This window comes from Microcaecilia unicolor, chromosome 10, assembly GCF_901765095.1.
Source record: "Microcaecilia unicolor chromosome 10, aMicUni1.1, whole genome shotgun sequence".
NCBI lineage: Eukaryota > Metazoa > Chordata > Amphibia > Gymnophiona > Siphonopidae > Microcaecilia > Microcaecilia unicolor.
The window spans coordinates 219236606-219355340 of record NC_044040.1 but is presented as its reverse complement, the minus strand read 5'-3'; the positions used below and the strand labels follow the sequence as shown (position 1 = coordinate 219355340).

The 118735-nt window shown below is 44.0% G+C and overlaps 2 protein-coding genes across 4 annotated transcripts in view; both read right to left on the bottom strand.

Annotated features, from left to right (window-relative positions):
* The window catches only part of LOC115478391 (matrix metalloproteinase-23-like), a 20331-nt gene extending 587 nt beyond the window's left edge, over window positions 1-19744 (bottom strand). Inside the window, exons 1-6 of the mRNA XM_030215690.1 lie at window positions 19593-19744; window positions 10406-10567; window positions 8037-8173; window positions 3940-4107; window positions 2908-3072; window positions 2050-2160 (exon numbers count right to left, since the gene is read on the bottom strand). Coding sequence (XP_030071550.1) covers window positions 2050-2160; window positions 2908-3072; window positions 3940-4107; window positions 8037-8173; window positions 10406-10567; window positions 19593-19744 — 895 coding nt within the window. The remainder of the gene's footprint in view (window positions 1-2049; window positions 2161-2907; window positions 3073-3939; window positions 4108-8036; window positions 8174-10405; window positions 10568-19592) is intronic.
* A 7832-nt stretch (window positions 19745-27576) lies between these two features.
* On the bottom strand, window positions 27577-100782 carry AP2M1 (adaptor related protein complex 2 subunit mu 1). 3 transcript variants are annotated; one of them, XM_030216824.1, is made up of 12 exons: window positions 100691-100782; window positions 78218-78335; window positions 70601-70866; window positions 57782-57864; window positions 51731-51736; window positions 51069-51204; window positions 48888-49029; window positions 43321-43440; window positions 41651-41786; window positions 38463-38560; window positions 37944-38055; window positions 27577-28568 (listed from the first exon to the last, which is right to left on the bottom strand). In XM_030216824.1, exons 2-12 carry the CDS (start codon window positions 78289-78291, stop codon window positions 28434-28436), a joined length of 1308 nt encoding a protein of 435 aa, XP_030072684.1. In that variant the 5' UTR covers window positions 78292-78335; window positions 100691-100782; the 3' UTR covers window positions 27577-28433. The 3 variants fall into 3 exon arrangements, with proteins under 3 accessions (XP_030072684.1, XP_030072686.1, XP_030072685.1); XM_030216826.1 differs by having other exon boundaries at window positions 100697-100717; XM_030216825.1 differs by lacking the exon at window positions 100691-100782 and adding an exon at window positions 100665-100683.
* Between the last annotated feature and the right edge of the window lie 17953 nt (window positions 100783-118735).

Here is a 118735-nt window from a genome sequence, read left to right as displayed (position 1 = left end):
GGCTGGCAGAAAAGTTGATAATGTCAGGGCTCAGATTGCCCTCACCCCCTTTCCAACACCTGGGTCTGTCGGAGCTGCTGCTGTTGCTGCCGCTGTCATCACCTGCTCCTCTTCCTCCTCAGATCCTTGTGGTTGAAGTCAATCTCCCTTCCCTCTGCATCTGCTCATACTAGTTTAAATCGAAAAAAACATGCCCCAATTGATGATGTCACCTTGCCACGAAGACAACAGCCCAGTGGTACAGCAAAGGAAGGACAATTTTTCAGGTTTTTCAGTTATAAATGGAAACAGATACAATAGGCAGAGGTAATATAGCAGTGCCAAATTTTGTTAGGTGACAGAGCTTTCCTGCCATTGCAGTGCCTTATTCTGGGCCATCACACGGCCGCACCTTACATCCCCGTAGCTGCCAGCAGTGCTTCTCTGTTAAGTAACCTTCCAGCATTGACAGGCTCTATAATTCCTCATCCCTTGCACAGGTTGACAGGAAGTCCATGCCAGAGGACAGGGAGGGGCATTGCAGGGCCTGTCAGTGAGCAAGTGCTAGAAGACCCCCACACTGGAAGGTTACTTAAAGAAGAGACGTTATGGGTAAGGAGGCAGCATAAAAAGAGGGATCTGGGCAAGGGGGGAGGGGCGCATCCCATACCTTTGCCTATTAGTTCCCACAATTTAAATCCAGCCTTGAACAGAAAACCCAGTTTCCCCATAGGGGGCTTTTGATTATAACCATCTTGAGTAAAGTGTTGTGGTAGCCGTGTTAGTTCACTTTTAAAGGTAATAAATAGAAATAAAGCATAGAAAATACAATAAGATGATACCCTTTTTAGTGGACTAACTTAATACATTTTTCGATTAGCTTTCGAAGGTTGCCCTTCTTCGTCAGATCAGAAATAAGCAAATGTTGACAAATACCAGAATATACAAGTGAAACACAAAACCATTGCAAGGACAGTCTCACAGGAAGAGGGTGGGGTGGGTTAGGTGACAACAGGGATCTGGACTTTCTATCCCACTCTAAACCATAAAATTCTACTGCTTTGTCACTCTTATCAGCCATCTCTCTCTCTCTCTCTATCTGTCTCTCACCCAACCCACCCCACCCTCTTCCTGTGAGACTGTCATTGCAATGCTTTTGTGTTTCATTTATATATTCTGATATTTGTCAACGTTTGCTTATTTATGATCCAAAGAAGAAGGGTTATCTTCGAAAGCTAATCAAAAAATGTATTGTTAGTCCAATAAAAAAAAGCTGTAGTCTTATTTTATTTTCTTTGTTTTGATTTATTTCTCTTTATTACCTGGTTATAACCAATAATTGCAGTGAAGGAGTAGCCTAGTTTTTAGAGCACCAGGCTTGACATCCAAGTGTGACTGGCTTAAATCCCACCAATGCTCCTTGTGATCTTGGGCAAGTCATTTAAACCCAGGGGCGGCCCGACCTTTAGGCCACCTGAGGCCTATGTTTCGTGAACTGCATTTCCCCCTTCCTCCACCCTGTTCCCTGAGTTTACCTTCTGTCTTCATGATCCAAAAGATATCAGCAGCAGGCATGATTCCCATCTGCTGCCCTGCTGCTGGCACCCGCCTCTTGTCTTTACTGTGGCCGCCTCTCTGATGTAACTTCCTGTTTCCTTTGAGTAGCTGCAATAGAGAAAAGGCCGGTGCCACCGCCAGCTTTTGGAACATGAAGAAAGAAGGTAAACTCAGGGAATGGGATGGAGGAAGGAAGGGGGAGATGCCAGAACTTGGCCTGTTGGGGGGCAGCATCTCAGCCCTGCCTCAGGTGGCATCTTGCCTTAGGTCGCCCCCCCCCCCCCCCCTGCTTAAACCATTACCTCAGATTTAAAAAATTTAGATTGCGAGCACTCCAGGGATAGGGAAATTCAAATAATTAATAATGAAACTAAAGAATACAGGTCCAGAGGGTGGACTAGGCCTACAAGCATGCAAGCAGAGAAGGAAACGGAGAAACAAAGAAAGAGGCATCTGCCATACGGCGAGTCTCAGCAGATAAAGAAGGGGGGCAAGGAAAGCAAAGGGTCTCACCAAAGCAAGCATTGCAAGCTCTTGGACACTGCCTCTTCATATAGACCGGCTGCCTCTCACAGAGTCCAAGACGGGCCCAGAAAGTGCAGTGTTGCTTCTTGTCCAAACAACCTAACAGACAAGAAGTGTTGTAAATAAATATAGTTAAGTCAGTGTCCAGGTTAAAGTCATGTAATAAGGAAAGTAACTGTCCTGCATCTGGACGAAATGTGCTTTATTTATAAAATGTAAGTTTCTCACTCCATCCTAGCACACAGGACCTAAGGGGACACCCTCATATCCTGACAAGCAGCATGTTAAAGCAATTCAGACTGTAAGACCCAGCTCAAGACCTCACCCCTCTTCTTCACCTCCATGATCCAGACTGTGCCCCTCTCCCTGTCCCCCGTTATCCAGACTGTGCCCCTCTCCCTGTCCCCTGTGATTCAGACTGTGCCCCTTTCCCTGTCCCCCATGGTCCACACTGTGCACACCCAGCTCAAACCCAGGGCTTCTATGGTAGCTGCCTCCAGCACCAAGTAGAGGGGGTGTCACGTCACCCTTTTGAGTAACTTTCTGAGTTTATTAGAATGCAAGTCCGAAAGTGTTTGAGCCGTTTTGTTAAAATCTGTGCCCCTTTCTATAACAATAACCCACATTGTGCAGAACCAGCTCATAACCCACAACTCCACTCCCCCCATTAATGAGACTACAAAGTCCCAACTCACAGTCTAAATCCAGTCACCCACCCATTATCCAAACTGTGCAGTCCCAGCCAAAAGGCCAAGTCAGACACATCCCCAAAGGCCACACGGTGACCTTCAATCTGTACCCATGCTGACTCCGTCAACACTTCCCATGTTGCCTGCAACCCATTACCATATAGCTGCTGAATGGCCCGGATATCGTCCTGAGCCACTTGCCGCGTCCCGGTGTACGTGGCATTTGGATGCATCAATGCGCTTTCATCATGGGAGTGCCAGAGTCCAAGGGCATGTCCAATCTCATGTGCTGCCACCTGGACCAGGTCATTGAGCCAGACTCCTGCCAGAGAGAAGAGGGAAGAGGAGAGTGACATCTGACCAAAAAAAAAAAACAACAGAGAATAGGGGAAAAAGGAAGAGACAACTGCATATGGGATACAATTTCTATAGACTTACGTGATAGAAAACTGTCATAATAACACTTACTGCTACTCCTCTTGGAATTTAAGCTTTTATTTCACCGATCAATTGAAGCCATAGGGAACAAATTAGGGAGGAAGTATGATTCCTCAGTAATAGACAGTCAAGACTCCCTATGCTCACATAGGACAAAGTATTGGCAATAAACACAGGCCACAACTTTTAAGAATACACATAACAAAAAGTATTACGAAATTCCCCAAGCTGCATTACATTTTAAGATCCAATCGCCCAGTCTTTCTCTATTGGGCAGCAGAGTCATTGGTGGCCATTGACACAAGCCCAAATTTAGTTGAGTGGAGCTGGCAGTGTTTGAGGATTTTTCTCCTTAGTAAAGCACAGCTTCTGACTTCAGAAGTCAGGGTCTCCCTCCCACATCCCCAGGGAGATGGAATAGCTGAGACAGTCAGAGACAAGGTAGGAAACAGTCCACTGACAGCCCGGTGATCACAGGTAAATGCAGGTGCTAGAAGCCTCTAGTACCAGACTAATACCTGCATTTACCTTTGCACACGTGATCATTGGGCAAACAGCACCCGTGCCAGGCAATAGCACAGAGATCATTTAAATTAGAGACTCTGCAGTGAGCATCACAGAAATATGCCAATAGCAGAGACTCCAAAATCAGCATTGCAGCGATGTACAGCAGGGAATGGGAAGAGCAGAGACATACAAGGACTGAGCACCCTGGGGTTGTGCCCACTGATCTGGTCTCCAGCACCATTACCTCGTGGCCAGCTGAAGCGAGAATGGCCTAGGATCCAGAACTCCTGATTGTCGAAGTGAATGTCTCCTTGTGGTGGCAAAAAAGCATGCGCCAATTCACCGTTCATCCCGTCGAAGCAGGGATGGCTGGGAGATGTCCAGCAGTCTGTGTGGTTGAAAGTATAGAAGCCTGGAACAGAGAAAGTGGCAGATGCTGGGAAAATGCACTGACTGGTACACACTGCGACTTGCTGCAGTGAACACACTGCACACTACAGGGTAATTGTACGGAGCACTTCCTGTGTGACCTACACATGTTACACAAGGACAACGAGTCTAAGAAAAGAGTGCAGGTGAATACAGGTATATGAGATTCAAGTAGGGTCCTGGGATCAAGTGCAAAGTTGCAATGTCTGAAGACCTGCACATATGTTGAGTAGAAATGTGTGCACAAGGCCAAACTAAGAACTCGACCAAGAAAATGTTCCACAGTATGTGGAAGCTCAAATGCATAAAACCTTACTTTCCCAGGGATTCATTCCACAACATGATCCAAACCATGGTGCTAACCCATGTAGACTACTGCAACAGTATTTACGTAGGCTGCAAAGATCAAATCATAAGAAAACTACAGACAGCACAAAACATGGCTGCCAGACTCATCTTCGGAAAAACATGCTTCAAAAGCGCAAATCCCCTCCTAAGAAGCTTACATTGACTTCCTATTAACGTTCGCATAACTTTCAAAATATGCACAATAGTCCACAGAATCATCTACAGACTCACACCAGATTACGGAACTTATCGATCTACCAATAAGAAATGTGACGAGAACAGCGAGAACCTACCTAACCTTTCAGTTCCCCAATTGCAAAGGTATAAAATACAAATCTTCACATGCTGCCAGCCTCTCGTTTATAGGCAGACAACTTTGGAACTCACTAACCAAAGACCTGAAACTCACAGAAAACTACCTACAATTCAGAAAAAAAAACTGAAAACACATCTTTTCAACAAGTCTTTCCCTCCTGGATCTGGTTAATCCCACACTACCTTACATCACAAAAAGTTCAGAAATGGAAAACAATAATATTAACCTCTCTCACAATTTGCTAATATATCAACCTAAACATTTATTGTACTTCTGTATTATGTACTAGACTTCTACAAATCTACATTTTGTAACCGCTTTTTTAGCAATATGTAAACCACATTGAACCTGCCATATGGTGGGAAAATGTGGGATACAAATGCAATAAATAAATAAATATTGACTTTATAAAATATTAACCATAAATAATGTGATAACATAGGCGCCGACTCCGTGGGTGCTCGAGCACCCCCAATATTTGAACCCACCGGAAGTTCCCAGCCAGCCCGATCTGCCCGCCCTCGGCCTCAACAGTCCTCCGTCCACTCCTCGCCTTCCTGCCGCCCAGAATTTAAAACTCATCTTTCTTACCTTGGGTTCAGGCGGCAGCAGTGAAAGGCGAGCAGGCTCGGCGCTTCAGCCTTCCCTTCTCTCTCAGCTCTGGTCACACCCTCATTTCCTGTTTCCACAAGGGCGGGACAAGAGCTGAGAGAGAAGGGAAGGCTGAAGCGCCGAGCCTGCTCGCCTTTTACTGCTGCCACTGGGATCTGAGGTAAGAAAGATGAGTTTTAAAATTCAGGGCCGCAGGAAGGCGAGGAGTGGATGGAGGACTGTTGTGGGAGAAGAGGTCGGGCTGAGATTGGGACTGGCACTCAGAGGAGGGAGAGGGGGGCCTGGAACTCGGAGGAGAGGGAGGGGGAGGGGTCCTGGAACTTGGAGGAAAGGGAGGGGCCTGGAACTCGGAGGAGATGGGGGGGAGGAGATGGGGGAGGGGGAGGAAATGCACCACCTGTAAAAAAAAAAAAATTCAGCACCTCCAATCATTTTGAAAAGTTGGCTCCTATGTGCGAGTAAAAGCCAATTGCAGCACACCAATATAACTTTTCTCAACAATTGTACATAAGTACATAAGGTGATAGATAGATAAACAACAAAGCAGTGGAATCAAAATGCATTTATTGGAACAATACCCGACGTGGCCACGTTTCGCCCTCAGGCTGCGTCAGGGGTATAAACTATCAAAAGTGTATGTAAATATATCATACACACTAGTAGTTCCAAAAATCTAGTTCCATTTATCTGCTACTTCCAACTGAACTGATATGCATTAGCATTTTTGTAAGCAGTTGTGTGCCTTTTTGTTTTTTTTGTTTCATAAGTACATAAGTAATGCCACACTGGGAAAAGACCAAAGGTCCATGGAGCCCAGCATCCTGTCCACGACAGCGGCCAATCCAGGCCAAGGGCACCTGGCGAGCTTCCCAAACGTACAAACATTCTATACATGTTATTCCCGGAATTGTAGATTTTTCCCAAGTCCATTTAGTAGTGGTTTATGGACTTGTCCTTTTGGAAACCGTCCAACCCCTTTTTAAACTGTAATAGCGGAACATCAGAGAGTAGGTATAATATGAAAACCTGGACCCCAGATCTTCATAGAAACATTTTTCAATATTGCATCCAATCCGGAACTGGAAGAATAATTAGGTAAATAAGGACATGGTTGGTGACAGCCTGTGAGAGCTGACTAGTAAATCGGACCTTAAATATGGATTTCAGTTTGCAGATCATCCCGTAGGAATCAGCAGAGTGAAACAGTGCTAACCCCAGTTTTATTGCATTAGGTCCCTTCTTCTCCTTTTCTTTTTCCCTTCCTGTTTTATGTATTGTCACTTTTATCCTTCTTAGTTTTATACTTTAACTCCTGGATTCTATATAGCATGAATTTTGCTGAGCAAATACAGTTGTATTCTGGATTTCTGCGCACAACTTAATTAGTTAACAAGCCAATCAGCGCCAATAATTGCCATTTAACAATTATAGACACTAATTGTCATGAATTAGAATTGACATGCAGAACTAAGCGCATTCTATAACTCGATGCGCGTAAATTCCAAGTCACATAGTTGAGGAGGGGGCGTGGCCATGGGTGTGGAATGGGAGGTTTGTGGGCATTTTTTAAATCTATGTGTGAGGTTATAGAATGCACCCGGTCTGCACCTAATTTTGACTTGGTGTAACTGCCCGTGAATAAATGTAGTTGCACGGACAGGCACTCGGCCCAGAGCTAGAAGGAGCTGCAGTGGGAATTGAACCCAGTTTACCTGGTTCTCAGCCCACTGCACGAACCATTAGGCTCCTCCTCCACTCCATTGATATTATCATCGGTAATACATTTAAATTTTCTGTTCAGTATGTGGTGGCAGCCAAGAAAGCCACTAGAATGCTGGCAACCAAAATGATAAAGGGGTGGAATTATTTCCATAATAGAGAGGTTAGGGCTCTACCATTTGATGACTGAGGAGAGATATGATAGAGGTATATAAAACTGTGAATGGAGTGGAACAGGTAAACATGAATCAGGTTTCTTTTTACTGCTATATAATGGCACATTTAAAACAAACAACAGAAAATACTTTTTCACGTCACATAATTAATCTCTGGAACTCATTTTCAGAAGATGTGGTAAAAGGAGTTAGTGTAGCTGGGTTTAAAAGAGGTTTGGACAAGTTCCTGGAAGAAATGTCCATAGACCATGTTAAATTGGACTTGGGGAAATCCATAGCTTAGCTCTGGGTCTATCTTCTTCCTTTTGGGATCTTGCCAGGTACATGTGACCTGGATTGGCCACCTTTGGAAACAGGATACTGGGCTTGATGGATATTTATTTAATTTCTGCCACTTGATATACTTACTTCAAATGATCCTTTAGGTGACATTAGGGCTCATTTTCAAAGCACTTAGACTTACAAAGTTCCATAGGTGTCTATGGAACTTTGTAAGTCTATGTGCTTTGAAAATACACCTCAATGTGGTGTACAGACACAAATCCTTGTACAGATACTTTCTGTCCCAAATGGACTCACGATCTAAGTCTTGGGCCCTGAGACAATTCTGATGCTCTGCAAGGCTGAAATGAGGAGGGACCAGGCCTCCTAGACAATGAAGTATAAGGGGATGAGAGAAGCAGTCTCACAAGAATAAGTCCGACTCGAGGAAGGCTCAGGATGAACAAGAGTCTCACTTACCTATTTTAATATCCGATTCTTCCTGTGGTCCTACAGGCTGAAAAGACAGAGGAGATACGTCGCACCACATTCTGAAGGCAAGGGCTAAGGCTTTCTCAGTGTCTCCTTTATTCAGGGTGCTGGGATACTGAATAATTCTGGTGAAAGAGAAATATAATCTAAAACAAAACAAAACTGGACTTGGTAGAATCACTGAGATATGAACAAAGACAAACAGATCAACATACAAATAGATAAGGAGGTCACACTCAGTGACAGGTGCTGAAGGGAATGGATAAGGAGCAATGGTATATGGTGGTTGGGAGGCTGGGATAGTGCTGGGCAGACTTATATGGTCTGTGCCCTGAAGAGCATAGGTACAAATCAAAGTAGGGTATACACAAAAAGTAGCACACATGAGTTGTCTTGTTGGGCAGACTGGATGGACCGTGCAGGTCTTTTTCTGCCGTCACCTACTATGTTACTATGTGTGGGGGTGGGAAGGGGGGAAGAATTCACATCTCCTGCAGTCCCAGCTTCTGCCACTAGAAGGTGCTGAGTGTGAGAGCTCTCACAGATTCTGCATTCTCATCCTCTCCCAGCAGGAGGCAACACAGGGAGTGCTCAGTAGTATAAAATGCAGAAGTTCAAACGTTGACTCCTGACTAAAATGGAATCTAAACTTTAACTGAGACCTTTTGGTCTGACTCCAGCCTGGGTTAAAGTTGGCCAAAAATAAGTGTATCCCTCTTCAGTGTGGACTTTCAAAGATTCAGGGAGCAGGCTCCAACTGTCAGGTCACAGCCTTTCAGAGCTGCTTTTTCCTATTCCACTGCTATCTAGTTGTCAGATTGGGTGAAAAGTTCGGCTATGGCCTTTTTGTGCTGATTGAATTTTGGGGGTTATTTTTATTTCTCAGGCTTTTCATGAGGTGTGAGGCTTATGATTACTGAGCAGCAGCACACTCAGTACCAGGGCTGAGTCTTTTCACTCTTTTTCAGCCCTGGTGTGGATTCTTTGGTGAGGGGGAGAGCTGACCTCCAAGATCCCAGTGCAGGTTGTCTGAATTTTATGTTTTATTAAATAAGTTACGGACTAAGTCCTGAGTAATATTCCAGTATTAGTTCACTGTCACAAATGCTACATTAACATCTTGACACTGGGCATGAGTTCACCACGTTACATCCACTTTGTGAATTTTATTTGGCATAAGTTCCAATGTCCTCTGTGGTGCCTGGGCCCCTCCCTGGACTCTGTGGATAGGAAATTCCTCCTGTTCCAGGGCAGAGCCTGTCAGCCACGAGTGGGAACAGTGCGGCCCCACAATCTTTTTCATTGTTTTTTGCTGCCAGTACTGAAACAGCAGCAGCAGCAGTGGTGGCCATGGCAGAGGGGTATTGGGTGGGAGTGGGGAGAGCCTGGTGCATCATTGGCAGTAGGGGGGTGTCCAGTGAGGAGGGGAAGAGGGGTTGGGTGTTGGAGGGCCTGAAAAAAAGATGCTGGATTGAGAATGGAGGAGGAGGGAGGAACAGATGCCAGATAGAAGGAAGGAGAAATGGGACAGATGCCGGATGGAGGGGGGGAGGGGGACAGATGTTGAATGGAAAATAGGAGAGAAGTGGCAAACGCTAGATGTAGGGAGAAGAGGAGGGTCAGATGCTGGATGAGAGAGGAAGAGAGGGGACAGAAGTCAGATGGAAAGAGGGAGAGCAGGGACAGACACTGGATGAGGGGGAGAGAGGGGATAGATGCCGGATGGATGCAGATGTTGGAAGGAACTGGGGAGAGAAAGGGGCCTGAGTGAATGGAAGTGAGGAGAGAGAGGGGCCAGATGCTGGATGGAGGAGGTAGAAAAAGAGGAGAGACTCTGGATGGAAGTGAGGAGAGAGAAGGGTCAGAAGCTGGAGAGAGAGGGGGCAGATGCTAGATGAAAAGGGGGAGAGACTTACAGAAGCTGAAGCCTGCGCGGCCACATTGGTGATCTGCAAGGGCCGACTTCTAGTGGAATAGCAACATTCCATGTAGAATCTCAAATAGTAGCAACAGTGGAGGAGTGGCCTAGTGGTTAGGGTGGTGGACTTTGGTCCTGGGAAACTGAGTTCGATTCCCACTTCAGGCACAGGCAGCTCCTTGTGACTCTGGGCAATTCACTTAACCCTCCATTGCCCCATGTAAGCCGCATTGAGCCTGCCATGAGTGGGAAAGCACGGGGTACAAATGTAACAAACAAAAAAACATTCTCTCACTCAGGGACTAGATCCAGAAGCCCAGACGATAGAGAGGGGAGTGCAGGAGGGAAAGGAGAGCAGGGGTTATAGGAATGTGAAGGGAGCAGTAGGTCACCAAAGATGTCCTGATACTTCAGCAGCACAAGGAAGCAAGGTCCTCACTTGTAGGTCAAGTTCAGGTGGTCCCATTTGTACCCCAGCGGGTTGATGGTGTAACGCTTAATTCTTCCTGGCCCCGGCCTGGAAATCTCTGCAGCCGGTGTCAGAAATTGACAGGATCTCTGTGGAACAGGGCCTCTTTGTTCCTGCAGCAAAAGAAATGTCCTGTGCATGAAACCACTTCAGTTATTTCATCAATGTCTCAAACACTTTATTTCTGGCCATGAAGCACCCGGCCAGTTTAGTACTAAAAACCCTCACACATAGGTCTGTCAATGCACCAATGTGATGAGCCCTGCACAGTGCATAGTGTCATGCACCCTGCCAAAAGCATTCATTCTCAATGCAGGAAATTAATGACATGCAAATGACTATGGTGAAACAGGGCACCTTCCACAGTAACATACTGGTGTTTTCTGCACTGAGCAGATGTTTCTTTTCTCTGTCTCTCCTCTCCTCCACGATGAACTAATTCATTGTCATTATCGTTTGCATTGTTATCAAAGACTGAACTGAGACTGGCTCAGGCACTGACAAGAGAAGGTGAGAAAGAAAAAAAAAAGACTTCCCCCAAGGCTATCTGGTCCAGGGTATCCCTAGCCCAGGCACCCCAAATTTGACAGACCACCAGGCATTCCAGGAGGTAACACAAAACCCTGGAGAAAACACACTCAACAGATGTGTAGCAAACCTGTCTTACCAAGATGACCCTGGAACTCCACTCAATGCTTTATAAGCCACGGTCATATCTGCCTTCAGCTGTCTTTACTCCATTAAAGAGCCCTCACTGCTATAAGAGGTGTTCCATCCTCTTTATCATTTTGGTCAAGAAACAGGAATGCATTTCCTCCTGCACTGTGCAAAATGTAAAGTTATCAGAGATACACATTTCCCAAAACTAATAGAGAAAATGAGTGAATAAGCAGGAAAAACTGTATGATCCTGGGGGAAAGAGGAGAAAAATCTGTTGTATCCTGCCAACAGGCTGACCAGGGACAATATGGAGCAGTTTTACACCGTAATTCTTTCCTTAACCACTTTCTGGATTACCTTTTTAGCACTTGCATGAATTGTGTCCTAAATCAGGAGAGTAGAAAGAGCCAAATCAGTCAAAGTGAGAAAAGATATAAGTAAAAAGGAGGAAAGAAATAAATGTATGAAATGAAAGGGAAAAGGTGGGGAGTGAGAGTAAAAATAGATGACTAACCACTTCAAGTCTCCAGGTGGAGAAACTCTCTGCGCCCTGGAATCTGCATGGCCAAAAAAGCAGCAGAAGCAGCATTGCCCTGACCCAGGGGCACAAATTCCTGCACCTCCTCCACTCCCCTGCCTCTTCGGTCCAGGGACATCTCAGCAGTGAGAGCAGCTGTCTGTCCATCTGTGCTCCTGCAGGAAAGTGTCCTGTTCTTCCTGGACACGGTTGCAGCTGTGACCCAACCCGTCTGTCTCAGATCTGAATGGGAGGAACTCGGCTTTATTCTGATCTAGATTGGATCCATCTGTACAAGATGCAGAAAATGAGAGTGGTAGAGAAGACAGAAACGTACTTCTGCACTGTGCAAACTCTGAAGATGTCAGGATGTACATGTCCCACAACTGAGAGAGAAAAATCAAAGACATCATCTCACAAGAGAATGAGTAGAGCAACTGTATAATCTTCAGGGGAAAAGGAGAGACAGTAGCAAAAGATATTGTACCCTGCCCCCAGGAACAGTACAAACCAGCAACAGGACCGGGCATTGGTGGAAATCTTTCCTATTGCCATGTTGACCGCATCTCCCACCATGAAAAGACACCTCCAGACCAGGCACAAGTTGTCCCCATGCAGTCACTGCAGCATCCCCTGCTGCTCCTGCTCAATGCTGAAACCACCAGCTGCCATTTTCCAAACTTGTGGACCAGTTCTGTCTTTTGAGATCAGCACAACTAGTCCCAGGGGCCAGTGTAATAAAGTGGACCAGGCTTTGCATTCAGCTTACCTTGGCTTTTGCACGAGTTTCTCTGTTAAAACAAGTTTTGTGTGCAAAGTTTCAGGTAGACCACAGCTAATTTCAATCCCATGCTAACCAAGGTATGTGGAGGAGTGAACAGAAGTTGTTTGATTAATGCCAGACTTGAGGAGTAAGAGGTTAGCACCTGCCTGTTTCTTCTCTTTATTGCCAGCATACTTGCTTCACTGAAGAAAATAAAACTAAAAGAGCCATGAGGAGCTGAGGGGGGGGGGGGGGTGTTTGCTGGAATAAAGAGCAAAGTGCTGGACTGCTGACAAATGCAACACAACTGAGCCACAAGTGTCCGAATGCTATTCTATGCATAAAGATTGGTATTGGAAACATTACGAAGAAACTTCTATAACTCGGTGCCTCAAGAGACAATGAAGTGACTTGAGGAGAGCGCTAATATGAGCACAGCAACACTGGCAGAATATAAGTCATACAGCCAGGGGTGTGCTGGTAAATTTTTAGCCACAGGCTCTTTCTCTGGACGTAGCCAGCTCTGCAGTTGGAAGAGCCAGGAGTAGCCGGGGGGGGGGGGGGGGGGGGAGCAACACTTGCCTCTCTCTCCTATCTCCCTTCGTGCGGGCACGCTAGGCATACCTTTGCTGGCAGCCAATAAATGGACTGCCACCACTCCCATCGTCTTGCTCTGAGCAGCATGCTGGAACTTCTCTCACATGCTCAAGAAGTCCCAGCCTGCTGCCCAGAGCTGGAAACAAGGAGCAGCAGTAGTCTATTTACTTGGCTGGCAGGGCTCAGCATCCCCACCAGCAAAGTAAAAGTAATTCAGCAGGGGGCCCAAGCCCACATTTTGGGATCCAGTTGTTAAAGTAGCAATGGAGGGCCCTACTTTAACAACTGGCTCCCAAAATTCTAAAAAATTTAACAACCGGCTCTTGCGAGCCTGTGAGAGCCTGCTCCAGCACACCACTGCATACAGCAGAGTTTTGAACAGATTGAAGGGGAGAGATGGCGTAGTGGATGACCTGTGAGAAGAAAGTTGCAGTAGTCTAATGGTTTAACGTTTTTATTGAAGACAGATCAAAGTCAATAACATCACATTAGGTTACACCCATCTTCAAAATTTTTTTAACCGTCCCTCCCCTTTCCCCCCAATTCAAGGGACTTCAAACTATAACTTATTTCAGAAAAGGCACTCCAAAAACCCCTCTCCCATACATACAGAGTAACCATAATGTGTAATCCACCTTCCAGTATGAATACAAACTTCCCCCTCTGGCCCCAATGAAGTTGCAGTAGTCTAATTGAGGTGATAAGTATGTGGATAAGGGTTTGGTAGTGTGCACAGAAAGGAAGGGACAAATCTTGGTGATATTATAGAGAAAGAAACGACAGCTTTTAGCAGTCTGTTGGATATGTGCAGAGAAAGAGAAGTAAAAGGTGACCCCAAAAGAATGAGCTGATGAGACAGGAAGGATGAGAGTCTTATCCATGGAGATTGAGACTGGGGGAAGGGGAAGAGGAGAGGAAGGTTTTGGGGGAAAAGATAAGAAGTTCAGTCTTGGCCATGTTTAGTTTCAGATAGCGGTGAGACATCCAGGTGGCAATATCAGACAGGTAGGCTGATATTTTGGCCTGGATTCCTGCTGAAAATTCTGGTGTGGAGACGTAGAACTGGGGGTCAGCATAAAGGTGATATTGAAAACCATGGGATGAGATCAAAGCACCAAGGGAAGTACATAAGTAATGCCATACTGGGAAAAGACCAAAGGCCTATTGAGCCCAGCATCCTGTCCCCAACAGTGGCCAATCCAGGTCAAGGGCACCTGACAAGCTTCCCAAACGTACATTCTATAAATGTTATTCCCGAAGAAGTATAGATGGAGAAAAGAAGAGATCCCAAGACAGAGCCTTGAAGTACAGTAACTGACAGTGGGATAGATGTGGAGGAGGATCCACCAGAGTATATAGTAAAAGTGTGATGGGAGAGATAAGAAGAAAACCAAGAGAAAACAGAGCCATGAAATCCAAGTGAGGACAGCGTATCAAGGAGCAGGTGGTGATCAACAGTGTCAAAAGCAGCAGATAGATTGAGAAAGATGAGGATTGAATAGAAACCTTTGGATCTGGCCAGAAACAGGTCATTGGATACTTTAGCAAGGGCTGTTTCAGTTGAATATAGAGGGCAAAAGCCAGGTCAAAGTGGATCAAGAATAGCTTGAGATAAAAGAAAGTCAAGACAATGGCAGATGGATGAGTTGGGCTTGTTATCCTATCTGGCAGGCTTTGATAAATCTGACCTAACCTACTAGTATACTGTTTGTTGGGAGATTGGGCGGGGGGGGGGGGGGGGGGGGGGGAGGAGGAGGGGAAGAGTAAAACCTGTAAACTATAGTAAACTGTAAAGATTAATCTGCTGCAATATTGTTAATGGGTCTGCTATATGGTTGCTTAATATTCTAATTAACTCAACTTCTATATAGGCTAAAGGACTTAAAGATCTCAAATATACCAAACCAATTTGCCTAAGTCCACTTAACAACTGATGTCCATTTACGAATCAGGGCTAGAGGAGGAAAAGACTTCAGTTATACTGTTGCTCAACTTTATAGCAAAGTTATTTGGCATCACATAGTAACATAGTAGATGACGGCAGAAAAAGACCTGTATGGTCCATCCAGTCTGCCCAACAAGATAAATTCATATGTGTATCCTTACCTTGATTTGTATCTGTCATTTTCAGGGCACAGACCGTATAAGTCTGCCAGCAGTATTTCCCGCCTCCCAACCACCAGTCCCGCCTCCCATCACCGGCTCTGGCACAGACCGTATAAGTCTGCCCTCCACTATCCTCGCCTCCCAACCACCAACCCCTCTTCCCCCCACCTGCTCACGAGTCTAAAAACCTCCAGTCTTTTCCTCCTCTAACCCTGATTCGTAAATGGACATCAGTTGTTGATAAGTGGACATAGGCAAATTGGTTTGCTTACTGTTCTATAAATAAAGGGTTTAAAAAGCCCCCAGAGGGGTAATAGAGTGAGGGCAGAGTTATCAGGAGTAAAGCTTTTGATATTGTAGCCCACAAATGCTTTTTATCTTTTTTTTTTTTTTTACGTCTAATGAATTCTTACAATGCATCTTTGTAGCAGACTATGATCTCCCAGATTCCTTCCATATTTCTCTCTATTACAACAGGCAGTAACAGCCTTTGGAAGCCTCTTGAAGTTGTTGTCTAGCCAGGTTTCCTGTAATATGACAGGTCATGGTTTATCACACTACCCATGACGGAATCTCTGTCTTTGTTTCCAAAGGCTTAAGAGGTGCGACCCTGGACATCTACAACTGGGAAATAGTTGAACAGGTGCTGGTATACAATGTGGTTATACAGGGGCAAAGCATAATTCACTAATTTCAAGTTACTGAAATACAAACATCTCATATTCATGTGTTGATAATAACCAGATGCATTAATGTTAAGGAATAAATGTGTTACATACCACTTCCAGATGCACTGCCATAATCTCTCTCCCCAACCCCCTTCCTCACTTAGAATAAGCCTGCACATCTGATGTAAGTTTAACATAACACATCCCAAATGGTTCACATCATCCGTTAAACAAAGGGAAAAATGGATCAAAATAACTAATAGTTACAAAACCATAGAGCATAATTAGTAATCCCTAATACATACTCTTCCCCCTACTGTACCACAAAACTACTACTTATTTCTACTACTAGATGTACACAGCACTGTACACTGAACACATATGAGACAGTCCCTGCTCAACAGAGCTTACACTCTAATCAAAATAAACAGGACAAATAAGGGATTAGGGGATTACTTATGGTGAGAATGATAAAACATCACTTTAATGGATACTAGAGGACTAGTTAACACGTTAACAAAAAGGTATATAACCAATATAAGAGTATAAACTATATATTATCAGAAAAGGTACTTTTGTTTTAAGATATTCATCAGGAGGAGAACCGGTGGACAGAATTATTCACAAAAGATTGAACTTGCCCGTTTTTCAGCAACATCCATTGTCTATTGAGTTCTCAAGTGGACGCAATCTACTACTTATCACTTCTATAGAGCTACAAGACGTACACTTGAACATGAAGAGATTGTAAACTCTGTCAAGCAGGGACTATCTAATTAGGACAAACAGGACAAATAAGAGATAAGGGAATTACTAAGGTGGGGATGATGAAATAAGGGTACTGAACAAGTGAGTAAGGGTTAGGAGTTAAAAGCAGCATAAAAAGGTGGGCTTTTAGCCTAGATTTGAAGACGGCCAGAGATGGAACTTGACATACCGGCTCAGGAAGTCTATTCCAGGCATGAAGCTTGGAATTTGTTGCAAAGGCACTTTAATATGTAGACAACATGGTCTGAATTACAATCTAAAAGAATTAGTGAGTCCAGCAAATTTATCTACACCTAAAACATTCTTAGTGATGGACATAAGAAATGTAGTAATCGAAAAACGTGTAACATTACTCATGAGTGTATTGAGTTCATTAATCCTTTGGACAATAGGACCTTCAAATTAACATTTCAAACAAATTGCCATTCAGATCATGTCTACATATTAAAGTGCCTTTGCAACAAATTCCAAGCTTTTGATAATGTGACTGACCGTACACTCATTCTGCATCTGGACTAGCTTGCTACATACACTGTTCCTTATCTCTTGCTTAACTATACTATAAACTTGCCTTGAGTTTAGCTAACCATCAAATTATGCCAACTGACTCTGTACCACCCATCTTGTTCCCATCATATATGTGCTCTTGATCTCTCAGCTATATGGTAAGCTTTATTGTAGAAAATCTTTAGCATCATATCTGTGTTAGTTGAATGCTCTAGTGCTTATTAGGTTATCATTAGTATTATGCTAACATTTTATTTATTTGTTGCATTAGTATCCCACATTTTCCCACCTTTTTGCAGGCTCATTGTGGCTTACATATTGCCGTTAACAGCGTTAGCCGATTCCGGTCTGAACAAATACATGGTACGAATGAATACAAGGTGATGTTGTGATAGATAAGGTACATGTAAGGTAGGTGTAGTTGGGGGAACTTAGAAAAGGGGAGGGGGGGGGAGGAAGAGTCCGGTAATGTCCATTTTTGGTTATTTTACTATTGTTATGCTGTTATGTAGGAAAGAGTATAAGAAAATTAAACATGCGTATGAATGAGCATAGATATTTTATTACATTGAATAAGACTGGCCCTCATCTAGTTTCCCACTCTAAGCAGATGTACCATAATTTTGATTCATTCACGTGTTGGGTGATTGCTCAAATTAAAAGTACACAACGAGATGGCAATGTTGATAGGAAATTGCTTCAAAGAGAACAGTAGATTTTTAAACTCAAAACTTAAGAACCTTTTGGTTTAAATTCTTCAATAGAATGGGCAGCATTCTTGTGAATTTGCATTTTTTTGTGAGTAACCACCAATTTGATGACAAATTCCTTTGATTTGGCAGTAGAAGTTGGCATCATTGTTTATACTCATACCATTTTCCAACAGATTGTCACGGTGTAAGAGCTGTGAGTACACTGCAAGTCTCTGTATGTGACATTTGTTGGTAACTCTTAGCTTTTGTGAGCTATTTTTCTTTTTCTCTCTTTTATAGGAAAGAACGCAGTCAGATGAAGTTATTCAGTGTTGCTGCTATTCAATACCACTTAATACAGTTCTGTCTCCAGAAGAAGCTTGGGTAGAACGGGTCCCCATTGAGACTTGACTAAAAAGATAATGTATTTATGGCTATTGGAGACATAGGGGTAATTTTACTAAGTTGCGTTAGCATGTTTAACATACATTCCTATGGGTGCATTAGCATTTAATGTGCATCAAACATGAATGTGTGCTAAAAATGCTAATGTGCCTATAGCACATCTTAGTAAACATATTCCATAGTTTGTTATAAGAGTGTGAATCAGTTAATGTCTTCTTTTTTGCACATTTTGATTTTTTTGGCAGTTGGGGTTTTTTTTTGCCACTTATTATAATGTATCTGCCAGTTACTAACATTTGAGGTACATTGAGTACTACTACTACTATTTAGCATTTCTATAGCGCTACAAGACGTACGCAGCGCTGTACAAACATAGAAGAAAGACAGTCCCTTCTCAAAGAGCTTACAATCTAATAGACAAAAAATAAAGTAAGCAAATCAAATCAATTAATGTGTACAGGAAGGAGGAGAGGAGGGTAGATGGAGGCGAGTGGTTACAAGTGGTTACGAGTCAAAAGCAATGTCAAAGAGGTGGGCTTTCAGTCTAGATTTAAAGGTGGCCAAGGATGGGGCAAGACGTAGGGGCTCAGGAAGTTTATTCCAGGCGTAGGGTGCAGCAAGACAAGGTGCAAAGTCTGGAGTTGGCAGTAGTGGAGAAGGGAACAGATAAGAAGGATTTATCCATGAAGCGGAGTGCACGGGAAGGGGTGTAGGGAAGGACGAGTGTGGAGAGATACTGGGGAGCAGCAGAGTGAGTACATTTATAGGTTAATAGAAAAAGTTTGAACAGGACGCAAAAACGGATAGGGAGCCAGTGAAGCGACTTGAGGAGAGGGGTAGTATGAGTAAAGCGACCCTGGCGGAAGACGAGACGGGCAGCAGAGTTTTGAACCAATTGGAGAGGGGAGAGGTGACTAAGTGGGAGGCCAGCAAGAAGCAGATTGCAGTAGTCTAAACGAGAGGTGACAAGGGTGTGGATGAGGGTTTTGGTAGAGTGCTCGGAAAGAAAGGGGCGGATTTTACAGATGTTGTAAAGAAAGAAACGACGTGTTCTGAGGCGTTTTCCTCCAAATAATTTTTTACTTCTAATTTTTTGAGTACCTATTCTGACAATATGTAGTTTACACTTTTGTGTTGGGAATGATCAGACATGGATACTAAACAAGTGAATAACAATATCCTCCTCCCTCGCAAAGATGGGGTTGTACTGGGTTCAAAAGTAGAAGTAGAAACCTTATTAAAAAAATACTAGAGTAAAAAAAGTACAGCACTTAACTAGCTTTTTTTAAATTACAAAGAGAAAAGTATTCTTAATAACCACAGCGGGCCACAGAGGGGTGGAGCCAAGATGACAGCAGGTTCCTGATGCTGTGAGAAGATCTGTCTGATGATACTCATACCTTTTTGCCTTGTGAAGTTTCCTTGATTATGCCACATACCAAGAGGAAGGGGGTTGTTAAGGCCAATTCCTCACCAGACCCTGCAGTGCTGGCAGAAGATGGACTGTTGCATGGTCAGGTCCTCAAAGGTATTTCCTGGGAGTGATGGCTTTGCTTTGGAGATAAGTGGAGGAGAACCTGCTTTGTTATGAAACATCCTTGACGCCCCAGGCTGCAAACACTCCATCGTGTCCTGCAGTCATGTCAGCATTCGTTGCTGGTGCAAGTGCTGCTGTTGGAGCAGCATCTGATGCAACTAGTGAGGGCAACGCGCTGAGCGGAGGACTGATGAGAAAGGAATCTGTTGGAGCTGCCATTGAGGCTCCCACGGCAGTGACTTTGCAATTGATCTGGAAGGCAATATAAGATACTCTTGGGAAAACATTCATAGAGTTAACTGCTTTGGTAACGAAAGGTCCTTTACTAAAGATTAGTTCAAGTTATCTGCAGGAGGGTCCATAGGAATAAAATAGGCCCTGCTGCAGATAACAAACTAATCTTTTACTAAAGATCCTCCAAGTTTGATCTTATGAATATGCCTACGGCAACACACAAAAACTGACGTTTCAAATCAAATTGAGATTTGAATAGAGGTTACGGGCCTTTAGGAGTTTAAAAATGTTGCCAGGTGGACAAATTGGCAGTTTGTTGTCAGATTGAACAACTGAAGAACTACAATAGAAGACTGAAAATCTTTGTATTTTCAATTTTCCTAAATCGTTAGCTATTCCTCCGCTGGATCTTTTTAAGAAGTATCTTACTGATATTTTGAAGATTTCTCCAGAAGGTTTGCCCCTATAAATAGAATTTACTATTTGCCAGTTACTAAAAAAAAAAAACCCAGGGTGAGGTGCTGGTAGATTGAGAATCTGCTCTACCATTGGATCTGATTAATATTTCAGCTGTTATTGAAGAATCTATTACTGAACCAGAAAGCGGTGCATTTTTGGTGTCTATGATTTTTGAGAAAGATATAAATTCAATAGTGAAGCAATATTTTAGGCACTCAGGATTTGTTTTATGGGCAGAAACGTTTGATTTGCTCAGATGTAGCAACAGTTATACAGGAAAGAAGAAAAGCTTTTCTTGCAATGAGACAAGACATGAAAAATGTGGGAGCTACTTTCCTATTTACATTTCCATGTAAATGTAGAGTCAGACACGATCAAAGTAAGTTCTCTTTGCACCAGAGCAAGTGTGGACCTTCCTAGATTTAAAGATCATTTAGGGGGTCTTTTACCACGGTGTGTTAATGTTTTTAGCTGGCGTTAAACGCTGAGACGCCCCTAGAAATAATAATGGGCATCTCAGTGTTTAATGCCAGCTGATATTTAGTGGAAAGTAAAACGCTAGTGCACCTTAGTAAAAGCCCCCTTTAATTTATTTGTATTTAAGACATGGGGATTGTCTTGTTAAACCTTTACATAAGAACATAAGAGTAGCCATACTGGGTCAGACCAATGGTTTATCTAGCCCAGTATCCTGTTTTCCAAATAGTGGCCAAGGCAGATCACAAGTACATGGCAGAAACCCAATTAGCGGCAACATTCCATGCCACCAATCCTGGGGCAAGCAGTTGCTTCCCCCATGTCCATCTCAATAACAGACTATGGACTTTTACTCCAGGAATTTGTTCAAACCTCTCTTAAACCCAAATATGCTAACTGCTGTTACTACATCCTCTGGTAAACAGTTCCACAGCTTAACTATTCATTAAGTGAAAAAATATTTCCTAATATTTGTTTTAAAAGTATTTCCACGTAACTTTGAGTGTCCCCTGGTCTTTGTACTGTTGGAATGAGTAACAAATTGATTTACTTCTACTACAAAACTCAGGATTTTGTAGACCTCCATCATATCTTCCCTCATCCGTCTGTTTTCCAAGCTGAAGAACCCTAACCTTTTTCTTCATATGAGAGGAGTTTCATCCCCTTTACCATTTTGGTCGCTCTTCTCTGGACCTTTTCTAAGTCCGCTATATTTTTTTTGGAGATACAGCGACCACAGCTGAACACAATACTCAAGGTATGGTTGAACCATAGAGCGATACAAAGGCATTATAGTATTTTTGGTCATATTCACCATCCCTTTCCTAATAATTCCTAGCATTGTTTGGTTTTTCATGGCCACTGCCACACACTGAGCAGAAGATTTCAGCATATTATTTACGACGACACCCAGATCTTTTTCTTGAGTGCTGACTCCCAAGGTGGACCCTAGCATCAGGTAACTATGATTCAGATTATTCTTCCCAATGTGCATCACTCTGCATTTGTCCACATTAAATTTTATCTGCCATTTGGATGCCCAGTCTTCCAATTTCCCTAAGTCTTCCCTGCAATATTTCACAGTCCACATGTGTTTTAACAACCTTGAATATGTTTGTATCATCTGCACATTTAATCACCTCACTCGTTCCAATTTCCATATCATTTATAAATATGTTAAATAGCACCAGTCACAATACAGATCCCTACAGCACTTCATTGTTCACCCTCTTCCGTTATTTATTTTCTTTGGAAGAACTCTACCCCCTGTTTAGTAAGCCACGCTAGCAGCTGCCATGCACTAATGCTGACACAGCCCATTCAGTTTGAATGGGCTGTCGTTATTGCCGCTTGGCTTAGTAAACAGGGGGGGGGGGGTGTTAGGCTCTCTCTCCTACACTATGTTCTGGTCTAAGGAAGGTTGATTTTGAATAGTCTCTTTGTAAAATTATTTTTAAATTATTTTCTGTATTTCTTGATCAAGAGAAATTTTGTAAAAGTACTACAAATGTCAATAAATAAAAAGTAAAAATAAAAATTGGACCACAGAATCTAGTATGTTTACAAGTAATTGTGATTATGGACCTATCAATTTGTAATCTGTCCAGATCTATGTGGGTACAATGGAACAAACTTAAATTTAAATATCTTTTTAACAAGCTTGTTACATTTGTGAGAGGGTGGAGGAGGGATGGATTTTCTCTCCTCTCACGCCATCCTCGATCCACTTCAATCCGGTTTTCGCCCTCTGCACTCGACTGAAACGGCACTCTCTAAAGTTTGCAATGACCTGCTCCTGGCCAAATCCAGAGGTCACTACTCCATCCTCATCCTCCTCGATCTTTCCGCCGCGTTTGACACTGTCAATCATGATTTACTTCTTGCGACGCTGTCCTCTTTTGGGTTCCAAGGCCCTGTCCTCTCCTGGTTCTCCTCTTATCTCTCCCACCGCACCTTCAGGGTACACTCCCATGGATCTTCCTCCACTCCCATCCCACTATCTGTTGGAGTTCCCCAGGGATCTGTCCTTGGACCCCTTCTCTTCTCAATCTACACCTCTTCTCTGGGCTCGCTGATCTCGTCTCATGGTTTTCAGTATCATCTTTATGCTGATGACACCCAGCTATACCTCTCCACACCTGACATCACTGCGGAGACTCAGGCCAAGGTATCGGCCTGTTTATCCGACATTGCGGCATGGATGTCCAACTGCCACCTGAAGCTGAACATGTCCAAGACCGAGCTCCTTGTCTTTCCTCCTAAACCCACTTCTCCTCTTCCTCTACTCTCTATCTCTGTTGATAACACCCTCATCCTCCCCGTCCCATCTGCCCACAACCTCGGAGTCACCTTCGACTCCTCCCTCTCCTTCTCTGCGCATATCCAACAGACTGCCAAGACCTGTCGCTTCTTCCTCCTCAATATCAGCAAAATTCGCCCTTTCCTCTCTGAGCATACCACCAGAACTCTCGTCCATGCTCTCATTACCTCGCGCCTCGATTACTGCAAGTTACTCCTCACCGGCCTCCCACTCGGCCATCTATCCCCCCTTCAATCCGTTCAGAACGCTGCTGCACGTCTTATATTCCGCCAAAACCGATATACTCATATCACCCCTCTCCTTAAATCACTTCATTGGCTTCTGATCAGATATCGCATACAATTCAAGCTCCTCCTCCTTACCTACAAATGCACTCAGTCTGCGGCTCCTCACTACCTCTCCACCCTCATCTCCCCCTATGTTCCCGCCCGCAACCTCCGCTCACAGGACAAAGCCCTTCTCTCAGTACCCTTCTCCACTACTGCCAACTCCAGGCTCCGCTCATTCTGCCTTGCCTCACCCTATGCCTGGAATAATCTTCCTTTACCCATACTCCATGCCCCCTCCCTACCCATCTTCAAATCTCTGCTTAAAACTCACCTCTTCAATGCTGCCTTCGGCGCCTAACCGCTCGAGAAATAAAAAATACCCCAATCTATCCACCCTATCAGATTAACTGTTCACTCGTCCTCTAGATTGTTCACTTGTCTTTAGTTTGTTCTCTTGTCTTTTAGATTGTAAGCTCTTTGAGCAGAGACTGTCCCTTCTGTTTGAATTGTGCAGCGCTGCGTAACCCTAGTAGCGCTTTAGAAATGGTTGTTGTAGTTTTAATTTTACATTTTCAAATGATTGCCACTATAACATTTTTAATAGCTATATGCCTAGCATTTTAAAATGCAGACTAATTTTACATTTGTAAATGTTTTGTTTTGAAATCATCACAATGATAGGCTTCTGCACCAGAAACTTCAGCAAGAAAGGGTGGGACTGGGAAACCCTATCCAAGAGAATAAGGTGACAAAGTACCAGAATCCACTGCTCCCCACCGCCTCTGCAACCCTAAAGAGGTCACACAACCTAGGGAACGGTACCTGCAAATATCAGGTCATCTCTCTCTTGGCTCAGTGGTAGGCAGATTGCTCAGCTTGCTGTAGCAAAAAAATAATACACCCAACGTGGTATTGCTGCAGAGTAAAGGATTCAGACTGAGAGCTACCATCACAGGCTGCACGTGGAAGTACCTGGAAAATTCTCCTAGCTGCACATGGAGGTCCCCACAGGTACACCCCAGTGGTCAGGTGAGCCTACATCAGCTCCGACAGAAGGCAGCTACAAAATTGGTCAGTGGTCTATAAAGCATATAGGGACAGATTAATAGACCTCAATATGTATATTCTGGAAGAAAGGCAGGAGAGAGGGGATAGGATAGAGGGACACTGCAGAATGAGAGGACATATGATAAAGTTAAGAGGATATAGGCTCAGGCGTAATCTAAGGAAATACTTTTTTTAACAAAAGGATGGACGACATGTGGAATAGTTTCCTGGTGGAGGTGGTGGTGGTGACTAGGACTATGTCTGAATTTAAGAAAGCATGGGACTTGCCTGTGGAATCTCTTAGGGAAAGGAGGGCTAACGATGGGCCATTTGGCCCCCACCTACTGTCATGTTTCTAATCCCTGGTCTGCACCTTACAAAAACTAAGAGGTCATAAGGTAAGACTTATTTTTCTTAAACTCATGCCAATTCATTCCCACTGAACTATATCTATATGCTAGGGTATTTGTATTTATTTTTGAAGTTATTTCCAGAACAGACATACATCAGGCTCACTGGGCTATAGTTTTCTTGATCGCTCTTGGAGCCCAACTGGCATTACATCGATCACCACAGGTTACAGATTAGTAATAGACCAGATATTTACAGTAATGGTTGAGGTCTTCTAGAACTTAGGGTGAATACCATCTGGTCCTGGTGATTGTAATAAAGCAAATTGGCAGTAGTAATGATTTGCTTTAGTTGTTCCGAATCAAAGGTGGTTTCCAGCAAGGGTACAACCAAGATCCCTTTTATGAATAATGAAAGAATAGTTGTTTTTTTTTGTCCTCCATGAACATTTTACATTCTTGGTCATCTAGGTTTTTTAGAATTATATAAAAAAAAAAAAGAAAAAAAAAAAAAAAAGCTACTTATAGCTTTGCAGAGGTAAACTAATATTTTCAAATTCTTAGAATGCCTTAGTTTTACATTATTATTATTAGCATTTGTATAGCGCTACCAGACGCATGCAGCGCTGCACACAGTCCCTGCTCAAAAGAGTTTACAATCTATTTTTTGCTTGTTACATTTGTACCCCACGCTTTTCCCACTCATGGCAGGCTCAATGCGGCTTACATGGGGCAATGGAGGGTTAAGTGACTTGCCCAGAGTCACAAGGTGCTGCCTGTGCCTGAAGTGGGAATTGAACTCAGTCCCTCAGTTCCCCAGGACCAAAGTCCACCACCCTAACCACTAGGCCACTCCTCCACTGTTGCTACTATTTGAGATTCTACATGGAATGTTGCTATTCCACTAGCGAAGTCGGCCCTTGCAGATCACCAATGTGGCCGCGCAGGCTTCTGCTTCTGGGAGTCTGACGTCCTGCACGTACGTGCAGGACGTCAGACTCACAGAAACAGAAGCCTGCGCAGCCTTCTACATGGAATGTTGCTAGTGGAATAGCAACATTCCATGTAGAATCTTCAATAGTATCTATTTTATTTTTGTTACATTTGTACCCTGCGCTTTCCCACTCATGGCAGGCTCAATGCGGCTTACATGGGGCAATGGAGGGTTAAGTGACTTGCCCAGAGTCACAAGGAGCTGCCTGTGCCTGAAGTGGGAATCAAACTCAGTTCCTCAGGACCAAAGTCCACCACCCTAACCACTAGGCCACTCCTCCACTGTTGCTACTATTTGAGATTCTACATGGAATGTTGCTATTCCACTAGCAACATTCCATGTAGAAGTCGGCCCTTGCAGATCACCAGTGTGGCCGCGCAGGCTTCTGCTTCTGTGAGTCTGACGTCCTGCGTCAGACTCACAGAAACAGAAGCCTGCGCAGCCTTCTACATGGAATGTTGCTAGTGGAATAGCAACATTCCATGTAGAATCTCAAATAGTAGCAACATTCCATGTAGAATCTCCAATAGTATCTATTTTATTTTTGTTACATTTGTACCCTGCGCTTTCCCACTCATGACAGGCTCAATGCGGCTTACATGGGGCAATGGAGGGTTAAGTGACTTGCCCAGAGTCACAAGGAGCTGCCTGAGCCTGAAGTGGGAATCAAACTCAGTTCCTCAGTTCCCCAGGACCAAAGTCCACCACCCTAACCACTAGGCCACTCCTCCTTAGTGCTTATACTTATCCATGGGCTTCCTCATTTGGATCTCTTTCCATGTTTTTTTAAATATGTCCTTTTATGTTAGTGCCTTTCACCTTAAAACTGACCAAGCAACTGGAAGTCTAATGCAAGGAATGTGTGTCATTAGGCTTTCCAAAATAGTATTAAAAAAAAAAAAAAAAAACATGTCCACTACTCATGCAAACTTTGTTCGTTTTAAATTCCTTATTTTATAATCAACTTTTTAAAATATGGCAGTGCTGTAGTTTTACACTGTACCTGTTCTTGAGTGATTATGTCAAACTTTATTACTATTACAAAAGGGATTAATTTTACTCCTTGGATGAGAAGTTGCTTTCCATAGAGAATTAGATGCAACATAGTCCCTCCTCTTGTTCAAAGATGTGAAGTAGTCATTTAAAGAAACTAGACCTCCCTAAGAGAGTCCTATGTGACATTTACCCAAATGTCTGTTCACTGCTAGCTCTAAAAAAAAACACACAAACAAATGAACTCTAGAATACCAAGTGCACACATACAACCTCTATTAATCTTACGTGTAGTGATAACTCTAGTCCATTCATGCATCTATAACAACATTAAAAAGTGGTTATTGTGAATGCATCCCCTGAAAATATTTAATGGGTATCTTGAAAACCTGACTAGCTTTTGGTACTTGGAAGTCTGGCATTTCCTTCTTCTGGTCTAGTAGTTTTCTCTTGGCTTCCAACTCAAATCAGCCCACTTTCAGATCTGTTATACCATCAGTTTTCACACGCAACTATTTCGGGCCCCTTTCTCCTTACCAATCCCTCAGTAATATCCTCTCAAACTGCAATGATGGACCTGAGGGATTTCTGTGCATTGTAGTGAAATATTATTCCCTTTCATAGGATTGTTCTCTTTCTCTGGTTATTGAGGTTCACAGGAATGAAGCTACTTGTTTTCCCAATAGCTTGGTATGAATGAAACACTATAGAGCAAGTTCACAACCATACCTGGTATACGTATACTATGGTAGCATTTACGTCTGTCCAACACATGCCAGAGTTTTCGTTTATGTTTTTATTTGGACTTAGAACTGGATGATCACAGCATATACAAAACAGAGCATACTATCAGCAAAGGACCGTGGGTGGCAGCAGCATTCTTACCGAACTAGTCCCCTATCTCACTGTCTGGGGAAGTCATTCTCACCCACTACTACTGCCTTCATGTTGGGAAGACAGATATCCTGCACCCAAAGTTTCAGAATCTCCACTCCTTCCCTTCCAAAGAAATGAGGAGCATTACTGTGATGAAACAAATTTAAGTGCTCGGACAGGTTCTGTGAATGACTGCTACAACCCACAATAAAAGTCACTAGCAGTGAAGCTTTAACTGGGTCTTCTTACAGATTTGGTCACAAAATACAAACTGCAGGACTTCAGGTTGGAAAATAATTCAAAAGTCCACTGGTAATAAGGAGGCGGTTACAAGAGGGCATTTGTCGCTGTATCCAACCACAAACGTTGCTTAGCTATGGACATAAGAGCCAGGTTCTACAAAATCAGATGAGCCCAATTACTACATTCTACTGATACATATGCACAAGATAAGGTAAGTAAAACAGCCATGAAGATTTTGCTTCATCAGATGCATCTGAGATGTGTAGCCCAGTAGGAGAGACTGAACTACACTATATACTGTTGGGTACTTCTTCTCCTGCCCGACGGCACACAGCAGCAGCTGTTTCCAGGATCTTCTCACACCATATGGCAATCATTCAGCTGCAAGGAACTAGAAACTCTCCAGAGGCAAGAAAAGTCAGTTTGAGACAGGCTTATGTTTCCACTCTGACCAGTGTGCAAAAGGCCTTCCAAATACCCCTTTTGCTTGCTCTGAAAGGCCCATTTGCTTTATGGCTAGCACCTGGTCTCATAGATTCCACTTCGGCCAATGTAACGCACCCATTTAATCACATCATGGTCACTGTAGTTCAGCTTTGGCTCAAAGACTTTCAGGTATCGCACCTTCAGCCCAGACGGTGCAAATGGAACCTGTAAAAGCAGAACAAGTGATTTTAACATTAAAAAGCATTGTGGGACAGAGAAAGTAAGGACGGATTCACACACATTAAAACAAATGTTCATAAACCTGCAAACTCTTCCCACTTGCATCATTTTCCTGGCACAAGTATTTAAAATACCCACCTACATGCAGATCAGATGAAGCTGAGCAGAGTTGAGTAGCAGTCTAACTAGTAAAACTCACTGGCCAATGCTAAAGCTACCTATGAATTTCAGATGTTATGTCTGCATTTTCTAAATAAACAGTCATGGTTCACTCAAAGCAAGTAGCGTTCTGAAAGCTATTACTACTAATCATTTTGATAGCCCTACTAGACGTATAAAGTGCTGTACACCTGAACATGTAAGAGACAGTCCTTTCTTGACAGAGCTTACAATCTAATCAGAATAATGGGAATTGCTAAGGTAGGAATGATAACACACACATAGGTACAAGAGTTAAAAGCATTTTTATCTGCCGTCACTTACTATGTTATAATGTATTATTCTAAACGCAATAGTAACTATTTTAAATAGCATATTTATTTCCGCATTTGTACCCCTCATTTTCCAACCTAATGGTTAAGTTCAACGTGGCTCACAATGTCTACAAATATCAAGTTGTGAGGGTCATCGTGAGCCTGGTCTGTGATTATGTAATGTGGTGTGGTGGCCTGGAGCTCCTTGGCTACGTGATTTCACTGGAAAGGAGGAGAAGAGCTTTCAATTGTTTTCGGAATGTTAGGTAGTTCATTCCTTTTAAGCCTTTCAGTAGAGAGTTCCAGGTTTTGGTGCAGACGTACATGAAATGCGTTGCAAGTTTAGATTTTATCTTAGGCCTTGGCTTTAACAAGGAGCCAATGAAGTTCCAGCAAAAGTGGGGGTAACTCTGTCAAAACGATGGGCAACAAAACCCAATCGTGCCGCCGTATTCTTTAAGAGGAAGTTGTTGAAAAAAGGTATCCAACACCCAATGTACAAGACATTACAATAGTCCAGGGCAGAAAGTATTATAGCTTTAAACTAGTAGGATCAGTTGTTCCTGAAGAAAAAAAAAATGTGTGACTCAGTTAAGTATTATAAGTTTGTAAAAGGCCCCTCTGATCAATTTACTTAGCTGAGCTTTCAGAAACTGTCAAGTTGGAGTCCAGTAAACTTCCCAAAACAACACAAAAACAGTCCAAGCTTAGTTCTATAAGGGAACAGTACCGTTTCGGGTCTGAAGAACTTCTGTGCACTCAAGACACCCATGCATAGTGCAGTATTCCCACGTGGGCTCTGTCGGATGACGCTAGCCACAAGCAAGACTAACCTAGCTCGACTGTCCTCAGGAAATACTAATTCATGGTGTCTTGTCTAGACTGCAGAACAAATTAGTGTGTACAGCACTGCGTACACCCAGTTAACTATAAAAATCAGAAGCAACTTCCCTGACTTATTGTTCCAACTGCACCTCATGAAAAAAGGGCAAAGGAGAAATTAGACCTTACCTGCTAATTTGCTTTCCTTTAATCCCTCCGGACCGGCCCAGGATTGGACTGATGGGTTGTGCACGTCTACCAGCAGGAGGAGACTGAGAAAAAAACTTTGACTAGATAGCCAATAAGAGCCCTGGTCATGTGACCCTATTTAAATAACAAAGCAGAAAGAAGAAGAACAGTCTGTGCCCCAAGGAATTCAAGCAACCAGGGAGCACTGTTGAAGACGTGCTCAAAGGCTCACCGACAACTCTCACCAGAGCAGCGGTATGGCCTTGTCATAATGGCTCACCAAGTACCCTAACCAGGGCATCGGTATGGCCAAACTATAATGGCTCACCACATACCCTTACCAGAGCAGCGGTATGGCCTAAACTATAATGGCTCACCACATACCCTTACCAGAGCAGCGGTATGGCCTTGTCATAATGGCTCACCGAAAACTCTAACCAGAGAATCGGTATGGCCTTGTCATAATGGCTCACCAAGTACCCTAACCAGGGCATCGGTATGGCCAAACTATAATGGCTCACCACATACCCTTACCAGAGCAGCGGTATGGCCTAAACTATAATGGCTCACCACATACCCTTACCAGAGCAGCGGTATGGCCTTGTCATAATGGCTCACCGAAAACTCTAACCAGAGAATCGGTATGGCCTTGTCATAATGGCTCACCAAGTACCCTAACCAGGGCATCGGTATGGCCAAACTATAATGGCTCACCACATACCCTTACCAGAGCAGCGGTATGGCCTAAACTATAATGGCTCACCACATACCCTTACCAGAGCAGCGGTATGGCCTTGTCATAATGGCTCACCGAAAACTCTAACCAGAGAATCGGTATGGCCTTGTCATAATGGCTCACCAAGTACCCTAACCAGGGCATCGGTATGGCCAAACTATAATGGCTCACCACATACCCTTACCAGAGCAGCGGTATGGCCTAACTATAATGGCTCACCACATACCCTTACCAGAGCAGCGGTATGGCCTAAACTATAATGGCTCACCACATACCCTTACCAGAGCAGCGGTATGGCCTAAACTATAATGGCTCACCACATACCCTTACCAGAGCAGCGGTATGGCCTTGTCATAATGGCTCACCGAAAACTCTAACCAGAGAATCGGTATGGCCTTGTCATAATGGCTCACCAAGTACCCTAACCAGGGCATCGGTATGGCCAAACTATAATGGCTCACCACATACCCTTACCAGAGCAGCGGTATGGCCTAAACTATAATGGCTCACCACATACCCTTACCAGAGCAGCGGTATGGCCTAAACTATAATGGCTCACCACATACCCTTACCAGAGCAGCGGTATGGCCTTGTCATAATGGCTCACCAAGTACCCTAACCAGGGCATCGGTATGGCCAAACTATAATGGCTCACCACATACCCTTACCAGAGCAGCGGTATGGCCTAAACTATAATGGCTCACCACATACCCTTACCAGAGCAGCGGTATGGCCTAAACTATAATGGCTCACCACATACCCTTACCAGAGCAGCGGTATGGCCTAAACTATAATGGCTCACCACATACCCTTACCAGAGCAGCGGTATGGCCTTGTCATAATGGCTCACCGAAAACTCTAACCAGAGAATCGGTATGGCCTTATCATAATGGCTCACCAAGTACCCTAACCAGGGCATCGGTATGGCCAAATTATAATGGCTCACCACATACCCTTACCAGAGCAGCGGTATGGCCAAACTATAATGGCTCACCACATACCCTTACCAGAGCAGCGGTATGGCCTAAACTATAATGGCTCACCACATACCCTTACCAGAGCAGCGGTATGGCCAAACTATAATGGCTCACCACATACCCTTACCAGAGCAGCGGTATGGCCTAAACTATAATGGCTCACCACATACCCTTACCAGAGCAGCGGTATGGCCAAACTATAATGGCTCACCACATACCCTTACCAGAGCAGCGGTATGGCCTAAACTATAATGGCTCACCACATACCCTTACCAGAGCAGCGGTATGGCCTAAACTATAATGGCTCACCACATACCCTTACCAGAGCAGCGGTATGGCCTAAACTATAATGGCTCACCACATACCCTTACCAGAGCAGCAGTATGGCCTTAATAGAAACTGTTTTTTTTTTTTTTTTTTTTTAACCCATTTATTTATGGTTTAACTTGCAAACAAAACAGCTCAACAAACAAAGAACTGAACACATCTCTGCAAACCATGGAACATAGAGAACTAGACAGAAATATATCACACGGGAGGGGCCTGGGCCGGTCCGGAGGGATTAAAGGAAAGCAAATTAGCAGGTAAGGTCTAATTTCTCCTTCCTTAGCATCCCTCCGGACCGGCCCAGGATTGGACTGATGGGACGTAACAAAGCAGTAGTCCTACGGGAGGGACCCCAGCAAACCTGCTGAGATTACCCGCGACGCAAAGACCGCCTCTTGCCGACATTGAACATCAAGCCTGTAATGCTTAGAAAAGGAATGGAGAGAAGACCACGTAGCTGCCTTACAAATCTCCGCTGGCGGAACCAAGGAACACTCGGCCCAGGACGCTGCCTGCCCTCTAGTTGAATGAGCTTTAACCGAGTCCGGGACTGCCTTACCTGCTAAAAGGTAGGCTGACGCTATCATCTCTTTGATCCACCTAGATAACGTGGGCTTAGAAGCCGACAAACCCTTAAGGTGACCGGCCAACAGAAGGAAAAGACGGTCCGTGCGACGAAAATCCTTAGTAACTGCGAGATACCGTTTAAGCACCCTCTTAACATCCAGAGTATGCAACCGTCTCTGTTCCTGCGTCCCTGAGGCCGATCCTAGAACCGGCAGAAACACTGACTGGGATAGATGAAATCGAGACAGCACCTTAGGCAAAAAGGAAGGCACCGGACGAAGAACCACTCGTTCCTTTGAAAATTGCAGAAATGGAGATCTACATGAGAAAGCTTGCAACTCCGAGACTCTCCTAGCCGAGGCAATAGCCACCAAAAACACTGTCTTAAGAGTCAAATCCTTCAACGAACATGCACGCAATGGCTCAAAAGGAGGTTTTGTCAAAGACGAAAGGACCAGATTAAGATCCCAAGATGGGAACACTGACCTAACCGGAGGACGAAGAAGACTGACTCCCTTCAAAAAACGTACTACATCGGGCAGCCTAGCGAAAGACCTACCCCTAATCCTACCTCTGAAACAGGAAAGAGCTGCCGCTTGCACCTTAAGAGAAGAGACAGCCCTTTATCAAACCCTCGCTGTAGAAAATCTAACATCTGAGCCACTGACGCGCCAAAAGGACGAATGTCAGCCTCTACACACCAAGCCTCAAAAATTCTCCAAGTGCGAATATAGTTCAGAGAGGTGGAACGCCGACGAGAACGAAGCATGGTGGAAATCACTGGTTGTGAAAAACCCCACTTAGCTAAACGGGCTCGTTCAAGAGCCAAGCCGTAAGACAAAATCGAGCCGGATCTGGATGTGGGACTGGCCCTTGTACCAACAGAGCCTTGTGCACCGGGAGTCGAAAAGGAGGCGCCACCGACAGACGTTGCAGATCCGCGTACCAAGGACGCCGAGGCCAGTCCGGTGCCACCAGAATTACCGGTCCTCTGTGTTCCTCGATCCTCTGCAGGAGACGACCTATTAGCGGCCAAGGAGGAAACGCATAAAGAAGGTCGGGGGGCCACTGCTGCAAGAGAGCGTCTACCCCTGCCGCTCTTGCATCCCTTCGTCGACTGAAGAACCGAGGGACCTTTGAGTTGAGACTGGTGGCAAAAAGATCGAGAACTGGAGTGCCCCAGCGCTCCACTATAACCTGAAATGCCTGAGCGCTGAGAGCCCATTCTCCCGGATCGAGAGTGTGGCGACTGAGGAAGTCGGCTTGAACGTTCTCTACTCCTGCTACGTGGGATGCGGAAATGGCCGTTAGATGAACTTCCGCCCAGGAAAGGAGACTCTCCGCCTCCCGACACAATAGTCGGCATCTCGTTCCTCCCTGGCGGTTGATATAGGCCACTGCCGAGGCATTGTCCGAAAGGACCCGCACCGCTTTGCCTACCAGAAGAGAACTGAAGTGTTGCAGAGCCAACCGAATCGCCCTGGTCTCCAAAAAGTTGATTGATTGAATGGCTTCCAGTTGAGACCAGAGACCCTGAGTCCACTTGCCTAGACAATGCGCTCCCCAGCCTCGGAGACTGGCATCTGTTGTTAACGGTATCCACCGAGGAGACTCCAAAGGCATTCCTACCGTCAAATTCTTCATCCGCAGCCACCAAAACAGGGAGCTGCGTTCTCGGTTGCGGAGAGGTAGTCGCATCAGTAGTGAATCCCTCTGAGAAGACCACCGGGAGAGAAGGGACCACTGAAGAGGCCTCATATGAAGCCTGGCCCAGGGTACTGCCTCTATAGTGGCTGCCATGGAACAGAGCACCTGAAGATAATCCCGAGCACATGGACGGTGGTGCTGAAGTAACTCCCTTATCTGGACCTGAAGCTTTACAATCCTGGCCTGCGGCAGAAAGACTCGGCCCCGCGCTGTGTCGAACACAACTCCCAAATACTCCAGAGACTGAGAAGGAACTAACCGACTCTTGGCTACATTTACCACCCAACCTAGAGACTGCAAAAACTGCATCACTTGACCTGTGACTCGACAACTTTCCTGATAAGACTTCGCTCTGATTAACCAGTCGTCTAGGTATGGATGAACAAGAATCCCTTCTTTTCTGAGGGCCGCTGCAACCACGACCATGACTTTGGTAAATGTGCGTGGAGCCGTCGCAAGACCGAAGGGCAATGCTCGAAACTGGTAATGCCGTCCTAGAATTGCAAAGCGCAAGAACTTGTGGTGAGCTGGACGAATAGGAATATGTAAATAGGCCTCTGTGAGATCTAACGCTGTCAAATACTCGTCCTGGCGCACTGCCACTATGACTGACCGCAGCGTCTCCATACGAAAGCTTGTGACTCTGAGAGCGCGATTGACAGCTTTGAGATCTAAGATAGGTCGGAAGGCATCTTCCCTCTTTGGAACTACAAAATAAATGGAATACCGGCCTTGCCTGTACTCGGAAGGAGGGACTGGAGAGATAGCCTGAAGATCTAAGAGCCTCTGTAGAGTGTCCCAAACCACCCTCGCCTTGAGAGGAGAGCGGCAGGGAGACTCCAGAAAGGCGTCTGAAATAGGTCTTGCGAACTCTAAGGCATAACCGTCTCGAACAACCTCCAAGACCCACTGATCTGAAGTAATGTGGGCCCACCTCTGATAGAACTGAGAAAGACGAGCTCCGACAGGGGCCAGAGGAGAGGCCCCCGCACCTTCATTGGGACGGACGACTCTGGGATCGAAAGCCTGGATTGGAGAAACCTGCTCCTCTGCGAGAACCCCGAAAGGACTGAATCCTGTTGCCAAACCTAGACCTCTGAGGCTGAAAACCTCGACCAGCCTGAAACTTCCGGAAACCTCTCACAGAACTCCTACCAAACAAAGAACCCCGAGTGGACAGACGAGGTCTATCTTGCGGTAGGCGAGGAACCTTAGCATCTCCCAAGGAATTAACCAACTTATCCAATTCTTCTCCAAACAAGAAAGAACCTTTAAAAGGAAACTTGCTCAACTTTGACTTGGAGGCCGCATCCGCCGACCAACCTTTCAACCACAGAGATCTGCGAGCAGCGACCCCCAAAGCCAAAGACTTAGAAGATGCTCTCAGCAAATCATAGAGGGCATCAGCCAGAAAAGCCGCCCCTGTCTCAATTCTAGCCACGTCAACATCGATGGAATGAAGATCATCCGAAGTCCTGTCCAGGACTCTCTCTGCCCACCTAAAGCAAGCTCTAGCCACCAAGGAACCACAAATGGCAGCCTGAACTGCCAAGGAAGAAACATCAAAACTATTCCTGAGCAGAGAATCTAGTCTTCTGTCCTGAACATCCCGAAGAGCCGTGCCTCCATCCACGGGAATCGTATTCCGCTTAGTAACCGCCGACACCACTGCATCCACGACCGGCACCTTAAGCATAGCTTTATCCGTTTCTGGAATCTGATAGAGCCGAGACATAGATCTAGTCGGACGGCAAGCTGCATCTGGAACCTCCCATTGCGCTTTAATAACATCCCAAATGTCCTGATGCATGGGAAAAGTTTTGGGCGCGGATCTAGACCCCTTAATCAAGAAGTCTACCTTACGGGTTTGTGAAACCGGCGTAACATCTTCAAAATTCAAAGTAGAGGAGACCATAGAAATGAGCTCCTGCAAGTCATCTTTGTGAAAAATCCTAGCCATGGCAGGATCATCCCCCTGGGCAAAAGCTGCCGCTTCCGGATCTGAGAGCGAAAAATCAGGATCAGTACAGGCATTGTCTTCAAAATCTTCCTCCTCTTCCAGATAGGGCATCTCCTGATCGCGATCGGACCAAAAATCCCCATGGAACACATGTTCCCTAACTTTTTTAGGAGGTGGAGGTGTAGGTGTGACAGCATCTGCTGTCCCAGCTCCTGCATCGCCTCTGTGCATCAAAAACGCCTGGTACATCTGGAGCACAAACTCAGGAGGAAAACCCCCTGCCTGAGTGGCCCCAGATTGCACCAGAGCTCCCGAATTCAACGTATCAGCATCTGAAAGACCTAGGGCCGCAGGCTGCTGAATACGCGAAGGAGAAGACGGAGTAGGAATCAAAATGGCCGCCGTTCGCGCCAAATTCGCCGGGGCGGCCTCCGGAGGCACGCCTGACTCCTCAGGAGCTGCAGACGAGGACCGCGACGGCGAGGGACCCGATACTAACAGAGAGGCCGACGTCGTAGGCAAAACAGACGAGGACGCTGCTCCTGGCGCGGTACAATATTTACATGCGCCCGTAGAAGAAACCCCCCGACGCTGGCAAACAGCGCATCGTTTAAGTTTCTCAGACATGGCAGGAACGCGCGTGCACGCGCGTACGCGGTTCGCGCCTAAATCCAGTTATTCTTTAAATCTTAAAAAAAACACTCCGCTCTTCAGTGCTAGTAATAATAACCTAGCGAAATGAAAGATAAGCACAATACCAAAACAAAACTTGTGCTCTTTGGTTCGTTCTTTTTTTTTTTTTTTTTTTTTAAAGAGACACACAATACAGACACCCCAAAACGTAAACAGAGCTGCCTGCTCGTTAAAACAATGGGGAAAACAGAGCTTATATACTTTAATCTGGCTGCCTCTCCCAAAGGTAAGACCTCTTTGCTAACCAAAAGAGGAACCCTTCCCTTAGAGATTAGTAGAATAGAAGGGAGATGGGGAGGAAGAGGGGGAGTGACCCGGGGCACCCGAGTATACCCCCCTGAGGCTTAGCTAATCAGCTGACCAAACCTAACCAGCCTCAAAGAATTCCTGTGGCACAGAGAAAGATATAATAATAAAAAACTAGAAATTTAGAGAGAGACTAATGGGCTCACTTCCTACCTGCTGGGAGACTGAGAAAATACTGGGACTAGGGTCACATGACCAGGGCTCTTATTGGCTATCTAGTCAAAGTTTTTTTCTCAGTCTCCTCCTGCTGGTAGACGTGCACAACCCATCAGTCCAATCCTGGGCCGGTCCGGAGGGATGCTAAGGAAAGTTCAATTGTACTAAGCCATAATCTTGTCATAATTAGTAAGCTCACCTTGGACAGCAATGCTCTGGATATAAACCTTCAAGGAACTTCAATGGAATGACGACCCCTCTAATGGCAACCACTTCAGGAAAAGCACAAATGTCACTCAACTACCTGTAGTAAGGTGATTGTGAAGGCCTAAGCTATAGATTGCCACTTGCTAGATATATGAAACCAGTACAGCTGCCTGTCGAGCACTGCCAGCATTTTGTCAGTATTCAGAGACTAGTCTTAGTGCCCCAGGCTCTCAGCCTTACCTCAAAGTTCATGGAAATAGGTGGCCGAGCCCACTTCTTTTTATCATTAGTGGGGAGAAGTTCAATCTCCGCACTGATCTGTGACTCCTTCATCCCAGCCATTCGTTTTATCCTATGGAGAAATAGAAAGTTACAAAGCAGACTTGGCTCTAAAGGAGGCAGAACCGACATTGTCCCCCTGATACCTAGACCATGACAACAAGCTATATGAAAGCAAAGCATGGACAGAAGAAAAGATGGGAAGCAGCCTATTAGCAAAACAAAATTACAAGTCCACTCTCCAAAAATAGCTTAATACATTTTGCAAATATATTAGCTACCTGATAGGCTATAGATTTTTCCCATTTCAGAACATTCCATGCACCCTGTTGCTTAAACAAGGACCCCAAAATGTCATTTCAGAAAAGACAAAAGAACCAAGGTTGAATTTCTAAGCAGATGGGCATGCACTGGAAGCCAAGGTGCAGATACATAGTACAAGTATGTGTATAAAAATATTAACCCTCATCCCACACTCACTTCCAGACTATTGCGTTTTCACTGGCTTTGTACTTGGCTTTCCCCTTCATACAGATGACTTGTACACCACTGGTGTTAAGTGGGGTTGGAATACGCACCTAACACAACAAACAAAAACAGTATGACAATGCATTGAGTTTAGTTATTAAATGTTTGCTCAAAGTTGTATCTAGAACTATAAAATTCTGGTATATAGAAAAGGTACTTGAGCTGCTAGTGCTCCAAGAGAGAAAAAAAGTGAGATGTAGATCCAGCAAGTGTACAGGGATTCTTCAGGAGAATCAAGTTCCAGCATGACAAAATTTTACTGTGGCTCCTGTGTTCTCTACTAGCTGGATAGGACTATTATAGGTGCAATGTTCAAGAAACCAGACTCTTAAGCACCTTTGAAATTAATCAATATTCAACAGCAACCGACAAGAATATAAAACAAACCTACTATTCCTAATTATTTCTATAGCGCTACTAGATGTGACTGGGGCACCTGAGGATTAAGTGTCTTGCCCAAGGTCACAAAGAGCTGGTCACCAGGACTGAAGCCCACTGCACTAACCATTAGGCTACTCCTCGTCTGAACAATGACATCTGCAAAACAAATGAAGCTATTAGTCAATTTAAAACAAATTGAATGAAGAAATAAGATCATTGCCATACTGGGACAGTCTGAAGGTCCATCAAGCCCAATATCCTGTTTAACAGTAGCCAATCCAGGTCACAAGTACCTGGCAAGATTCCAGAACAGTAAAACAGATTTTATGCTGCTTATCCTTTTCAAAAACCTCCATACATTTTTTAGATGTGGAGATTCAATTAATACATCGCACGTTTACGTCATAAGTATTCACGAAACCCAGAATGTTGCCCAGTTCCTTACAAATCTAAAGCTTTTCTCCTTGCACCTTCGCCTCATCCACCCTGACTACGGAGCTCTGCCCGTCTCTTGGGCCCTGCGCGTGGAACGGGGAGCACTTCGAAAAATGCTACCATAGAGGTTCTGGATTTGAGCTTTCTACTTAGCCTAAATTTGGCTTCCAGAACCTCCCTCCCACATTTTCCTGTCATTGGTACCCACATTTACCAAGACAGCTGGCTCCTCCCCACCACTAACTAAAATCCTATTTAGGTGACGCATGAGGTGCACCACCTTCGCACCAGGCAGGCAAGTGACCAGGCGAGCCTCACATCCACCAGCCACCCAGCTTTGTTTTGTTTGTTTTTTTATACCCCGCGCTTTCCCACTCATGGCAGGCTCAACGCGGCTTAGGTACTTATTTGTACCTGGGGCAATGGAGGGTTAAGTGACTTGCCCAGAGTCACAAGGAGCTGCCTGTGCCTGAAGTGGGAATCGAACTCAGTTGCTCAGGACCAGAGTCCACCACCCTAACCCAGAGTCCACCACCCTAACCACTAGGCCACATCTACATGCCTAATGATTGAATCAACAACTAAAACAGCCGTCCTAACCCTTTCCTCCTGGGCAGTAGCTCCTGGAGACACATTCTCAGTGTGAAAGGATATTACATCCCCTGGTGAGCTGGTCCTGACTACAAGATTACTTCCAGCTTCACCTTTTAGAAGACCTCCCGCTTCCGACGCAGCACAAGGGCTGCCAGACTGGAGGTGGGACTTCTCAACAACATCCCTGTAGGCCTCCTCTATGTACCTTTCTCTCCCTCAGCTCCTACAAGTCTGCTAGTCTAGCCTCAACTCTCACCAACTGGAAGATAATCATACATGTGACACTCAACGCAAAAGACTGGATAGCACTCCTCTCGCTGCTGGACTATGTCTGCATCTTAGTATTATAGAGTTGTTTAATTAAAACTTCTTAAGGTACTAGAGATATCAGATCAATATAAAGAGCCTTAAGATTATACTGTGTAATGTTTGCTTCTCAGAAACTAATTATATGTAATTAAAACTAATGAAAACTCTTGTTGTCCTAATTTGAATAATTGACTATAAAATGAAGAGTTGAGTACTTTACCATGAAAAAAAAAAAATCGGCCAATTCCTGAGCAGATGGAAAGAAACTGAGCTCCAGGTTAAGCATTAACAGAAATTGTTAAAGATTTCACTAATGAAAAAAAGTCTATTACTAGTAATAGGACCCCCACTTCTATCTTACTGTGGAAGTACTTTTTTTATACTGCTTAAATACTATTTTCAAGCCAATTTATCATCTACGTTCCTAGTTTTGTGCTGCCTCATCTCTACGACAAAGCCTAGAAACTTTAGCACTCAAAATGGTTTTGCCTCTTCCTCTGATGTTCTCTCGACCTGCCAATTGTTTTGAGTAGGCAAACATACAACCTTAGCTTACACAAGGCCAGTAATATACCAAGGGTGGGGCAGTCCGCCCCGGGTGCAGGCAGCAAGGGGGTGCACAGAGCAAGTGCACAGCTGTTGGCTCCCCTCTAAATGTTATTTCCTTTTCCAGAGCACGGGACTGGCAGGGAGGAAAGGTCTGGTGATGCACAGTGGCAAACAGACTAGGAACACCATTGCATAAGGCTGAATGGCTGGTTGTAGTGTTCTTCCACTCAGAACCTTAAATGCTTCCTTTGACCAGGAAATATCTGTATGTGGGTACAGGCATCCTTTAAGTCCAGAGTCTTCGCCTTGAATCATGGGGTGCAGGGTGCACAAGGAAACCATCCTGAACTTCTGCTTATTCAGGGCCCTTAGGTCAAGGATGGGAGAGAATCCCCTCTTTTTGGTGACAAGTATTTAGAATAAAATCCCTTTTCCCCCCCTTGTGGAGCAGTTCAAAGTCATTGGCCTGTAAAAGGGAAGACTGCCTGGTGATGACAGCATAATTTTGATGCTCAGAAAATTTGGAGGGGGATCTTTCCAACTGCAGTGTGTAACCTGTCCAGATTACTTGAGCACCGACCGGTCTGAGGTTACCAGGGGACAGATGTTTTGGTTGGGGGGAGGAGCAGGAGAAGAGAAAAAAAAAAAAAGCCTCCTTCCTATTGTACTGTCTAGGACAGACAAAAATTATGGCTATGCTCTTCTGAAGCCAGTCAAAAACTTGCCCCTCTCTCTGGGGAACTATCTGGGACTTTTGGGCCTTATAGGAGGAACAAGAGCACTATTTGGCAGGGAATCTACAGTAATCTTGGTTTCTCAGACTAGATAAACCACAGAACGGTCTGACGTTTGCGACATGCTATGTATCTGACCTCAATTTTCTGAGCCAGTAGCGAGGGTTTGAAGTTGGATTTTATCACTACTTTCACTTCTAACTTGGTGCGTCCCACCTCCCGCACCAGTGGGATCACACGGAATGGCAGGATGATGTCCTTAGTGGTCCGGTACCTAGAAAAGAGCAAAAGGGAGACTTCAAACAGCCACAAAAGAGGAGATGTCCAAGCCCCTAACTCAAAAGCATCCTTGTTACAGTACATAAAATTGACATAAGAACCGCAAAGCCCATCTATTTTGCCTTGTGTCAACCCTGGTGCTATCTGATCTATCTGGCTTTCTAACCACTTATCAGGAAAAGCTATGGATTTAACAAGATAGCAAATGTCCACACCCACTTCAGCTGTATGCCGATGGTAATCCTGAGACTCAAAGTCAAAAGGGTTACAGATGGAAACATTAGTTCTTACCTGCTAATTTTCTTTCCTAAAGGATCAGTCCAGACTTCTTGTTATACCCATCTACCAGCATGTGGGAGATAGAGATTATGGCAATGTTCTGCCTTAAAAGCTACTGAGCAGCTATTTTGATAGCCAAACAGTGGTTATGGGAACACATCAATCCCTGCCTCCTTAAAAGTAGGTAAAAATCTCAATAGGGAAAAAATAGACGTTAAACATGAAACTATTCTTACTGCAGTGCCTATGAACCCAAAACCGAGCAACAGCCAGCAGATATTGAGAAGGGTGGGGTCTGGACTGATTCTTTGAGACCTCTTAAGTAAGCTTGATGCAATAGCAAAACCAATTCAGGTGAAAATGGAGCTGCTGTAATTCCCCGTTCCATCCCTAGGCTCAGTGAGATGTCAGCTGCAGAAGTGTGGTGTGTAGGAAACGAAGGAGTCACAACAGAGACATGCTGAGGCAGTTAAAATGGCCACGCCCGATCGAGCCCACCAAACTCCTCTCACTGTTCATCCTGGATGTTACTTGAGCCTGGCAGGAAATCCACAGTGGGGAGATCTCTAAATATCTAACACCCAGGCACATAGTGCACTGCCCAGATGCTGTTTCTGTGGCTTTCACACCACAAACAGTGCTTTGCTGGCTCAGCTGCCTTAAAAGACTCACTTGAACCTCCTGTTAGAGATGTGACTGTCATGGCGAAGACCAATTGTCCCCTAGAGAAACTAGTGCCAGGAAAGCTAAATGAGTTAAGGAGGCAGGACGGTGCTGCACCCACAACTGCTTTGGCAGTACAGCCAGACATCCCTCAGCTCAACTGCTGTAAGAAAGAGTAGTTCAGGAGCTCTCAGTTTCAGTCACAATTCTGTGTTAAGAGGACAGTAGAACTCTGCTTTAACCTCTGGTAGATGGACATAACCCACAAGTCTGGACTGATCTTTGGGATGTAATAGTAGTAATTAACTAAGCTTTTACTCCCCCTCTTCAACACTACCTTAAGAAATAGAAAGTCAGATTTGTCATTTATCAATTGTGGTATAGCAAGCCATTAAAAGGGAAACAAAAGAGTTATAGAACATTGCCACAAGATCCAGAAGTGCCCTATAAAAATCCTTTATGTATAAAGAACACGTCATGCTATGAATTTTCCACAGCAGTGCATGACTGATATAGTAAGAGTCAGAAGGGGTAGGCTGCACTTTAATTTGTCTTGAGAGAATCAAATGAACAGCAGACTATCATACCTCATCAGTTCAAATTCTCCATCTGGTGGAATGAAGCTGATGCTTCTCTCTGAATCAAATTTGCTGAGCCTCACGCACTGGTGGAATGTACAATCATCAATGGCTATCGACTGCTTTCCACTACAGCAAAGGAAGATAAAACAAAGGGTAAACACTTCCCAGCACTGGTGAGGCTATTATCGTTTCTTAAATGTTATATTCGAACACAAGTCAAGAGTTTACATACAATTGTACAGGTACTTGCACTGTCCCTAATGGGCTCAGTGACTTGTCCAGGGACACTCAGAGCTGCAGAGGGAGCTGAACCCAGTTCCCCAGATCTCAATGCACTGCCAACAGTTAGGCAGCAGTGAGAACAGAACCCGGTTCCCCAGCCATTAGGCCACTCCTACACAAGTGAACAACATTTGTACCTGTAGCCATTTAAATCTCAACAAGGACTGAGCAAACAGGACAAACACTGGGCACCAGGGAAATTAAAATTTGGCACAAGCTGGCTCTGAACAGGGCAACCCCCTGAAGCCGTGGTGGCAAACGAAGTCACAGCAAGAGCAGCTTCAGGTGTGAAACCCACAGCAAGCTTTTCCTTGCACTGCGACTGGTGGCCTCATCACTTTCGCATGATCCTCTCTAGCATACAGGAAGACAGCAGCACATCACTGTAGCTGTCTGAAATAGGACCTTTGCAGGACCTGCTGGCCTTGGCAGTTTAAACTTCAGGTGGAGCCAGCAGAGGTGGCAGCTGTAGACAAAAAGCAGCACTCTCCCCTTGTGGTCTGGAGGGAATTGCTATTCAATAACAGGAGAGGTGTGATACAAAAGTCAGTTACTATTAAGGGACATGACTTTGCACCCAATGGAGGGGGTGGGGGAAGCAAAGCTAATTCACTTGTAACAGATGCTCTCCAAGGAAGACCATGTATTCTCACAGCTGGGCGACGTCGACTGACGGAGTCAGGTGTGGACGCTAATCAGCGATGATACTTAGAACTTTCTAGCAGCATCCCACTGTGCACGCGCTGGTGCCTTCCAGTCTGACATGCAAGTGCGGGTCCCTCATTTTATAAAACTAGAGAATACAACTCCAAGGGGAAGTAGGAGGGTATGTGAGAATACTTGGCCTGCTGTCCTCCGAGAACACCTGCCATAGGTAACTTTGCTTTCTCCAAGGACAAGCAGGTTGTTGATGTCTATCTGTGAAAATACCTTAGCCGCCAGGCTCACCAAAAACAATGCTAGGTCAATAGGAACTCAAAACACTGAAGCCTAAAAATCAACCAGAAACTATAAACATACTGTGTGTGAAGCTGCAGCCTGGAACAGAAGAGAGCTAGGCCTGGGGGGAGATGGAGTTGGATTCTAGACACCAAATAAATTCTGCAGGACAGCTTGCGCAAGCTGGCTCTCACGTTGAGTATTCTGCTCAAGGAAGTAATGAGATATAAATGTATGACCATGTCACAGCTTTGAAAGTCTCCTCTATGGATAGGATTACCTTATGTCCAGGTTTACCCAGACATGTTCTCTTTCTGGGGGCACCGCGGGGTGTCCAGGCGGGTTTTGCCAGCCTGCCTGTTTGTCTGGGTTTGTGGGCAGGCTTGCAAGCGGACCAGCCTTAGTGTTCCCTCCCCTCCTGTACCTTATTGGCCCTGGTGGTGTAGTGGCCTCTTCAGGGAAGGAAAGAACCCCTTCTTTCCTGCCTGGCGCTGCTGCAGACCACTTGCTGAATGCGCTGCTTCAAGATGGCCGCCGAGACTTCACGTGGCAGCCTCGTGACACCTCCGCAGAGGTCTTGTGAGGCTGCCACGAAGCCTCAGCAGCCATTTTGAAGCGAGCAGTCAGCGGCAGTGCTGGGCAGAAAAGAGGCAGCTCTTTCCTGCCTCAAAGAGACCACTAGACCACCAGAGCATGATAAGGTATGGGAGGGGAAGGGATGTGAATGGAATGATGTGGCGGGAGGGAGCTGTAAAAAAAGGGTGGAAGGAGGCTGGAAAAAAGAGAAATACTCAGGATGTATTTATAGGTGTAATTTCTCAATCTTCTGAGGATATATTAGTGGTGTAATCTTATCTTTATTTGTATATCTACTGGTAATAAATCAGTATATTATTACCAGTAGATATACTTGGGGTAGGCCACAAGTATATTTTTGTAAAATTGCTTAGCATTTTTCCATACCATTATTAACAGCATACATATAATTTGCATGCTGTAAAGTTTAGCATTTGTTGGTAATTCAGATTGTGTTCCAGCAAGTGCCAGAATTCTGTGTATTTGCCTCTCAGTTAGCAGGCGGTGGTGGTGAAAAATCAGCCTGAAAAACAAGCTATTCCAAGCCCAGCAGACCCTCTGAGGCTTATAAGGAGGGATTGTGTTACCCGATAAATTTTCTTTAGTTAGTGACACTGTTCTGAACCAGTGAGCATTACCCCTTCCTAACAGCAGGTAGAGATGGAGAAAAATTAATTCAGAGTGTGACACCACCAGTATAAGCAGAGGTGCTCCCTGGAAGAATTCAGTATGCATCTGCCCAAGCAGAAGGTCCCTTTGTAATGCACCCCATGCCCCACCACCACTGCAGCTGCAATGATAATAATAAACGAGCAAAACACCATGGAGCGGCACTCGTTACCATGCAAATAACAGGATGTAGCCATATCATGTGAACTTGTATGGCTGCCAATCACAAAATTAATTTTTTCTTTTTTGAAGCACTGAAAAGAAAGTACAGAGCACATCTAGAACCCCGGGCAGAGGTCTTCCAAGGACGGGACTTCAGAACAGTGAGACCGACTTAAAAGAGTTTCTCCTCTCTTAGCATTAGCTCCACTGTTTTCAACTAATGGGATGTACCGAAGATCTATTGGGCAGGGGAAGACAGCCCCCCCCCCCCCCCAAAAAAAAAAATGACAACTCTACCAAAAGTCCAAGTGAGTTCTGGCCTGTATGACCAGTATGTAGTGCTTAGCAAAGGAATGGAGCGACAATCAAGTTGCCGCCCTGCGAATCTCCTCAGGGGATACTGCTTAGGCCTCCACCCAGGAAGCAGCCAGGGCCCTAGTAGAGTGGGCTTAGAGCCCCCCTGAGGTACAGAACAATTCTTGCTGATGTAAGCGGACTCAACAGCTGCCTTAATCCACCCTACAATGGAGGCCTTCAAGGCCACCTTCCCTTCCGAAGGCCATGGAAAGGTACAAAGAAATGGTCCAAGAGATGAAACTCGTTCCGTCTCCCTGAGGTACCCAAACAGCGTCCTCTGGACATCCTACTTGTGAAGGCCTGTAATTCTCTGGCGATGATGTCTACACCACAAAGGAGGGAAACTAACCTCCTGATACACATGGAACGGAGACACCACTTTCAGAAAGAAGGATGGTACTGTGTACAAGGACAAGGAAGCCTCTGAGGAGAGAAGGGGATCCTGACTTGACAGGGCTTGCAATTCCGAAACCCAACAGAGGTGATGGCCATCAAAAATACCATCTTGAAGGTAAGATTCTTGATGGAAGACAAGCACAGAGGACTCAAAATGGAGCCTCAGACAGCACTCGGAGAACCAGATTAAGGTCCCAAGAAAGAAAGGAAGGATGAAAAGGGGGAGGGGGGGGGGGAAGGGAGGTGGCGCCAAGCTACCTCGCTATGCAAAGCCATAGAAGCTCTTTACTTTTCCCTGAAAGCTGAACAGCAGCACCACCTGGACAATCAGAGAGCTCAAGGCCAACCCCTTTTCCAGGCCCAGCCGCAGAAAACCTGGGGGGGTGGGGGGGGAGAAGTTTGAGAATCAGAGTCCTCCAGATTGTATCCTGGTGTAGGGACAGTCTCTAAACACCAGATCCTGACATAAGCCAGGGGCACAGAGGATTTCCTGGAGCAAAGCAAGGCTGAAGTCACTGCGGGGAAAAACCTGCACTTCTTTAATGGTTGCCTCTCAATGACCATACCATAAACCAAAAGGGATCCAGGTCTTCCATCTCTATCAGCCCTTGCTGGAACAGACCCTGACCCTTGAGTAATAAAGTGGGTCCTCCACCAGCAGACACCAGAGATCCATATAACAAGATCTGGAAGGCCAATCTTACACCACCAGCAAGACCAGTTGAGGATCGATCATGCGCAATCCTGAGCAACAAGTAGCCAACGAGAGACCATGGAAGGAAGGAAGACTCCACTACTAGCCAAGGCTGTACCATGGCATTTATTCCTCAAGAGGCTGGGTCCCTCTGCCTTCGCATTGGCTCTGGACGCCATCAAGTCAAACTAAGGAGGCTCCAGCATCTATAAGGAGCTGGAAGGCCTAAAGCAGTGTTTCGTGGAGTACCCCTTGCCAGTCAGGTTTTCAGGATGCAAATCTTTCATGCATATTCATTGTGGACATCCTGAAAACCTGACTGGTAAGGGGTACTCCAGGACTGGACTTGGGAAACACTGGCCTAAAGCCCCAGCTCCCATTCCCCAGGAAGGAGAATGTGACAGAGTCTGCCTAAGCATCGCTATTGCCTGTAATAGGGACTGCTGAGAGCACCTGCATCTCTGCTGGCTCTGAAGGTTCTGTGTGTGTTGTCAGCATGCTCTACCACATGGTAGATCCACGAAGGCCTACCTCAGCCCAGGGCTACTACTGTCCCTGGCTCTAAATGCGCCTAAAGGTGGCACTCATCTCCCTATCAATTTAATTGTTATGGGTGTACCAAGATGGCAGCAGCTATATTGGGGAGAATTAAAGCCTCCTTTGGAGGAGACCAGTTTCAGCCCTGTGACATGCCATCTCTATTATCAAACCTGCTTGCTGGTACCATCCCCGATACAGGCTGTGCCATTTTTTGTAATTGTGGTACCAGGGAATCTCATGTGCCCTGTGAAAATTCCTCATTAGGGATAAAAGATGTTGGGGGAAGAAGTATTGGGGTTAGGTTTCTCTCCCCACTCCCAGAAAAAGTACAAAGAATTTTGTTTTGGTTTATTTCACTTGTTTTCTCCGACTTGGACTCCTTATGAAACTCAGAAGTTTGGACCATCATTAAAAAATAAAATGATGCATTATACAAATCAGAAGCATCAAATATCAACTTACAACCCCCAGCTAACACACACAACTGATTAAACTTGTTTAAAGAGATAGCAAATTAATTTGATGGCAGAGAATGTCACAGTTGAATACCTTGAAAAGCAAATGTTCACTGCCTAGAAAGATGCAGCTGTACACCAAATGGAACAATAAGCAGTGAAAGCTTGGGAGAAATATAAAAAACGTTTTAAAGACCTTTGCTGATCAGATCAACGGAAATGGACCGACTACAAATGAATATTAAGCAACATGCCACAGTAAGTCTTTAAATAAGGCAATCCTCTGTTTATGTAAAGATCATTACTACAGCTTGAAGGAACCACTGGCTGACCTATTTTTCTCTTTGCGTTTTATTTTCTGCTGATAGTGGGGAGGTGTAGTGGAGGTTTTTTTTTTTTTTAATTGTGCATTCACACATTGTAGCCGATAGCTGCACCAGGTTTTGTTCTGGTCTCAGTAGTGCATCGAGTGTACTATTTTTCTTTAAATAACCAATACTCACGTTTTTCCAGTCTCATCAGCAGTGCCTTTGCCTTGCTTCTCTATCACAATCTTGTCATTCATTCCAAACTTGCACTCTGGCATTCCACTTAAGTAACTCTTCATTACCACCCTGCCTGACACATGGGCACTGAGAACTTGTCCTGGAAGGAAAAAGAGAGGCATGCTTCTAGCTCAGTGTGTTCAATATGTACAGAAACATTTCAGGGAAGTAAAAGACAGATCAATGCAGAAAGCCAGGCAGTGCAGCCATGTGCAGATTACTGTGTGCACAGCTTCACCATACCCATGCAGTAAGCATGCAAATTACTGCCTCATTAAACATGGCAGTAATCCCCAGCTTGTTGCCAAAATGTCTCCTGGCTGTCAGTACTTCAGCGGTGGCTGCCTCATGCACCAACAGGAAAGGGAACTTTATTTATTTTTCTTTTTTTCCTTGGTGGGGGGGCGGGGGGGTAGGAAGAGGAGGGAGTCACCAGAAAGCTACATGTTCGAAGACTCTTTGGTTGTGGTTATTTCTTTTGTGGATAATAGTTTTTTTTTTTTTTTTATCAGATTGAAAAGTTTACTGGTATTAAGGAAATTAACACTGATTATTTTGTTATAGTATTGAGCTTTTGCAATTTTGAAATGTATGAGATGCATTTCTGTCACCTCTATTATAAGCAAACCTCTCCTGCACAGTAGGGATATCCTGAAACGTCAACAGGCTGTGGATCCCCCAGGACAAGTTTGAGAAGCACTAGTAAATAGTGGCACCCCTGACCCCTCCCCTAGGCCCACTTACTCCTGGCTCAGGTGTTATTTTCCAAGATGGTGCCACCTGACCCTGCAAAGTGCATCTGGGGATGTTCTAAGCAGTGTCAGTCTGCCAAATATGGGACTTTCCTTTAGGGGAGTGTAGGTACAGACTACCAAAGAAGGTTTTTCATGATGGCAGCGCCTGAAGCACAGAGTGGGCATCACTTCCCTTAAGGTATGCCTGGTGTCAGATGCCACTAAACATCAGGGACCAATGTAGAAACCTGTTGAGTGGAGGGAGAGGGTATCACTACAAAACACCAACCCTTCTACATTGCCCTGGACCTAGCAAATAGTTTCCCCAGTTGCCACCAGTTCCTTCCATGCATTACAACAGAATGAAAAAAAATTGTTTTAAACGATTTTATCGATAAGAACCTCGTCCAGTAGTTGCTATACAATGAAGTGTCAAAGCTTAGACAACAGAAAAATGGAAACTTCCTTCAAGTTTTCAGATTTTATACACCCACCCCCCCACCCTCTACATATTGTACAGAAATAGTTAGTCAAAATACAGATCATTTTGTTTTAACCCTTCTCAACACCAGTGCCCCTATAAACACTACACAACGTACAAAATCCCTCTACCACAAAACATCTATTAGTTATAACCCCCTACTTCCAAACCCATCCAAAGACATTTTTGGAAAAAAAAAAAAGGAAAGAGAGCTTGTGTTCTTATAGCCCCCCTGAGAAAACCCACATTTCCATTCCCTCCTCAGAGCCCCATAAACCATGTCCTAACCTCAAACTCGTACCCCTCTCCCTCCTTCCCATCATCCCTTAATATTCAAGAACCCAAGTCTGTCCATCCTTTATCATATTAGTATTAAACCTATAAATGCCTAGGTAGTCCCCCCCCCCCCCCCCCCCCAAAAAAAAAAAAAAAAAAACAACCAAAAACTCAAATTTGGCTCTGAGCCCTAGGGAATAGTGTTTGTAAATAGTCTTCCCAAATATCCAAAAATGTTTAGGATGTTTATGTAGGCCACTCACCCCTTGAAGTTCCATCAAACACAAATTGTGAAGTCTACTCAGCTCCCAAAAGGAAGGCAGAGTAGGCTATTTTTGAACACCACACTGTAAACCAACCAGCAATCTGATTTTCTCATCACTCCCAAATTTCTACCATCCAATTTGGAATGTATGACCATGTCTTTTGAGCGGGTTAATACCTAAGCTCAACCCCTCTCTGCACTGCTCAGCAAATATCACAGGCATACAACCCACAAATGTATGCTTAGGCTCACAGTAGCTTTCTGCATAGGCCTTTTAGTTTGGAATGAATGTATTCCACTGTAGGATAATTACCATTTACCCTAGATTTCTTCTAGTTCTTAAAAATGGCTTCAAATGGTGGCAACTCCGTCTTTCTGCTTACCCTGTGGTGACATTAGGAGGTTGACACTTTCCAGCACATCCAGGAAGAGCTCATTCCTGCGATACTTGATCCCCTCGCGTCTCCAGCCTATCTGTCCTGTCACTTGACTGGTGATCTGGGACTGTTCCTCTTTAGTCTAAAGCAAAACAAAATCTTAACACTACTGTAGTCCATTCCTTGAAGGAACAGGATTCATTACCACATTAAGATTAATTAGCCAATCACACGGTAGCCTCTGTATAACTCGGTCATGCTTGACAGTAAACAAAGCTCCCCCCCCCCCCCCAATTAACAGGATATCAGAAGATTCCACACCAGCTGCTCAACATCCACCAAGACAATGACAAACACCGCATCCAAAACACAAGCTACACTGCATTTAACACCCTTTCAGAAAAATTAAAAACTGAGAACGCTTGCATCATGCAATAGGCCAAACGCCCAGAAAGTTGCTCAATAGGCTGGGAAAGAATGAAAGCAGGAGAAACATTCTCATCCCAACATCAAGTGAAACATCAGCACAGAAGTTCACCCAGAACCAGTGGAAAAAGCAACTCTCAAACTCCCAGTTATGTAGGCAGACATGTGCCTAAGACAGCAATCCTGGACTCTTGAAGCCCGTTTCACCACCCATCCACTGCAACATGTTACCGATGGCCTACCTGGTGCTACAGTCAGGTCCAGTCACATGGAGAGGGAAAAGGAAGCGATGCAGGAGGTGTGGTTTATGCAGGGTTAACACAACAAGGTCGGCATGGGGGAGAAAAGAAAAGAGAAATTAGGACAAGATCACCCAAGAAAGAGTTACTCAAATGGATTAAACATTCAAAATTGACTACTGAATACTGAAACCTTTAACAAAAAACAAACAAAAAAAGACATTGGTGGCACCTTATACACTTAGCAATTAAAGCTTGCACTTTCCAGGACAAGAATCCATATATTTAAACTAATAACAATCATAGGATTTTAGTTTTCACCTCTACTTTAGGTCATTCACAGCCAACACACACTAAACAAGAGAAATTATTTTTCCTATTATCACTTTTAAAGTGGACTAACATCAAATGCATTGCTTCATATATTAGTGTGTTGACATTGTAATGTAGCATACTATGCCATTGTCTACTGCTTATGTTTGCCTTATTCTTGCTGTACACCACCTTGAGTGAATTCCTTCAAAAAAGTGGTAAACAACAATAATAATAAATACTGAACATAAGATCTACAGAACAGCCACACTGGGTCAAACCCATTATCCTGCTTCCAGGAGTGGCCAACCATATATATAATCCAACAATTAAAGCAAATTGTGAAGGCAGTCCCCTCCGAATACTTCTGTCTGAACAACCATATACAATAATGGAGAAGAAAGGTAAAGAATCAACTGGCAATAAATCTGACCATACAATAAATTTATAGGTACGAGAGGTGACGCCTCAAGAAGCCCCCGGCTTTGTTCGGATGATGTAACGGACTGTCTACAAGCTGATTGGTCAGGTTGTATCCTGGCGTCTGACGTAACTCAGTATTTAAGCTAGAGAGGCCATTTTTTCTTTTGCTGGCCCGCTGAAGCTGAGTATTCTTTGAGCTAAGGTCTTTAAAAAATTTTTAGGATGAGATTAGTGCCATGCTATTTAGTTTGCTGTTCTCATTATTATTTTTCCCTTTACAGACTGACGCAGACCATTTGACCCTGAGGCAGGTGACGAAACGCTGGCCACCGTTGGTCATGGTCATATTCAGCGTCCTGAGAGCCCAGATGGAATGAAAGCTAAGTGATTTGTATAGTGAAATTTCTAAGTAAAGGAAAAGCAATAAGAGAAAAATTTGTAGAGGTGGTTGCCGATGATGAAGCAGCCCAGCCCCTGTGAGCTTTTAAATTATTTAGCTGGGGGCTTCTTGAGGCGTCACCTCTCGTACCTATAAATTTATTGTATGGTCAGATTTATTGCCAGTTGATTCTTTACCTTTCTTCTCCATTATTGTATATGGTTGTTCAACCATATATATAACCATATGGTAAGTCAAGGACAACTTCAATTCCAAAGAGAATCTCAGAGAAATGGCCACTCAACTGACTTATTATATGGTTGACTAGCAACTTCTTCCATTTTTCTGCATACAGAATTGGATGAGCAGTAACCAACAGCATACACCAAATTTTCAGACTCCTGAAACAGGCACCTAAACGCTGAAACACAGCCCGCTTTGTCGAGTCTTTTTGTTCTATTTTCAATAAATCTCTCGTACAAGAATTTGTCTCTCTCCCTTGTATTTTTTTGGATAAGCCTACCTACCCTACTCTTTGGTTTGTGCACACTGCGTTAGGGACCAAGTGTTCCTCCACATCCAGTGGTTGATCTCTCCAAGACACTTAACCCTTCATTGCCTCAGGTACAAAAAAAAAAAAACCCCAAGATTGTGAGCCCTCTAGGGACAGAGTGAGTACCTGATTATAATGTAAAATTGTTCTCCACTTTGAACTTGATGATTAAGCGGATTATAAATGCCTAAATTATATATTAAGTATTAGCCATCAGGAACCGAACCACATGGATATGGTACTACATCCCTCATGTACGGCAAATCTTCTAGAATAAAAACTAAAGACTTAGTGCTCACTGTATAGAAGGTAAATCCATCTGCTATTGCACTAAAAGGTGAATCCTAACAAAGGATTCAAACCAGCCTCAGAAAGACGAGGGTGGGGCATTAAAAGGAATCTAGGGCTTTTTCCATGAGGCAGTAAACACCTTCCATTTGAAACCATGCTTAGCTGAGTCTCTCCTGGAAATCTTGATGTTTTAAACGCCACCACGGAGGCTCAGGGCAGCAGTTATCCTTTCAACATCCAGCATGAGGTAGAAAAATCCAAAAGCTGGGATGCCACAGTGTTTCCTCAGCCTGCAAGATCAGCATCAGGGGAATACTCCACCGTGATGGCTCTTATGAAAAGTTCCAGGAAAGGGAACCACACTTTCCATGGCCAATAGGGGATTATGGGTATCATGATTGTTTCTCCTGCAGAGCGCCTAAACCTGGAGTGTGAAACCCATCTAAATGGGCTTCCCATTCCAATTTGGATGTATCTGTGATGTGGACATTTTATACTGGAGCAATCTGGAACATGATTCCTTTTACCAGCTATCTATGCAATAGAACAGAGAGAGGGGTATGGTGATTCAGACTACATCTGTGGCTTGTAAAGGTCCACTGGGCTTCCCAGATTCTTAAGCAATGCACTGTTGAAGCCACATAGCCCAACAATCACAACATACCCCAAGTTAATGTCCAACTACAGAATTCCCTGCACAATTCATACAAGTTGGGCAAAAGCCTTGTCCTGCAAGAAAGGATAACCAAGTTATGTCTAGCAGACCTACTATGAACTCCGGCTGAGGTGATGGGCTCAAATGCGAGTTTAGGTCATTTATAATGAACCTCAGTGACTCCAGCACCTGGGGGATTATGCTTGTACATCTCTGGGCTCCTTCCTGCCAGGTGCTTTTGACCAATCATTCAGAAATGGAAAAATGTGAACACCTGGTTTGTGCACAAGCATAGCTACTACTAGAGAGTTTATTTATTTTATTAACAAAGGCTCAATATACTGCCCTATCTCATGGAAGTGGCTTCAAAACGGTGTACAAAATAACGAAGCAGAGATACCAAGTCAAAAAGTGGACAGCAAATATTGAAAGCAGTTTTCTTTCCTTTTTAGAAATCTGAAATACTTCTGGAAAGTGTCATGTCAGCTTATGTAGCCTTAAGTGCAGATAACCAGTCTGTGATGAAGGGATGGATGCTTACAGTCAGTTGCTGTGGAATGGATCTTAGATTTTATGAAGAATTGTGCGTCTACCCTGTTTGGTGTTCCTAATGTTTTGTTTTATATTGTAATGGATCAAGGTAACTAGGGAAACTTGTTCAAGGTCCTTAAGTCGATAATGGGAAGGAATCCCTTGCTTTGTGTCACCAAGAGTTCCGAGTAAATTCGCTGCCCCATTTCACCTAGTGGAAGGTTCAACAGCACTGGCCTCTAAGAGGGAAGAGCTCTTTGGCAAGTTTTTCTCGACGTTGAGAGTTTGACCAAAAGACTCGCTGAGCAATATGGAGCTCTCTCAAGATGAGGTCTATGTCCCTGAGAAATAGGTCTTGATATTAAAGGGGCCAACAATCTGCAAAAACCTTAGCTTTCCTCCTATTAGAAAGTTGTCTAGCAAAGGCTATTGGAATATGTTCTGCTGGAGATGGTTGATTAACCTCGGTTACCTGTTATGCAGCAGGATTCACGTGTTCTATGTGTGCCTGTTTTTCTGCTTTGGCTATGTACTGGTTGTTTGCCACAAGTTTCTTTCATGCATCTGTTAATGATGTATATTTCATTGTTCACAACTGAAAATAAATATTTAGAAACACACCCATATCCTAGGGTTTGTTTTATTTATTTATTTAGATTTTGCTCAGACCTTTTTCAGTAGTAGCTCAAGGTGAGTTACATTCAGCTACACTGGATTGAGGACCAGGTTGTTGTTGGTTTTGAGGCTCTCTGCTGTCTGAAAACTAGATTTTACCTTCTTATTCACAGGCCTTACATTCTTTGAATTTAGGAACCATCCTAAAAGGAGCCAGCTGAGACTTCATAATGCCTCCCTTGTTACCTGAGTTAAGGCTGTTTGCCACTATCTTTGGGGGGGGAGGGAGAAGAGATTAAACCAAACAACGCAACCTTGTACAGTGCCAGTGGAAACCAATGGCCTATCTCCAGTCCCCACCCTGTCAACAGAATGCTCATGACCCATGATAGGCAGTCACCTGCAGTGAAGCCAAAAACCATACATTGAGCAAAGGCCTACCACTGCCTAGGTCCCCACCCCCACAACAGTCCTAATTCTCAGTCAGTCACCCCTTCCTCTGAAGGACCCCCCTTCCCCCCAGCCAGGTAGCAGGTTTTACTTATGACTGCTGTCTATTGCCATCACTGATTTCACTGCATTCCTATTGGATTGGTGATAAGGATTGTGGATGATATATATTTTTTTTTCTATAGGGAAGATGTAAAGAAACACTTAGTCCCCTGAGGAAGCCTCGATAGAGTGAAACGGAGAGCCCTGTTGGGCAATTTATAAAGCTAAGTCATCCATTCTATAATAGGATATAATAGAATGTTTGGCAATTTAAAATGTTAAAACCAGTGGAGGTTTTTCTGACCGATGATACGAACAGAGTCTTTGAAATGCCAGCACAAAGAAATTATACTTGCTGCTGTGCAGAGACCTTTTCCTCCATTACAATATATTGCATGCAGTGTGAAAAATAGGTCAACAAGAATATAAAAAAAGGATAAAAAATATAATTTGATTTCGCTTTGAAACTTGTTTTACATCACTGAAGAAAGCCAGCTTACATCCATTACCTCTCTCGGGTTCATAGCATGGTGAACTGGAAGGTCTTGAGACCTACAACAGATGCAAATTAAATGCAGCTTCTCTCTCTGGTAGTGGCAGCATGAGATCCTGGATGCCTGGGTTCAATTTTTAACCGTCATGGCACCCAGGATTTGTTGAGCCCTAAACACTAGATTATCACTTTCAAGTTTCCAAAAAAGAGGAAACTTTCTGTGCCATGCAGTTCTATACAAGTTAGCCGTGTGGTACAGGAAGTTAAGTTCCTCCTCCCAGGGACAGCAGGGTTAAGAGCAGATAACGAGGGTGGGGGGCACAACTGACTGGCTTGCAGGGAAACCCCCACTAATAGGGCAGACAGACTGCTGGCTGTGTACCTGTGCAAGTGGCATTAATGGATGTCTCAAGGGCCTGATTTAGGGGTCCTTTTACAATGTTGCAGTAAGCATCAATGCATGCTTACCTCTGCTGAAAAGCACTTAGGCTTCCCACAGTAATTGAGCAACATGCACACACACAAGCCATGTGCTAAAAAATATATATTTTTTTTAATCGAGGGAATATGTCTGTGGGGCAGAGTGAGCATTTCTGTGTTAATCAGTTATCGCGTCTGCATGACTAGCGTATGAGCCCCAACTGCCTACAAAATAGGAGGCAATAAGGGCTCACATGCTAATCTTTAATGACCACGAACTAATACAAACATCATTGTGTGGTCATTAACTTGGAAATTGGGGGGTGGGGGAGAACCACCATTTATTGGCTGCACAAAAAACAGCCATAGCATGCAGGAAAGACCCATGTTAAGGGTGTGCCAAGGCTACTTTTTAGCACAGCTTAGTTAAAGACCCCTTAGTAAGTTCTCCCATTCTTTGTGAATCATGCCCTAAAAGGAGCCATAATAGCCACCCTCAGCAACTGATACTCACGTCAGTGGGAACAACAGGGGTTGGGAAAGGGCTCAGCTACTGGCTCAGACTAAGAAAAATCTGTTAATTGTTTATGGACTTTTCCTCCATAACTTATCCAAACTTTTAAACCCAACTATGTTAACTGATTTTACCACCATCTGCCAGCAACTACTATGCACCTTAGATCCCAAACTATCAGCATATCAGAGGCATTCATTCAATTTCTCTCTTAGCAGGATTAATGCAGAGCTCCAAAGATTCAATATTAAAAAGTGTTCAAACTACCTTTTGCATTCTCTTGCAAAGTCTGTTTCCAGCTGGGGAGCACAATCTGAGCAAGGTAGTAGTTAAAATCTAAGCAAAGTTAAACCACACATCCTTGATGCATTTTTACCTGGCTCTTGATTCCCTGTTGAGTAATGAAGGTTTTTAGGGCTCCAGTTTCAGAGTTTTGAGGATAACCAAAGTCCAGGATTTCTACAAAATGAAAAAAAAAAGAAAAAGAAGAGAACATCCGAGGCAACAATGCTGAACACTAATGAAAGTACAAGTAAAAAGAATGAAAGTTGCCAAGCCCATCCTTTGTCAAATCCCCATACTCATTGCAATCTCAAATCCAGCGAGGTCTGATTTACCATTGCTTTCCACTTCAGCATATTCAGTCCCAAGCCTTTTTGAATGCAGATATATTTCTCTGCATCATTGTGGCTGACAACAGATACCTCTGATATCCTCCAACAGCTGCCAGCACAGAACTGCCCTCTAATACTAGGAACATAGTAAGTGTCGGCACAGTGCAGGGGTATTTTCCTCTTGTCTCACCTTTGCTGGTCAGAGGCCTGGTAAGCCTGAACCATCTTTTGCTGATCTAATATGGATTCTACAGCCAGTGGACTGAATACATCAGAAACCCTCTTTCTACAATGGAATACTACTGCTTGGCACAGCTGTGATGACTTTGTCCAAGGACACGTTGCTTACTGCAAAGTAGCCTCATCTCCTGGGAAAGTGCAAAGGAGCGTGCCTCTCAGGAGCATCTGTGAACCATGGAGGGGAGTTTGCTAAATACAAGGCCTCTCATTGTCATGACCATGAATTCTGCTGGACAGAAATACACCGTTTGTGATTGGTCCATATATGTCACTTGGATAGAGGGATGTCACTGCTGGACAGAGGAGAAGAAAACGAAAGGGGAGAAGAGAAGATTTGCCTAGTGTATAGATCTCTCTCAGAGGTGCAAGAGAGACTGATCTGCCAAACACCTGTGAAATGAAGTCTGTGCTGAGAACTGCACACAACAGTTCAAAAACAGCTCTTTGGCTTTCCATGACCTGAGTAACCAGCCTGAGAGCAGGGACTTTGGAACTATTCCTGATGTATTAGAACTCGCAGGTAATCTGCTGGAGCCTAGAAGAGAAGCCAATTCATCGCCCCCTTGGACTATGAATCTATAGGGCCTCAAAGGGTGAGCTTGCAGGAATTTTCTTCTTACTATAGCAGGGTATAATTAGTCTGGATTTTCCCTGAGAAAGGCTGGTTTGTTCCAGGACCTGTAGTTAGCCAAACTTGCTGCTAAGTGTTGATAGTTTTGGTATTATTCCTTTCATTGGGAGTCAGCTTGACAGGAACGTAAGGGCCACATAAGAGGTACTGTCATATCCTTAGTAAACAGGTGCGTAATAATGCTATTTAGTAATTTTCTGTCCACCTAAGTACTTATACAACAGTCCATCTATTCTGCCCAACAAGGTGGCCAGAACTGAATCTGGCACTCTGCATAGGTTCCACTTCAACAGTGATATCTTTATGTCTTCTTGCCAGTTTTGGAGCATAAACCATAGAAGTCTGCTGGCACTGGTCCTACTTCCTAACTACTGTAGCTGCCGAAGCCCACTTATTTGTTGCATTTGTACCCCACGTTTTCCCACCTATTTGCAAGCTCAATGTGCCTTACATAGTACTGCGAGGTGTTACCACCTCCAGTGATTAAACAAATACAGAGTAATGTTAAAGAGAATGAGATATATGCATTACAGTCACATTAGAGGAACGAGAGGACGAGTTATATAATGTTCGTTGCAAGTTTTGGTTTCATTGTGTTGCTGAATTCAGGCACTTAAGTTGGGTCAGTAGGGTATGCCTTTTCGAACAGATCGGTCTTTAGTGATTTCTGGAAGTTGAGATGGTCGTGCGTTGTCTTTATGGCTTTTGGCAATGTATTCCATAGTTGCTTATATAGGAGAAGCTGGATCCGTAAATCGATTTGTACTTGAGTCCTTTGCAGCTAGGGTGGTAAGATTTAGGTATGTTCATGATGTTCTGATTGTGTTTCTGGTTGGCAGGTCTAAGAGGTCAATCATATAACCTGGGGCTTCGCCATAAATCTTGTGGACTAGGGTGCAGAGAGTTAGGGAAAAAGATCTTGAGAATCCCTACCTTCATTGCTGCTTAGTGTTGTCTACTGCTCTGCTAAATAAACCATGCACTCTATGGAAGTCTAATGGTCCATATTGTTTGTCCATTAAATAAAGGAGTGAGTTTAGGACCAGTAATCACATGTTTACCCTCTAGACCAGATGTGGGAAACCATGGCCCTCAAGGGTCACAACTCAATCAGGTCTTCAAGATTGCCACAACAAATACACATAAGATATACAAGTAGCGCTTCAACTGTATAAAATATTATGCATATTGAGGAACGCTTGAAAATCTAAATGGGTTGTGGCCCTTGAGAACTGTGGCTGTCCACCCCTGCTCTAGACTTGGTACATTTTGTGCCATCAGTAAAACAGATTTTATGCCACTTATCCTAGAAATAAGCAATGGATGTTCCCCAAGTCCATCTTAATGGCTTATGGACTTTTCTTTTAGAAGTTATCCAAACCTTTTTTACACCCTGCTAAGCTAACTGCTTTTACTACATCCTCTGGCAACAAATTCCAGAGTTTAATTACATGTTGAGTGAAGAAATATTTTCTCTGACTTGTTTTAAATTTACTACTTAGTAGCTTTCTTGCATGTCCCCTAGTACTAGTATTTTAGGAAAAAAGAGTAAACGAGCAATTCACAGCCACCCATTCCATTCCACACATTTCTCTGCCATCTTTTCTCCAAGCAGAAGAGCCCTAGCCGCTTCAGCCTTTCCTCATAGGGAAGTCATCCCATCCCCTTTATGATTTTCATCGCCCTTTTCTGTACCTTTTCTAATTCCACTATATCTTTTTTGAGAGGTGGTGGGTGACCAATGGCATTCTGGGTTTGCAAACATAGGGCAGGGAAGGACCAAGGGATTGAAGAAGAAAGGGGGTGTTGTGAAGCTTCTGTGCTATGCACCCCCTCTCCCCCCAAAAAATCCTCCTAGCAGCTTTTTCAGACAGCAAGGAGAAATTCCCTCTAGGAAGTGTAAACAACGACAAAACCACCACCTACATGGGAACATAAGGGTTGAACCCATGGCTTGAATTTCAACCTACATTTCCAGGTGGTAGAGAGTGTAATTGCATATTATGTAGTAGGCTACCAGCAAGTTGATCTAGACTTTCTGGGCCACATTGGAGCTCATCTAGTAAAGGCTATGTCTGTGGCTCATCTCTGCTCAAAAAAAACAAACAAAAAAAAACAGAAGCCATCACACGACCTGTCGTCCATACCTTTGTACATCACTGCTTGGATGCTTCCAGTAAGTCATTTCAGCCAAGCTGTCTTACATGATCTATTGCTAAAAAACTTTCAACTATCCACAGTTGTGTCCCAGGCTGCCAAAAATCAACAAAAACAGATCCCAGGCAACCCTCAGTTAGCCAGTCACCAGAGATATAACTGCATCATCCTGGCTGTCAAAGAAAGCAGAATTACAATTGGGTTCTTCTGAAGATGGATGCTGTGCTTGACACATGCCTGTATGTTTCTAGAACTTTCTATTCTTTAGAGGGCAGTTCCACGCTGGTGCCGTAAGAAGACAGACATCAGAAGTATCTGCATCATCCTGCTGTTTACGGAGAATCTCCATTACAGTTGAGTAACTCTATCCCCATTTCACCAGCTCCATTGGGAGGATGTTTGATATAATTACCACTCATATCAAAATACGGCAGTACATCTATTCACTATTTAATCAAGTTTTTATCTGAGCATCCACTGGCTTCTAGAATAATATTTAAAGTTTTATTGCTTCCTCCAAGATCTTACCTGTATATAGTATGTAAACCACTTTGAATTTAAGTGCAGAAAGGCCAAGTCCCATCCCCATTTCAGAACACCCTATATAATGGAAAGGCCTTGAGGGACTTCAAGGGCCTCTAGAATGGGGTCCCCCATCTGAAGTTCCCAAAGCCTCCAGAACTTCAAGTGAGGAGAGCTCAGCTTCTGCTAGTCCCTCCAGGGACCAATCCTGTAACAGCCTTGAGTCACAGCACTGACAGTGTGACCTCTTGGCACTCAGTACCATGGCTCCTGTGAAAACTGGCCCTCAATGTGTGGCCCAAGTCAGCAAGAGGAGTGGCCTAGTGGTTAGGGTGGTGGACTCTGGTCCTGGGGAACTAGGGAACTGAGTTCGATTCCAACTTCAGGCACAGGCAGCTCCTTGTGACTCTGGGCAAGTCACTTAACCCTCCATTGCCCCATGTAAGCCGCATTGAGCCTGCCATGAGTGGGAAAGCGCAGAGTACAAATGTAACAAAAATAAAATAGATACTATTGGAGATTCTACATGGAATGTTGCTACTATTGGAGATTCTACATGGAATGTTGCTACTATTGGAGATTCTAGATGGAATGTTGCTACTATTGGAGATTCAACATGGAATGTTGCTATTCCACTAGCAACATTCCATGTAGAAGGCTGCGCAGGCTTCTGTTTCTGTGAGTCTGACGTCCTGCACATACATGCAGGACGTCAGACCTGCACGGCCACATTGGTGATCTGCAAGGGCCGACTTCTACATGGAATGTTGCAAGGGCCGACTTCTACATGGAATGTTGCTAGTGGAATAGCAACATTCCATGTAGAATCTCAAATAGTAGCAACAGTGGAGGAGTGGCCTAGTGGTTAGGGTGGTGGACTCTGGTCCTGGGGAACTGAGTTCAATTCCCACTTCAGGCACAGGCAACTCCTTGTGACTCTAGGCAAGTCACTTAACCCTCCATTGCCCCATGTAAGCCACATTGAGCCTGCCATGAGTGGGAAAGCGCGGGGTACAAATGTAAAAAAGAAAGGCTGGGCAGACTGCTCATCCTGGGTGAGAGTGGGGCTCTCTCATCATGCAAGACAAAAAAGAAGCCCATGGCAGTGCTGCGCTGCCAGCCCCCGTAGCTGCAACAGCACCGATTGATCACCTGGCATGAACATCCCCTCAGGCTGAGGCAAAGATCTCCTCCCAGAGTGCCAGCTTCTCACCTGCCCAAACCTCTCTGGACCTGTTGGTTACCTCCCAGCAGCTCAAATTTCCTCTTCCATCTATGACTTCCTTAAGAATTTTTTCTGAAATGCTTTATTTTCTTACACATTAGTGACTTACTTTCCTCAAGTCCTTAAAAAAAAACCCAATTTAGCTGCAAGGGAACTCAATAGCTGGAGAGGGAATGGGTAACCCACCAACCCCATCCCCCACTGGCCAGGCCCTGTGGGGACCCCTGCCAGACATCTTACCACGCTAAAGTCCATGAGCTACAGCTTGGGGCAACAGAGAACAAAATTGGCTCTGCACTTCACTGAGGATGGACTCTGGCCTCCAGCCCTAAGACTCAACCACAGGGATGCAGGCTGCAGATCGCATCTTTGGGAAGTCAGGTCTAACCTACAGGGCCTGCGGCACCAGACCTACAGTATCTGAGGTAAAGAAAAATACTGGAGAATTCCAAGCAGCACCAACATACTGCTGTTATCACTAGAATTCATTCTATATCTTTACCTCCATTGCTAGTAGGGGTGGGGGGTGGGGGTGGGACTCAACCCATTGTCTGGACTGGTCTAGCTGGATGAAAAGCAAACAGATTTTTTTTTCACTGATCAAAGATTAAACAGCTACTGAACCATTTCAAGCTTTTGCGTCTGAGTTTTTCCTGCCAATAATCCTCCTCCTAATCCGAGTGTCTACTATCATGAGAAGGAAGAACAAAACAGAACCCTTCTTCCAGCCCTTTTGCTGGGTCTTTTAGAAAACAATTTCTATATTTAGAAATTTGAGCCTTGTTACTTTGTGTACCCATCAGAATATGATTTCTTACATGATGTACAGGTTTAATATTGTACATCCTAGCAACAGTAACAGTTCATATGTGACGCATACGTCTGAAACAGACATGCAGACCCTTATAATGAAGGAATGCATTAACTGTACTAGCCAAGAAACAGGTAGACTGATCTGTAGATAGAGTTAACCAGCAGGCTAATCCTTCTCACAGTTCCTCAAAACCTAGTCCTGTACTCTAGTGCCTGTGTCTTCAATCCTGGTCTGGGGACCACCAATAGGTCAGGTTTTCAGGATATTCCTAACGTACACACGAGAGATTTACATGCAATGGAGACAGAAGCATGCAAGAGTCCTTCACGTGTTCCATTACAGATCATGAAAACCCGACATGTTGAGCCCTTGAGGACTGGGAATGAAGTCCAAAGCTACAGTGGAAAAATCACCCCATCATCTTTCCGGTCTTCATCAGAAATGAGTTTGACAAGCCCCATAGAATAGATTCTTTTGCCTTTAGTGCAATATGGCAAGGAGAATGCAAAGTGAGGGACGGGGATAACCACTAAGAACAGGATTAACACATGAAGTGAACAAAAGATGTCCAACAGAAGAAGAATCTATCTGTGCAGCACTTTCTTTAGGTTTGGATTCTCTCATGAAGATGTAATAAAAATCAAAACCTAAAAAAATTACAGCAGAGTAGTTAAAGTGGAGAGTCACAAGAACTTTTTGCACAGAAGTTACACCTATTTTCAGATGGCTGTCTAGAAGAGGCAAGCGTGACAGCTGATAAGCATCTCTGTTCCTCCCTGCACTTACCTGTGCATCTGCCCAAGTTGGCTGAAACTATTCAGAAAGATTATGAAATTAAGAAAATGCTTATAAAAAGGCTAAATGGGACCTCATTATTTCTGCATTTAAGTACTGGCCAAGCAAAAGTTTTTCCAGCCTGAATAAACCCTCGGCATCCCAGCAGTTTTTGCTCTACACCTTAATGGAAGCTCAACTTTTCCGCCATACTTACACTTACAGATGGGACTTCAAGAGGTAACCTAAGAAAGTTTTTCCTAAATTGTTCCAACCTTCAACGTCTCTTATGAAAATAAATGACTGGCAGAGGAACAGGTGGGAAAATGTGTTTACATTTGTAGCATATTTTCATGCTGGTTGCAACAACAGTCAAACACGTTCCATTAATAAAATGAACGTGGCCTCCCCGTTTTTGCTTCATTTGAATAGTAAACAATTCATGGAATAATCACGCGTTATTTTCTTCTGCTCATTCTGTTTCAAATACAGTTTTTGATGTCTTATTATTGCTACGATGGGTTGAAAAAGTCACCTAGCTGTTTGGAGGCAGTTAAATACGGAATACAAAAGAGGCTTTGGACATTTTAAATGGATTACTCTAAAACTTTAATAATTCTATGGCTCCATTTATTCTGATACTTGCATATAGGGCATAATTATCTATGTATTAGCACACTGTGAAACTGGCTCTTATATCTCATGTAAGACTGAAATCGGCACCCTATTTAATCAATTACTCATAACTACTTATGCTGTCATAAATCATCTAGATTAGAGCAATTGCTTTCATGTCTGGACAGCTACTGAGCTACATGCCTACACTTTGCACAGAAAGCTGCAGCATGTTGCCAGGCCTCCGACTGATCACATCTCCCCAGCTTAAAACCCTTTCATTGGCTTAACATGTCTTAATGGAGCCAATTAAAAAAGAAAAACAAACAAACATTCTTTGTAACTTATGAAAGCACCAGCTCATTTAAGAGAGCAACTGCATCATCACGAGATTTGAGATCCTCCAGTTTTCTTTTTACCTGGGATTCAGTCAAGTTCTGCTATTAAAACGTTTATGGAAACTTGAAAGCATGTATTTTTCTGTTATACTCTGATGCTTATGGAAGCAAATTCCTTTGGAATTTAGGTCCTACTCCATCCCTTCAGGAAGGAAACAATTGTATCTTTAGCATCTCCCTGTTACACAGCTTTGACAGACTTCCTTTGGGGTTTTATTTCTGTTATGATTAATAGCATATACTGCATTTCTCTGTATAAAAGATTTTTTTTCTTTTTACTTCAAGTTGCCTAAGTTCTGGCTAGCAATACAAAAATCCAGACTGATCCTTGCAGGGTAAATGCATTACACAGTTTCATGGAGCATTTACCCTCTTAACTTAAAGTTCACAAACGGTCACAGACCAATATGGTGGAACTTACACTAAAGGGGGGGAGGGGGCAGGGGGAATTCATCAAGTGGCATTATGGCCTTAAGCGCGTTAAATATGCCAATTCCCAGTCACCACAGTGCCTAGAAATTTCATCCTGGTGCCCAGGATTTCATAGCTCAGATGTCCCCACCCCCACCTCGTTCCTCAGCACTGCCTCCAACTCCTTCTCTCCCCTGTACGGGGAGTAGGCTCTGCATACACTTGAGCTGCGCACTGCAGGGGGTTCAGGAAGTCTGGTGGGACTTAAAACCGTGAGACTTCCCAATTTTCTGCACTGTGTGGCTCAAGTATATAGAGCCTGCTTGGCATGTACAGTGAGAGAAGCAGTCTGAGGAAGCAAGGGGCATAAGAGAGACTGGAAGAAGGCTGGAGAAGGGTATTTGAGAGATGCAGAGACTGGTTGAAAGATGACCCCCCCAAGGTCATCTTTCCATCTTGGACAGGTAATACAAGGAAGGTTAATAAGGGGGGGGGGGGGAGCTAAGAAAGACACAGACTGGGTTAAGATGTTGGGAAGTATGAGAGAGAAACTGATGGAGATCCAGACTATGGTGATAGGTGAAACGGAGGCAATTGCCTTTGTTTTGCCTAGAGTGTGACAGCTGGCAGCATGCTTTGGGAAGGGAGAAGGTTGCCCACAAACACAAAATAGGCCCCCCCCCCCCATCTTTAGTAAGTCAATTTCTAAAGGAGCTACTACTAATCTGGGAAAGGATTTCAACATGCCCCCCCCCCCTTAAATTTCACTGGGGACAATTCTGGAAGGGTAGGAAAGGTCTTAGATGCTGGTTTCTAGATTTAATAAAAGTTTGTTGAGGCCTGATCTAAGGAATTAGCACATATTAAAAGCCCACAATGCTGCTATTTCTGTGGATAACACTCTCATCCTTCATGTCTCATCAGCTTGTAACCTTGGGGTCATCTTCGACTCCTCCCTCTCCTTCTCTGCACATATTCAGCAGACTGCTAAAACCTGTCCTCTCTCTCTCTATAATATCAGCAAAATTCGCCCTTTCCTTTCTGAGCACACTATCAGAACCCTCATCCACACTCTTATCACCTCTCGCTTAGACTATTGCAACTTGCTTCTCACAGGTCTCCCACTCGGCCATCTCTCTCCTCTTCAATCTGTTCAAAATTCTGCTGCACGACTAATATTCCGCCAGGGTCGTTATGCTCATATTAGCCCTCTCCTCAAGTCACTTCACTGGCTTCCTATCCGTTTCCGCATACAGTTCAAACTCCTCTTATTGACCTATAAGTACATTCACTCTGCAGCTCCTCAGTACCTCTCCACTCTCATCTCTCCCTATATTCCTCCCAGGGAACTCCATTCACTGGTAAATCTCTCTTATTTGCACCCTTCTCCTCCACCGCTAACTCCAGACTCTGTTCCTTTTATCTTGCTGCACCATATGCCTGGAATAGACTTCCTGAGCCAGTACATCAAGCTCCATCTCTGGCCATCTTCAAATCTAAACTAAAAGCCCACATTTTTGATGCTGCTTTTTAACTCCTAACCCTTATTTTATCATCCTCACTTTAATATTCCCTTATCTCTTATTTGTCCTGTTTGTCCTAATTGGATTGTAAGCTCTGTCGAGCAGGGACTGTCACTTCATGTTCAGGTGTACAGCGCTGCGTACGTCTAGTAGCGCTTTAGAAATGAGTGGTAGTTGATGAGTTCCCCCCTAAACGTCAGCAAGTCAGATAAAGAAACTAGGGAATTCTTTTAAAATGTCCCTCTCCACCAAGTCCAGCCGTCACAGTTGTTTGATAGAAGGCCTCAACTCCTTCTAAAGTTAAGTGTGTACCCTCAGTCTAGCCACTAGAACCTAAAATGGTAAACTTGTTCTACGTTTTGTTATTTGATTAGATTTATAGCTTGTTGGTACCTCGAGTGGAGTGGTTCACTTTATAGTACTAGTAGCGTAGAAGGTAGAAGACCAATTGACCCTCTGGTCCACCCAAATCATTTGTTCATACCACCCACAAAATGCACGCTTTTAAGTCTCCCCTTATTAACCTTCCTTGTATTACCTGTCTAAGATGGAAAAATTATGTTCTTACCTGATAATTTTCTTTCGTTTAATCACACCAGACCAGTCCAGACTAATGGGTTGTGTCCATCTACCAGTGGAAGGAGACAGAGAAAATAGTTCCAAGTAAACTGCCCCTTAGTGGGTATCGTGCAGCCTGGAATGTTCAGTATTTTCCTGTCTCCTAGCGGATGGTGGACAGATCGTGCAGCTGCTCTGGATTGCTGGCTGGTAGCTCCTGTCCCAGATTCTTCTGGTGACAGTGGAGCCAGGGGTGTGCTGGTAGCAGTGTTGGGGCTAGTTTTAGATGATACTCAGTGGTCCTGAGTTCCTCATCTGCCAGCTAGGGTGATATCCAGTGACCCTGGTTCCCTCCCTTCCTCTCCTGGCTGTCTTTCTAGCAGGCTGATGGTTGATTGTAGCATGGAGTAACTTCTCTCCTCTGTGGGGTTCTTCTCTTCTGTGGTGGCAGGTATATCTGAATTTCTGCCTCTGAGGTAAGCCTTTATTTATTCCTGTCAATAGTAAAGACGGTAGTTTACAAAAAAAAAAAAAAGGGAAACTGTTTTCCCCTCCTTTTCTGCCTCTGAGGTAAACCTTTATTTATTCATGTCACTAGTGAAGACGGTAGTTTACAAAAAAAAAACAACTTTGTTTTTTCTTCTCTCTCTCTTGCCTGTTACCCGATTTATTTTCCCACCTTTGGCAATGTATTCTAGTTTCTTTGAATTTCACTGGCCGGCGTCTGATTCTGATCTTGGACCCTTCCGAGCTGGTACCAGTTGCTTTGGGGGCTATTTTTTCATTCCTGTCAGCCTTACGCGGCTGTTGGTCAATTCTTTTTCAGACTGTCCGGTCTCTGCTGCTTCAGGCATCTTGCTTGAGACGCCCCTGCTATTTGATTCTTGTTTTGGCAGTAGTTTTTCCTCCCTTCCTTAGGGAGGTTCTGGTTCTCTCGTCCCCATGGATCCCTCCTGTCTGCAGGGTACTTCCTTCTGGCGGGTGTCCGAGTTGCTCTTGGTGTGCAACTGCTAGCTCAAATCCCTCTTCTGAGTACCCTCGGGAGCACCATTCTTGCTAGTCTTTTGCTTGGACTCAATTCAGTGTCTCTTTATGGGCATGTGCCATTTTAGGACTAGTTTGCCACAGCTCTTCCTTGCTTCCCTTGCTTTCGGGCAGGAGTTTTAGCCTAGCACAAGCAGATTTTGCCTTTTCTAGTTTCGGGCGTCTCTCTCCTGGCACATTTGGCGCTCCTTCCTTTTTCTGTAAGGGGCGCAGTTCTTTCCTGCTGAGCAGATCTATTACTGTGCATCTGGATTATCGCCTCTGCGCTTTTCTCTTCTTTTCTGCAGGGAAGTGGTTCTGTTCTAGGTCCGGAGTTTGACTCTCCATTAACTGGTTTTTCCTCAGTTTGGTGTTAGTGGCCAGCTTCCTCTTTGTTTCTGGCCTGGCGAGAGTTGTTTCTTCCTCACTGCCTTACGGCTGCATTTTGCTCCCTATGGTCTGAAGATTCCAGATCTGTGATGTTTACCTCCCTCTTGGAGGCAGTTCTTTCTGTACATTGACTGCTGCTCCGTATCAGTTGCCTAGGAGGGCGGTCATTGTGGCTCAGAGACCACTTGGGGGCTGAGAGTGTCTCTTGGGGCACGGGGCTTTATCTTCTTGTAGTTTTAGTCTCTCTGGGCCAGGGGAGTACAGCGCCAGGTCTGCATTTCCACAAGTTGTGCTCTTTTCCTGTTGGCCTCCTGGCAGCTCCTTCTTCTCTGGCTGTTCCCCGGGGCTCCATCTATTCATTTTGCTTGTTGAGCGCGGCTCCATTATTCCATGCTGTTCCATGTTGGGCACGGCTACATCACTGCATGTTGGGTACAGTTCCTGGTTGGCTTTAGCTCCATTGCTGCATGTTGGGCACAGCTCTATCATGGCATGTTGAGTGAAGTTCCTTCGCTGCTTATTCGGCAACCTTTCATCTCTGCATGTTGAACGCAGCTCCATCGTCACATGTTGAGTGTAGTTCTTTCTCTGCAGGTCTCAGTGTGGGGCGCAGTCCTGTCTCTGCCTGTGGAACGCACAGAACAATACCCTTAAGGGGCGGTTTAGTTGGAACTATTTTTTATCTCCTTCCGCTGGTAGATGGACACAACCCATTAGTCTGGACTGGTCTGGTATGATTAAAGGAAAGAAAATTATCAGATGACAAGGAACTGCCATTTGGATGGACAGTCCTCCAGTCGCATAAGGTCCTCCTGCAATTTATAAATATGTTAAAGAGCACCGGTATCAGCCCAACACACCTAAATGTTCAGGTATGGTACTTAAACCCTAGGTCATGCTTCTTTCCTTCCACTTTTTGCACACATCTCATACCCTCTTCCCAAAAGCACACCCACTTAAAGAACAGGTTCAGCAATACAAAAATCAGGTCTCCATTCAAGCAGGGACCCAGAAGAGTCTTATAAATTAAAGCTTACTCGAAATAATCCAAAGTGCATGAACAGTATCTTTTTAGCACTTTACCTCTATTGCTGGTAGGGAGAACATCCCACTCATCTGTTTGGAACTGAAACCCGCTAGTCATTACCCAATCCACTGTATCATCATCATACCATCCGGCCTCTGTTACCTCTTTCCAGAGAACAGTTCCCATGTTTGCATGCTCTAAGGGCCTCCCCCATTCTTACCGCCTCTTATTATTACCCCTGTGAAATCAGAAAGAGATGGAGCTTGTCCTCACCATCCAGGAGCTCATAGATGAGAACAAAGTTGTTTTTGATGTTCTCTTCACTGATCTTCCCGAAGTATGCAGTCATAACATCACACATCTTGTACAGGAACTCGAAGACCATAGCAGCATTCACATTCTGTTTGGTGACAGCAGCTAGCCAGATGTTGGAGCGCTTGACATGGAAGAAACTGGTGCGTGCTATGTTGGTGACTGGAGAACGAACCTGTTGCCGGGCATGGATGACATTGACACGGAAAGCATCCACTGCATTCCGCCTATAAAGGGTTTTACAGAAAGCAGAAGGGAGCAACTGTAAATAGTAAGATGCCACTATAAAAACAAAGCTTTTGAAGTCAAACTGCATATCAACCATCATCCTCAACTGCTCAAAAAAGTAGGCGACTAAGAGCTAGAAGATTATGCAGTCAAAACTTGTGTGTGTATAGATTAAAGATTTCAGGGAGTTGTAGTACTGTCAAAGTAATAAGCCAATTCAGGAAAGGAATTCTTGAGCCCCTAGAACAAAGATGGGCAACCAGAGTCCTCAAGAGCCAAAATCCAGTTGGTTTTCCAGATTTCCATAATGAATGTACAGGATACCGATTTGCATGTACTGCTTCTACTGTATGCAATTAAGATTTCATGCATATTGTGGAAATCTGGAAAACCCAACTAAATTGTGCCTCTTGAGGACTGTGGCTGCCCACCCCTGCTCTAAAACACAGGTCTTTTCTAAAAGATGGATCATAGCTGCACTCTGAGATCAAGAGCAGTTGGTTTTTGGTTTTTTTTAAACCAACTGCAGCTGATAATGTTATATCCTTCTGAAAAAAGGAGACATTTAAGGCGAAAGAGATCTTGCCATTTATCCTACATGTTTAAATGGCAAGATCTGTAGCACCTCAAAGCCTGAGCTGGGAATAACAAAGACCACGAACCACCACAACTGTACTGGATTTAGAGAAACTATAGTATGCCTCCTAGATTAAGGTAAGGAACTATGTGTCAGAAGTATTTTTACAGAACCAGCACAAAAAAAAAAAAAAAAAAAAAAAACAGGCGATCAAATACTGACATATATTTTACCAATTACACTGTAAACATCACATTTTGCAATTATGAATATGCTGTTATATTATATAAATGAAATCATCAGGCTCTTAGAATCTTAGCTTTCCAAAGCATAGGTCATAGCTTAGCAAGGTTAAGTTGTAGTGAGGTATAGTCGTCATTGTGACCACTGAACTACATTACATTTACCACCACCCTAGGAAGAAACTTGTCCAACATCCTCAGCCCAGAACAAAGGGCATCAGTTACTACCTCAAAGCAAGGAAATGCTAACCCTGGTGTTCCTTTTAGTTGCATCTAGGAAGACTTAACTGCTGATATGCACACTAAGCAGAAAGGAAAGTGGTCTTCAGAACTAATCTCCCAAAGGCTGACAGGGGAAGTACACATCCTGTCATGCTTCTTAACATATAGATCTTTTTGTTTTGCATCTTGAAGACTTTCAGATGTCTAATTCCTCCCTCCCCAATTTAGCTGACTTCTGAAATTAGCACATTTCTACTTTTGCCCTGATTAAACCATTGTTTATCATATTAACCCACTACTGCCCAATGTTCCCATATGTGGGAACAATGGGCACTAATGGGTTAAAGCACTTATGGTACAGCAAAGTAACAAAGTTCAATTTCTAAAGCTAGATCAAGGTCTATGTGGGTAACGTTAGCTGGTTTTAAAAGTCTTCTTCTATTCCTACAGCTAAGTAGGATCCTCAGAATACAGTAGTGTATAAACTACTAAAGACTGTCAAATTGGGCATTCAGCTCTAAATGCAAGGTACAGCCTTATGTATGAAGAACTACAAGATATGAATTGCACATTTAAGCAGTTTGCACAGTAGTGCAAAATAATCGTATATGCCATGCATCTTACCTATTGCTATCACAGCCAATGAAGAGATGATGTGATGGACAGAAATGGTGCCAGCAAGGAGGAGATTGTCAGCAACAAGAGAAAGGGTTAGAAAAAAAAAAAAACCCACACAAAAAAATGAAACCACCATTCCCAAATGAAATATGCAAAAGAGCCAAAATGAGCAACAGAAAAATCAGGAGGAGACACAATAGCAGTGCAGCTTACGAAGATCCCTCACCCCAAAAGTCATATTAAAGAACTGCAAACTCCCTAGACAGGGTCCTCATGTTTTCCAAGATAATTATTCATAAGTTTAAGAGAGTGAAAAGTATAAGCCTCAGATGGGTGCCAGCCTATAGCTTTTCACTTTTAAGAGTAGTGAAACCACAGTCTCTCTACCCTTTAGACACAGGTGAATCTCATTAAAAGCAAACCAAATTATTCCAGAACAGGGGAAGACCACAGATAACAAAATGTTCCACATCAACTACATAGCAGTTTATTCCTTTCTTTCTGGAATGGGAGTGGGTGCAATAATATAAAAACATGTCTACAGAGCAGTTAGGTAAGAGGGAGCCAAAAAAAACCCAAACACACATCACAATGTAATACACTAGTTACTTTCAATGATTCCAAAGGCTACATGAAATATTCCAGTTGAAACAAACAAAAAAACTTTATAAATATAAAGAATATATAGTTAACCTATAGGTTAGACCTTATTAGGCTAAATGAATTTCTGATTAGGTTTCGAGGGCTGTATGTCATTTCCAAAAGGAAAGAGCACAAACAGGAAATTAAGGACTATCAGGACTTTGCCATCTTCCCAGGTGGGTCCTGGACTGGTTTGAAACAGGACTCAAAGAAAATAAATAAAAAAGCAAGGATAAGTTTCTCCTTCCTTATCCTGTTAGACCAGACTGGGCAGGAGGAAGACCAGGCCTCCTGCAATACAGCTCCATCACAGAAGAGGGCAGCGAGGACCAAGTGGCTGACTGCTCAAGCTTCAGCTCAAAAGGTTACCTGAGCTCTACTTGAGTTATGCTTTGAGACCTGCTGGAACCTCAGCATTCTCCTCAGGATCTTCTGAATGGCTGTGCCATCTAGATGATTTTACTGACCACCTGGTTAGCAAATATTTCTGGAAAGAATTCCTGACTCCAAGGAACAATAATAATTTTGAAGCTGCTTTATCTTTGTGCAGCCTATGAAACATGAAAAAAAAAAAAAAAAAAGGGCGTCTCCCCTCCAAATAACTTCAGCTTATGGAGGGTCCACAAATTTAAAGTTGTTAACCTTTGGTTTATTTAAAAGGTTTTTACCCCACCTTTAATAGGCTAACACAGTTTACAAAGTCAGAAAAGACTTTACAAAACAGGCCAAATTCAGCAAACATCAAGGACACAGTATTGAAAGATGCATTGTAGTGAAACAGCTTCTCAGATCGAGACCAGACAAACTAGGTACCAAAAGCGAAACCAAAAATCTAGCTTTCAAAAGAAAATAAAATTGGTTTAGATAAGCAAAGAAATTCAATTTAAAGAAAAATAATGTACAAACAGCAGAGGCTGCACACCCCCCCCCCCCCCCCCGAGTCAACTTGGATAACACAGCATTGTCTTAATGGGATTTGACAAAATTCAGGTGAGAACAAGGATTTCTTAGCTACCTTCACATGAAATGCAAAAACTCAATGACATTCCCTACAAAACTAATGTAGAGGAGTAGCCTAGTGGTTAGTGCAGCGGACTTTGATCCTGGGGAACTGGGTGCGATTCCCACTACAGCTCCTTGTGACTCTGGGAAAGTCACTTAACCCTCCATTGCCCCAGGTACAAAATAAGTACCTGTATATATGTAAACTGCTTTGAATGTAGTTGCAAAATACCACAGAAAGGCGGTATATCAAGTCCCATTTCCCTAGATGGAGATCCAAGTTTATGTCAAGGATTTTTTTGCCCTTTGTATCTGCTGTTTCAACAGAGACCCTATGATGTCACTGATGCTTCCATGACAAAAAAAAAAAGCTTGAATGGGAGCTATGCTATCTAAAAAAAAAAAAAAAGGACCTCAACAGTCCCAGAAGATGCCATGATCTCCTAAAGAAAGAAAAGATTCTTAAGGGGGGGGGGGGGGGGGGAGGGAAGCGGCAGTGAACAGGAGGAAATAACCACACTGTAGAGACATCTAGTCTGGTTAATTAGCAGAAACCCCAGAATCAAATAATGGTTAGACCAGACCTGGAAACAGGAAAACAAGAGAAGGAATTCAAACAAGGGTCATACCTGAATCCAACAAGTAGCCTGCAATATGAAGAGGAGCAGAGAAAACTGAAGCAATCTAATTCAGATGAGAAAGGGATATATAAACATTAAAATCACCTAAAAGTCTGCTAAAATCTGTCTGGAATTCTTTTTATCATCAGCTGGTAAAGCAGGTGAACAGTAAACACATACGTAAAGGCAAAATGACCAACTCTGACAAGAATCTCTGGACAAAGTGGTTGGCAGTTCTGAAAAAGTTCTGCAGAACCCCCCCCCCCAAAAAAAAACAAACAAACAAACAAAAAAAAACACACTACCTCCTTGAAAAGCAAGAAAAATTAGAGTAACTGAGAGGGAGACCTGGTGTCTTCCAAGGCTCAAGGACTGTGCTTTATTGAAACTTGGCTTAGAGTTGGGGAGGAATCCTACACACACAGTAACAGTAAATAACCAACATGATCCGTCCTGTCTGCCAACAAAGGCAAAGCTGCAGCTGCCACTCTGTGCGGGTTATAGTCATTCATCCTTAAAACAGTGCCAACATATAAACATTGCATTTAACTACCTATATGTTGTTGGCATGATATAACAAATGGAAGAGGAAGGTGTCATCTGTTCCAAAAACTAGGCTCATGGAGTTAAAAATGAGCAACTGAAGAGTGGGGAAAAAAAAAGATAAAAATTGCCTTAGGCACATTGTAACTAACAAGAGCAAGCCTCGAGGACCATGCCCCCAAGCAGCTGCGTGCTTCTTTGGCGCTAACGCCACTAGCAGAAAGACTTCTGGAGATGTTCTTAAGAGTCGTGTGACCTGATGAACCAGAACTTGGGGGCTGAAGTTGCTAACACCATGTATATCTATAGCCACCACTGAACTTACCGAATGTGGAAATCACATGCAAATAAGATGAATAGGAAGTCTATGTGCAGCTCTGTAGAGAAAGCGCCTAGCACTTGTGCAGAACAGTCTTGCGGTAAGCATTTGTTCTGCGTATGCCCAAGGGGGGGGAGAAGCAGAATGGCAACTACGTCATAGGTATTCATGGAAGATTATTGTAAACGCTACTGTTACGTGTAACACACACATGTACCACCACCCTCAGCCCTACCAGAAGATTTTGAACATTACAGGTAGGTGGTGCTCCTTTCTGTGCATCACAAGGAATGCTCATTTTAATATAACCAAGCTCGTTTACATATATTAGACTAGCATTTTCGGTTGCTGCTTCCATGAAAGATAAAAGGCGGCGAGACTCTTTGCGTATTAGGTACACAATGTGTGCACTAAACTGGTTAAAGCGAGTCTAAATCAAACATTGCAAGCATGGCAGAACATGCTGGTATGTGACTTCAAGACAGCTCAATGGCCAATCAACTGAGATTTTTCTTTTGGGGGGGGGGGGGAGAAGGAGAAATTACTTTCAGAAGAATGGATGGTCAGCTGAAAGAGAGACAGGCAAGAACATCTGCAAGAAAGAGAAACTAAATGGCACCAAGACTGTTTCAATGACCAATCCTTCAGTGAAAATGGATTCAAAAGGCAGCTTGGAAAAAGTCTTTACAAAGAAAACGGAGCTCCCAAGGGGGCACCACCCCTAACAGAAGACGTCCAGCTGCGCAGCCAGAGATCTCAACTTTGCCTCTGAAACTGTGTGAACACTTGAACCTTTAGAGGAACAAGGCTAGGCCCTGATCAAGACCACCAAGATCAACAGGAGATCCACACACCATGAGATCTTCTGTTTACACCAAACTTTAAACCATCTTGAAAGTTAAAACCTTAAGGGAACAAGACAACGGTTCAAAAGGAGGTCTAGTAAGGGATGACAGCAACAAACTTAGGTCCCAGGCTGGAAAATTATACCGGCTCAGCGGGCGAAGCAGACAGACCCCTTTCAAAAAACATTACATCTTGTTGAGAAGCCAGAGATTTACCCTGCACTCTACCCTGAAAGCAGGATAATGCTGCCACCTGCACCATAAGGGAAGTGAGAGCCAAACCTTTATCAAAACCTTGCTGCAAAAAATCCAAAAGCTCTGCCAAGGAAGCAAGAAGAGGGGCGATATTTCACTCAGAACACCACTCTTCAAAAATCCACCAACTCTTGACATAACTCAAAGATGTCGAATGTCAGCGTGAAAAGCATAATGGAGTAACCCCTCTTCAGCAAACACGCCCGTTCAAGAGCCAGGCTGTAAGACAAAATTGAGCCAGGTCTGGACGAAGGATTGGACCTTGGCCGAGAAGGCCAACCTGATCCGGACGTTGAAGCGGAGGGGCTGACCAAAGACAAGAGATCCACATACCACAGTCTGTGAGGCCAATCCAGAACTACCAGGATCACTGGGCCCCCGTGTGACTCGGTCTTTTGAATGAGACGACCCAGGAGAGGTCACGGAGGAAAGAAATAGAGGAGACTCGGAGGCCACTGATGAAGCAGAACATTGATTCCTTCTGCCTTGGTGTCCTTTCTGTGACTGAAGAAGTGAGGCACTTTGGCGTTGAGACTTGTAGCAAACAGATCTACGAGAGGAGAATCCCACTGTTCCACAATCAACTGAAAAGCTTGCAGGCTGAGTGACCATTCTCCCAGATCGCGACTAACGGCTGAGAAAATCCACTTGGACATTCAGCACTCCCACCACATGCGAGGCTGAGATGGTGGCAAGATGACAGACTAAGGGCTCCCCTCCTTCCACCTGCTGGAGACTAAGAATACTGAATCTAGGGTCACATGGCAAGGGCTCTTATTGGCTGTAGAGTCAGAAGTTCTTAGTCTCCACCTGCTGGAAGGAGTGCACAACACATCAGTCCAATCCTGGGCCGGTCCAGAGGGATGCTAAGGAAATATTATTTGGCCAAATATAAATAATGAGCATTGAGCTTTAACAAATAAAAAAAAGAAGCAACATGAAATCGGAGATCAACTGTTAATTTCAGTAAGATTTAGCACAGTACAGCCCTGCATTATTTGTATTGAAATTTAAATCGCTATTCAGCTGAATACAAATAATGGTATTCAAGGCACTTGAATTTAATATATTGAGTACAGCCCTACTTGCTATGGAAGAATGCTAGACTTTTTCAAGAAGATAACAGGTGGGATGTTTGGGTGGTGGTTATCAACTATTTTGATACATGTACAGTTCTCAAGGACTAGTACTAGATGTACCATTACAAGCTAAACTGCAAAGCTTATCAAGCATTTAACTAGAATTGGATTGCAACAGTCACTGAGGCAGCAAGTTAAGCAGCTTCTTCCTTAGTATGTCAGTTACAGCCAATTAGTACATGGGATGTTTTGCAGGCTGCTTTAAGTAGCTTACATGCTCGCAAGGGAAATGCTAGGATCTGCCAGCATAGCAGGTGCAGATTAATAAGCCATGTGGTGCCAGACCCATCTGCAGCAGTGCAATCAGACTCCATAGTGCTACTCACCCAATGTCATCTCTGTACACCCGAGAGATCAAAACCTCCCCTTTGTGGTTATAAATGAATAAACCTCCAATCATGGTTGAGAGTTCAAGCTTCCCTTCCCATGGTAGTTAAGTCATACCTGGAATGAGAAAAGCATTTCATTTTTACCTTGTAGTTTGATTATGTTCTAGTAGCAAAACTTCAGTATTGACCAATTTACTTCAATCTATTCATACTTGGTGAATATCAAACCAGAAACAGAGTTTAAATACCTGTCACCAGCAAAAACATCCTGCATGTACCTTCTCTATTCTTCCCAATAAAAATACCATCTTGGCAGCCCAGGCAAGATGCATTCCACATATATTTACCAAGGTGGAAAGAAGAGAAAACAGCCAGCATAGTTAAAAGGTGAAGTGAAAGAGGCTATCACAGCAAAAAGAATGAAAACCCAAAGAAAATAAGAAGTAACAGAAGCATTGGCAAGTCAGATGCAAAAGCACTGATGAAGGATAAAAGAGAATATGAAAAAAAAAAAAAAACCAGAGGATAACTTTTTCAGGTACATCAGAAGCAGAAAGCCTGCAATGGAATCTGTGGGACAGTTAAATCACGAAGGAGCAAAAATACAAGCACTCAAGGAGGAGCCCATAGCAGAGAAACTGAATGAATTCTTTGCTTTGGTCTTTATGGAAGATAGAGCTACCCGTACAGGAAATGGTTTAAGGGTGATGATACGGAACAAAAAAAAAAAGAAATTTTGGTGAACCTTGAAGACGTATTGAGCCAAACTGAACAAGCAGTAAATCACCTGGACCAAATGGCATACATTCTAGATTACTGAAAGAACTCAAGCATAAAATTGCTGACCTGCTCTTAGCAATACGTAACCAGTCATTAAAATCCTCCATAATACCTAAAGATTGGAGGATAGTCAACATAATGCTGATTTTTAAAAAGGAGTGATCCAGAAAATTACAGATTGGTAAAAGTCTGACATCTGTGTTGGGTAAAAAAATTGTGGAAACTATTATAAAGAATAACATTACAGAAAACAAATAAAAACGGTTTAATGGGACAGAGTCAGCATGGGTTTAGCCAAGGGAAGTCTTGCCTCAATTTGCTTCATTTCTTTGAAGGTGTGAACATAACAGAAAGAACATAAGAGTAGCCATACTGGGTCAGACCAATAGTCCATCTAGCCCAGTATCCTGTTCCCAACAGTGGTCACTCCAGGTCGCAAGTATCTGGCAAAAACCCAAATTGTGTCAACATTCCATTCTATAAATTCCAGGACAAGTAGTTGCTTCCCCATGTCTGCTATAGACTTTTCCTCCAGGAACTTGTCCAAACCTCTTTTAAACCCAGATACGCTAACCGCTGTTAGTGCATCCTCTGGCGAAGAGCTCCAGAGCTTTCTATTCGAGTGAAAAAAAAAATCCTCCTATTTGCTTTAAAAAGTATTTCCATGTAATTTCCTTGAATGTCCACTAGACTTTGTATTTTTGGAACGAGTAAAAATCGTTTTACTTCACAACTCAAGATGTTGTAGACCTCAAATCATATCTCCACTCATCCCTCTCTTTTAAAGATGAAGAGCCCTAACCTTTTTAACCCTTCCTCATGTGAGAGGAATTCCATCCCCTTTATCATTTTGGTCGCTCTTCTTTGAACCTTTTCTAATTCTGCTATTTTTTTTTTTAGAAATACAGAGACCAGAACTGAATGCAATACTCAAGGTGTGGTCGCACCATGGAGTGATAGAGGCATAATAGTATTTTCGGTCTTAGTCACCATCCCTATCATCCCATTTCTGGCCGCCGCCGAACACTGAGCAGATGTCAGCATATTATCTACGACACCCAAATCTTTTTGTTGAGTGCTGACCCCCCCACCCCCAAGGTGGACCCTTGCATCATCATGTAACTATAATGCAGATTATTCTTCCCATAGTAACATAGTAAATGGCGGCAGGTAAAGACCTGTGCGGTCCATCCAGTCTGCCAACAAATGTGTATCAACAAATTTCCAATGTGAATCACCTTGCATTTGTCCACATTACATTTTGTTTGCCGTTTGGATGACCAGTCTTCCAATTTCCTAAGGTCTTCCTGCAGTATTTCACAGTCCGCATGTGTTTTAACAACCTTGAATAGTTTTGTGTCATCTGCAAATTTAATCACCTCACTCGTCATTCCAATTTCCATATCATTTATAAATGTTTATAGCACTGGTCCAAGTACAGATCCTTGTGGCACGCCTCTACTCACCCTTCTCTATTGAGAGAAATGACCATTTAACCCTACCCTCTGCTTTCTGTCCAATAATCAATTCCTAATCCACACCAGAACCTTGCCTCCTTACCCATGACTCATTTTCTCAGAAGTCTCATCAGGAACTGTCAAAAGCTTTCTGAAAGCGAATGCTACATACCTGTAGAAGGTATTCTCCGAGGACAGCAGGCTGATTGTTCTCACTGATGGGTGACGTCCACGGCAGCCCCTCCAATCGGAAACTTCACTAGCAAAGTCCTTTGCTAGCCCTCGCGCGCCCGCGCGCACCGCACATGCACGGCCGTCTTCCCGCCCGAAACCGGCTCGAGCCGGCCAGTCCAGTATGTAGCAAGACAATACACTTCAAGGGAAGACACAACTCCAAAGGGGAGGCGGGCGGGTTTGTGAGAACAATCAGCCTGCTGTCCTCGGAGAATACCTTCTACAGGTATGTAGCATTCGCTTTCTCCGAGGACAAGCAGGCTGCTTGTTCTCACTGATGGGGTATCCCTAGCCCCCAGGCTCACTCAACACAATAACATTGGTCAACTGGGCCTCGCAACGGCGAGGACATAACTGAGATTGACCTAAAAAATTTACCAACTAACTGAGAGTGTAGCCTGGAACAGAACAAACAGGGCCCTCGGGGGGTGGAGTTGGATCCTAAAGCCCAAACAGGTTCTGAAGAACTGACTGCCCGAACCGACTGTCGCGTCGGGTATCCTGCTGCAGGCAGTAATGAGATGTGAATGTGTGGACAGATGACCACGTCGCAGCTTTGCAAATTTCTTCAATGGAGGCTGACTTCAAGTGGGCTACCGACGCAGCCATGGCTCTAACATTATGAGCCGTGACATGACCCTCAAGAGCCAGCCCCGCCTGGGCGTAAGTGAAGGAAATGCAATCTGCTAGCCAATTGGATATGGTGCGTTTCCCTACAGCCACTCCCCTCCTATTGGGGTCAAAAGAAACAAACAATTGGGCGGACTGTCTGGTGGGCTGTGTCCGCTCCAGGTAGAAGGCCAATGCTCTCTTGCAGTCCAATGTGTGCAGCTGACGTTCAGCAGGGCAGGAATGAGGACGGGGAAAGAATGTTGGCAAGACAATTGACTGGTTCAGATGGAACTCCGACACGACCTTTGGCAGAAACTTAGGGTGAGTGCGGAGGACTACTCTGTTGTGATGAAATTTGGTGTAAGGGGCCTGGGCTACCAGGGCCTGAAGCTCACTGACTCTACGAGCCGAAGTAACTGCCACCAAGAAAATGACCTTCCAGGTCAAGTACTTCGGATGGCAGGAATTCAGTGGCTCAAAAGGAGGTTTCATCAGCTGGGTGAGAACGACATTGAGATCCCATGACACTGTAGGAGGCTTGACAGGGGGCTTTGACAAAAGCAAACCTCTCATGAAGCGAACAACTAAAGGCTGTCCTGAGATCGGCTTACCTTCCACTTGGTAATGGTATGCACTGATTGCACTAAGGTGAACCCTTACGGAGTTGGTCTTCAGACCAGACTCAGACAAGTGCAGAAGGTATTCAAGCAGGGTCTGTGTAGGACAAGAGCGAGGATCTAGGGCCTTGCTGTCACACCAGACGGCAAACCTCCTCCAATGAAAGAAGTAACTTCTCTTAGTGGAGTCTTTCCTGGAAGCAAGCAAGATGCGGGAGACACCCTCTGGCAGACCCAAAGAGGCAAAGTCTACGCCCTCAACATCCAGGCCGTGAGAGCCAGGGACTGGAGGTTGGGATGCAGAAGAGCCCCGTCGTCCTGCGTGATGAGGGTCGGAAAACACTCCAATCTCCACGGTTCTTCGGAGGATAACTCCAGAAGAAGAGGGAACCAGATCTGACGCGGCCAAAAGGGAGCAATCAGAATCATGGTGCCTCGGTCTTGCTTGAGTTTCAAGCAAGTCTTCCCCACCAGAGGTATGGGAGGATAAGCATACAGCAGACCTTCCCCCCAATCCAGGAGGAAGGCATCCGACGCCAGTCTGCCGTGGGCCTGAAGCCTGGAACAGAACTGAGGGACCTTGTGGTTCACTTGAGATGCGAAGAGATCCACCAGGGGGGTGCCCCACGCCTGGAAGATCTGTCGCACCACACGGGAATTGAGCGACCACTCGTGAGGTTGCATAATCCTGCTCAACCTGTCGGCCAGACTGTTGTTTACGCCTGCCAGATATGTGGCTTGGAGCACCATGCCCTGACGGCGAGCCCAGAGCCACATGCTGACGGCTTCCTGACACAGGGGGCGAGATCCGGTGCCCCCCTGCTTGTTGACATAGTACATGGCAACCTGATTGTCTGTCTGAATTTGGATAATTTGGTGGGACAGCCGATCTCTGAAAGCCTTCAGAGCGTTCCAGATCGCTCGCAACTCCAGAAGATTGATCTGTAGATCGCGTTCTTGGAGGGACCAACTTCCTTGGGTGTGAAGCCCATCGACATGAGCTCCCCATCCCAGGAGAGACGCATCCGTGGTCAGCACTTTTTGTGGCTGAGGAATTTGGAAGTGACGTCCCAGAGTCAAATTGGAGCAAATCGTCCACCAAAACAGGGATTCGAGAAAACTCGTGGACAGGTGGATCACGTCCTCTAGACCCCCAGCGGCCTGATACCACTGGGAGGCTAGGGTCCATTGAGCAGATCTCATGTGAAGGCGGGCCATGGGAGTCACATGAACTGTGGAGGCCATGTGGCCCAGCAATCTCAACATCTGCCGAGCTGTGATCTGCTGGGACGCTCGCACCCGCGAGACGAGGGACAACAAGTTGTTGGCTCTCGTCTCTGGGAGATAGGCGCGAGCCGTCCGAGAATCCAGCAGGGCTCCGATGAATTCGAGTTTCTGCACTGGGAGAAGATGGGACTTTGGGTAATTTATCACAAACCCCAGTAGCTCCAGGAGGCGAATAGTCATCTGCATGGACTGCAGGGCTCCTGCCTCGGACGTGTTCTTCACCAGCCAATCGTCGAGATATGGGAACACGTGCACCCCCAGCCTGCGAAGCGCCGCTGCTACCACAGCTAGGCACTTTGTGAACACCCTGGGTGCAGAGGCGAGCCCAAAGGGTAGCACACAGTACTGGAAGTGGCGTGTGCCCAGCTGAAATCGCAGATACTGTCTGTGAGCTGGCAGTATCGGGATGTGCGTATAGGCATCCTTCAAGTCCAGAGAGCATAGCCAATCGTTTTGCTGAATCATGGGGAGAAGGGTGCCCAGGGAAAGCATCCTGAACGTTTCTTTTACGAGATACTTGTTCAGGGCCCTTAGGTCTAGGATGGGACGCATCCCCCCTGTTTTCTTTTCCACAAGGAAGTACCTGGAATAGAATCCCAGCCCTTCTTGCCCGGATGGCACGGGCTCGACCGCATTGGCGCTGAGAAGGGCGGAGAGTTCCTCTGCAAGTACCTGCTTGTGCTGGAAGCTGTAAGACTGAGCTCCCGGTGGACAATTTGGAGGTTTTGAGGCCAAATTGAGGGTGTATCCTTGCCGGACTATTTGGAGAACCCACTGATCGGAGGTTATGAGAGGCCACCTTTGGTGAAAAGCTTTCAACCTCCCCCCGACTGGCAGGTCGCCCGGCACTGACACTTGGATGTCGGCTATGCTCTGCTGGAGCCAGTCAAAAGCTCGCCCCTTGCTTTTGCTGGGGAGCCGCGGGGCCTTGCTGAGGCGCACGCTGCTGACGAGAGCGAGCGCGCTGGGGCTTAGCCTGGGCCGCAGGCTGTCGGGAAGGAGGATTGTACCTACGCTTGCCAGAAGTATAGGGAACAGTCTTCCTTCCCCCGAAAAATCGTCTACCTGTAGAGGTAGAAGCTGAAGGCTGCCGGCGGGCGAATTTGTCGAATGCGGTGTCCCGCTGGTGGAGAGACTCTACCACCTGTTCGACTTTTTCGCCAAAATGTTATCCGCACGGCAAGGCGAGTCCGCAATCCGCTGCTGGATTCTATTCTCCAGGTCGGCGGCACGCAGCCATGAGAGCCTGCGCATCACCACACCTTGAGCAGCGGCCCTGGACGCAACATCAAAAGTGTCATAAACTCCTCTGGCCAGGAATTTTCTGCACGCCTTCAGCTGCCTGACCACCTCCTGAAAAGGCTTGGCTTGCTCAGGGGGAAGAGCATCAACCAAGCCCGCCAACTGCCGCACATTGTTCCGCATGTGGATGCTCGTGTAGAGCTGGTAAGACTGGATCTTGGACACGAGCATAGAGGAATGGTAGGCCTTCCTCCCAAAGGAGTCTAAGGTTCTAGAGTCTTTGCCCGGGGGCGCCGAAGCATGCTCTCTAGAACTCTTAGCCTTCTTTAGGGCCAGATCCACAACTCCAGAGTCGTGAGGCAACTGGGTGCGCATCAGCTCTGGGTCCCCATGGATCCGGTACTGGGACTCGATCTTCTTGGGGATGTGGGGATTAGTTAGAGGTTTCGTCCAGTTCGCAAGCAATGTCTTTTTTAGGACATGATGCAAGGGAACAGTGGACGCTTCCTTAGGTGGAGAAGGATAGTCCAGGAGCTCAAACATTTCAGCCCTGGGCTCGTCCTCCACAACCACCGGGAAGGGGATGGCCGTAGACATCTCCCGGACAAAGGAAGCAAAAGACAGACTCTCAGGAGGAGAAAGCTGTCTTTCAGGAGAGGGAGTGGGATCAGAAGGAAGACCCTCAGACTCCTCGTCAGAGAAATATCTGGGATCTTCTTCTTCTTCCCACGAGGCCTCACCCTCGGTGTCAGACACAAGTTCACGGACCTGCGTCTGCAACCGGGCCCGGCTCGACTCCGTGGAGCCACGTCCACGATGGGGGCGTCGAGAGGTAGACTCCCTCGCCCGCATCGGCGAAGCTCCCTCCGCCGACGTAGTCGGGGAGCCCTCCTGGGAGGTAGCCGCAGTCGGCACCGCACGCGGTACCGACGTCGGGGACCTCACCCCGGGCGATGGGCCAGCCGGCGCCACGCTCGACGGTACCGGAGGCGCAAGCACCGCCGGTACCGGAGGGGTAGGGCGCAACAGCTCCCCCAGAATCTCTGGGAGAACGGCCCGGAGGCTCTCGTTCAGAGCGGCTGCAGAGAAAGGCATGGAGGTCGATGCAGGCGTCGACGTCAGTACCTGTTCCGGGCGTGGAGGCTGTTCCGGGCTGTCCAGAGCGGAGCGCATCGACACCTCCTGAACAGAGGGTGAGCGGTCCTCTCGGTGCCGATGCCTGCTGGGTGCCGACTCCCTCGGCGACCCAGAGCTCTCGGTGCCGACGCGGGGAGGGGACCGGTGTCGATGCTTCTTCGACTTCTTCCGAAGCATGTCACCGGAGCTCCCCGGCACCGACGAGGAGGACGTCGAATCCACCCGTCGCTTCCTCGGGGCCGAGACCGAAGAGGGTCGATCTCGGGGGGGCTGTACCGCAGGAGCCCTCAGGGTAGGAGGAGACCCACCCGAGGGCTCACCGCCACCAGCAGGGGAATGGACAGCCCTCACCTGCACTCCACCCGATGCACCACCGTCCGACGACATCAGCAGACGAGGTCCTGGTACCACCGACGTCGATGCAGCTATCCGATGTCTCGGCGCCGATGCAGAGGCCCGATGCCTCGATGCACTCGATGCAAGGGCGGCCGAGGAAGATGGTCTGGACGCTGACGACGTCGATGCACTCGAAGATCCCGGTGCCGATGCCGACGAAGAGCCCGAGAACAACACGTTCCACTGGGCTAGTCTCGCTACCTGAGTCCGCCTTTGAAGCAGGGAACACAGACTGCAGTTCTGAGGGCGGTGCTCAGCCCCCAGACACTGAAGACACGACGAGTGTCGATCAGTGAGCGAGATAACCCGGGCGCACTGGGTGCACTTCTTGAAGCCGCTGGAAGGCTTCGATGTCATGGGCGGAAAAATCACGCCGGCGAAATCAAAAGCCGAAATGGCGAAAATTGAAGCACCAAAATTTAGAGGGAGAAAAATCTCGACCGAGGCCAAAAAGAGGCCTACCCCGACGACGAAAGAAAACTTACCGGGGCAAAAAGCTGGAAGTACGGGGAGGATTGACACGAAACCCGGTGGAGGGTTTCCGGAGCACTTCCCGACTTTAGAAAAGCTTTTCCGAAGAAAAAAACACGCTCAAAAAACAATTTGGACGCGCGAGGTCAACTTTCCGGGGCCCGACACGGCGAAACACGACCGTACCGAGTGCGGACAAAAGAAGACTGGCCGGCTCGAGCCGGTTTCGGGCGGGAAGACGGCCGCGCATGCGCGGTGCGCGCGGGCGCGCGAGGGCTAGCAAAGGACTTTGCTAGTGAAGTTTCCGATTGGAGGGGCTGCCGTGGACGTCACCCATCAGTGAGAACAAGCAGCCTGCTTGTCCTCGGAGAAAATCTAGATACACTACATTAACCTGCTCACCTTTTATCCATGTTTAATCACGCCTTCAAAGAAATTAAGCAAATTGGTAAGGCAAGACTTACCTTGGCTGAAACCCATGCTGACCGTCCCATTAAACCATGTTTTGTTTATGTGTTCCTTAATTTTATTCTTTTTGCCCAGCACCGTCAGGCTTACTGGTCTGTAATTACCTGGATCACCCCTGGAACCCTTTTTAAAAATCAGCATCACATTGGCTACCCTCCAATCTTCAAGTATTATGGACGATTTTAACTACAGGTTACATATTACTAATAACAGATCAGCAATTTCATGCTCGAGTTCTTTTGAGTATCCTTGGATGTATGCCACCCAGACCAGGTGATTTACTACTCTTGTCAACTTGGCTCAGTATATCTTCCAGGTTCACCGAGATTTCTTTCGGTACCGCTGCATCACCACCCGTTTGGCTCACTACATCTTCCAGGTTCACTGAGATTTTTCACTACCTCTGCATCATCACCTTGAAATCCATTTTCAGTACAGGCAGATCTCTTACAACTTCTTCCGTAAAGCAAAGAATTCATTCAGTTTCTCCACTATGGCCTTGAACTTCCCCGAGTGCCCCATTGCTCCTTCATGATCTTAACAGTCCCACGGATTCCCTCACAGGCTTTCTGCTTCTGATGTACTTGGGAAAAAAAAGTTACTGTGAGTTTTAGCCTCTGAGGCAAGTTTCTCTTTTTATTCTCTTTTAGCTTTCTTTATTAATGCTTTGCAGATGACTTACCATTGCTTACGTTGTTTCTTATTTTCTTCAATTGGGTCCTTTTTCCATTCTTTGAATGACTATCTTTTGGCTGTAGCAGCTTTTTTTTTTTTTTTTTTAAACACTTCGCCTTTTAACCATGCTGGCTGTCGTTTTCTCTTCTTTCCACCTTTACAAATACGTAGAATGCATCTGGTCTGGGCTTCCAAGATGGTATTTTTGAATAACATCCATGTGATGTCCTAACCTTAGCAGCCGATCCTTTCAGCTTCTTTTTAACCATTTTCCTCATTTTATTATAGTCGCCCTTTCAAAATTAAATGCAGCTACAGTAGATTTCCTTTGTGGGTTCACCCATAGTAGCTGAAATTTTATCGGGTTAGGATCACTGTTTCCCAGGGGACCCAACACTGCCACCTCTCACACTATACCCAGCATGTCACCAAGGACCAGATCCAAAATGGCTCCTCCTCTTGCCAAGGTTGTTACCGTTAACTGCTGCTCTAGTAGCATTTCCAAAGTGCTCCCATTCCATGTTCAAGATAAAAAGAGAGTTCTGGAGTCTGTGTGTGAATGAGAGAATGATACAAGGAGAAAGAATAAAATTTCTTAGAAACTAGGAAGCATTCTGGGGAAGGTGGGAGCTTACTGCAAAAAGGATAGGTTCTACATTAACCACAGTATAACTAGGCTGTTGGTGCTAATTTCTATTTATTAGCTTTTAAAAGGTTAAATATAAGATATTTCAGTCCAACCAACAACAAAAAAAGTGACTAGCTCTAAGAGGACAGAATCTTCTTTGCCAGGTCAGGATAGTATCTACAAAGATGTAACGTCAAAATATGAAAAATACATTTGGGGGAGGTGTTTGAGAAACAAAGGTAGAGGCAAAATAATATAATTTTATGGTATATAAAAGCAATAGGAAACCCACATCTTAAAAATATTTTGACTTGACAATGAGCCAAGCCTTCAAAAAAAAGTGAAGTCACAGAGGCTATTAGAGCCAAAAGAACATTCTTCAAAGAATGGAAAGGATCCAAATGAAGAAAATATAAAGCAATATTAGCTCTGTCAACCAATATGCAAAAGCATTAATAAAAGGCTAAAAGAATATAAAGAAAAACTTACTGTGGAGACAAACTCATAGTAACACCTTTTTCAGGTACATCAGAAGCAGAAATCCTGCGATGGAATCTGTGGGACTATTAGATCATGAAGGAGCGCAAAAAAAAAAAAAAAGGGGAGGGGGCACTCAGTGAGGACAAGGCCATAGCAGAGACTGAATGAATTCTTTGCTTTGATCTTAGAAGAAAATGTAAGAACTACCTGTACCATTTGGGGACAATGAAGGACCTGAAAAATCTGTAAACTGGAAGTATCAAGTCAAAACAAGTTGAGAGAGTGATAAATCACCTGAACCGGATGGCATACACCCTAGCGTATTGAAAGAACTCAAACATGAAATTGCTGATCTGCTGTTAGTGATCTGTAACCTGTCGTTAAAATCATCCGCAGTACCTGAAGATTGGAGGGTGGCCAAAATAATGCCAAATTTTTAAAAAAAGTGTTCCAGGGGTGATCCAGGAAATTACAGACCGGTAAGCCCTACTTCAATGTTGGGCAAAATAGTGGAAACTATTATAAAGAATAAAATTATAGAACACAGAGAAACATGGTTTAATGGAATGAATCAGCATGGGTTCAGCCAAGCCTTGCCTCACCAATATGCTTCATTTCTTTGAAGGTATGAACAAACATGTGGATAAAGGTGAGCCAGTTGATGTAGTGTTTCTAGATTTTCAGAAAGCTTTTGACAAAGTTCCTTATGAGACTCCTGAGAAAGTTAGAGATATGGGACAGGAAGCGATGTCCTTCTGTGGATTAGGAATTGGTTACTGTACAGAAAACAGTCAAATCTCAGTGGAGGATGGTGAATAGTTGAATGCAGCAGGGATCTGTACTATTTAACATATAGTTTTGATTTCTAGATCATTCATAAAAGTGAGGTTATTAAATTTGCAGAGGACACAAAACTATTCAAAGACATCAAAATACATGCAGACTGTGAAAAATTGCAGGAAGACCTCAGGAAGCTGAAATGCTGGGCATCCAAAAAGGCAGAAGAAATATATGTGGACAACTACAAAGTGATGAACATTGGGAAGAATACTACAAATCATAGTTACCTGATGCTAAGGTTCACTGTGTGAATTAGCACCCAAAAAGAAGGTCTAGGTGTAAATCTTCTGCCCAGTGTGTGGTGGTGCCGGCGGCAGTCAAAAAAGCCAACAGGTTGCTAGGATTTATTAGAAAAGGGATGGTAAATAAAACCAAGACTATTATAATACCTCTGTATCACTCCATGGTGCGACCTCACCTTGAGTATTGTGTTCAATTCTGGACGCTGTATCTCAAAAGAAATAAAGCGGAATTAGAAAAGGTTCAAAGAAGAATGACCAAAATAAAGGGGATGAACTCCTCCCATATGAGGAAAGGCTAGAGAGGTTAAGGCTCTTCACCTTGGAAAAGAGACGGCTGAGGGGGGGATATGACCGAGGTCTACAAAATTTTGGAGTTGTGTAGAACGGGTAAAAGTGAATCTATTTTGCAATCTTTTAAGGAGGAAACGTTTTTCATTCAAAGATTAGCTAAGCTTGAACTTGCTGCTGGAAGATGTGGTAACAGTGGTTAGCTTATCTGGGTTTTAAAAGGTTTGGACAAGTTCCTGGAAGAAAAAAGTTAAATTGTCTTGAGATGGAAATGGGGGAAGCCATTTCTTGGGTTTCTGCCAGGTGATTGGCCTCTGCTGTAAGCAGGATACTGGGCTAGATGATCATTGGTCTGACCCAGTATGGCTATTCTTATGCACTTAGGATCAAAATTGCAAAGGAACCACAACGATTTAGAAGAGAATGCACAGCAGAGCAGAAAGACAAGAACTGAATCCTTCACTGTAATACCCAAAAGGGAAGCACTTGGCAATATGAGTGACCACTAACTTTAGCCTAAAAGAACCAAGAATCCTTGTGGTAAGGAGTATTTATTTATGTATTGCATTTGTATCCCACATTTTCCCACCTATTTGCAGGCTCAATGTGGCTTACATTGTTCCGTCATGGCGATCGTGATGTTTCACACTCTTTGTAGACTTACACCCTATTCTGGGCTACCCAAAGCTGATGTGGAAAACATCCTTATGATTGTGTGAATATCAAATTGTCCTCAGCCAGGTGCTATCGTGACTTGAGGGCATTACATATAAAAACACTAGATATAGCTGTGTAGGGACCTAGCCAGTCAGTGCCACCTTGGAGAGACCATCTGCTGCAAACCAGGCCTGCTGTTGCAGACATCAATACTCATCCCATCACCATCGCTGGAGAAGACTGCATTACCATCTGCAGGTTTACGGTCAAGGTCTGATCACATCACATTCAAGTATAGGTAGCTGTTATTAAAATCAGGAATTGAAGTGTGCGTTACACCAAGTGACACTGGGCTTATCTGTGCTCATCTGTATTATTTATTTATTGCATTTGTACCCCACATTTTCCCACCTATCTGCAGGCTCAATGTGGCTTACATAGTACCGTGAGGTGTTACCACCTCCGGTGATGAAACAAATACAGAGTAATGTTAAAGAAAATGAAATACATGTGTTACAGACACATTAGAGCAACGAGAGAGGACGAGTTATATAAATGTTCGTTGCAAGTTTGGTTTCGTTGTGTTGCAGAATTCAGGCACTTAAGTTGGGTCAGTAGGGTATGCCTTTTCGAACAGATCGGTCTTTAGTGATTTCCGGAAGTTGAGATGGTCGTGCATTGTCTTTATGGCTTTTGGCAATGCATTCCATAGTTGCGTGCTTACATAGGAGAAGCTGGATCCATAAATCGATTTCTATTCGAGTCCTTTGCAGCTAGGGTGGTGAAGATTTAGGTATGTTCGTGATGTTCCGAGTGTGTTTCTGGTTGGCAGGTCTATGAAGTCAATCATATAACCTGGGGCTTCGCCATAAATAATCTTCTGGACTAGGGTGCAGAGAGTTAGGGAAAAAGATCTTGAGAATCCCTACCTTCATTGCTGCTTAGTGTTGTCTACTGCTCTGCTAAATAAACCATGCACTCTATGGAAGTCTAATGGTCCATATTGTTTGTCCATTAAATAAAGGAGTGAGTTTAGGACCAGTAATCACATGTTTACCCTCTAGACCAGATGTGGGAAACCATGGCCCTCTAGGGTCACAACTCAATCAGGTCTTCAAGATTGCCACAACAAATACACATAAGATATACAAGTACTGCTTCAACTGTATAAAATATTATGCATATTGAGGAACGCTTGAAAATCTAAATGGGTTGTGGCCCTTGAGAACTGTGGCTGTCCATCCCTGCTCTAGACTTGGTACATTTTGTGCCATCATATTTCCCTCACAATTCCCTATTTAAAAGGAAAAAGAAAGCTTAGTGAACAGGTCCTTAATGCATTAATGCAGGTGACTGGCAGAAACAAACAGTAGACAGCATCCTCCTCACCCAGTCTCCCTCTCTTCCCTAATTATTTCACTCCTATTCCACTGCAGAAAAAAAAAAACACAGAAGAAGTGGAAACTAAAGCCAATATCCCACAGGAGTCGCAGGAAGAGAAAAGGAGTGGGAACAGGATCAGGCTCTTGAAAACAGACCAAAGATGTTGATTACGAATAACATATTTTAATAAAGGATGACAACACGGTCCCATATTTCGACACTAGAACTGCCTTCTTCAGGAGTCTTGGTAAACATGTCTAACAATCCTTATCTTCAAACAAGAATCTTTGAAAAGTGAAATGTGGTGGTTTTCATAAAGAGCTTTGATGGGTTTTGCAAATGCTGTCGCTTCTCGAAGACGCCTGATGAACATGGTATGTGTTGAGTCATCCTTTGTTATTCATAATCAGCATCTTCGGTCTGTAAAGAGCCTGATCCTGTTCCACCACCATCTCCCTCCTCAGCTGGTCATTACCCAATAGAGAATGACACTGGAACAAAGTTCATCCCTGTCCACTCTCTGTAGTTCTGTCTGTCCCCATCTGCAGAAGCCTCAAAACACATGATTTTATATGTACTTATTTTTATTAAGTATAAAAAGGAACAATGTTCTGTGCAACTTTTATAAATCAGAAATAGGAAATAAGTAGCAACCCCCCACCACCAACAACCTCACCCTCCAACCTTCCAACCCTAAACAATAGTTGGCTTCTACCAACAAGGAACCATAATTCACCCTGTTAATGTCCAGGGGTACAAAATAAAGCCTGCCCTGTACACCCTAGCAGGGGAGAAATATGCCCTACAAAGCACTGTTATGAATAAGTTATCAACAATCTCAGGATTCAGTCTAGCGCTGTCTTCTACAGTCCTCCCTGCAACAGAAAAGTTCTTCTAGCTGCTAGTAGTAGGAATGCACAGCATCCCCTGTGCAAAGTTTGCCAGTTGTGGCCAGCACTTTCCCCCAAAAATGAAGATACCACTGTCTGCATCAAACATAAATAACTGTGCAATTCGTTAACAGCCATCAAAATAGAGAATGACACAGGGACAAAGTTTGTCCCCCCATCCCCACAGGCTCTGTCCTTGCCCCCACGGTTAGCGCGGATCCCCGTTTCATTCTCTATTACCCAGAAGCCAGTCAGTCACCTCCCCAGCCCAGCAATGGAGGGAAAACATCCACATGATTCAGTTCTATACTTCAAAAAGCCAGCTGCATCTCCTCCCACCTTCCAGTTGCTTAGCCAGTCACTGCACAACTTACTATTAAGACCAGCTCCTTGCTTTCAGCCTGATGCTGACCTGCCACTGCTGTCTTATCTTTGCACTGCACCACTCTGCAAGTTAGCACAGAACGGATCATACTTAACACCACAATTATCAGTACGAGAGCTCCTGTAAAGCATAGTCTCTCGGCTCAGAGATTAGAACTATTAGTGTCTCTTATCAAGGGCCTTCCAAGTGTGGACATTGTTCAGTAGGCAAACACTGTGTTTTCAACGATCCAGAGAGTCATGAAGCTGTTATTCTTCTGACACTTTGGTCTAAATGAAGAGAGAGGACATGAAAGATTGTGTCTGGGTAGCTCCTTTCTCCCCTCCTGTTTTCCCTCCCTGCTACCCCTCTTTCCCCACTCTCCCATTTCTCTTTCCTTTCTTCTCCCTTCCTTTGTTCCCAGCATGCTTTCTGCTACTCCTATCACTTAAAATTTTTTTAAAGGTTTTAACCACATTTGATTTTACACTAACTCCTTATGGAGTAAAGGAGTTAATATTTATATCACCATCACACACTGTATATTTCAACATTCTTTGATGCAAATCCATTGTCCTCAGTGGCACAGAACTTTATTTCCCTTTTGTATCTTCATTGTTCACATTCCCCTTACACTCTTGTATCTCTTGTGCTAATTGAGTGCCAGTGCTCAGCGATGCTGGAGATTAATCATTTATCTTTACGCATTCATACCACTTTTATTTATTTATTTATTTTTTTAAACTTAGTGAAAGTAAATCGTAGTGTCTGGTTATGGAGACTTTCATTTGACACAACCCTATGTCCTCAATCAATCAAGATTCTAGTTTTAAAATCAGTTTGTTTTGGCGCTTTTCCCTTTATAAACACCAGCACATAACACTCAACCATTTGTCTGGATCTTTTGTATTTTCCTAGTGATGGCCTAGTTTATTTTTTTGTTACATTTGTACCCCGCGCTTTCCCACTCATGGCAGGCTCAATGCGGCTTACATGGGGCAATGGAGGGTTAAGTGACTTGCCCAGAGTCACAAGGAGCTGCCTGTGCCTGAAGTGGGAATCAAACTCAGTTCCTCAGTTCCCCAGGACCAAAGTCCACCACCCTAACCACTAGGCCACTCCTCCACTCCACTTAAATTGTAATCCATACCTATCCTTAGTTCGTATATAGCTGAATATAAATTCTGTTGTATTGTACTGTGTTGTATATTCTAGGTATGTTTTGCCTCACAGGAGGTGATTTTTTTCCTTACAACACATGAACATATTTTTTCTTTAAAGTATATGGCTATGCTTTTATAGATTGCAGAATGTACATATATTTTTAAAAGCAACAATATTCTATGCTATTAACCTCAAGGATTAGCAGTGGCTTTCCCCAGGTCTACCAGCTATATTAACAGCTTTTACCACTTGCTCTGGCAATATGACCAGTGATAACATTTTTTCCTGTTTGTTTTAAAATGTGCCACCGATTTCATTCACATTAACCCATTTCACTCTATTCAGGATTTTATCTCCCGTCAGCCATCTCTTCTCAAACTGAAGAGCCCTAACCTCTTTATGCCTTTCCTCACAAGAGATATTCCAGCCCCTTAATCATTTTGGTCACACTTCTCTGTACCTTTTCCAGTTGCACTCTCTGTGGTAATGTTTAGATGGGGAAAAAACTAGCATGAAATCTTTTTATTGGGAACAATGATCTGCAATAATTTTAAGCACATGGAAGATGGGCCGCTACAAACAGCCCTACTACTACTACTATTTAGCATTTCTATAGCGCTACAAGGCGTACGCAGCGCTGCACAAACATAGAAGACAGTCCCTGCTCAAAGAGCTTACAATCTAATAGACAAAAAATAAAGTCAGCAAATCAAATCAATTAATGTATACAGGAAGGAGGAGAGGAGAGTAGGTGGAGGCGAGTGGTTACGAGCCCAAGTGCCTGACTGTGCGGAGACATGGGATTGCGCATAGCTTGTTATACAAAAATTATACTAAATACCCAAATTACATGCACATATATCCTGGACAAATATTGGTACTGCATGTACACAATAGAACTGAAGCACACCTACAGATGTGGCAATGTACGTCCAAGACATAGCTGCTACTAGGGCACTTTCCCAGGTTACTGCACACTGTTGTGCACAGTCGATTTTCATATTATATGGATCCCGCATTAAGGAGTAACATTTTTTGCATTGCAGGCATGCACTAAAAGGTAAGGAAGTTAAGTTTCCCCTTCAGTGTCTCTTGCGCCTCTTTGTCCTTTAGGATGCTACTCCCCTCCTCCTCTCTGCCACAGTTACCACTCTTAGCAACTCTATCCTTCAAGTGCATCCCAAACATAGGCTGAGTTGGTGCCTATAACCCAGGCTCAACCAAACCGGGAAACCCAGAACAGGAGCCAAGCAGCAGACAAGACAAGGAGTTTGTAAGAGACGGTCCATCTGCCTGCTGGCGATAGAAAATACCGACTGCCCAGGGAGTACACAATCCTATAAAAGATTTCAGTGCACTCTCTACCTGCTTGCTATGATTATTTGTATGTGCTTGGGAATATCCTGACAAGCAGCCAGAACAGTGGCTGCCTCTCCCAAAGACATACACCTTTCTAAACAAAGGGTAGTCCTTCCCAGCTACGTATGGGAGATGGGGAGGAAGGGGGGAGGGACCCGGAGACATCCGAGTTTGACACCCCCAGAGGCTGTAAAAGAAAGAAAGGAAAAGAAGTCCCTACCTGACCAGCGTCTAACAGAGAATTCCTAGGCACAGAAGAAGAGGTAGCAATATTGTTCTTATTATAAACCTCTAAAAGAGAAAGAGACTAATGGGCTCACTTCCTACCTGCTGGGAGACTGAGAAAATACTGAGGCTAGGGTCACATGGCCAGGGCTCTCATTGGCTCTCTAGTCTCAGTCTCCACCTGCTGGTAGGCGTGCACAACCCATCAGTCCAATCCTGGTCCGGTCCGGAGGGACGCTAAGGAATTGTATGTGCTTGGGAATATCCTGACAAGCAGTCAGAACACATGAGCCAATCTACAAGAAGGTGGAATAGTAGCAGTAAATTCAGAGACAATGCCAGACCTCTGCCATATACGGTACTGTGCAACAGCCTCATTTTCAGTACTGTTAATACCAAAGCAGTGTTAATAAGAAGCCTGAACATCAAAATCCCCTGCCTCTAAAAAGGTCAACTTTTTTTTTTTTTTTTTTAAACTTATAACCAAACCCTGAAGAACCAACTCTACAGAACCTGAAGGAGGAAACAAGCATCCCCCCTCCTCCGAGGCACTTAAATGTCTCTCCCTTCATAAACACAGAAAAGAACCAAACCAGGAGTAGGATGGCCATCTGGATTGATCTGTCAGGTCTAATGGAAAGAAAATTAACAGGAAAGCACTAGTATTAACTTCCACAGCATCCCTGCAGATCAATCCAAAGACTTGTAGGATGTAGCAAAGCAGCCCTCAAATAGGGAGAGACACAGAAATCCCAGCAGATGAGACCACTATCCCAAAGGCTGCATCCCAATGAGACAGAATATCCAGTCTGTAGTGCTTCAAAAACATTTGAACAGAGGACCATGTGGCAGAGCAACAAATCTCATCAATAGTAACCCGCTTGCGACACCATGAAGGAAGCTGCTTGTGCCCTAGTGGAATACACCTTCAGAAGCAGTGGAGGAGACTTACCCACCAGCAAGGATGACAAAGCAACGGCCTCCTTCAGCCATCTAGCAACGGTAACCTTACAGGGTTGGTCTCCTTTTCGGTGCCCAGCAAATAAGACAAAAAGATGAGCTGACCACTGAAAGTCATTGGTGACCTCCAAGCACTTGATAAGAATCCTCCACACATTCAGACATAAATATTGCCATACTGGGACAGTGACACTCCATCAAGCCCACCATCCTGTTTTCAACAGTGGCCAGGACAGGTCACAAGTACCTGGCAAGATCCCAACACAGTACAACATATTTTATGGTGCTTATCCTAGAAATAAGCAGTGGATTTTCCCCAAGTCCATGGAGTTTTCCTTTAGGAAGCCATCCAAGCCTTTTTTAAACCACGCTAAGCTAGCTGCTTTTCCCACAAAGGAATCTGAGTTTAAATACACGTTCAGTGAAGAAATAATACATTTAAAGTGAATCAAAGAAAATATCTTGTAGCTTCATTGCGTACCACCCAGTCCTAGTATTTTTGGCAAGAGTAAACAAGCAATTCACATCTACCCGTTCCACTCCACTCAGTATTTTATATAACTTATCACATCTCCTCTCAGCTGTCTCTTCTCCAAGCTGAAGAGCCCTAGCCACTTTAGCCTTTCCTTATAGGGAAGTCATCCCATCCCCTTTATCATTTGTCACCCTTCTCTGTACCTTTTCTAATTCCACTATATCTTTTTTGAGATGCAGTGACCAGAATTGCACACAATATTTGAGGTACGGTCGCACCATGGAGCGATATAAAGGCATAACATCCTCATTTTTGTTTTCCATTCTGTTCCTAATACCACCTAGCATTTTTATTTGCTTTCTTAGCTGCCACAGCACACTGAACAGAATCATCGATGACGGCTATATCCCTTTCCTAGTCGATGACTAATGTGGAACCTTACATTACGTAGTTATAATTTGGGTTCCTCTTTCCCACAAGCATCACTTTGCACTTGCTCACATTAAACGTCATCTGCCATTTAGATGCCCAGTTTCCCCAGTCTCATAAGGTCTTCTTGTAATTTTTCACAATCCTCTTGCAATTTAACAACTTTGAATAACTGTGTCGGCAGCAAATTTAATTATCTTACTAGTTACTCCCATCTGTAGTAGACAGACCTAAGCAAGGAATCACTTACACCAGGCTAACTTACTCCACCTTCTGGAGTTAGAGAAATACTGGGGAATTCCAGGCTGCACCAGTCCTTATACCAGTGATGCCACTGAAAGTTCAGCATCTCTACCTCCATCTGCTGGTAAGGTGACCCAACCCATTGGTCAGGACTGGTCTGGCAAGATGCTAGAGTTAGCAAACCAACATGAAAGCAAACAAGCTTAACTCCAAAAGGATGAGAATATTTAGAAACAGTTCAAATTGGCAACCAGTTCTCCGACAGGTTGCAAAGCACAATAAAAATGAAGTCCTAGCAAGCATGCAGGTAGTGGACGCTCTGCTCCTTTGGGTAAGTGCAACAAGGGGGGTTGGGCTGCACAGACTAGGAAGCCATGGAGATCCAGGCAGCTAGATATTTTGTTAACAGCCACAGTGTTATGAGTTGGTCTCTACACTATTGCATGATTCTGGGTGAGAGATGCTGGGGGAAGGGGAGCCATCCTAAGAAGATCCAACTATACAGATAGAAATATAAACTTCCTCAGAATTATAGCAATGAATAACTTGGCAGTCTTGATGTACTGGTGTTTTGTTTCTCTCTGACTATCCTGTCACCTAGTGTAATTTATCTATTTCCCTCTCACCCAATTTTTCTAGCACTCTGTCCCCCTTCCAAATCTCCCAATATTTTACTCTTACCTCAAAAATAGGACTTATTAATTTCCATCAGATACAACGACTTAATTTTAGGCATCAAGAGTTTACTAGCTTGGATGCTTCTGGCAGCCAAGTATGATCCAATTTTAAAAATACTGTATATGCAACTCTAACTGGCTCAATTTTAGGGCTTCCTCTCCAGACTCAAGGCACACAACAGCTATCAAATGAAAACTAAAGAAAGATACAGCAAGTCAACTGATTAACCAAAAAGTTTAATTAGTGTTCTTTCATAGCAACAAGTTAGGTTTTATAGACAAGTGCTGTTTTTTGTGTGTGTGTGGGGGGGGGAGGGGGTTCAAAGCGCATGAAAACAGACGCGTCACTTAAAAATAAGTCATTTTAATACTCTTCCCTTCTAGTTTTCTAAGAGCATTCTTGCTAGGAGATGTACTGTTGAGTTTGTGCCATAAAAGCAGTACGTCATTTTATTGTGAGGGCTCCTCAGGGTTTTGATTAGCAGTGGTGGTTAGTTTCCTCCTGTAAAACATCTATGAAGAGATTCATTAGAGTTTTAGATGTCATTAAGAAGTTAATATAGTAAGCTTCCCTCCCATTAACCCAGCTATTTCACATTTGATTTTCCTGCCCTAACCTCATCTAGTGCAAGATGGTAAATTAATGTAGAAAAATAAAATTTGGATATGCAAAATGCACACAAGCAACTAAATATTAGATTGCTTCTGAATGTAGAAAAAGACTAAGCTTTTTTTTTTTTTCTCAATTCATTGTACACCAGTTCAAGGCAGGCATAGAGATGCAGCATTGGAGTAGAGCATTCCCCCCAACCCCAAGAATGTCCCAACTGGTCCAAGTAGATGCTACCAGACCTTAGCCCCCCCCCCCAACTGACACTGGTTGTCAAAGTAACCCCACCCATGGATCTTTAGAAGTCTGGGAAGCAGGAGCAATGCCTGCTCACTCCTACTTCAATACCACTCTGCACCTAGCTCCACACAGTGCATCTCCCCTGGCAGTGAAGAAAGGAAGGAACCCCCTTTCAGTACTGCCATGAACCAATCCCCACAGACATTTTCGTAGAAGAGATTTTACTCCTCTGTAGGCAAAACAGCTTCATCTTTAACCACAATGTCAACTTGAAGCCACCATTAGAAAAGAGATTTTTACTGCACTTGCATTAATGGTGCACCAGCTTCAGCACATAGCTCTAGTGCAGTGGAACAAATAGTGGTTTTGTATTTGTAATGGTTTTATTGTTTGGATGATAAATCAACGTGCAAGTCAAATTGTAAGTATTATCTGGCCCTGATGGCTAGTAGCATCATTAATTACATGAGTGTCGCACAGACCTGGATAATACAAGAAACTTCCCAACATATTCTGAGTAAAAATGCTTCAGCCAAGGCTGGATGTCTGTTCCCCACCCTGATGACATGAGGAGGATATTAAGGAGTGTCTTAGGGAAAGAAAGAAAGGTTCCCCTGCATTTGCATTTTGAGCTCATTCCAGCCCAACCTCCAACTTCTTTAAGGCCCTGTTGGGATTATGACAGTAGCTCAGGCCGAACACGACTCCCCCCACCCATATGATCTCTCACAGCAAAGACCCCTCCGAACGCAGACCCATAACGACCCCCACCCCACCCCCCTCAAAGGATCAGAACCACAGCCTCCCGCATAATAACCCAGAAGCCCCGGCCCGAACCCTGCCAGGACTCCCCCAGAGACAAGCAAACGAGACCCCCCCAGCCAGGACGAAGCAAAGGCCCCCCCGCAACGCACAAGTAACGGGCAGCGCCCTCGCTCACCAACACCTCCAAAATGTCCGCCGGGCAAAGCAGCAGCAGCAGAGCCACCTCCGCCTCCCTCCGCTCCCTTTCTCCGCAGTGTGACGTCAGCGCGCCAGACGTGGCCACCAGCGTCACGCCCCCTCCGCCGGAAGCAGCTGGACGGGGCCGCGGGCGACGTACGACGAACGCGTTGACGTAACGTTTGCATCATCACAGGCCGGGGAAACCCTTTCGGGTGTGTATGAGACTAAGGCAGCCTTGGTTGGTTGGTTTGGTGGAGGATCTAATCTAGCTCATGTGTCTTCAAACGTAACAGTCATACAGAACCGATATACTCATATCACCCCTCTCCTCAGGTCACTTCACTGGCTTCCAATCAGATACCGCATTCAGTTCAAGCTTCTCCTTCTTACCTACAAATGCACTCAGTCTGCTGCCCCTCACTACCTCTCTACCCTCATCTCCCCTGTTTTAATTTCCCCCTCTTGGACCTCTTTCTGACTCCAGATCACACGGGGGACTAAAGATACCTATTTCACATACCAGGTTCTGTATGGTTTCTCCAACTTCCATTGTCACCCAATCACAAGGAGGTCTGCTCTGGGTTTGCATTAGGGGCTGTAATCGAATTCTAATTCCCATAACTACTGCTTTCTGTCTTCCTGGATCTAGGTATACTCTGGGCCATTTATGTTCCCAGATAATGCCTATTAAAATTCTGTCTAAGTTTCTCCAGAGACTGAGTGTATGTGATCTGCCTTGTAAACTAAATGTAAGGTAAAGAGAAGATAGAATAAAGACAGAGATAGATTTGAATAAATAGATACATTTTATTTCTTACCCAAAGACAAGTCTTCAAGTTGGTACAAGTACAGACATCAGACTTTAATCAGGTACATTCAGCAGAGAGATTCTGAGTACAACCGGACAGAGCTTCGCCCTCTGAGAAAACTCCCAGTTAAGGCACATTTTCCCCTCTTTTATACACAACCTCTCCATAGAAGTCAATGGTGGGAAACCTAGCTCTCAATTTCTGAGATGATACGTTCCCACGCGGGCTTATCAGTATGTTTTGGGAACAAGTTCTTTTTTCACATCTCATTTCTGAGACACCTGTTCCCTGTTGCAATAGTTTTCACATACTTTTCACACCATCTTAAGAACTCTGTAATAGGCTCCATTTTGTTCATCTTAAGAACTATGTAATAGGCTCCATTTTGTTCATCTGAGCCATCCCTTTTGTTTTTGTTTTCCCCAGTACAGGAGCTGAATTTGAATTAAAAATTGTACCAATTTGTAGCAGGACTCATTATTCAGAACCGCTTTTTACAGATTCTCAAATATTAAATCATGTACTTGTTATTTGGCCTAGTCAGTACTTCTTCAGTTATTTTAGCTGTTAAAGGTATGTAAATTGACCCATCACTATTCCAGTGGATGGATCCCAAGCGGGGACACATATTAACTTACAGGAAAAGCAAGTCCTTGCGCAGCCAGTCATAGATTTTTAAACCTGGCTGGTATTTTTACAGCCTGGGTCCTAAAATCTGGCCTTCCCACCCTTCCGGTGGGCATCCAGTGAGGGTCTCTTGCTGTACTATAATTATACATTCCCCACTTGTCACCCCCTCTGAGGAGGGGTGACACAAAGCTCGTCAAGCTCGTCATCATCCATTCCAGAAGGTGGCAAGCTATCAAACGAGAGGGGGAGTTTTGCTCTTATGGATTGCTAGCAGATATTATGCCAGACAGAAAACTTCATTCTTAGGTGGTATATTTCTGGGCATATGGAATTCCCTTTATATTACCCAACCCCTTGGGCCTTAATCTTGATGTTACCCCTCTTGAGGCGTACTCAAACCTGTAGTGATAGAGGTTTTATGAATGGGACAAAACCATGAGTTCATCTACAAACTCTCATGAAGTATAGGTCATACTAATACTTTCAGGTCTTTCTATGACTTCTATTGTATCTGTTGCATAGTACATAGGGAGATAATCTAATGTATGTATCTCAGTGGTCTTGGGAAGGAATAGTGGTTTTGATTAAGCATTGTTATGGGCTCAAGAAATATATGGTTAGTACTCTGATTGCAGGCTGTTTTAGGTTGTAGGAATTCAGAATCCTTAAACAAGTATGAGGTTGTCTTATACAGCAAAAAGGGTCAATCCTAGGAAAATTTATATTAACAAAGGTCATGCATGGATTTTGACATATGCATAATGACCTGGAAGTATGGGAAGCAATTTATATACTCATTACCCCACTTGGAGCTTAGTCAAACCTACAAAAAGACATGCAACGTAAGTAAGCCTACACCAGAGTTAAACAATTGCATAACTGGTTGATACTCGTATCTGAGCAATATCAACTTCCATTCAAATTACATAAACAGAAATAACAGGGAAATTCTTAGAAAAACAATTAGAACAATAAAGAACAATAAAGAAAATAATAGAAAAATAAAAATAAAACCTTTTCAATATCTAGACAGGATTACTGCTAAAATAAAACAAAATATGAATCTATAATGTCCATAAACAGCAACAGTAGTTCTCAAATTAAGTATCAGTTCTAAAGTCTCTTTCATCGATCATGGTTGAGGCGGTGGAAGCGCTGAAGAATCTGGACGGAGATCTAACAGGGCTGGGTTTTCAGGCTGGCCTGCTGAAGGAAGGAAGTTGCCGGTCTTAAGATGGTTAGGCTTGTAACATCTGGTTCTGCGGCTGAGTAAACACGTATATCGGTCACATGGACCCGAAACTTGTGGTGTACAAATTGGGATTTTTTTCATTGGTAGGGGTCAGAGCTTCAAATTAATTCAACCTAAAATTAAATCTAAAAAAAACAATTGGAATTGGAATAATTTGCATAATAAAAATTGGAATTGGAATAATTTGCATAATATATCCCCACTTCTGGCTTGCATAATGTGCAAGACTAATTGGTAATTTTTACAAAGACATGATCAAATAACAATAGTAAAGTATATGGAACAAAAGAAAAGTTTACAAAATAACAATTAAATTTTAGAGATGATGGTAAATGTCAATTATTGATGTATGGAGGGCAATGTGTTGTAATCTCAATCGCCAATAGATATGGAATCTTCACCTACGATGACTACCATTCACCAAGGGTTGAGCCCTCAGCTTCAGGAGGCCAGTAGGACTTACGAGCTAGATGATTCAGAAGGAAAGGTAGAGGCCAAAGCTTCTTGCAACTCCAGTAAGTGGAGAGCCTGTCTCTTTCGCTCGTGGACCAATTGATGCATCTGTTGAAACTCACGCTCAACAATGTCTCGTATCTCACGCCGGGTAATGTTGGGGTCTGTGCATCTGTCTTTTAATTTAGCGATTCTTTGCTGCAACATAGCCTTCAGATCAGATACATTATTGGGTAGTTCTTCTTTGCTAGCAGTCGTCTCCTCGGTGAGGGACGTCAACGGAATTCCTGTATCCATCTGAGGAAAGGCAAAACTTAAACAGACCAGTAGTGCAATTTATGTGGTTAAGTTATTGAAAGAAGTCAGAATGCTAGGGGCCAGGAAAGAGGCTTGGTAAGAAACAAAGCTTCGAAAATGAAAAATTATAAAAAATCCCCCCCAAAAAAATAAAATATATAAAAATAAAAATAAAACAAAATATTATACATCTGAATTGCAGCAAGGCGTATTCAGACGGCAATGCAAGAAAAAGGTTCCTCGAAAAAGACAAATGGAAGAAAAACATTAAAAAGTGCAGCCACTTGATTGACCTTCACATAGAGTTTAAGTAACCCTTTTCAGTCAGTCAAAGAAGTAGAGAGAAGCATATCGCTTTAAGACAAAGCCACCATGTGGTAAGAGTTAGTTGAAGCAAGGTGTTAGTTAAATACACAAAGCATAAATTCCAGGACCGCTGCACACAAATAGTTTATACCAGTTTTTCTCACAATCACTCACAGTGAAAGACAGAGAGATAGAAAGAGCAATAGTTGGCATTCCAGGGGTTATTGTGATAACCTGTTTTAAATAGAAAGGAATCAGAAAGTGGAATGCATAATTTTCCTTATTTATGTCTGAAAGCTTTACCAATTCTCAATTCAAGAATACTACAAAATCTATGATCAGCGCAAAATGTTCCCCCAAATGGCCAGTTCAAGGGAATATTTCTCGCATTTATTCCATAAAACGGATAATGGTTATTAAATATTGCTTCTTTCTTAGACAAGGAAATAATGAAAAGCTTTCAGATATCACACATACCATAGAGAGATTTCAAAAATGAAGGCTTTATATTCATGAAAAAACTAAAGAAGTGATTGTCACATCAATTTAAACAGCGTAACAGTTAAAGCAGAAAACATTTTAACAATGAGCAATACACAGCTTTTATTTAAAAGGGATCCCGTATAGAGAAAAATGGCATAAATAAGTCAGTTAAGGTTTATATAAAAAAACATAAAATGAACATCCTCTGGGGATCGCTTATCCCTGCAGTTGATAAGAACTCCCCAGGGAAGGTATGCATAGAAACAAATAAATAACTTGCTGACTCAGTTAGGTCATTTGTATGGTACCATAAATATACACATGCAATTAAACCAAGAGAAATATAAAATAAAAACATGTCACCTGTAATAGAAACAGAAACATCACACCAACACATATACAGATAAATGGTTTCTGGATACCAAATGAGGAGCTGAGTAGTATGAGTGACTGAGAGCAACAAAATCAAATCGGGTTTGGGGTAACGCCTAGTCATTATGGGGTGGGTAATATTGATCCCTAAATCTGTGGTCACTGCGGACGGTGTTGATCCGGGTTCCATAAAGGGAATGACTGCCGTTCAGGGGGATTTTGACGGACCTGCGATTTTCTAAATCTATATGGCTGTGTCTGAAGACATTCAGCAGCATAATGACCATATTGTTGGCAGCGATAACAGAGCACATCAGGATAGCGATCAGGGCTAGGCCGGGAACGGTAGTCTCGTTGTCGCCTAGTATCCTCAAGAGGGCCCCTTGGGGGACCTCGTTGGGGTAGAGAGCGACGACCCCGTTCTTCTGGGTAATCAATTCTACGGTCTGGGCGGTAGGGCCGATTTCGGCCATTATTGTCATAGCGTTGGTCAGCATACATAACAATAACAGGGGGAGAAGTGTCAGGAGTATTGGTATCAGGGTCAGAGCTCCTAGAGGCTCTTTTCTCTTTGAGATCTTCAGTCTGCAGCACTTCCAAGTTAGTGTGTATTGTCTTACGATGTTGGGCTTCATCTTGCTTGCTTTTAATAAGCCGTCTGCAATGATGAAGGATGTGTTCACGAATTTTAGGCCATTTTTCCAGGTGGAGACCCACGGTGTTCTCCAACTTAAGTTTAATTTCTGAAGGTAAGGTTCCCTTCAGTAAATGGTAGAATACTGGGAGGGCATTATCAGAGTCAAATTTTTCCTCTGTTTCTTCCTTATATAGGTCTTGGAGTCTGAGTAAATAAGCCTCAATAGGCTCTGAATCCATTTCCCATCTTTGGGAAGTGATAACTGAAAAGTCTTTAAGGGTTGGATACATGGTCCGGATTTCCTGAAATATTTTTGTCTGAATTTCAGTCAAAGGGTTACCATCATATTGGGTATCTGTAACAAATTTTGCATAGCCCGATTGAGTGAATATGTCAGTGACACTAGCGTGTGGGGTTCTGCCCAGGAGCGCTTTCATATCGCCGACTGACAGAGTGGTCCCCAGGGTTATGTCTTGTAATTTCTTCAACCATCGATTACCTCCCTGTGCAATATCCGGGAGCTGTAGTATAAGGCTATTCAATTCAACCGCTGAAAGTGGAGTATATTCCGTATGAGGGACACCTCCGGACATTTTATTCAACAGGGGAAAAAGTTTTATTTTCTCCAATGGTTTCGTGGCGGTTGGGGGAAACTGATTCTCATACTTTTTCCAAACCTGAAAGCCCTGGATTAGATAAAGTGTTGTTTTCTGATCCCAATGAGGGTCAGGGTGATCATAAATGAGGTCTCTCACTAATGAGAGCTTGTCTGGTCGTAGGGATCCTTCACGTGGAAAAAGGGCGGACTGGGGCTGGAGTGCCTCAGACCATCCTGCAAGGTTATCAATCCATGGTTGAACATAATGCCATGAATTCTCATGTAATGCCACATATTGAGCAGGTGTGCTAGGTGGACCAGATAGGATAGGTTCTGTACTGGTATTTAGGGCGGGCAAAACTGTAGGATGATGGGGACTATCAATGACTGTAAGGCAGCGGTTAGATCCCTCATTAGTAAGATAACTTTGAGGGTGGCGTTGTCTGGTATGATGAGAAATAAGATCATGTTGTTGAGGAAAATCAGATTTTGGTGCAACAGATACCACGGTGTCTGGGGTATCAGGGCGCGGTTGTGTTGTCAGGGACTTGCGTAAGGAACGAAGTCCCTCTGAAACAAACGCGAGGCCATCTCCCATACTAGCCAATGCGTGACCGTATTGTTCTTCCGAGGGGACTGGGGTATTAGGTAACGTAAAACGAGGTGAATCGTCTGCAAGGGAAGGGATTACTTCACTATCTGAAAAAGGGGAGAAATGGAACATCGGAGGAGGCTCGTTTCGAATATCCTCTATGTCCGATTTTGTGGGGAGTTGTTGTTTTAAAACTTCCCATGCTTCGTCTAATGGGGAGAGTCTAACCTTCGGTCGCTCCTTATTAGCTGGTTTGGCTGGGAGTACCAAGGGACGCATTGGCCGTGCACCTAACGTGTCCCATCTAGGGTTCACTGGAGCAGGGGGCGGTTTAATGAAACCCCGATCATAGAGTTCCTGACAAATAGCCCGTGTTTGTGTAGCAGGACTACATGGAATGAAACCCATTTGTCGCAATTGGGATAGGATAGACTGTAGGGATTCAGCGGGCAAGGGACCAGTTTGGACAGAAGAGTCCAAACGTAGTGGTGGAGGTGATGTTTGAGTTGGGTGCCCCATATGTGGGTAGGTAGTCGTTTGGGTGGTCATGTGTGAGGTGAATCCTGATCCTAGACCAGGACAAGTGGAGGTCTGGGCAGCCACATCAATTTGATTGATGGCAGGGTGCTGGACGGTGACCGGAACCGGTGGGTTCGGGACACAAGGGTATTGCTCAATAATGGGAGGGGGTATTTCAATCTCATAGCCTCCAATAGTACGATATACATGAGGCGGTGGTGGGGTTAGCGTCTGGGTTGTTGCTTGCATCGTTGGAACAGTAGTAATAGTAGGCAATTGGGCGGTGGTTGTTGAAGGGGTTAAGGGCGTCTGGGTTTGTACTGACCCCTGAGATATTGGAATTGGGTCTTTTTGTGATGAGGGAAGAGATAGATCAACTAAACCGGCAATGTGTACGGTAGTAGGTGGGTCAAATCTGATAGGAGCGGGATGTACTGCAGGCAGCGAAGGTATCGCTGTCTGTGATTCTTGAGATGGGGGGGTCTGTGTCTGAGATCCCTGAGAAATCTGTAGCTGAGGTTTATCACAATATCCCGGGGGTATCGGGGTATATCCCACTGCACATGGTAGGAGCTTGGTAGTACCTGCAGCGGTAGCAGCATCATAGGGTGGAGGGGCCGTAGGTGTTATTGCCTCTTGGCAAGGGGTTTGATCGCAATCAGACCTTGCTAGGGCTCTGTCATGCTGGTTTTGTGCAATAAGTATGAATTTATTAATAGCAGCTAAATGCTTATCCCTAGATTTTCCTGTTTTGTTGGATTCATTGTAGCAGATCAAGGCTTGGAGCTTACCCTGATCAAATGAACCCTTTGTTGGCCATTCTAGTCCTGGGTCTTTAGCGGACCAAACAGTGTGCCAGGTCTGACATAAACGGGAAAGTTCTTTTTTATCAGCGGGGAAAAAGTTAAGAACTCTTTCCAGGGGGCTAGTAGAGGACTGAGTGGACATAATGGATTTAGAAGTAAGGGGAAAGCAATCCACATAGGTGGAGGTGTGCAGTGTAAAATGGACATAAATAAAAAGGGTGCAAAAGAAGATCATTCAAAGGAAAACATGCATCATGCGTATAGAAAACACCTTTATACTCACGCGTCTTCAAGAGCGTCCCAGAAGTGGAACCTAAAATATAAATTACTAATTGGCGGAAAGCCCTATGCTTTTGCCGCAGGTTATATTAACAAAGAAATGATAGCCATAAATATGAGAATAGTGCAGGAGTCAGTTGTGTCACTTACTATATATAACCTACTCTAAAAATACTGCCCTCCAGAGTATGCTTCTATAGAAATTGACCATGGGATAACACTCGCCTTGGATTACATATGGGATAACACTCGCCATGAATTTGATATGGGATAACACTCGCCATATTGAAAACCCCAAAAGTGGGGGAAGCAAAAACTCCAAAAAAGATTTTAGCGAACAGCGAAAATAAGTTCTCTAAAATTAAAGGGCAGCGATCTAATTGGTTTTCGCCGGTTAGAAATATGGGAATACACTCGCCATATATGGGAATACACTCGCCATTTTGTCGCTAACCCCCAATAGATGCTTAAATATTCGTCTAAAAGAGAACAAAAATTTAGGGCCCCAGTCAACCTGTATACAATCTCAACCAATGCCTTAGGCGTCCCTTTATTGTCACGGCGATCATCTATACAGGTAACCCCTATATGGGCAATAATGCCGAATCCGCAGGCCACTCCGAAAATGGAATGGAAGTCTGCTCAAAATCTAATAAATGAGATACCGTCATCCATTGAAGGAGCACCCTCAATGGATGTAAGTCCCAGACATCGGTATCAAACCCAATGGTTATAGCGTGACACTGGTATATAAGAAAACAATAAAAGTATAGTATGTCCCAGGGAAAAAGCCCCTGAAAATTACTATAGAAGTGATAGAAAAATAGAGAGAGAAAAACGAAATATTCCAAAGCAAAACAAATGTAAGCTCTTTGGGAAAGTCACAGTCATAAAAAGAGCCTTTAGTTGGAACACCTTAGTCAGGACAAAAAATGTGAAAAATTCCACGTTCATCATTCACTAGACAATATATTTTCCACTCAACAAACCAGGAGAAGGAAACTCAAAAGCATTAGAGCGGAACAGTAACAATAAGAAAGCCCGCAATACAAGGGCAAACAGTACAAATAAATTCATTCATACCTGTAGTAAAAGAAGAAAACTAATTAGGAAAGATAAGTGTACATATTATATGATAAAAACTGGGCCTACCTAATTTGTAATGTAAGGCAAAAATAAGCTGTAAGGGTAGGTTGGAAGCTGTATATGAAAACAAAATATAGACTTAAACAAGACATGAAACTACTACATACTATAATAAGGGTAACAGAGGAGAACCATATATATAACTGGAAAACCGATTTCAACAAAAGGCAAGAAAATGTATATTAACAAAGACATTATAACATAACATACTAATCAGTGACTGAAATGATATGTCTAAATGATGACAAACAGAACAGCTGCAGCATTAGAAGGAAAGAAAAGGTGGATTGGGTTATAAAGAACCAACAGGAAATAACTGAAGAAGTGAAGCAACGCTGTATTCTCATGGCACGCAGTCATCATCTTCTCAACAGAAAAGGGAAAACATATTTTATATGCATATCTATTAAGGTCTTTAAAACGAGTACGTCATTAAAACAGAGCACAAGAAACCTGAACTATATGAGAATCTTATCTAGAGAGTGAATAAGATCCCCTCATATCTAGCGCAGTATAACACAAACAGTAAAATAGATAATGCAAGCAATAGAAGCTGATGGGCGGGGACAGCATAGCGCCTAGCTTATAACGGGGGCAAGATATAATCCATATAGCGTCTAAGCAAATTTCAAATAGGAAAATAAATAACAAACCTTAAGCATTAATTAAGAGTATAACATTATCCCAAAATAAATTGTAAATTAAAAGGGTGTGATAACAACTGCTAGGACAAGTACAAATTTAATAAAACAACTGAAAATAGTAGCCAAGAGACTATCAAAATTAAAAAGGAATATATTTAAATAAGTGGCAGAGAAGAGAACGTAACCTTACAGACAGACAGGCTATATGTAAAAGCAGGAAGCATAGTCAGGAGAAAAGAAGGGTGCCGTTGCAGTACAGGGCGAAAGGTTATTACCGGAGATTATTAGAAACAGGATAATACATTCCAAAGCTAGAGATTAACAGATACGAGAGACAGAGAGGGCAGAGAATGGAGGGGAAGTTATTTATAAAACAGCCACAGAAAAAGAGGAAAATAGACAGCTATGCACTTGTAAATGGGGAAAGCAAAAATACAGAGAAATGAGACTGCAAGTATAGGGCGAGAAGTCTCAGTCATAAAAAGCTGAGAACTTGAAAACAGCCGTCGAGAGGAAACAGACCTTTCCTTTATTAGAGAGAAGTAAAACAAAAGTGGCTAGAGAGCTGAACGCCGTAATCGGTGTATCCAGCTAACGGTGAAAGAAAGTTATAAATAAACAAATAGAATAAGGAGACATACAAGCGGGTACGAGGAAAAAGGGACACACTCCGAACAGCAATCTTATCAGGGGTGTGCACAGAACGAAACTGTAATAACAAGAGGAAACAAAGGTAGCTGTGCAGTTTTAAATAGAATGCAGGAAGTGTGGTTTATAGCTAGAAAGGTAGCAAGAAAAAATTTTGTTTTAAAGAGAGAAAAACATGTAAGCTCTTCGGGTAAGGCACCTTAGTTTACAGTGTATACTAAGGTTGCCACACAGCAAACTATGAAAGGAAAGCTTGAGGGTGGTAGAGCAGAACAGAAAGGAAGCTAGGGCAAGCAGTACAAAAGCAATCATGCAGGACAAACAAAGCTGAAAAAGTCTGAGAAATCCTTAACCTTGTAGAACAGTTTTGGTATACGTAGCTTAGTGTTAAAGATTATAGATGGGCAGCGGACCAGCACTGCCATCATAGAAGTAAAAGTCATGAAAATTTGAGCACAAATATTTTTACAAGAAAAAGTCTGTAGCTAGCATGCTCTGAAAATCACGCTATATTCCTGTATTATAGAGCACAAGCACAATATGATAGCATTTAAATGTAACAAAAACAGTTGCTTCTCAACAATATAACCACAATATGCAGCAGTCTTCCTAAAACACTACCAGTTAAGCATCCAACAAGAAATACATGCGTATTAATCATACTAAGGTAAATGTGACATTATAGTGGAACATTAAGACATATATCTATGCAGGGCAAAAGAAAGTAACATCTGTAATACCGTTTAAAGTACGAAAACCAGGATCATGAAGCATAAATCATGAGGGGCCACGTAAATGAACAATCAGCATAATACCAAAAACAGATTAAAGAAGCAGTGTAACGTAATCACAGAAAGCCACACTAGGACAAAGAAGGAGAAAGCCGGTTTTCCAAGGGGTAAGTTATGTATGTTTGAAGGAAAGATACTCTTGTAACACTTTGTAAACACATGGTGTAGCACAATGAAGTCTATCAGGCTGTCACTAGCAGTGCAAAAATAAAGAAACCTGTCTCGGGTTTAAAATCATGACTTAGAGACAGAGTGAGAAAGCATTAGAGTATCTATTGTTTAAGGGAAGTAAGCTGAAATAGAGGGCAACGCACAAAAGTCAAAGCAGTATGAGCATAAATTTTGGGGAGTGGGAGACAACGTCCTAATAAAAGGAGAATGCAGAGTCTTAGACTAAGATGCGGTGTCATAATCTTAAAAGTGAAAGAAAAAGAATACATCCGTATATTGTTACATGCTCAGAGGTGCCCGTCTAACGGACTTGGCAGCATGAGGCATGAAAAGATAAGTCATTTAACAATTATGATACCTGCTAAGGAAATATACCAGAGAATTAGATATAGTTAGATGAATTTAGGAGGATAAATGACCGGTTAACTTGTACCGCTTCAGCATAGAACAGAAAAAACGGACGGAGAAGGGGAAAAAAAATTACTTTCTGAGCTTTTAAAAGTGAACTGTAGCCTCTGCCAAAGCAGTGCTGGACTGACTGATAAGGCAGCTAAAGTGGGCAAGCTTCCCAGATTCTCATGTCCTTGAGATAGAGAACTACAGCGCTTGTTAGGGAAAACTCTTAAAAGTTACAGAAATATGTGAGGGAAAAAAGGGTTTAGAACTTCAGCTCTTCGGGCAAATGTAAATGGATTTATAAAGGCAGAGGGAATATATGTATCAAATATGACAGTTACTAGTAATGTAGTAAGCTTTGTTCCGGAAAGAAAAACAAAACTCACAACACATGGGACTGAGAAGGAAAAAGATTAGTTTTATAAGGAAATCAAAAAAAAGATGATTTCTAGTTTACACCAGAAGCCAAGAAGGTGTATGTAAGGTGTTAAGTTACCCCAATTGGTATCGTGCGGGCCACAGACATATGGTATAGAAGTCGGTAGAGCATCAGAGAAGAGGGCAGGGAGGAAGGAATTCAGATTGGACTTAAGGGAAAAAGAAATGGCCATGGGGGTGGGGTGATAGCACAGAACTGAGCAGCTGTGAAAAAGAGCAGTCAGTTGAACTACGCAGTAAATAATAAAGAACAGAAAATGCGCTTCAAAGTGAAAAAGCCAAGCCAGATTTAGACAACGGCATACAGAGATAAGAACTAAGAAAAGCAGAGACGGAACAGTATAGTTCACACAAAAAATCCAAATCAGACGGAGTGCAGAGACATACAAAAAGATGCAAAAGAAAAAAAAGACGGAATAAGAGATACTACGCAGTCATTCATAACAGCTGAAAAGATAGCACCGGAGCACCGGAGTATAAGATAGAAACTATATATCTGTAAGGAGAAACGGAAATCAGAGGTTATAATGCAGCGTAAGGAAAAATAGCCGAGAGAAATGTAGACAGGAAGGGGGGCTGTGGGCTGTTAGAGGGAAAGCATAGTTCAGAGAACTAAAAGAACTGAATAGGGTCTTATGAGAAGTGTAATACGCAAAGATTTGGATACGGCTTGCACTAGTTCAAAGTCATGGGAGGCAGAGAAGTTTAGAGATAAGGGGAAAACAACAGTTGAACGGAGGTAAGCAGCTACAAAGCTGAGCCCCGTAATTAGTGTTTGCAGCTGAAAAAAGAAGAGAGTTGTAGGAAGTTCAAGAGAAGGAATGAGGAGGAATAGAGTCGCACACACAGAGTGAAGGCAGTGAAAAGGTGGGGGCTGTCAGTTTTAAGAACAGAGAAAACAGAAGGAGTTTAGAGGAGAGCAATCTGAAAGCGTGCTGTTCTCCCAGAGTAAAGAAAATTCCCCCGATCCGGGAACATACAGAAGCAAAAAGAGCAAGGATAGACCCAGGGGACTGATAGGCAGAGGTAGGCAGAAGAAGTTAGGATAAAGGAGAAAAGGGATTGGGGAGAAAAGAAAAAGAAAGAACAGAGTGAGAACAGAGGGACAGGGATTTGAAAAGCAGGGATTAAGACTGAACACAAGGTGGAATGGGAAACAGAAAATGCACAATCTCTAAGGATTGTTAAGCGAGTATGCTAGCATAAAGACCAATCCAAAGATTTTGAACATTGAAATAAACTTACAGCAAACCCCAAATCGCAGTCGCCTGGATTCGGTGTTATGCCCCATTCACACAACAAGCACAGTCTTGCGTACATCACGCAAATCAAAGAGATGGACAGGAGAGGAGAAAGAAAAGAGGGCGAGAAAGAACAGAATATAGAAAAACAGAAATGAAAATTTGAACTCAAAGAATCATCCCCACTGCATTAACAAAGTAGGGAAAAGAGATCAGCATAGAAAAGGGCAGAGAAGCAGGTGTGTTAGTTCAGCGCAGGGCATGAAGAAAATCAGGGAAGAAAGTAAAAAGACAGAAGAATAGAAGAGTATTTAAAGTAGGGGTGAGAACGGACAGAACATTGGTGCCCAATACCCCTGAAGTGGGCAGGGTCCGTGATAGGGGAAAAATGAAGGAATAACAGCAGGGAGATAAGAGAAAAAGAGAAAAAAGAGATGGAAAGATGACATAGAACATTTGAACGCACAATGATATAAGTATCCCCTCTTGCGTTCAAAAAAAAAGAAGAGAAAGAAGGATAGAGTGAACGGTCAGCATACGGCTGGTCACCACTGTTTTAATTTCCCCCTCTTGGACCTCTTTCTGACTCCAGATCACACGGGGGACTAAAGATACCTATTTCACATACCAGGTTCTGTATGGTTTCTCCAACTTCCATTGTCACCCAATCACAAGGAGGTCTGCTCTGGGTTTGCATTAGGGGCTGTAATCGAATTCTAATTCCCATAACTACTGCTTTCTGTCTTCCTGGATCTAGGTATACTCTGGGCCATTTATGTTCCCAGATAATGCCTATTAAAATTCTGTCTAAGTTTCTCCAGAGACTGAGTGTATGTGATCTGCCTTGTAAACTAAATGTAAGGTAAAGAGAAGATAGAATAAAGACAGAGATAGATTTGAATAAATAGATACATTTTATTTCTTACCCAAAGACAAGTCTTCAAGTTGGTACAAGTACAGACATCAGACTTTAATCAGGTACATTCAGCAGAGAGATTCTGAGTACAACCGGACAGAGCTTCGCCCTCTGAGAAAACTCCCAGTTAAGGCACATTTTCCCCTCTTTTATACACAACCTCTCCATAGAAGTCAATGGTGGGAAACCTAGCTCTCAATTTCTGAGATGATACGTTCCCACGCGGGCTTATCAGTATGTTTTGGGAACAAGTTCTTTTTTCACATCTCATTTCTGAGACACCTGTTCCCTGTTGCAATAGTTTTCACATACTTTTCACACCATCTTAAGAACTCTGTAATAGGCTCCATTTTGTTCATCTTAAGAACTATGTAATAGGCTCCATTTTGTTCATCTGAGCCATCCCTTTTGTTTTTGTTTTCCCCAGTACAGGAGCTGAATTTGAATTAAAAATTGTACCAATTTGTAGCAGGACTCATTATTCAGAACCGCTTTTTACAGATTCTCAAATATTAAATCATGTACTTGTTATTTGGCCTAGTCAGTACTTCTTCAGTTATTTTAGCTGTTAAAGGTATGTAAATTGACCCATCACTATTCCAGTGGATGGATCCCAAGCGGGGACACATATTAACTTACAGGAAAAGCAAGTCCTTGCGCAGCCAGTCATAGATTTTTAAACCTGGCTGGTATTTTTACAGCCTGGGTCCTAAAATCTGGCCTTCCCACCCTTCCGGTGGGCATCCAGTGAGGGTCTCTTGCTGTACTATAATTATACACCCCTTACGTTCCCGCCCGAAACCTCCGTTCACAGGACAAATCCCTCCTCTCAGTATCCTTCTCCACCACCGCCAACTCCAGGCTCCGCTCATTCTGCCTCGCCTCACCCTATGCTTGGAATAAACTTCCTGAGCCCTTACGCCAAGCCCCCTCCCTACCCATCTTCAAATCCTTGCTCAAAGCCCACCTCTTCAATGTTGCTTTCGGCACCTAACCTTTATACCTTTCAGGAAATCTAGACTGCCCCTATTTGACTGACTGTACATTTGTCCTTTAGATTGTAAGCTCTTTGAGGGACTGCTTTCCGAATCAGGAGCCTGACACCACCACTCTGTACCCTAAGGGACTTGTATTTGTCCAAAAGCCCACCGGCTGGTGAAAGCAGGAGACTTTGCTCTTTAATTTCCTCCAAATAAACTGAAAGCCAGAACTGCTTCATCCCATGACAGGACCCAAGTGTGTGTATTTTCTGGTATTAAGTATCAATATCTGCTATAATAAAACTCACCCTCAACGTTCTGAGGCTACTGACGTCAGTGAAGCCAAGCCACTAACAACAGTTCCTTCAGGTTCGAAGGTTCGTGGTGGTGAAGCCACCAGGCCCCGCCCTCGCATCAAACATCATGACGAGGGCAGAGCAAACGTTGAGGGTGAGTTTTATTACTGTACCTGTGCTCCGCTCTCACGTCAAAACGCAATGTCGAGGGCGGCACAGGAAAAGACACCCACACAGAGCAACGCTAACAACAGCGGCAGAAAACGAACCACCTACAACCGCGACAAACCACGGGGCGGCCCAGGAAAATCGCCACTGATCTCCGTATGTGAGTCACCTCCCCCCCCCCCCCCCCCCCCAAAAAAAAAAGCTAGTGCCCATTTCATAGCTCAGAGAAACGGGCCTTCTTTCCTAGTATATATATATAAAAAAACAAAAACTGCAGATCATTCAGAACACAGCTGCCAGACTAATATTCAGATTAAATAAATATACTAATGTATCATCTTACCTTACTCAACTACACAGGCTTCCCATATCAGAAAGAATAAGGTTTAAAGCTGCCTTAGTTTTTCAAATCTTACAGGGTTTTATATCAGCACTGCTATAAACGAGCTAATTCACTATGCCTGGTTCAGTCCAACAGATTAAAAGAAGAAATATTGTTAGTGAAACCATTTCATAAAGCAATCCGATATCAGAAGGTCTTTGGCTCTCTATTACCTGTACTTGGAGTTAAAACATGGAACTCTCTACCTTTGGCCATCAGAACAGATAATAAATACCTTAAACTTTCGGAAGGGGCTAAAAACCACTTCGTAACAAGCCATTATTACGTCTGCCTCCTCTTATTTCTGCCAATCTTCCCAATTAAGTTCTTCTGACTCATGTATACAATCTAAGAGGTTTTTTTTTGCATTGTCACACCCATAATGTAAACCACACTGAACCCTAAAAAAGGGGATTTTAGCAGTATACAAGAACTGATTTGATTTGAAAAAAAGGAAATCTCTCGATTGCAGTTTAAACGGATGGAAGTATCCATTCGACCAGCTTTGTGAACCTGTGTCTGAGTGAAACAGGCACAAAATAACAAAATTGGCACTCTTAAGTCTGACCTCACAGAAAGCTCTGGGATTCTTTTAATTAATTGAGAAAAATCAAAAGTCTCTGGCAATATGCCTAGGTCTATATGGCTCCAAAATCTTTAACTGGCACTGTTGTAGACTATGATGCAATTCGGATACCGAGACTGCTTCGCCCTGAATCCTTGCAAAAATCTCATCTAGTCAAGCTCCTTGAATCTAGTGACCCTATATAATGTCTCAACTGTCGATATGCAAAAGCATCACCCAGGTGCTGTCCCGCTCAATGCTGCCTCCACCAAGCTGAGCATCGCACCATCCGCCTGTAACACACGTTCTGATAAGAATACACTACTTGCTTTCTGTTGAACGAACACCACATTATCCACACGCAACAGAAACAAAGTATTACCATGTATATAGACAACTGGTCTGACACCTGTGAGCTTCCCTCCAACTTCACACCAAATCTCACCTGATATCACTTGAAGGATGCACCAGGACCCTCCTGCACAAGTAGGTCACGAGAGCATGCAAAGGTGCTTGCAATCAAAAAATTAATATGCCATGGTACTAGGGGTGTGAAATCCTGTCTCTCCAGACACCAGTCTCCGAGATGGAAAAGCAAAATTAATTTTCTTATGTCTGGCAGACTGCGTCTCAGTTCATAGATCTAAAGTTGTGATTTTGTCCAGGAACCTTTTAAATAGTTTCCTGAGTTTGGGAGAGAGGTTTGGGTCAGGCTCTGTTGTAACAGCATATACAAACACCCCCTTAAATCACAAGTCAGGAACCCTGGGTACAGTTAGAGAACACTTATGCTGATTCCCCCTCCCCCCCAATTCGAGCAACCTTTCAGAGCTGCTTCTATCATTTGCGACAACTATTCTCTCTCTCCATACATCAAGAAGGCAAGTCTTGTCACAGCAGTTGATGGTAATGCCAAAACTGGATTACCGTAATGCCCTTAATGTCGGTCTGGCTACAAAGGGTTTTGCACTATCTCCAATTGATCCAGAATGCTGCAGCAAGACTGGCAGAAGGTTGTAAAGCAATGAAATCACATCACAACATTTCTGCAAAACTTTCACGGCTACCAGAACAATACAGTGCCAATTTTAAAACCCTAACCACACCCTCTGCAAAGGACATCATGCGATGTGATACCTGCCAGTGAGCCACACTGGAATGCACTCCCTGGAAGACTTCACTCAGTTGAAGATTATCTCTACTTCAGGAAGCAGGTGAAAGCTTG

What these genes read in the sequence shown, in the direction of transcription:
- AP2M1 (XM_030216824.1), bottom strand. Translation starts at nt 78,291, where the DNA reads ATGATTGGAGGTTTATTCATTTATAACCACAAAGGGGAGGTTTTGATC. An exon ending in GTGTACAGAGATGACATTGG is followed by an intron (nt 70,867 to 78,217) that starts GTGAGTAGCACT and finishes AACCCTTTATAG; the next exon opens with GCGGAATGCAGTGGATGCTT. An exon ending in GGAGAATTTGAACTGATGAG is followed by an intron (nt 41,787 to 43,320) that starts GTATGATAGTCT and finishes GCTCTTTTCTAG; the next exon opens with GTACCGGACCACTAAGGACA.